This window comes from Capricornis sumatraensis, chromosome 4 (genome assembly GCF_032405125.1).
Source record: "Capricornis sumatraensis isolate serow.1 chromosome 4, serow.2, whole genome shotgun sequence".
NCBI lineage: Eukaryota > Metazoa > Chordata > Mammalia > Artiodactyla > Bovidae > Capricornis > Capricornis sumatraensis.
In genome coordinates this window covers 110,064,840-110,209,018 of record NC_091072.1, presented here as the reverse complement: position 1 = coordinate 110,209,018, position 144,179 = coordinate 110,064,840, and the positions used below count along the sequence as shown (strand labels likewise).

At 41.3% G+C, this 144,179-nt stretch overlaps 1 protein-coding gene across 8 annotated transcripts; it reads left to right on the top strand.

Moving 5' to 3' along the window:
* Nucleotides 1–64,376: 64,376 nt before the first annotated feature.
* Nucleotides 64,377–138,125, top strand: IGF1 (insulin like growth factor 1). 8 transcript variants are annotated; one of them, XM_068970298.1, is made up of 5 exons: nucleotides 64,398–64,502; nucleotides 64,973–65,054; nucleotides 69,530–69,689; nucleotides 122,311–122,492; nucleotides 123,961–124,371. In XM_068970298.1, the coding sequence occupies exons 2-5, from the start codon at nucleotides 64,992–64,994 to the stop codon at nucleotides 124,120–124,122; spliced, it is 567 nt and encodes a 188-aa protein (XP_068826399.1). In that variant the 5' UTR covers nucleotides 64,398–64,502; nucleotides 64,973–64,991; the 3' UTR covers nucleotides 124,123–124,371. The 8 variants fall into 8 exon arrangements, with proteins under 8 accessions (XP_068826403.1, XP_068826399.1, XP_068826405.1 ...); XM_068970304.1 differs by lacking the exon at nucleotides 64,398–64,502 and adding an exon at nucleotides 137,802–138,125 and having other exon boundaries at nucleotides 64,746–65,054; nucleotides 123,961–124,012; XM_068970302.1 differs by lacking the exon at nucleotides 64,973–65,054 and having other exon boundaries at nucleotides 64,377–64,502.
* Nucleotides 138,126–144,179: the final 6,054 nt, after the last annotated feature.

Below are 144,179 nucleotides of genomic sequence, written 5' to 3'. Positions count from 1 at the left end.
ATGAATTCCTGGGGTCTTTTCATGTCAGCATTTCTTCTAGGTGCATCTCTTCTTTCAATTTGGTCATCCATTGTAGATGTAAGAGTAATCTCAAGCCGGATATGTGAAGTTGGAAGAGCATAAAGAAATCAATATCCTCTCTCCTCTGCTCTCTCTTGAGTGTGAATTCTGGCTTCCTCTCCTACTTGCCCTTGTGTTTCTCCACCATCTTCCATTCTCTGCTCCTCCACAACCCCGCATGGTTGGGGGATACACTCGGAAATGACCAGGGAAGGGAAGTTGAAATGGATGTAAAGAACTGTATTTCAGCGCTTTTTTCTTTACTTCTGGCTTTGCCTAAAGATATGAAAAGGAGATATCAGTAATCATCTCAATGAAAAGACAAGAGGAAGAGAAGCCAGAACAGTCTCCCCACTTTGACTAAACAACTTTTATTTCCTTGGTCCATCATTAGCTCCCCAAGCCCCTGATCTGAGTAGGTCTTGCTGATGTTGATGGCTGAACTACTCAATAACTTTCCTTATTTCTTTGGTCCATCTTTAGCTGCCCAAACCCCTGATCTGAATACGTCTTACTGATGTTGATGCTGAACTACACTGGATTGGACACATGAAAGGTCCCTGTGGATTTTAGTTTCACAAGACAACTCAGACTTGTGAGAATCTGAAGCAGAAAGCTTATTTCATTTAAGAGCTTTCTTATATCTGGTCAAAATGTAGGTTTGTCCTCAAAGGGTATCTCAAACTTCTCTCTGCCTCCTCTGCATTTCTGGCCTGGATGACAGTCTTCTAACTGGTCTTGCCTTCCCCGAGCTTGCTCCACCTCCACTCTGTCTCTAGCCAGTAACAAGGGGGATCGTCAGGAAGTAAATTCAAATGATGTAATCCTCTGCTTCAAAGCCTCCCATGGCTTCTTTGCACCTGGAATAAAGTTAAACTCTGCATGTTGTATATGATCTGGTCTATATATGATCACTCATTTATTATCATTCTTCCACTCGCTCACAGCAGTTGAGACACTAGCCTTCTTGTTTCTTGGGTAGGGTATTTTGGTTCCTAGTTCACTAATGGGGAAACCAAGGTACAAGGACATTAGCTAACTTCCCGCAAGTGTTCAAACACACGGAATGGAACTTCAACCTAAGTCTTCTGGCTTCCCAGTCTGCCAGGCTGCCTCTCATTATCTCATTTGATGTTTGCAATATCCCTGGGAGGTCAGAAGGGTAGGGTCATAATCCCTGTGACATTCCAGGGAAATCTTAATGTTACAGAGATGTGTGCCAACCCTGGCTGGGAAACCGTGATCTGCATGGATCAAACTGGGAAGCAAGATTTCCAGGGGTTCTCTCAATGCCACACAAGTGGTAGGACAGGCCTTTATAAGTTGCTGGCCTGTCTGCAGCACAGACAAAAGATGAATTCATGCTTTCTCTAGCACCACGTTCCCCAGTGTCCAAGTCACCACCTTTACCTTTCTGCTGCTGCTGCTAAGTCGCTTCAGTCATGTCCAACTCTGTGCGACCCCATAGACAGCAGCCCACCAGGCTCCCCCGTCCCTGGGATTCTCAGGGCAAGAACACTGGAGTGGGTTGCCATTTCCTTCTCCAGTACATGAAAGTGAAAAGTGAAAGAGAAGTCGCTCAGTCATGTCCGACTCTTAGTGACCCCATAGACTGCAGCCCACCAGGCTCCTCTGTCCATGGGATTTTCCAGGAAAGAGTACTGGAGTGGGGTGCCATCTCCTTATCGCTGACCACCCACTTCCCACTAAGTCTCTGCACAGGCTCGGTGCTCCCTCCAACCATCATCCTATCTCACTCCTCCACTCTTCAGCCCTGAGCTGTGAGCCAGGCTGCCACATTCATATCTCTACTCTAAAAGTACTAAGTGGTGTTGGACCTTGGCAAGTTTATTTAACTTCTCTGTGCCCCAGTTTTCTAGTCTGTAAAATGGAGGTCTTAAGCAAAGCTGATCTCGCAGGAGCATTACGAAGATGAAATCTGCCAGTATCTACAGCGTACTCGGCACGGGGCACAGAGCAAGTGCTGTGCACCTGTGGGCTGTACTCATCACCATTCGTCTTTCTAGGTCAACACTCCTCTGGATTCTCCTTTCAGCCTCCTAATAGGTCTCCTAACTTCCATCTTGCCCATGCCCTCCACTCACCACAGAGCTTCTTAACATATAAAATGGGCCATGTCACTCCTTGCTTCAGGACTCTCAAGGGTGTCCTACTGAACTTAGGATGAAATCCCGCTGCTTTGCCCCAGCCCACAAGGTCACCACCTGGCCACTCCATCTTTCCCTCACCTCACCTTATGCCATCTCTGGTCATTTGGCTACAGCCTTACTGGCTTTCTGCCAAGTTCTAGACCATACTAAGCTCTTTTATACCCTGGGCCCTTTGCACATGCTGTTCCTGAGTCTTCAACTCTCTTCCTCTTGTTCTTCACATCTTTCTGGCCTCAGCTTACAGCAGCCTTCCGTCTATCTTATTTCTGTCTTGGTCCTCAAATAATTTTACATAGCACTTATCACACTTCCTAATTATTGGCTGTATTTGTTTCTTTGTGTATTTCTGTTTTTGCAAATAATTTTTTCTCTTCACAAAATGAAAATATAATGAATCCAATGACTGTGTCTACCTTATCACAGCAGTAGAACATAGCAATGCCCAGAACATAGAGTGTTGAAACTGTATGATCATGAGATAGGCAATATTTTCTACTCACTTTTGGATAGATGGATTTGAATGCCAGCATGAGAACTGCTATAAACATTCAAATCCATTTGAGCTTGTCTTGAGACATGACTTATAGAAATGACAGCATGCGCTTACATCTAACACTATTTCGAATCCCAAGGATTTTATTTCTCTTGCAGTTTTTGACCACAGCTTCTATGTTCGAAAATAAATAACCAGGGAAAAGTTTCAAAGATGCTTTAAGAAACCAGTTTTGAAAAAAGTCATTATTTCTTTATGCTACACACACATATGCACAGCTTTTAAGCACAAAAACCAAATCTTCCCAAAGGAGGAAACAACAAGAGAGGAGTGATGGTTATACATGTACAAATTGGCCTGAATAACGGAAATGTCACCCATTAGATTTGATAAAGAGAAATTAAAAGGGAATTTCATTACATTTCTGTAAGTTTTGATGGGAAGGAAAATGAGACCTATTGAAATTGGTCGTGTTCCTCAGAGTTGAAGCTTTGGCAATGTGTGTGTATAAGTTTGTGTGTGTGTAACAGAAATGTCAGGCAGATTGTCAAGGCCAGAAAAACCTCATCAGACCACGATGCAGTCCTGCTGACTGGCACAGGGATTTTGAAGATTTCCTTTGTTTGTAACTCAGAAAAAGCCAATAGGTTGGATTCCTTCCCTCCTTCTTCCCCCTAATCTTGATTGAGTGTCTGCTATACACCAGTTTTTTACCGCATACTATTTAATTGAAAGTGATAAAGACCTACTCCCTGCACTCAGGAGGTGGACATATTGGTAGAGAAGGTAAATCCTTGAACAAGACGAACCCAAAACATCACAACTATAAAAGCAAGTACAAACTACAATAGTGGCATGATGAATTTCACTTAGGGGAAGCTAAAGCACAAGGGTTGTGGTTAGGAAGGCTTCTCAGCAGTGGTGACAAACTGCATTGGGTGTTGAAGTTTCCATAGGAATTGGTGCCTGATCAGGTGAGAACAGGCCAAATGGACAGAGGCAAGAGCCAGGCAGAGACTCCGTACCACCACCCTGGATCCTGCAGTGCTCCCTCTGCCCTGGTTTCTGACCCCTTCTCTCCCTCTCTCTTGGCTCTGCAAAATTGACTCGCATCTCTGCAGTACAAGGAAAGAGAACAGTCCTCCAAGTTCAAGTCTCTGCTGCTTCCTAGCTAGGTGATGATGCAAGCTACCTGACTTCTCAGAATCAAGATATCAGTCAGTTTCTTGATTGAATGAGGATATTATCCACCCACTTTGCAAGATTCTGTGAGCATAGTAGTAGAGATGGCAGTATGTGTAAAGCTGCATTTGCACTTGATGGGACTCTTAAAAATCTGTACTCACTACCAGAAGGCAGAAACAAGGAGAAAGGCCCATGCTGCTGCAGATGGATGACAAGGCCTGCGCTGTTCCATCCTCAATGCTAGAAGGTTGAACACCCAGAGCATGCCCTTCCAAAGGTGCCTGTCGAGCCTGTCAGCCCATGTGTCCACGCTTCTCTCTGACGCAGACTTTTTGTGGCCTGGTGGTCATGCTGCCCTGCCCTGGACGTGGATCTGCCTAGGATCACAGAGATGTCAGAGGAAGCTGCTCTGACTCTGTCCAGGCGCAACCTGACACTGGAGCTCTCTATCACCAGCCAGGGAAGAAACATGTGGGATGAATTAACGAAGCCAACCCTGGAAATCAACAGCAAGCAGACTGCAGTCAACTCCCAGATGATGCAGCGAGATGGCCCCATCTCTGCCCAGTGCTGTGGGGGCCTCAGAACACAGCCAGCCTCCCCTCTTTGGTCAACCCTCAGGCCTCGGGATGTGGGATATGAACCCAGGTAGTCTGGCTCCTGGCTAAGGAACTGATGGCAGGGAGAGACAGTAACAGGGCAAGGCAGAGTCAGGACCTCATGGGAAGAGCAGGCTTGGAACTCGGCTCCATGTCTACATGTCAGAAGTACGAGGGAGCCCAAGCAGGAGAACAGTCGAAGACCCATCGTTCATCCTCATGGTCCAGGCAGAGTCAGGGCTGCGAGTCCCTGCATAGTCAGGGGACAGAACACTTGTAGCTGTAATCACTCCATCACGCTTAGAAGTGGCTCTTTTCCACCTTCCCTGGCCCACAGGTAAGTTTTTCCTCTAAGTCCTTGGGGTCTCTATAGTCAGATATGACTTAGCAACTGAACTGCGACCACAGGTGAAGCAGTAGCTTCTTTCCAGCCACACAGTTCTCCAGGGGGAATGGAACCGAGTTTGGACGTGATACTGCTTCTTCCTCCCATCAGCCTGGATCCTCAGCGCCAACTCCTCTCCTCCATTGGTTGCCCTGACAGAGGACGGGTTCCCTGCGGAGACATGTTGGTCTCCACAGGTGAAGTCCAGTGTGCAGAGTATAGGCAGTGCTACCGGGTGTCTGCCAAATGCTCACACACGCCACCCACGGGACTCCCTCTTTTTTTAAGGGACATGATGGAAGAGGCTGGTTAAGGAGAAAGGATGAGTAAGAAAAAGGGTGCCCCGTGCCTAATAAAGCACTTGAAATGAAACCAGGAAAGATTTTGGCGGCTGTTTCTCCTAACCGAAGACCATGGTCTCAGACCAGGTTGGCAGACAACTGCAGCTCAGGTGCTTTGGTGAGGTGCTGCTACTTTTGGTCAAGTGAGATGAGTATCTTTCCTCCTTGGGGAGACAGATTTATCTCAAACAGACTTAAGAAAGGAAGGCGAAAAGCTTAAAAAAAGGTTCAATGCAACTGGCATTGCAGTGGAGTCTTGGATAACTTTTGGAAATTCCAGTGGGATTATTGCCTTTGCTCTCATCAGACTTCGTCACCTCTCTTTCTGCCAGAGCATGCTTCTAGCATTTTCCTGGCTCTGCCAGTGTCCCTCTGAAGGTGATGCTTCACAGTGAGGCCATCTTCATGTCCTTGTCTCTGTGCCCAACGGCCACCAACACCCATCCTGCCCTGGGAGCTTCCACATCTGGGCACACTTAATTAGGTTGTGAGATCAGGATGGTGGAGGGAACACCAGGGTAACCGAAGTGGTGAGAGATGGACCACTTTGAGTAAGGGTTCCAAGAGAGGCAGCCATACGCTTGGGCAATTTCTCCCAGACAGTCTTCACGGACCCCCGACCACTGTTAACAGTGGATTTACAATCACACAGGGCTTCCTTTCTTTTCTTTCCCCTTTCAATTGTGGTGAGATTCACCATTTTAACCATTTTTAAATATATATAGCTCGGTGACATTACATACATTCACATTGACCTACTGTGTGTTTTTTTTTTTCCACTGAAGTACAGTTGATTTACAAAGTTTCACAGTTTCAGGTATACAGCAAAGTGATTCAGTTTTGTATACATATACATGTATATATTCTTTTTCAGATTCTTTTCCATTATAGGTTATTACAAGATATTGAATATAGTTCCCCATGCTTTACAGTAGGTCCATGTTGTTTGCTTTATGTATTGTACATACTGTTTTTTAAAAACAAACATCTTTTTAACTTGGCATCTCCCTTCCTATTCCCTCCCTTGCAAATATCACCCTCTTAACTGCATAGCCCCTGTGAACAATCTAATGTGTATCTCCTGTCATTTCCTCCATGCATCCATAATTGTATTGAGAAATGTATGTTTATATTGCATATGGAAAGTGGTGAAAGCCGTACAAAAATAGGATGTTGTGCATGCTTTCTTGCTTTTTGGCTTTTTCACTCAGCATTGCTTCGTTGGAATTCCCTCCAAATCAAGCGGCAAGCTCTAAGTCAATCTCTGTAATGGCTTAATCCGTGGTTTGACTGTACTATAATTTATTCAACCACTCCCTCTTGGTGAGCATTCGGTTTTCCTGTGCTCCACATGGCAGCTGAAATGCCACTCACAGATTGTGACTCAACGGCTGAATGCCCTCCAGAGGCACCCTCTCACTTAAAATGAGATGCAAAGGCCTCATGACATCCTTTGAGGCCCTAAACGATCCCTCCAGCCACACTTCCCCACTGTCCTTTCTGTCCTAGCATTCTCTGTCTCACTCAATCTGCTGTGGCCACACTGGCTTCCTTGATACTCCTCAAGCCTGACACTCTCACCCCGACCACTGTACCTTTGCACATGGTTCTCCGCTCACAAGTACCAGCACAGTTCACCTCCTTACCTTCTCAAGACTCTGTCTCTAGCTTCTCAGTCCAAATAAGCAACTCCCCTTCCCCTTTAATTCTGTCTCCCTTCCCTCCCTAACTTTTATCCCTAGCACTTATCACTCATTTATTTGTTGGTATAGAGGAAAACAATACAATGGGAAAGACTAGAGATATCTTCAAGAAAATTAGAGATACCAAGGGAACATTTCATGCAAACATGGGCTCAATAAAGGACAGAAATGGCATGGACCTAACAGAAGCAGAAGATATTAAGAGGTGGCAAGAATACACAGAAGAAATGTACAAAAAAGATCTTCATGACCCAGATAATCATAATGGTGTGATCATTCACACCTAGAGCCAGACATCCTGGAATGTAAAGTCAAGTGGGTCTTAGGAAGCATCACTATAAACAAAGCTAGTGGAGGTGATGGAATTCCAGTTGAGCTATTTCAGATCCTGGAAGATAATGCTGTGAAAGTGCTGCACTCAATATGTCACCAAATATGGAAAACTCAGCAGTGGCCACAGGACTAGAAAAGATCAGTTTTCATTCCAATCCCAAAGAAAGGCAATGCCAAAGAATGTTCAAACTACCGCACAGTTGCACTCATCTCACATGCTAGTATAGCAATGCTCAAAATTCTCCAAGCCAGGCTTCAGCAATACATGAACTGTGAACTTCCAGATGTTCAAGCTGGTTTTAGAAAAGGCAGAGGAACCAGAGATCAAATTGTCAACATCCACTGGATCATTAACAAAGCAAGAGAGTTCCAGAAAAACATCTATTTCTGCTTTATTGACTATGCCAAAGCCTTTGACTGTGGGGATCACAATAAACTGTGGAAAATTCTGAAAGAGACGGGAATACCAGACCACCTGACCTGCTTTTTGAGAAACCTGTATGCAAGTCAGGAAGCAATAGTTAGAACTGGACATGGAACAACAGACTGGTTCCAAATAGGAAAAGGAGTATGTCAAGGCTGTATATTGTCACCCTACTTATTTAACTTATATGCAGAGTACATCATGAGAAACACTGGGCCTGAGGAAGCACAATCTGGAATCAAGATTGCCGGGAGAAATATCAATAACCTCAGATATGCAGATGACACCACCCTTATGGCAGAAAGTGAAAAGGAACTAAAAAGCCTCTTGATGAAAGTGAAAGAGGAGAGTAAAAAAGGTGGCTTAAAGCTCAACATTCAGAAAACTAAGATCATGGCATCTGGTCCCATCACTTCATGGGAAATAGATGGGGAAGCAGTGGAAACAGTGGCTGACTTTATTTTGGGGGGCTCCAAAATCACTGCAGATGGTGATTGCAGCCATGAAATTAAAAGACGCTTACTCCTTGGAAGGAAAGTTATGACCAACCTAGACAGCATATTAAAAAGCAGAGATATTGCTTTGTTTACAAAGGTCCGTCTAGTCAAGGCTATGACTTTTCCAGTAGTTATGTATGGATGTGAGAGTTGGACTATAAAAAAAGCTGAGCACCGAAGAATTGATGCTTTTGAACTGTGGTGTTGGAGAAGACACTTGCGAGTCCCTTGGCCTGCAAGGAGATCCAACCAGTCCATCCTAAAAGAGATCAGTTCTGGGTGTTCATTGGAAGGGCTGATGTTGAAGCTGAAACTCCAGTACTTTGGCCACCTGATGCGAAGAGATGACTCATTTGAAAAGACCCTGATGCTGGGAAAGATTGAGGGCAGGAGGAGAAGGGGATGACAGAGGATGAGATGGTTCGATGACAACACTGACTCAATGGACATGGGTTTGGGTGGACTCTGGGACTTGGTGATGGACAGGGAGGCCTGGCGTGCTGCAGTTCATGGGATCGCAAAGAGTCAGACATGACTGAGCGACTAAACTGAACTATGTGACGCTCCCCATTACAATGTGGACTCTACAGGGCAAGAATCTAATTGCTCTGCTCCTGGGTATCTACAACTGTGCCTGGTACTTAATAGGGTTCAATAAATGTGAGCTAATCTACTCACTGAACTATACAGAGCTTATTCCATGGGATAAAAGAACCAGTGTTGTCCTTGTTCAATCCAGACTTATACCTATCTGGTCCCATTATAGAGAGCTCTGTGTCCAATAGGTTATATGAACCAATACTGTGATAATACTGCACGGTACCTGAGAGTGCTGGCTCTGGAGTCTGACTTCCTGAGCTTAAACCTCTAGCTCTTCCAATTACCTCTGTGTGAACTTGGACAAGTTACTTAACCTCTGTGCCTCAGCTTCCTTTGTGTCCAATGCAAATAAGAATACCTACATCAAATGTCTCTTATATGTGGAATCTAAAATAAAGTGGTAAAAATGAACTTAAACAGAAACAGACTCACAGACTTAGAGAAAAAACTTATGGTTACTAGCAGGAAAGTTGAGGGGGGAGAGGGATAGATTGGGAGTTGAGGATTGACATATACACACTGATATATTTAAAATAGACAGCCAATAAAGATCTACCATATAGCACAGGGAATTCTGCTTGATGCTCTCTAGTAATCTAAATGGGAAAATAATTTGTAAAAGAATATCCTGGGGGTTTATTGGAAGGACTGATGTTGAAGCTGAAACTCCAATACTTTGGCCACCTGATGTGAAGAGCTGACTCATTTGAAAAGACCCTGATAATGGGGCAGGAGGAGAAGGAGACGACAGAGGATAAGATGGTTGGATGGCATCACCAACTCAATGGACATGGGTTTGGGTGGACTCCGGGAGTTGGTGATGGACAAGGAGGCCTGGTGTGCTGCGGTTCATGGGATCGCAAAGAGTCAGACACAACTGAGCAACTGAACTGAACTGAACTGATATATATTTATATGTGTGTGTGTGTGTGTAACTGAATCACTTTGCTGTAAACCTGAAAATAACAATACTCCAATATATTAATAAAATACATCTGAAAGTTGCTTGTTGCATATGGCAAATGGGTTAATACATGTAAAACACTTAGAACAGAACTTGGCCCATAGCAAGCACTCATAATTGTTGCAGAAGTTGAGTGTAGACTTCAGAGACAGACTATCTGGGATCAAACCCAGGCTCTGCTACTTACGAGCTGTGTCACCTTGAGTAAGTCACAAGTTAACCTCTATGATTCAGTTTCATTATCTGTAAAGTAGGCATAATCATAGTATTTCCTCTCAAGAGTGCTGTGAGAATTAAATGTGTTGATATGTACAGAACTAAAAATGGCATCTGACCCATATATAATCGCCATAAATCACATGGATGCTTGCTGTCATCACCATCATATGTGCGGCCCAGATTCTGAGTTACAAAGAAGGAAGAGCAGACAAAAAGCACCTCCCATATAAGAGCATTTAAGGAACACCTGTCCCTTCCTGGGCCTGCCTACAGGTATTTCTATGCTTTTCCCAGCAAATTTGTTCCTGGCACAAATCCAAAAGAAGAGGACAGAGGGAAGAATTTAGAGATAACTAATAATCTCTCTACCTCAGTGTTTTTCTCTGTAAAATGGGGTTGATAACCACACTGAGTCCATAAAGTCACTTTGAAGATTAAATGAGAGGGTGGGAAACATTTAGCCTGGCACCTGGTAGATAGACTGATGCCCAGGAAGAGGACAAATAGGAGAATACCAGTGTGTCAGGGGCACTGAAGGAGCACAGAACACAAGTTCCACAGGGCTGAGGTGCATGTGTGTGTTGGGGCAGAGGGCATGGTGGTGCTATAGTAAACTGTGTTACCTGCCTCTCCCTAAGGAGGATTATATCTTTTCCTGCTCCATGGAGGCAGTCTTGGATATGTGACTCTTTTTGGCCAATAGCATGTAATACGTGGTAATACAAGTAATGTGGTACCTCTGGGCAGCAGCTTTAAAACTCTGGATTCATGGTTTGCTGGTCTCTCTTTCGCTGTCTCGGCCACCATGAAGAATGTTTTGAGATGGAACCTTGATCTTTCTGGAGGGCTGAACCACTGATCAGAGTCTTTTTGCTGGCTTGCAACCAACACGTGACATGCATTAGAAATGAATTTTGCTTTAATCCACTAGAACATGGAATTATGAGTTGCATCAACCTGATAGCACCCTGGTGTTGCTGGGGTCTGAAATCAAGGAAGAGAATGTCAAGGGATGTGTCTGGTAGGTGGGAGTCAGATCAGAGCCCTGGAGTACTCAGGTTCTGGAGCTCTGGACTGCAAATTGTTGGGAAGATGCCTCTGCCAACTCCTCTTGTGCTTAACGGGCGCAGAGTCCTGTGACATATTCTTTGTGTAGAGCCTGGTCAAGAGTCACATAACAATAACCAGCTCCAAAATCCTACGTGGCTCCATCTTTGCCAAAAGAAAGACTCACAGTCCTTCCATCTAGTATTTAAAAACCCATATACATGGCCCTGCTTTTCCCACTCCTTAGCAACATGAATCGCCCACTGTAACCACAACCATCTACTTAACTGTCTGCAGAACATGTTTTGGCAATCCTATACTTTAGCCTTTGTTACCATCTTTCTCGCCCACCTGGGTTGACCCTTTTCTCTTCCCAATGTATCAAAGTCCCAGTGGGAAGTTGCAGACTTCGGAGGGACTAGAGCTCTGGTCCTGGTTCGTTTCATGGCATTCTGCTACCAATTTGTAAAAAATTCTCCTCTAACAAAAATTTTTTTTAAAAAATGTTTCCCACAAAAAGAAATTAATAAAATGGCAATAGATAAAGCAAAAAAGTTTATCTTAACCACTCTAGTCCTCATCAGTAGAATGAAGATTATTGGACCAGAGGCTGTCTCGAAGGTGCTGTTCATAATGCTTAGGATTTTACATCCCATTCAGCCAAAGTAACTCTTCCTGCCTTCAAACTCCTTTTCTCCTTATTTTGCACACCTAAGGTGTTGTCTTATGTTATCTAGTATAAATGCCTTTCCCACCTCCACCCTCTTCCTGAACCTCTCCCCGCTGACCTGCAGAATTTGCAATCTAAAATGTATTTCTCTTTCCTGGATTCAGGAGAGCCTGTCTTCTCTCAGTCTCATATTTCTATGTAGAGGAGCTTCTTCAGTTAACATTCTTGGTCTCTCTGGGTGCCTCTGGTCATTTTTCCCCTGGGATAGACTACCAATCTGATTAGTGTTTGGAAGAAGGAACAGGATATCGGTGGCTCAGCCCCCTTGGAGTGTTCTCTTTTGGGATATGTCTGCAGAGGATGCCTCTGTCCTTATCTCTAAGGGAGAGACCTGTCAGTTAAGTTCAAGTTTGGCTGAAAATGACAGAAAACCCCAAACGACTGCAGTTTAAGTTAACTAGAATTTGATCCTTTATTTTAAGTCAATGAAATACAGAGGTAAACAGCTTAGGACTAGCATGGCACTCTTTACTGTCTTTGTCAGCTCAAGCTGTTTATAACAAAATATCATAGGCTGAGTGGTTTAAACAACAGAATTGCATTTCTCACAGTTTTGGAGGCTGGGAAGTTCAAGATCAAGATTCAGTTCAATTTCTGGGGAAGGCTCTCTTCCTGATTTACAGAGCTTGCCTTCCATCTATGTTCTCCCAGGTCAGAGAGAGAGCACCTTTCTCATGTCTCTTCTTATAAGGGCACTAATCTCATTCATGAGGGACTCCACCCTCATCATCTAATTACCTCCCCAAAACCCCATCTCCAAATACCATGGAGGTGGGAGATTAGGGCTTCAGCATAGTCCTCTGCCCCCTGAAATTCATGCCTTTCTCACATGCAAAATAAATTCATTCCATCCTTTAAGAACCTCCAAAGTCTTTACTTATTCCAGCATCAACTACAAAGTCTAATATCCAAAGCCTCAACTAAATATCACTCATATCAGACATGGATGAGACTTGGGGCACATTTCATCCTGAGGCAAAATTCCTCTCTAACTGTGAATGTGTGAAACCAAACAAATTATGTGCTTCCAAAATCTAGTGGTGGGACAGGCATCAGATACACATTTCCATTCCAAGAGAAATGGGAAAGGAGGGAGGGATGATGGGTCTCAATCAAGACCAAAGCTTAGGGCAAAATCCATGAGTTCTTATATGCTCAAGAATAATCACCTTCAGCTTGATGCTTTGCCTTACACACCCACTGGGGCAGCAGTCTTGACTTCTAGATCATTCTCAGTATAAAAATCTGTTTTAGTTTGGGTTCTCCAGAGACAAAGAGCCATAGAAGGAAAGCAAGAAAGAGAGAACATTGGCTGAGAAGTTATCTGCAAGCTGGAGATATAGGGAAGCCAACAATGTAGTCCCAGATTGAGTTCCAAGGCCAGAAAACCAAGGAAACCAATGGTGTAAATCCCAGCTGGAGTCTGAAGACAGATGTTCCAGCCCTATCAATCAGGCAGGGATATCAAATTCTCTTTTATTCTGCCTTTTTGCTCTATTCAGGCCCTCAACAGATTCGATAATGCCCACCTATATTTGGGAGGGCAAGCTGCTTTACAAGGTCCATCAATTCAAGTGTTAATCTCATCTGGAAACACCCTCACAAACACATCCAGAAATAATGTTTAGCCAAATATGTGGGCACTTCATGGACTGGTAAAATTGACACATAAAACTAACAATCAAAATAGCAGACTCTTTTTCTTGTTGTTTCATTGTTTTTCATTGTCAGCAGGTCTAACTACCTTCTAACTAACCTAAGGATGCAATATGGCTTTTTGAATTCCAGCCAACACCTCCACTTTTCAGTCATCAGGAAGAACAAAAGGATTAAAGAAAGACTTTCCTTTAAGGACACTTCCTAACACATATCACTTAAGGGTAAACACTGTTTAAATTGCATTGAACTACATTTAGTCATATGGCCATACTTAGCTGCAAAGGAGGCTGGGAAATATGGTTTTATTCCAGGTGACTATGTGCCCCACTAAAGTAAGGGTTTCCCTCATGGCTCAGTTGGTAGACTCATCACCTGCAATATAAGAGACTGCCTGAAATGCATGAGATGTGGGTTCAATCCATGGGTCAGGAAGATTCCCTGGAGAAGGAAATGGCAACCCACTCCAGTATTCTTGCCTCAGAAATCCCATAGACAAAGGAGGCTGGCAGGCTAAGGTCCATGTGGTCCCAAAGAGTCAGACACAACTTAGTGACTAAACCACAGGGCTCCTAAAAGTACAAAAGTGGAAGGGTCCAAGCCTTCTGAATGTTAGTCTTAGAACTGTCACAGCATCATTTCTAAAGTATGGGGATTCTTTTACTAAAGAAAGATGAATTCATATTAGAGCACTAGCAGTCTTGGCTACCTCATTTGTAAGAGAAATCGTGACAAGACACTTGGCCATGGTTTAAAGCCATGTTCTCGGTTTATCAATCATGGAGGAAACATCTGGACCTTCTAGACCTGTCTCTTATGAGGTGCTCCCAGTTGTTTCAAAATTATATGTGGAAGAAGAGATTTATTTACTGAAACACAATACCTTCAACATACCTTAGCATATCAGTAGAGAAGGCAAACTAAGTATATATACCTCAATGTTGTTCCAGAAGCAGGGTACCAATACACCAAAGAAACACCTTCCATTCCCCCTCCCAATAAAAATATTAGAAAAATTACAGATAATATGAGTATTAAAATATAAACATTTTGCTATATAACACAAGCAGCTATATATGAGACTGCTGCTGCTGCTGCTAAGTCGCTTCAGTCGTGTCCAACTCTGTGCGACCCCATAGATGGCAGCCCACCAGGCTCCCCCATCCCTCGGATTCTCCAGACAAGAACGCTGGACTAGCATATCACAATACTGAGATCCTGCTTTAGAAGATAAGTGGAAAAATATGTTCTTATTCGCATCCATCCAATTCTAAAGTCAAAGAAAGATGCTAACCACATATTCCTAAAGAGAAAGGGGCTGATCAATACATGCAAACTTACTTAAGGGTCTTGTAGCTTTTTTTTTTTTCATTATTAATGTGGTGCTAGAGCCAGCTTAATACTGAATTATCATGATATTTTTACAGAAAGAATTCTATTTTATATTAGATATGTTATTTTATATATATGACACATACTAGGTAAAGATGTATTAGATACATATTTTATGTTGGATACAGACAAATCCATTACTTCTGACAAAGCACATAAAATAAATAAGATTGCTTCTCTTATTCACCATTCATTGCATGATTCACTTCATGTCACAAACACTTCATTTTTGACTCATAAAGTACGTCGCAACAGGGTTTGCAAGACTTATAATTATTGAGGCTATTTCTGTGCTGCTATTCACTGCCTTTTCCCAGCTTCTCTGCATTAATAGCCAGTTTTTTCCTCTTCATTATTCAGTATTCGACCAAAGAGAACTGGTGTCAGCCAATCAGCATGTTGGGTGATGACTCATTTGCATTCAAAAGCTTAAAAATATTGGGTCCTTATCAACAAAAACGAAGCTTGCTGTTACACACTAGGCTCTGAGCTAGGTCAGGGGATATGGCGGCAAATAAGACATGTTTCTGCCCCAGCGGCCTTTCACTGAAAACTGAAACGTTAGATTACCAGAGAGATTTGTGTGTTGATGCAAAATAATTACTGCTACTGACGTCACAGCTAACAAACTGCCTTGTTTTGCACTGAGCTCATTTGAGCTGCAAGACAACCTCAAGAGAGAAATGTCTCTATGATTAACTTTATTTACAGACCAGGATACTGAGCCCATGGTGAAAAAAAATAAAAAACTAGTCCCCACATCAGAATTGTTTTTAGAAGTCCCACTCCGTATGTTCCTCAATTCTGCGAATTCTTTCAAAAAGTCTGAATAAAATAGCATGGAACATTTTTCAAACTATGCCTGAATTTTCAACATCTGGATCATTTAGGGCGCTTGTCTCCAAGCAGGCTCCTGGGTCCCATCCCAGGCTGATTGAGTCAGAATCCCAGGAGGGAGCAGAGAAGTGGCAGCTTAACAAACACCTCCAGGTGATTCTCCAGCCCTCAGGAATTTGAGATCCACCAGCGAAGGCCCTTCACAGACAGAAAAGGGAAAGAAGAACATTCCAGGCAGGGAGAAGTGTGCAAGCCAAGGTGTGGGGTTATGGACATTCATGGCTAACTCAGAACCCGCAACAGGCCAAAATTACCCATAAGTTTCTGGATGATGTCATGCACTAACCACTGAGTTGAAAATCTTAAACAAGAGGCTGAAATAATTTCTGAGTCCTCAATACCCTGAGTTTCTGTGACATCTTTAATTTCTTCAGTCACACACAGGCTGAAGCAGCTGGAAGGTCAAAGTCTGCCTCTTTTGAAACCAGCAACATTTAATTTGATCTCAGACCCAATCTGCTGCTGGTTGCAAGGGTCTGCTTTCATCCTCTGGGAGACTTTTCTTGCTGAGTTACATCCAGGTCTTAAACAAACTGCATATGAGAATAATCAGAGGACAGGACTAGAAACCAGAAGACTAAGGTTCAAATCCTGCCTCAGCCACTGTACTTATTCTGTCTCTTAGTTTGTAAGTCATTGAGCTAGTTTAAGTTAATAGGGGAATTTATCAGAGAGACACGGGTGTCTCATGGGTCCCAAAGACAGATTTGGGCCTCTGGAAAGACTATTCTTTCTCTATTTTTCTTCTCTACCTTGCTAGACACATCTATTTATCTTTCTTTGCTTTGCCAGAGTAGTTTTATCCGCTGCCCTGTTTAAGGGAGGGAACATAGCTGCCCTTCCCAGCAACAGCCAATAGTTGCTCCAGTATTCTTGCCTGGATAATCCCATGGACAGAGGAGCCTGGCAGGCTACAGTCCATGGGTCACAAAAAAGCTGGACATGATGGAATTGACTTAGCATGCATGCCCGCGTGTGCTATTCACTTAATTGGGTCAGACACTATTCTAAGCTCATTGTAAGTATTATTTTATTGAATCATTACCACCATACTTTATAGTAAGGAGAAGGCAATGGCAACCCACTCCAGTATTCTTGGCTGGAAAATCCCATGGATGGAGGAGCCTGGAGGGCTGCAGTCCATGGGGTCGCTAAGTCGGACATGACTGAGCGACTTCACTTTCACTTTTTGCTTTCATGCATTGGAGAAGGAAATGGCAACCCACTCCAGTGTTCTTGCCTGGAGGATCCCAGGACGGAGGAGCCTGGTGGGCTGCCATCTATGGGGTCACACAGAGTCGGACACGACTGAAGTGACTTAGCAATAGCAATACTTTATAGTAAGGATGCCATAACTTCTCCCCTTATACAGATGAAGAACTGAGACATAGAGAAGTCAAGTTAACTTTCTCCAGAACACATAGCTAGTTCTGTTACAGACTCCAGGCAGGTTGAACTCAGAGCCAATAGATTCAAGCCCTGCCTTGTATTCTTGCATTTCGCTTATCAAAGTTTAATGGCATCTGTCTATCTCATATTTCCAAGTAGAATCAGAGTATCCCAGTATGGCAGTGGGTCCTGGTCTCACAGTACCATCATGAATGAGAGGGCTGTGCTCACAGAAGTAGAAGCCTAGGGAGTTCCCTGTGCACACATCCCACGTGCCTACTCATCCAGCCAAGAGATTTTCTACAAGTTCGTTCCCATCTTTGGGTTTTAAGCTCTTCTATCATAAAATGAAGGCACTGATTCTGATCAGTGTTTTCTAGAACATTTCATGAGGTACTGTGCACATAAAAACCTCTGCGGTCCAGTAGAAAATGTTGTTTATTCTCCTCTTGGACACTCACAGTGAAAATGGCCCTGAAAAGTCCATTGGTGAAGATAATTGCCTGACCTTTAGACAACATTTCCCCAATATAGTTAACTGCAGAAAATCTCCCCCGTCCTTTGTACAGATCCCGAATTTCCTGCCTTACGGTAACTATGTGGTATACAATGTGCTCAGTCACTCAGTTGTGTCCAACTCTTTGCAACACCTTGGACCATAGCCCGCCAAGCTCCTCTGTCCATGGGATTCTCCAGGCAAGAATACTAGAGTGGATTGCCATTTCCTCCTCCAGGGGATCTTCCTAACCCAGGGACTGAACCCTTGTCTCTTGCATCTTGTGCATTGGCAGGCAGATTCTTTATCGCTAGTGTCACCTGGGTAGCCCTCACAGTAACTATAAAGGATTCAAACAGGAATGCTATCAACTTCCTGCCACAGCCCCTCAAGTCCACCTACACGCATGTCCCTCCTGCTCTTCTCTGGTTACAACAGCAGAGGGGCCCTCCTCCTTTCTGAGGCTTATGGGCCTGGCTTCCATGCCCTCCTGCTTTTTCAGGAACCTTACACTATCCATTTCTAATTTCTTTCTCTCTCTACCTCCATCTTCATCTCTCCCGTGTTTCTAAACCTCTGCTCCCTTCCCCCGTAAACCGTGTAAACACACCAAAGTGTCTTTCAATCCAAAGAAGAACGCTCCTTGGTCCTCATTTCCCCCTTCAGTTATCTTTTCCTTCCTCCACAGCCAGATGTCTCCAGGAGGAACAACTCTGTGCCATGTCTTCCCCCATAAGCTCTCCAGGCCTTTCCAAACTGTCTTCTGACCCCAAAACAAACCACTTCTAAAACGGTTCTTGCTAAGGTCACCAATGGCCTCCATACTACTAGATACAACAGACAATCTTTAGGTCCTCATCTTCCATCTTCTCCCAACAGCATATATCACTGCTTATCCAGCTCTCAGCCCTCTCTCTCAAAAAATCCTGCTGGGAGCTAAGGAACAGAGCCCTCTCTTGGAATCCTCCCTATCCTGACTCAAGGATCTCGATCCTACCAGTGAGTGTCCGCATTCCTCAAGGTGAGCCTACCACACCCATGGCTCCAGTTATTATCTCCAACCCTGTCTTCTCCCCTAAGCACCACACTTGTACCTCTTTCTGTCCACTTGACATTTCAACTTGGATAACTGACATGGGCCTCAAACATATTGGAACCTGATCCTTCCTCTACAATCTGATACTTTTCCAATGCTCCCCAATTCCTGAGAGGTAATATCATATACTGAAGCAAGCAAATCAGAAACCTGAATCATCCTGTATCTTCCTTTCCTCACCCCCATATCTACTCCAGCACTACATTCTATCTAGTTTAACACTTTAAGTAATGCTCACACACATCCATTTCTATCTGCTTCCACCTCTACCACCCCAGCTGAAACATCATAATTCATCACCTGCTTTACTGCAATAACTGGTGCCCATGTTTTTCCTCCTAGGCGTCTCCTTTTGTTTTTGCAAATCACAGCTAAGATTAACCTCTACTTAATGATGGCGGAGCCTGGTGGGCTGCCGTCTATGGGGTCGCACAGAGTCAGACACGACTACAGTGACTTAGCAGCAGCAGCAATGCCTTTTGGTAGCTTCCTGGCACTGTCAGGATATAAGTTGAAATCCTTAATATGCCCTGAAAGATCCTGCCTCATCTAGTCCCTGACCTCCTCCCAGCCTCACCTCTATCCACTGTACCCCTTGTTCTTGGCACTGTGTGGATAGAGATGAGGAACGCTGAAAACATTCGACAGTGCACAAGATATCTCCTGCAGTGAAGAATTATCCTTAGATGTCAATAGAGCCAGTGCTGAAAACCCTGGTCTAACTCATCATTTCATCCCCCTTCCTCATGATCGGTTTAAAATTCCTGCAGCACGCAATGTTCTCCTGGCCACTATGATAGGTGCATGTGTATCCTGAACTGGCTCAATCTGATTGCGCAGGTGGACTTTTCTTTCCATGGCTGGAGGGAAGTGTTTCTCTCTCTCCCACTTTTTTCCTTACCCCATCCCTCGCCACTGGCTGGAAACAAGCATGGTGCTCTATCTACCACCAACAACACCTTATGACCACATGAAGAAAGCAGTCCAAAAACACAGCTCACACAGCAATGGTGGCATGGCAGAGAGAGAGAGAATAAACCTGAACTGTATGATTGAGCTACTGGATCAACCAAACCTGAAGCCCATCTCTACTGTTAACTTCTTACTGTGTGTGTGTGCTCAGTCGTGTCCAACTCTTCTTATTGCGTGAGATAAATAAACGTCTTAGTTCTAAAAGATCATTTGAAATGTGTTTTCTGTTGCTTGATGCTTGAGACTTTCAGTTCATCTGTATGGTCCCTTTCAGTCCTTAAGGATTCAATGACTTTATGATTCTAAAGTCATAAGACCTAAAGTAGCTAAGATCCTTCTAGCCCTGGACATAGTAAAAGGAAAGGTAAATAATTTTAAGGAGTGCTGGTAGAAGATGGTGGGGAAGAGTACCTTTTCATCACATTAAAGAATACTTCTTTTCTTGTTTACCAGTTGGGTCTCTCCACGATTTCTATTCCTGTCAGATTTATCTCAGATATATTCAGGGCATGGCGAAAGGCAGACAATTTATTTTACTAAGATGCTGACAGGTGTGTTTGTGATCCCATCAACCTTGCCTTCTGCTTGTTCTTACAGCTCCAGCTCCAAACAGCTGCTTCTTCCCCCGCTTCTGATGTGATAGACATTCAGAAAACATCTATCACCCATCACCACCACCACCACCACCATCATTATCATCACTGTCATCACCAATCACAGCCACAGTGTCTTAGTCACTTGTCATGACCACTGGGTACTTTCTTTAGGACAAACTAACCCAGATTGCTGACAGAATTTGAACAATACTAATGATAGCCAAGATGACTGGGCGCTTGTGATACCCAGGGCTTAGCATTTTATACACCTTCTAGCAGTGAACTCTCACAGCCACTCTATGATGCAGACACTATTATTAAGCCTATTTTCCAGATAGGTAATGGACCACAGAAAGACTGAATAAATTGCCTAAGTCTACACATCTGACGTTCCTGGTGGCTCAGATGGTAAAGAATCCACCTGCAATGCAGGAGACCTGAGTTCAATCCCTGAGTTGAGAAGATTCCCTGGAGAAGGGAATGGCAACCCACTCCAGTATTCTTGCCTGGAAAATTATTCCAGGGACAGAGGAGCCTGGAGAGCTACAGTCCATGGACTTGAACAGAGTCGGACACAACTAACACACACACACGTCTGGTAAACGAGGCCCTTTTCCCCTGGATCATAGTAAATAAAGGTAGGATAGACAAAGCCCCTATGGTTTAGTTTGTTTGGATTATTCTTTTCTAAAGACTTGGATTAATAAACAGTAGATACATAAGATAACCTAACCAGACAATGTGGAGAATGATAAAATGAAAGTCAGAAGTCTTTTCTCCCTCACTTGCTTGTCCTTTTCTAGACATCCTGTCCAGCTCTGTAAGGTTAACAACTGCTAACATTTTCTGGAAAGTTTTTGCTTTAATTCCCTTTGCATATGAAAAAAAGTAGTTTTTCCCTTAAATCATATTTTCCGACTCCTTCCCCGCTTTCAGGGCAACACTCTCTTGACACATACCATCCTTTGCCCTTCTCTGAGTCTTTCCCGCCTCCCCTCAGCCCCCAGGCTTTTTTGCCCCTTCCTTGAAGGCAGTAACCACTTGTTGCCAGCTTCAATACAGTCAGGTCATCTCAAGCACAATCATGAATGAGAAGATGAGAGCTTGGAGATGAGCACCTTGTGATGAGAGAAAGAAAAAAAGAAAGATCAAAAAAGAAAACATCCTAAAAAGCAGAAATTTCCTGAAGAATCTCCCTGCAGCCCTATTGAGCTGTTTTCTCTTTCTCCTCTCTGAGTGGTCACCCAAAATCCATGGACTCTGCCTCATTGCCGAAATGTCAGAGTGAAACTTTAGCTGGACAGTTAAATAAACACGAGGTCGCTGGCAAAGAAAGACCCTGCCAAGGATCTAAGCTCTCCAAAAGATCCCTGGTGAACGCAGCCCCAGTTTGGGAGACTATCCGTTCTGCTTTCACCCTGAGCTTGTTTATATTTTTGTTGCTATTGAAATTCAAGTGAAGCTCTCCCAGAAAAACTTTAGGAAGTAACCTTTCTGACAGGGCCCTCCAAATACATTTGCTTCCAAATGCTTGCTCTGGCTAGAGATGGCACATAACCTCACCCACTGCTAATCTTAGCTCATTTTCCCTCTCTCTACAATCTTTTTCAATAGCATCAGTCTAAGTATTCATCCTTAGAAAGCCAAATGGAACTTGGGCAGTAGACAGTGGATCTCTCCAGAGCTCAATCAGTGGTGCTCATGTTTGAGAAAAATGCACAGCAATAGCTCAGATAGGTGGAAGAAGACCTCTAAGCTCACACCTGGAACACTCCATGAATTTGTGTTGACTGGACAGTGACTTTGAGAAGTTTCTTTGGCCCACAAGTAAGAGACTCAACAAGCTGGTGCAAAACAAGTACAAATAAAGCTGCCTCATAATTATGTACATAGCCTGAGCCCAGAGTTTGACATGAGTTTGAGCAAGCTCCAGGAGATGGTAAAGGACAGGGAAGCCTGGCGTGCTGCAGTCCATAGGGAAGCAAAGAGTCAGACAGAACTGAGCAACTTAACAACAAAAATGAACCCAGAAGCCACTCTTTGGTTTTGATTCAGGTAACTAAGGCATCTCCTTCCTTTATTCCATACGGTAGAAAATGTTAAAGTCCAATCTTGTTTTGGACACAGCAGCTCTTTGTCTCTTTCAGTGTCCATCACTTCCACTTTGGTGCCATCTACTTCCTTAGTCTGGAGAAGGCAATGGCACCCCACTCCAGTACTCTTGCCTGGAAAACCCCATGGATGGAGGAGCCTGGTGGGCTACAGTCCATGGGGTCGCTAAGAGTCAGACACGGCTAAGTGACTTCACTCATACTCAACCCCCCAACTGCCACCAGCATCACCAGACAAGGGACCTGGTCCTCTGCATTTGTATCACACCTGGACTGACATCCCAAGTTCCATCCTGTGTTTTTCTAGTCTCCAGACACCCTTCATTGATTGATAGTGCCTGATTGGTAAGTCTTGTTCATATTCAAGAGAAAACACTGATGTTTCTGACATGGGTACATAACTGGGGAGTTGGGTTCTGTGTACTTGCAACCCTAGCAAATCTTTCTTCTCCTATCAAATTAATGTGATATTTAGCTCCTCTCAGGAACTGTATTAGGTTCATTTATTCATTCATTCACTCATTCCACACATATTTATTGAGCACATATTATGTGCTTGACACTATTGTTGGCTTTGAGATAATTTAGTGAGTGATACAAAGACCTTGGCCCTTACACAGCTGACATTCTACTGGGCTAGAGCATGGGGAAGAGTGAAGATAGATACAGAGAATAAACAATAAACATGAAAAATAAGCTAAATTATACAGTATGAGAAGTACTATGAAAAAATGAGAAAAGAATAAATCAGAATAAAAGAAATCAGATGTGATGGAGGAGGAGTCAGATTGCTATCAAAATAAAGCATCTAGGATAGGTCTCAGGGAGAGACCAAACAGGTGGCACAAGAGTCCTTAAGACAGTGACTCTTAAATGCTTCTGCAAGAGTGAGTACAGCTGAAGCCGAATGAAACGGAGGCCAGCAGTGGGAGATGAGGTAATGAGATATGGGGAGGGCAGATGGTATGGGCTTTTGTACTCTACGGACAACAAGGAGCCATTGGACAGAGATAACTGTTGCTTTGTTACCTGCCCAGCATATTTTCCATCTGTCATGACTCTTCAATTTTCCCACTTCTCCCCCACTCTCAGTCCACATGACTTAGGTGGTGCTGATCAAACCTCATGATCCAGGTTTAGACACTCATGTCTGGCAAATCACTATCCTGGTCACAGTGACTGGCTCAGAGGTGAGCACTGCATCCATGTTAAGCCTGAAACTCAATTCCAAGATTTCACTGAACTAAAGGAAAAGAGGTATGGTTTTTCTATCTGGGTTGCCAAGTTGACAGAGTAAATTCAGCGCTTTCAGCACCCATTGTAGCATCATGAAGCAGCAGCTTGCCTCAGAATGATGCCAGCACAGAGCCTAGGAACGGAGAAACACAGATTCCTGTTGACATCATATGAGCACCTGGATCCAAACCTGCCTGAATCTAGTCTTTCCAGCCTTTTTAGTTATTTTAGTAATTTCCCTTTTCAGGGAAATTACTGAGCTAATTCAAGTTGGGTTCCTCCTACTTGAATGGAAAAAACACCGACCACAAACTAGTACTGATAGAAGCAAATTAAAATTGTCATTTTATAATGGCCTCAGTGTCTTGCCTCTTCAACCAAAGAAGTAATTAATGGTGGGCATGATGGCAAGGAATATATGTGAGTCATGGATAAAATTTAAGAGAACTTCAAACTATACTCCTGTCCTCTAACTTTCACAGCTGAGATCATTAAATCTCCACTTTATGCATGAAAACTTTTGGTGGCAAACATGGAAATATTGGAATCACACGGTCAAATTAAAAGTCAAATAACCCTTGAATCTGGATCCCTGTGACTTTTGTAGCCCAGCTCCCCAGATTTTTGACTTTGGCTCCTCCCCCCCTTATATCTTGGAGAAGGAAATGGCACCCCACTCCAGTATTCTTGCCTGGAGAATCCCATGGACGGAGGAGCTTGGTGGGCTACAGTCCACAGGTCGCAAAGAGTCGGACACAACTGAGCGACTTCACTTTCCCCTTATGTCTTTCTGGGATTGAAGGTGACAGGGGCTTCATCTCTTTCTTTTAAACCTCAGTTTCACTGTGCTTGTCTATAGTAAACAGAATTGTTCACCCCAATTCTTCACACTTCCTTCACTCACAACCTTGCCATGCTTTCTTCATGGGTGCGCTGTACTCCCCTACATTTTGACCTTGATTTTAGCTCTATGACTTGCTTTGCCAACAGCATGTAGGCAGAAATAACAGTGTGCTAGTTCCAAGCTGGGGCCTTAAGAGGACTCATGTTTCCATTCACTCTCTTATGGCTTTGTTATCATCAGAAGTTATCCTACTGGTCCCCTGAGACGGGTGAGACATTTGTGTCAATCCCCTCTCCTGTACCTGCAATAGCCTGAGGCTGAGCTAACACAGTCTGACTACAGACCTTCAGTTAGAGATGGAGTTACTCACCCAAGTCCAGTCTAGGAGGATAAATCACAGCTAACCTGCAAAAGCATTAGCAATTATAAATGATTATTTTAAGCCATGTAATTTTGGAGTGACTTGTTATGCAGCAGTTGTTAACTGATACACTGACTTCCTGACTTCTTTAAACTGGCTTCCAATATCACCCTCCCCGGCCCATATTCTTGGACATTCCTTGATTACCTGTATCTTCAAAACATCCTGGGCATCCTTGAATAAAATATTTAGATTCAGTATGTCTAAGAAGACCTCTCTTTTCTTCTCTGTAAAAGTATAGGATAAAATACAGGATGTCTAGTTTAATTTGCATTTCAAATTAAAAAAAAAAAAACATTTAAGCATAAGCACATTCCAAGCAATAGTTGCAAACTTTTGTCTGAATTCAAATTTAATTGACATTGTGCCTTTTTATTTGCTTAATCTAACAATCCTACTCCTCTATTTACCCTGGTGGGCTTTGACAAAATAAAAAGATGAGCCCTCCACTCCCAAGCACACACACTATATACACACACACTGAAGACTTAGGATCATTTATTCTATCATTTCATGAATGTTACCAGCAATGAAAGTTTAGAGCTAATTTTTTTGTAAGTCTGTTTGAACAGTTGGCCCTGTAAATATTCTCTCCAAATCCCAAGGTGCAGAGGTAAGGAAAGGCAAGAGCTGTTTCCACCACATTCAGTTAACTGGATCAGTGGAAGATCTCCATTTGTTTCTGCATAACTCTCTCTAGTGAAAATCTGTCCATTCTCAACCCATCAGAGGTGAAACACAGAGTTAAATACCAGCAGCCACACATTGGGATCACAAATGCTGCTTATCATTCCTCGGTTCATAGAAGGACCCTATCTTTAATGTCAATTTGATTAAAGACTTCAGCTTCAAAATAAAATTTGTGTCCAAGGGGCTTTCATTTTCCCTTTGATAAACTGGCAGAATTCACTTTTCTTTAATGTTATTCCAAAGAGCATTGTGTTACAATGGGGGTTTTGTGATGCCCCAAAAAACATTTTTGAAACTGTTCTTATCTTTCCAGGCTCTTGCTAACAGCCGCCACAATACTGTCTTGGGTATCAGTGCCCCTACTCTAGTAGAAAATCAGGAAACAAGTATCTAGCCTCTGGAAGCTGGATCTCCTGGGTGAGAGGGAGAAAAGTTTGTATATAAATTCTTCTCCGTAAAAGGCTTTTTCAAATGACTGAAACATGTAATACCAGGTAACTAGCTCGATATTCATTTTCCATCAGCATTTTGTGAGCACCAAGTAGGTACCAGGTGGTTTATAGACCAGGGGTTCTTCACCTTGACTGCACATTAGAATCACCTAGGGAGCGTTTTTAAAAACACTGCTCCCTGGAGCCCACCCTTGGAGAGTCTACCTCAATTAGTTTGGGATGGAGGCTGAGCATTAGGATTTTTAAAAGCTCCCTAATGACTCTAAGGTGGAGGCAGCAGGAAGCAACACTGATATATCTAATTGTGCTTATTCTTCCTGGCAATCTGACCAGAGTGGCAGGAATATCATGCATAACACAAGAGGATCACTTACTAAAAAGCCATCTCCATCACCGCCTCCTCGAGCTTGGGTCTATTTCATGCTCAATTTCATACCACAACAGCTTAGGATAATGGGGGTTTTTTCTCTGTGTTCTTAAAATATGTATAATGCTCAGAACATCTCAGAAAATTAAACTCACCATTCTAAAACATGATAGATATATTTTAAACTTTGTATTAAATATCTAACATACAAAAAAAGGAAAAGAGCAGTATAATGAGCCCCCATTATCCATCACCCAACTTAACAATTACACATATTTCCTTAGTCCTATTTCCTCTCTGTTTTCCAGGGTTTCTATTTATTTTGTTTTACTCAATTGTTTCAACGTATATCCCAATCATTATATTATTTATGTGTAACTACTCTAGCATTTATCTCTAACACCTGAGGACATACTTTGTTCTGGTACAATAAATATAGCATAACATTTACCATTTAAGTGTACAGTTTAGTGGCATTAAGTATATTCACATCGTTATGCAACCATTACCACCATCCATCTCTAGAAATTTTTTCATCTTCTCCAGTTGAAACTCTGTACCACTTAAAGAACAACTCCTCAACCCCTCCTCTTCAAGTTTGTGGCAACCTCTATTCTACTTTCTGTCTCTGGGAATTTCACTACACTGCTGCTGCTGCTAAGTCACTCCAGTTGTGTCTGACTCTGTGTGACCCCATAGATGGCAGCCTACCAGGCTCCCCCATTCCTGGGATTCTCCGGGCAAGAACACTGGAGTGGGTTGCCATTTCCTTCTCCAGGCATGAAAGTGAAAAGTGAAAGTGAAGTTGCTCAGTCGTGTCCAACTCTCCGTGACCCCATGGACTGCAGCCTACCAGGCTCCTCAGTCCATGGGATTTTCCAGGCAAGAGTACTGGAGTGGGTGCACTAGGTACCCAGAATAAGTGGACTCATACAACATTTGTCCTCTTGCGTGCCTGGCTTCTTTCGCTTAGCAGAATGTCTTCAAACTTCATCCATCTTGTAGCATAAAATGCCTGAGGATTTTTGCCTATAGCAAAACCCAATACTATTTTTACCCTTTACAAAATTAATACGACGTTAACATGATAAGTTTCCCTTAAAAGAGCAGTGCCTTCTCACCCCAAACCTAGCACTTTTTTGTGCCATTCGTTTGTTAAAGAAAGAAACCAGGTCATTTGTCCTATAGAATTGCCTGCATTTAATTTGTCTGGCTGTATACTTGTTTCCTGGGGAGCACCAGGGCCTTCCTGGTGGCTCAGATGGTGAAGAATCTGCTTGTAATGTGGGAGACCTGGGTTTGATACTTGGATAGGGAAGATCCACTCCAGTATCATTGCTTGGAGAATTCTATGGACACAGGAGCCTGGAGGGTTACAGTCCATGGGGTCACAAAGAGTCAGACATGACTGAGCAATTAACACCTTTACTTTCATACTTGTTCCCTGGGGAGCACTAAACATGTTCCTCCATCCCACTATTTCTGGAAAGCTGGTGGGTAGATGGAGATGCTTAACTAGACTAGTGTCCAGTTTGTTGGCAAGATGACTTCATGGGGAGTATAACACAGATCTTATTGTGCCCATTCAGGAGGCCAGTAATGTCTGTTCTACTCTTAGTAATGTTATGATTGCTCAGGTGATGTCATGCAATCTTTCTATCCAGGTTCTACGTGATAGGAATTCAACACTGAGTGAAGCCACTCTGAGTGTATGACCCCCTACCCAGGTTTTCTAATCTGTTCAAAGGGAGAAACAGGATCAAGGAAGTTTAATGATTTCTTCAACATCATCTGTTTGTCAACAAATATTCATCAAGCTCTCACTCCTGGAAGAACTCAAGTCTCTTTCCATATAAAATTCCATCAGTCCTCCCCATGTTTCCACATGAATCAGTTCTCTAAGAACTTGGAAACTATGAAAGTTACCTAAGAGCAGACCACATGCCTCTGGAAGGTAGGTATCTTCTCTATTAATTCTCCACTGAACTCCCTGGATAGAGCATATCTCCTGGCACAGAACAGACAGCTGACAAAGATTTGTTTTATGAAAGGAAGAGTGAGTGAATGAAATGAATGTTTAATTAACCTCATCAAAAGATGCATGGATTTTGGGCACTTTTCCAAACATATGTTTCTCCATCTCCTTTACATATATACATCTTCATATAAGAGTGTCCAAATAGTTCTTATTTGATTCTGTCCATGATTCCATCCCAATATGAATCCTAGATATTCATGAAGATCAGTGTGATCTTTTGCCAAGTGCCTTTTCTGGGATATCTCACAAGCAGTTGAGGAATGGCTTTGATTTCCCCAAAAAGCTTTGAAGTCTCTTACCTGGATGCTCTGTTGCCCCTCTACAATTTCCAGACAGCAGCCAGGCTTAAATTTGTCAAGTGAAATTCTGATCATGCCATTTTATCACGGAAAACTTTTTAAATGTCCTTCCATTGTTCTTAAAATACAGCCGAAACTCTGAACTGGTATCCTCAAGTTCCTGCCCATCCCGCCTCATGGACGTCTCTCCAGCCTCATCTCTTAGCCTCCCTCTTCCCACAAAGGTCTCCTTTCATTCCCCTGACCCCAGAACCTGCAGCCCAGTCCCATTTGAGGCCCTTATACCTGCTACTTCCTCTGCCTGGCCTCCTCCTTCGCAGCTTTTCCTAAGGTTTGTGTATCTTCACCCTTCAACTTTCTGATCAACTGCTCTGGAACAATCTTGTTTAAAATGGCCCTCCCCTGGTTACACTCCATTCCATCAACCTGGGTATTTGCTTTATAATACTGTCACCATCTATCACCACTGCCCAGGGGTTAACTCCCAAGGCTGTGACTTATTATTGGACCTAAATATTCATATTATTTCTCAGGTCATACATGGACTCTGCTTTGTTCTCCCTGCTTCTCCATCTGCTTTATTCTTATCCACACTCCTCCCACCCCAGAAGTTAGAGTCCTGTGCCTTATCCCAGGCCCTGTTCTAGGACCATGCTTGCTGCTGCAACCTGGTGAGCTTCTTCTGGATCTATCCCATGTCTCCCATCAAAGTCTTGCCCATCCTTCTCCCCAATCCTTTGTCCAAAGTGACCAATGCCTGGAAGACAGGTCACGTTAAAGGCTGTTACACCAAGAACAAGCAAATTTGTTCTGCTCCTCCTCCATGGAAACAGGGTAGGGTGTCCCCAAGACCTTAAAAAGGAAGAGGAAGTGGGTCTGTTGCTCACATAAACACTTCAAATGAAAAGAAATGTCAGCATTTTAGCTTTGAACTATTAAGTTAACCACATGAAACTGCTGTTTTGCTACCTACCAAAAATAGAAGATTTATGTCACTCAGCCCCACCTCTCTCGGCTCGCTTCTCCCACCCAGACATGGCACGCGAAACTATTGTCAGCTGTCCTGAACTAATTTGGAGTGAAGAAAATATGGACCATAATTAAAGGGTGAAGGCTGGGACAAACTCGATGGAAGAGAAAGCCTTCCCAATCATTTTGCTATTGCTTAGGACACTTGAAACCAAGGATCAGAAGGAAATATTGGTCATTCATTCACTCCCTCAGCACAAATGCATTAAAGTCCTACTGTACACTAGGTGTTATGCTTTTAACCTCACATTCTCTTAACACTTTCTTTTAAATCTCAGTCTTAGTCTTCCTTTCAAGGAAGGCCTTTGTGTTGTAAGAGGAACAGCACTTGTTTAGAGTAAAAAAAAAAAAAAAAAAAAAAACCATGGCTCAGCTCCCAGGGGAGTTCTTAATTAGCTGGATGACTGTAGGAGAAGTTTCAGGCTTTGTCTGAGTTCTCCAGTCCCTCACTAATATGTGTTCTCAATCGCTCAGTCGTGTCTGACTCTTTGCGTCCCTAAGGATGGTAGCTCGCCAGGCTCCTCTGCCCGTAGAATTTTCCAGGCAAGAAGACTGGAGTGGGGTGACACTTCCTACTCCAGGGGATCTTCCCAACCCAGGGATATAACCCGGGTCTTTTCCATCTCCTGCATTGACAGGCAGATTCTTTACCACTGCACCACCTGGGAAGCCCCTGCTCGTTGATAGAATGATGTCTATTCCAACCTGAACAAACTGATGGCTTTTAAATCAGAGGCCATAGCTGCTCTGAGGAGACTTGAAGATAAATAAAAGGTTTATGAGCAAAGGAGTGAGGGGAAGTTGCCCACAGTGAGTGCACTTGTCCCATGGATCAACTTATTTCATCCTGAAAGTATGATGTGGGTATTTTTTTAGACCCATTTTGTCAATGAGGTCTAAAAAAAATTGATTAAATGGGTCTAAAAATATATCCACATCATACTTTCAGGATGAAATAAGTTGATCCACAGGGCAAGTACACTCACTATGGGCAAGTTCCCCTCTCTCCTTTTCTCATAAACCGTTTATTTATTTTCAAGTTTCCTCAGAGCAGCTATGCCCTCTGGTTTAAAGGCCATCAGTTTGTTCAAGCTGAAACAGACATATTAAGTTGGATAAATGTCTGGGGTAAGGTTCATCGACTCCAGGTTAAGAGCTCCTGATGTATGTTTAGACGCTTCAATACTAGGTGGATGACTCTGACCCCAAATGATCAATGTCTCTGTTTGCTTTCTTGTTCTATTTTTGGATGTTGTATAAACACACCAATATCAAAGAGCAGTGTCAGAGTTGTGCTGTAACACTGGACTTTGCCACTGCCCAAAGCCCTTGGCTGGTGTTATCACTGATCATGACTAATTGTTGGCAAAGCTGCAAGGAAGAGTCCCTCTCATATCCAGCCTGAGGAAGTGTAACTTGAGAACACTTTTTGGAAGACAATTTAAAAATCCCATTAAAAACTCAGAAATGTATATAACTTGTATATTAGAAATTCTCCATTAAGAATATCTGGTGAGATGGACTTGAGGAACAAACTTATGGTTGCCAGGGAGGTGGAGAGGGGAAGGGATAGTTAGGGAGTCTGGGATCAATGTGTACTCACTGCTATGTTTAAAATGGATAGCCAACGAGGACCTGCTTTACAGCACAGGGAACTCTGCTCCATGTTATGCGGCAGCCTGGATGAGAGGGGAGTTTAGGGGAGAATTGATACATATGTTTGTCTGAGTCCATGTGCTGTCCACCTGAAACTATCACAGCATTGTTGGGCTTCATAAGCTATATTGCAATATAAAATTAAAAGCTTATAAAAATGAATATCTGGTGAGAAAGTAATTTATTTGATGTTTGTTTATAAAAACTTGAGAAAGAAAGTGAAGTCACTCAGTCATGTCCGACTCTTTGCGACCCCATGGACAGTAGCCTGCCCCAGGCTTTTCTGTCCATGGGATTTTCGAGGCAAGAGTACTGGAGTGGGTTGCCATTTCCTTCTCCAGGGAATCTTCCAGACCCAGGGATTGAATCCAGGTCTCCCACATTGTAGACAGATGCTTTACCGTCTGAGCCACCAGGGAAGTAGGAACCCTCAACATCCAGTCAGAGGCTTAATTAAATCAGGTGTGATTACCTATAAAAAGTAATACAATTGGGCCCTCAGAAATCTCACAATAAAATGAGAAAGTGCAATCCATTGCTAAGTGAAGAAAGCTGACTATAAAAAAGCACAGCACAGTGGTTTGTTTTTTTTTTCAATACCGAATACACCAAAAGTTTACCAGTCCTTATGTCCATGCTGCTGCTGTTGCTGCTAAGTCGCTTCAGTTGTATCCAACTCTGTGCGACCCTGTAGACGGCAGCCCACCAGGCTCCCCCGTCCCTGGGATTCTCTGGGCAAGAACACTGGAGTGGGTTGCCATTTCCTTCTCCAATGCATGAAAGTGAAAAGTGAGAGTGAAGTTGCTCAGTCGTGTCCGACTCTTAGTGACCCCATGGACTACAGTCTACCAGGCTCCTCTGTCCATGGGATTTTCCAGGCAAGAGTACTGGAGTGGGGTGCCATTGCCTTCTCCACCTTATGTCCCTAGGGGAGGATTATTGGTGATTTTTGTCATACTTTGTGCTTTTCTATATTTTCCAAATTTCTTGCAATCTATATAAAGTCCTTACAATACTTTTGAAGTCAGAGGGTTGGGGGAGGGATGTATCTTTTTGTTTCTAAGTAGTTAATTCAGAAACAACTCTTTAAATAGCACTTTAGGGGGTCCACCAGCTTCCCTGGTGGCTCAAAGGGTAAAGCGTTTGCCTGCAATTCAGGAGACCCGGTTCAATCCCTGAGTCAGGAAAATCCCCTGCAGAAGGAAATGACAACCCATTCTAGTATTCTTGCCTGGAAAATCCCATGGTCAGAGGAGCCTGTTAGGTTACAGTCCATGGAGTTGCAAAGAGTCGGACACGAATAAGCGACTTCACTTTAGGGGGTCCAGTGGTCCCATAGTGGTACAGTTGTTAAGATTTCACCTTTCAATACAAGGCATGTAGGTTCTATCCCTAGTTGGGGAGCTAAGTTGCCACATGCCTCACAGCCATTAAAAAGGAAAAATAGCACTTTACCAAGGGGAACAGGGCAGGGAGCAGGAACTTCTGAACAGATGGAGACAAAATGGCCACTGTTACATCATCGTTATGAAAGATTTAAGAAACAGCCTTGTTGGTATTTCCATGTTCTACATTAGTACATGTTTAAAGGATGTTGTAGTGAGATTTCCAGGCTACATGTAAAAAAGATCATGACCAGTTGCATTCAACTCAGTGAAGTGGCTCAGATGGTTAGGAATCTGCCTGCAAATTAGGAGACCTGGGTTTGAATCCTCAGTTGGGAAGATCCCCTGGAGAAGGAAATGGCAACCCACTCTAATATTCTTACCTGGAGAATCCCACGGACAGAGGAACCTGGTGGACTACCATCAGACACAACAGAGTCAGACATAACTGAGCAACTAACACATACACACACACACACCCCACACACACACACACACACACACCACACACACCACACACACACACACACACACACACACACACAGTGAAGAGTGCACTGCAATGTCAGGGCAGGAGGAATCTTAGAAATCAGTTTGTTTTACTTCATTTTCTAGGTGAGGCATCCAAGCTCAGAGGAGTCGAGTAATTTGTCTTAGGCTGAAGAGCTAGTCATGTTCTTATACATGGCACTATGTAGCAAGTACACTGGTGTTCATGTGATGAATGGGAAAAGATTATCACAAATTAGAAAGACCCTTCACAAATCTATCCATTTGGAATAAGGTGAAATATAAAAAAAGAGTAACAGGACAAGATGAAACTGTGTTCACAGCATTCCACTCACACAGTGTTTGTTTCAAGGAGTTATGAAAAGCTTACTTGGACTAGAAACTGAAGCCTTGGGGCCATGAAATGGTTGGTGCTAAGGCTTCAAGAAAGTGGGTGCAATTCTTCTCTGTGCAAAAAGAGAATTGTATTTGTTCTTTATAAAGGGAAGGATGGGGAAAGAGGAAATGGATGAGAAAAGTTGGTCACAAATGGTGAGTAGACAGCTTTCTGTGAAGTCCATGGAACAGCTGAGTTCTGTATCCAAGTTGGGGCCACCAGTAGGCTGACTTGTCCTAGTTCAACCTAGTTTGCTTGCGACTTTCCCATTCTCGGAAAGGATGGTTTCATGTCCCAGGAACCCCTCAGTCCTGAGCAAACCAAGGTAATTAATCACATGAGGGCAACACGTGCATTATGGGAGCTGGATACCTCATCTGACTTCAGGTTACAAAACACATTTTTAAAATCCAAGAGACTGTCGAATTTTGCAAAACATTGTTGAGTTTTGTAACAGAGTAAATGAGCAAAATGAGAAAAAAAAATTATTCCCACATTTGAAGAATCTATAATTTCTCAAAAGCCACTTCCTAGGCTGTAACACAGCTTTATTATTTGTGAATGTGAAAACCTTCATTAGAAAGCTTTTCTCTTCCCCAAAGAACAAGGATTAAATCCCTGCCCTGCCAATTATGTAACTCATCAGACCTGTAATATATATGTGGAAATCATATCTCTTGTAAATAAAACTCAACTTCCATGTGTAAAAATGGAGATACACTTGTTATACTATTTCAAAGTAAGAAGCTTAAATGAGCACTTCTTTCCCATTTTTAGATCCCCTGCAAATGTGCTAATATTAAAGTAGAAGAAAGATGCAGGTAAAAGCTCAACATCATAGTTTTTGGCTGGAAGCTGACCCTGGCTCCACGGAAGCTGCCAAGTTTTCCTCCCCCAAGTTTCCTCTTTACTTGAACAGACTAAGACAAGCTTTGTATTTTTAGCAGGCACTTGTGTTCTCAGCTACCCCCTCAGGTAATTCTGATGTATAGCCAGGGTCACGAACCTTCAGTTTAGGACATGTATGGTGCAATGAGTCACTGACTGGATGATTCTGATGCAAGGACGCAGTCTGCCCTTTGGGAAAGGTTGCTGTCATGGTTAACAAGTCTAAAGCCCAGAAGGCCTGGGTTGGAATTTCAGCTCTGCCACTATGTAATCAAACAAATTCCTTAACCTGAGTTCTCCCATTCCTTAGGCATAAATTGGGAATGAAAATCGACCCTTCCTGAGAGATGAGAGGAGAGAATGTTTATAAAAATGCTTAGAAACACAGTGAATAGTAAAAAACGATCAAAACTCTACTTCTGATTAGTCACTTAACGCTGTCTGAGCTTCAGCATCCTCATCCATAGAATGGAATTCACTCAAGATCATCTCTAAGGTGCCTCTCAGTTCCAGCTCTCTATGATTGAGTAGGGTGGAAAGCAGATATTGGCAAACTTTTTCTCTAAAAGAGCAAAGAGTGAATATTTTACTCTTTTCAGGCCATATGGTCTCTGCTGCATAAGACTCTGCCTTTATAACGAGAAAGCAGCCAGAGTTAACACCTAAACAGATGAGTGTGGCTGTGGTCCAGGAAAACTTAATCAACAAAAATAGGTTGGGGGGTGGCGGTGGCAGAGTGGCTGGATGGTCCTTGGGCTGCACTTTGCAGAATCCTGGTATAAATGATAAAAGGAGGAACTTAGCTGGTGGTCCAGTCATTAAGATGTTGCCTTCCCCCATGCAGGGGGTGCGGGTTCAATCTCTGGTCAGGGAGCTAAGATCCCACATGCCTCGGGGACAAAGAGCCAAAATATAAAACAGAAGCAATATGCTAACAAATTCAATTAAGACTTTAAAAATGGTCCATATCCAAAAAGAAAAAAAACTTTAAAAGACAAAAATAGATAAAAGGAACAGGTAATTCCTTCTACTCTATGCTAGTCAGAATTCTAGTAATGTGTCTTCTCCCAGGTACTAAACTTTAGAAAATACCAAGGCACAGAACAGTTATATAACATGCCTTGGTAGGTTATATTTTTCAAATTGGCCGTAACAATATCTCTCTCATTATCCTCACTCTTCATACAATGCGACTTTGACACTCTTCTCTTCAAGAGGTGGGGCCCACACTTTCTAACTTCAGCTCTGGGTAAAATTATGATTATGGTACAGTGAGTGACATTAGATCCCCTGGAGAAGGAAATGGCAACTCACTGCAGTATTCTTGCCTGGGAAATCCCATACACAGAGGAGCCTACAGTCCTTGGGGTCACAAAGAGTCAGACACAGCTTAGCAACAGAGCACGCATGCAAAGTGACATTGGATGATTTTTGAGAAACAGTAAACATAAAAAAAAAAATACAGCCTCCACCCGGTTCTCTTGGGATACTTGCCTTTGTAACCTAGACACTGTGCTCTGAGGAAGCCCAGGTCATCCTGCAGAGAGGCCCATATGGAGAGAAACTGGAAGACTGCACCCAACTGCAAGTCATGTGAATAAGCCATCTTGGAAGTGGGTCATCCAAAACAGTTGAGCAACCCCAACCAGGAGGAGTAGAGATGAAATGGTCCTGCTGAGCACTGACCAGGTTGAAGATTCATGAATAAAATAATTGTCTTTACTGTAAGTCATAAGTTTGTGATAGTATGTTATGGAGCAATACATAAACAAAGTTTGGTACTGAGAATGGAAAAAAAATGTGTGTATACGTATGTGTGTATATATGGCATTGACTTTAGGATTGGACAGTAGGCAGCAACCTAAAGGGTTTAGTGAAAGCCTTAAGAGTCTCATCTGAGTTAATTCACCCATTCCAGTCCATTTTAGTTTAGAAATGGAGTAGCCATCATGGTCAACAGAAGAGTCCGAAATGCAGTACTTGGATGCAATCTCAAAAACCACAGAATGATCTCTATTCTTTTCCAAGGCAAACCATTCAATATCACGGTAATCCAACCCTATGCCCCAACCAGTAACGCTGAGAAGCTGAAGTTGAATGGTTCTGTGAAGGCCTACAAGATCTTTTAGAACTAACAAACACCCAAAAAAGATGTTCTTTTCATTATAGGGGGCTGGAATGCAAACGTAGGAAGTCAAAACACCTGGAGTAATAGGCAAATTTGGCCTTGGAGTACGGAATGAAGCAGGGCAAAGGCTAATAGAGTTTTGCCAAGAGAACGCACTGGTCATAGCAAACACCCTCTTCCAACAACACAAGAGAAAACTCTACACATGGACATCACCAGATGGTCGGTACTGAAATCATATTGATTATATTCTTTGCAGCCAAAGATGGAGAGGCTCTATACAGTCAGCAAAAACAAGACTGGCAGCTGACTGTGGCTCAGATCATGAACTCCTTATTATCAAATTCAGACTGAAATTGAAGAAAGTAGGGAAAACCACTAGACCATTCAGGTATGACCTAAATCAAATCCCTTATGATTATACAGTGGAAGTGAGAAATAGATTTAAGGGACTAGATCTAATAGATAGAGTGCCTGATGAACTATGGACAGAGGTTTGTGACATTGTACAGGAGACAGGGATCAAGACCATCCCCAATAAAAAGAAATGCAAAAAAGCAAAATGGCTGTCTGAGGAGGCTTTATAAATAGCTGTGAAAAGAAGAGAAGCAAAAAGCAAAGGAGAAAAGGAAAGATATAAGCATCTGAATGCAGAATTCCAAAGAACAGCAAGGAGAGATAAGAAAGCCTTCCTCAGCGATCAATGCAAAGAAATAGAGGGGAAAAAACAGAATGGGAAAGACTAGAGATCTCTTCAAGAAAATTAGAGATACCAAGGGAACATTTCATTCAAAGATGGGCTTGATAAAGGACAGAAATGGGATGGATCTAACAGAAGCAGAAGATGTTAAGAAGAGGTGGCAAGAATACACAGAAGAAATGTACAAAAAAAATCTTCATGACCCAGATAATCATGATGGTGTGATCACTCACCTAGAGCCAGACATCCTGGAATGTGAAGTCAAGTGGGCCTTAGAAAGCATCACTACAAACAAAGCTAGTGGAGGTGATGGGATTCCAGTTGAGCTATTTCAAATATTGGAAGATGATGCTGTGAAAGTGCTGCACTCAACATAGCAAATTTGGAAAACTCAGCAGTGACCACAGGACTGGAAAAGGTCAGTTTTCATTCCAATCCCAAAGAAAGGCAATGCCAAAGAATGCTCAAACTACTGCACAATTGCACTCATCTCACATGCTAGTGAAGTAACACTTAAAATTCTCCAAGCCAGGCTTCAGCAATATGTGAACCATGAACTTCCTGATGTTCAAGCTGGTTTTAGAAAAGGCAGAGGAACCAGAGATCAAATTGCCAACATCTGCTGGATCATGGAAAAAGCAAGAGAGTTCCAGAAAAACATCTATTTCTGCTTTATTGACTATGCCAAAGCCTTTGACTGTGGGGATCACAATAAACTGTGGAAAATTCTGAAAGAGATGAAAATACCAGAGCACCTGACCTGCCTCTTGAGAAACTTATATGCAGGTCAGGAAGCAGCAGTTAGAATTGGACATGGAAAAACAGACTGGTTCCAAATCGGAAAAGGAGTACGTCAAGGCTGTATATTGTCACCCTACTTATTTAACTTATATGCAGAGTACATCATGAGAAACACTGGGCTGGAGGAAGCACAAGCTGGAATCAAGATTGCTGGGAGAAATATCAATAACCTCAGATAGGCAGATGACACCACTCTTATGGCAGAAAGTGAAGAGGAACTAAAAAGCCTTTTGTTGAAAGAGAAACTGATGTTGAGGCTGAAACGCCAGTACTTTGGCCACCTCATGTGAAGAGTTGACTCATTGGAAAAGACTACACTACACTGCTGCTGCTAAATCACTCAGTCGTGTCCAACTCTTTGCAACCCCATGAATTGCAGTACGCCACGACTCCCTGTCCATCACTTCCAGAGTTCGGTGATGCCATCCAGCCATCTCATCCTCTGTTGACACCTTCTCCTCCTGGCCCCAATCTCTCCCAGCATCAGGGTCTTTTCCAATGAATGTCCAGGACTGATCTCCTTTAGGATGGACTGGTTGGATCTCCTTGCAATCCAAGGGACTCACAAGAGTCTTCTCCAGCACCACCATTCAAAAGCATCAGTTCTTCGGTGCTCAGCTTTCTTCACAGTCCAACTCTCACATCCATACATGACTACTGGAAAAAGCATAGCCTTGACTAGACAGACCTTTGTTGACAAAGTAATGTCTCTGCTTTTGAATATGCTATCTAGGTTGGTCATAACTTTCCTTCCAAGGAGTAAGTATCTTTTAATTTCATGGCTGCAATCACCATCTGCAGTGATTTTGGAGCCCCAAAAAATAAAGTCTGACACTATTTCCACTGTTTCTCCATCTATTTGCCATGAAGTGATGGGACCAGATGTCATGATCTTAGTTTTCTGAATGTTAGAGGGAGCCAAAGATTGAGCACCTGTCTAAAATGGGTTTGTAGTGTAACTTTTGTCTAGTGGGTAAACATTAATGTGATTCATGGAAAATCCACAGTGTATTTTTGATAAGTTTTCTGGTAGAAGCATTGCTAAAAAGGACAGTAACTATATAAAATTAAAAGACACATTTGGACTGGGATGTGGACTAAGAAAATGACTCAGTGATAAACATGGGCTACAGTTTATAGAAGATAAAGGGTAATTCAGAAGATGGAACCAAGAGTCAGAGGGTAGACCCAAGTGCTGTGGAAAATCACTCCAGGGAGAAGGATGAACCTTAATCAAGGATCTAAGAATACAACTCCAGAATTATTATGACCCCAAACAGTTATGTCTCTTATTTTTCTCTCTCTTTGAATGGAAATGTCTATGAGGTTGTTCAATGCCTTCCAAAATTATATGTTCAATGCCTGTCCCAAATTATACTTGCTTTAGTCACAGGTCTTCAGAATGGTACTCCGATGGTTGTACCCAATGCCATAATGGGATAAGACTTGGATTCTGAGTAAGGGGTATAAGTATATTCTGCATAAAGGATGAATATGAATCATTGTACCTAAAAGGTAGATTATGGAAGATTGTATTTTCCAAAAATAGCCCTAAGAATAGCTCCAATTTCACTTTTTCTTTTACAATGTAGCATTGCCACTCTCTATCAAAATGTGATGATCTGTGGCTTCTGAAGCTAAGTTATTAAAGCTGATAGATCTTCTGCTTAGTTATTTTGAAATACTCCTCCTGGGTATCCAAGCACCATTCTATAAGGAAGCCCACACCTCCCAGTGGAAAGTTCCATGCTGAAATTGTTAGCCATGAAAGTGAGCCATTTTGGAAATGGCACTTTCAACCTTAGATGGGCCACCCCAGCTAACACCATGTACTGCAGAACCAAGCTGTCCCCACTGACCACTACCAACCTGGCAGATATGTGCTATAAATAAATGATGGTTGCTTTTGAAGCCATTAAGTTTGGGAATAGTTTCAGGGAACTCAAAACTGGTTGCTCTGTGACAACCTAGGGAGGGGAATGGGTAGGGAGGTGGGAGGGAAGTTTAAGAGGGAGGGGACAATGTATATCTATGGTTGATTCATGTTTATGAAAGCAGAAACCATCACAATATAGTAAAGTAATTATCTTCCAATTGAAAATAAAATTAAAGAAAATTCAGAGGTGGTCTGTCATATAGCAACAGGTCATTGGAACACTTAGCAAATGATGAAGCTCACATTTGAACCCAGGCTCAAATGGCTAACAAATACATGAAAAGATGCTCAACATTACTCATTATTAGAGAAATACAAATCAAAACTACAATGAGATACTGCCTCACACCAGTCAGAATGGCCATCATCAAAAAATCTACAAACAACAAATGCTGGAGAGGGTGTGGAGAAAAGGGACCGCTCTTGCACTGTTGGTGGGAATGTAAATTGACACAGTTACACCCTGCCCAGATCACCTGACAGGACTGAAAGGTATATTGACTCCAATGCTGGGAGTGTTTCCCACCAACAGCTCTCAGCTCTTAGGCCTCTAAAGGAATTGTCTTTGGTTAGAAATAGTCACCTTCCCCAAGATCATGACTCCCTCCATGGGCAGCCTGCATGCAACATCTGGCTTATGCAGGGATATAAAACTTCAGCCTCCTTCCCCCAGCTTGGGCCTACTCTAAAGGGCCACCCCAGCTTCAGGACTCCCTGTGGGGTCATCTAAGGCCCTGTTGCTGCTGCACCACGGTCCAAATTCTCTCTTTTCCCCTTCTGCTCCTTAACACTATTCTAAACAGTCATTAAAATAGTAAGAGTAGAATTCAACATCTACAGAGGTGGTAAGCTTGAAGTATTCAAGTAGAGGCTCTTGAAGAGAGTAAGACATAAGGCAGTTAGTCTATGTAAACAACTTTTATTGAATGACTACTGCATGGAAACATAAAGATAAGGGACTGTCTATATCTAGAAATGTTTTACCATGTAATGAAGGCTATAGATAAGGAAATATGAAATTACAACATCACATAATAAATACTATAATAGAGTAGGAGCCTAACTGGGCTACGGGAACTCAAAGGGCTGGGAAAGGTGTCTCTGGGCTTGGAAATACAGGGGAACCAGAGCAGCATATAAAGATCCATAGGCACTGCTGGAAATACAAACAGGTGAGAAATGGTAGGTGATGTAGGTGTGAAAGTTGACAGGGGCTGGACCATGAAAGACTGAGCATCCTAGTTAGTAGATGTGTTTTACTTTACAGGAGTCCTGAAAAGGCTTCAAGAAATGAAATGTGGGTTATATCCACATTCTAAAAAGATCACTATGACCACAGATGATTTTAAAAGTAGCAAGACTGGAGACAGGGAGAGCATTTAGGATTTGTTGTTGCTATGATCTGGATGAGAAATTATGACCTTTTCTATTATTATTCAATGGCTCCAACTAAGAGAAATGGGAATTTTGTACCTCTTCCCCAACTCCCTGCCAAAGACTAAACCATTTCATCTGAGCAGTCTATTCTGAATGTGGTTGCCTGTCACTGATTAAATTGAGCAATTAGCTGATTAATCCTCTTCTCCACCAGAGGCTGAGAAAACAGAAGAAACATCAATGGTTCAGCAGTTTCATGGGGGCAAATTAGTTCCTCTATGCCACCCCACCCCAGTTCCTCTATCCCTCCAACACCCCACAGAAAAAGCACCAGTTCCTCAAAATGAAGACCTACGTTAATTAGACATTTCTGTGACATGGCACAGCCCAGCCAAATGCTGAGACATTCGAGTCCCACTAAGGACTGACTTCTCTGCCCAAGAGTGTCATGACCACTCAAAAGATTTTCCCAAAGATGATAACATTTCTGCTGGCAGTGTATTATCAAGAATATCTAGTCTGGTTTGTGCCAGAACTTATTTGTTGTTTGTGTTTGTCTTAAAAACATTCATCAACCACCATTTCTTTGGTTCCCAAGAATGGAGAGACCTGTGAAAAATGCAACAGAAAAATACCACCTGGTTAAGTCACTTTTATGACTGTCTTGAAATGGAATCATACCAACATGAGGACATCTAAGAGCCCCAGGAAATTACTGGAATCCTTTGAGATTCAATTCCCTTGAGATTACAAGGTGGGAATGGAGGTAGGCAAAGAGGTTTCTATTTTATTAACTACTATCTACACACACATGCAAACTACAAGTTGCTTGAAAATTTGATTTCTTAAAATATGTTCTAGATGAACATATTTAAAAATTAGACAGGGAGTGCATGGTACATGCTAAGTCGCTTCAGTCATGTTCAACACTTTGCAACCCTATGGACTGCAGCCTGCCAGGCTCCTCTGTCCATGGGATTCTCCATGCAAGAATACTGGAGTGGATTACCATGCTCTCCTCCAAGGGATCTTCCCAACCTAAGGATCAAACCTGAGTCTCTTATGTCTCCTGCATTGACAGGTAGGTTCTTTACCACTAGTGCCACCTGGGAAGCCCAGACAATACAAAAGATTATAGTAAAAAGAAAAAATATATATATATATATATATATATATATACACATTTCCCTTTCGCCTGTCTGCCTTTTCTTTCATCCCAAATTTCCATGCCAGAGGAATCACTGTTCCAATTTCTTCTTCACCCTCCCAATGGTACTTTCTGCACACGTAAGTATGTATATTTCTTAGACCCACATCTCAAATCACTTACCCTCAAACCTCTGTCTCAGGGTTGACTTCTGAGGAAACTCCCTTAAGAGGTACCCTCTTCAAAGGTTGTGATAGTTTTCACTTCCAACAATTTTGTTGCCCGTCCTCACCTCAATTCCACCCCCACTCCAGCTCAACACTAGTTTTGTTGTTTATTTAATCACCTGTTCATTTATTTAGTGGAAACTTGTTGAGCATTTTCTGTGCCCAGCCTACCCATGGATGCAATACAGAGCCCTGGAGATCAGACATATCATCTCCATCACCTGCACCCCTCCTCTTTTAAAGTGTCATCTAAACATCTTTTTTAAAAGGTAAGTCCAGTTTTCTTCCACAACTGGAGCAAAAGCATTAAATATGCATAATCTTGACTAAAGCAACACACAAAGTGAAGGCTTCCAACAGTCTGTAAAGGGCAACAAGCAGAGTGATGATCACATCCTTTCCAGGTTTGCTAGGGGATGGAGTTGAAGAGAATAGAAGATGTCAGACCCTTGAATTAGGTCAAGGGGACCTAGGACAGAAGATATTTTTCAGAGATTTCACATGTTGATCTAGACAAGGGTCTGGTCCAGGACAAAAAGAAGCTGTGTACTGAGCAATTTTGTCATAAGGCTACAAATGTTCTGCCTTTGTGATTTATGGACATGTTTTTGTTTTTCAGACTGCCTGTTTTCATAGTAAAGAGCTTTATTCCCGGAGCACAAATTAATAGAGGTATTATTGTTTTTAAAAGAACAAGAAGGAAAGTCACCCCTATCCTGGATGAATGCCACAGTCTGCCTCGTCTGCTCCTAAGCCAGGGCTGCCAAGCTCTGCTGGGAAGTCCCTCTATTCTATAATCATGGACTCCAAAAACAGCTGGGCCGCTGATGCTCTGAATAAAACTCCTATTTGTCCACAGTCAACTCTTTCTCATTTTTCTCAACAGTTCTTTTAAATCTTCTCCTGCCTCTTTAACCCTCCCGTTCTACTTTCCTCCTTGCTCTAAGCACATTAACCTCTTTTCTATTTTAGAAGGAAAACGAGGCAATCCAAACAGGGATCCTACATCCACAAACCTCTCCACATCTGCTTCCATCCCCTTTCCTCAGTTACTAGCCTCTCCACCTGAGGACCCCAGCTGTTTCCTCTGTTACTGCTGCTACTGCTAAGTCACTTCAGTCGTGTCCGACTCTGTTTGACCCCATGGACTGCAGCCTACCAGGCTCCTCCGCCCATGGGATTTTCGAGGCAAGAGTACTGGAGTGGTGTGCCATTGCCTTCTCTGGCTGTTTCCTCTGATCCTCTCCAATTCATCATTCTAGGGTTCACTCCCTGTATCTTCAGCTTGTCCAGGCTTCATTACAACCCTTTGTCCTCAGCAAATGAACACGCCTAAATCTCTCCTGTCTAAATAAAGAGGCTTCCCCCGTCACTCTCTCTAGCTGTTCCCTTCTCTCATTGCTTTAATAATTTAATGCCTTGAAAGAAACCATCTACTTAACTGCCTCCACTCCTTGCAATCCTTTCTAATTCCCCGCACCTTCTAGTGCCTGCCACAACACAGACACAGACAGTTTTCTCCCTTCCCCTTATCAAATCTTGCCTTATTCAAAATCTCTATAGCAGTGTTATTCAAAGGTGGTCCCGAGACCAGCAAAAATAATTACCTGGGAACTTGTTAAAGACTTGAACTCTTGGGCCCCACACAGACTTTACCCCTGAATTAGAAACTCAGGGGTGGTGTTCGGCAATCTGTGCTTTAACAAGCCCTCTAATGTGACTCTCATGTATATGCTGAGTTTGAGCTCGATACTGCTAACCTCTTGTCTTCCTTAAAATTCTCTATTTGGTTTCTGTAAACTTAATACTGCTCTGACATTTCTTTTTAGCCTCCTTCTTCTGTTCATCCATAAGTAAGGTGTTTTCAGTGCTCTGTTCTCACACTATCTCTTCTGTCCATGTGATGTCATCTATTTATAACACTTCAGTTACAACCTGTATTCATCAGGACTCTTGGTTATAAGTGGCAGAAAATGCAATTCAACTTAAGCAAACCTCAACAAAATTAAACAAAAGATAGAATGTCTAGTCTCAGTGTAATGTGCTTGTCTTGACCCAGGATCTTAAGTAATGTCATCAGGATTTGGTCTCATTCATTTTGTCCCTTAGCACTGCTTCCTTCTGGGTTGACTTTGCAGTCCAGGTTCTTTTGTGAAGCCCCTTGAAGCTCCAAAAGCACATGCTTACAGTTCTGGGGCCATGGTGGTTTATGTCAATTCTAAACTAATCGTTGTCACCAATGAAGTAGAATATGACAATTTTTCTTAAGCTTTAGCTACATCACCACACTTGAAGGTAGAAGTCAGGTCAACCTTGACCAAATTGGCACTGATTTATTTAACATACATGAAGACCTACTACTTGCCAAGTGCTGATTGGTTCTGGGAATCCAACAGTGGACAACAAAGTCCATAGGCTCATGGAGTTTATATTCCATAAGAAGACATAAGCATTAAGCAACTAAAACAAACAAATAGAGATAAGCATGGGAAGATGAAAGACATGGAGAATGAGGAGGCTCCTGGGGTGGGAAAGGGGTAACTTTTCAGAGAAAATCAGAATGCTCTTAACAGGTGGATTAATGAATCCTAGGTGGGCAAAAACAATAGATACAACACATAGGTCTACATCTTTAATTATTATATCCAGTTGCCTATTAACTCTGTCACTTAATAGGGAAATTGAAATGTTCCAAATTGGAAGTAGCATATTCTCTAACTTCCTACTTAGTTTTATTTGAATTGATTTTCTTTCTAAATAAATAATTTTTTAACTAATAGAGGTTAATAACATCTCTCCACCCCTGACATTGAAGACAGTAAATAGTAAAGTGTAGTAGGATAAAAGTGAAAAAATAGGAGTAGAGAGAAGCTACAAAGGCCTTTTTTGAGAAGTCTGAAGTAGGACGCTTATAGAACGATGGTTCGGGAAGAAAGAAGTGAATGGCCATCTTAATAAGTTCCCTTCAATCTCCCAGTGAAGCACTCTGAATAAAGTTCTTAAATTTAAAATGACTTCACTTGTGCATTGTTTCTAGTTTCTACCCAATGACTCATGATATGAACAAAGCTGATTACCTAACTGCCCAAGTTCAGTTTCACTCACCAAATCAGGCCAGTTCTACCTCCTAAATATTTCTGGAGAGTATGCTCTGACCTCCATGCCTACGACCACCTCCTTAGTCCACAGCCCATCATCTCTTCTGAATATCTCATCCAAATTCTACCCAGTTTTTTTTTTGCATGTAGTCTTGTCCCTTCCCCCAATATTCTCCGCATCATTTCTGGAAATGTCACGGATTTCCAGGCAGTTCAGTTCTGAAGGTTGATTTGATGTTTGAGGTCAAAAAATCTAAGTGAGGCTATTCACCTGATTATGTGTTTTCTTTGGCCACGTTCAGCTGCCCAGGTGCAGGTATGGTGCAGCTGACAGAGATCTGGAGTTAGTATTTTGCCAGACAAGTACAATGGGAGGAGAGATGAACAAGGTATAGGAACACAAGAGAATGGATTCAAGCGATGTGTCGTGGAATTTAAGTTGCATAAAGAGGGAAGCAAGGGCATGAGGAGACAATAGACAGGAAAACATGGTAGAGTGAAAGGACTAGAGATCCCAACGGGAGAAGCAATGGTGAGAGTAAGAGTACTGAAATAAGTGAGCTGGAAAGACAGAAGATGTCTTTCCATCTTCTGGAGTGAGGTACTTGGAATGAAGATTTTGGAGACAAATCTTTTTTCCTTCCCTGAGACCATGTTTATCTAGTGTATTCCAAAAATCAACGTAAAATTGAAGTGAACTTTGGTTTAAGGTAGAAGTGAGCACACTTCAGCATTGAGATTTTCATGAGACAATATTTGGTAACCTAAGAAAGGGGCAAAACCGCAACTGACTGCTAAACCAGGACTTGTGGACTGAGTTATCCAAGCTAGAAGAAATTCAGTTAACAATGACTAAGGTATGAACCTGGAGAAGCAGATGATTGGATGCAAGGAAGTCAAAGACTTCAGAGGCCAAGTTGTCAAATAGTCTGTGCATATGAATACTGAATTCCTCAAGAATGGTGTCAGAACAGTGGTGGAAAGGAACTCAACAATATAGAGACTAAATCTTCAGCAAGTGAAAGGGAATGATCAAGAAGTGAATGGATAATACCAACAAGGAGGGAGAGAAGGTGGCATATTCTGATAGATTGTGGTCCAGAAGAACTGGAAATGGAACAGCTTAGGGAACAGAGAGCAAAAATGAAGTAGCCATGTTGTGCTGTGCTAAGTCACTCCAGTCATGTCTCACTCTTTGAGATCCTATGGACTGTAGCCCTCCAGTGTCCTCGGTCCCTGGGATTCTCCAAGCAATAATACTGGAGTGGGTTGCCATGCCCTCCTCCAGGGGATCTTCCCAACCCTGGGATTGAACCTGAGTCTCATGTCTCCTGCATCGGCAGGCAGGTTCTTCACCACTAGTGCCACCTGGGAAGCCCAAGGGACACCCAATCCATCATGTCGTGTCCCTGTTGTTCATGAAATGCATGAAAAAAAGAAAACGGTCCCAAAAGAAGGCTAGGGGAAAAAAAACACTGTCCTGGAGAGGCAGGTTGGAGTCTGTAGAACAAAAAGGGGAAGCAGAAGATGATGAAGAAATGGGGGATTTTACTGATGACATGTCATGAGTTCCAGAGGAAACAGCGGAAGAGGCTTAGAAGAGTAAGTCACATTAAGAGATGTATAGAGAAGTAGAGAGACCCCCCCACGGTGACGCGAGGCCTGGGATCAAAAGCCTAGGGAAGTCAGTCCATGTGGTCTTTTAGAAGAAAGTAGCCTTCTTTCTGAAACTGGTCTCTGAAGCAGGCTTCAGTGATGACTTGGGAAGTGTTGAAAAGCAACAGTTGTTCTTGCCAAAAAGTATGAGGATCTCCATTAGCCTTATTTGGAACACCAAAGCAATTCCTATTAAGCTCTGGTAAATGGTAATCTTCCCAGGGTTGTTTGTATTTTCAAGGGAAGTTGTTTTCCTCTAGCAGATGGGAAAAAGAGGTTTTGAGCCTCTGCACCTTGACTCCTCTGACCAACCTTTATGCATGCTCCCCACTTCACCTCAGTTAATCATCTAGAGAGGTAATACGGCAGAACAAAGATTATAACTGCAACTCTCCCATCATTAAATCACTAAAATCAGATAAATACTCATATTTGATGTTATGTTTCTCGAAATCACAGCTGGTAGATATGACAGAAAGATCAATGTAATTACTTGTAGTTTGAATGAACTTTCAGAATTAGAAATTCTTCTGGGTAGCTATTTAGGTTGAGTTTTTAGATTTGGTTTCCACTATGGCTTGATGAAAGAGGTGGTAAATTTCATAGTAGGTGATACTTCCTAAGAACTTTGCATTATCCATGTTAGCTGGATTATTCCTCAAATCTTAAATAAATTTGGGACTACCCAAAGCAGTTTGAAACAGGTCACCTTGACCTTCAGCCAACTTTTCTTCCAAGGAGAGGTCATTAGACAGACTGTGTGCAGATAACACAAAATATTTTCCAAGTTGGACAATTTTACAAGCCAATTGTTAATACTAAATATATACAAACATCCTCGCTCTGATAACATCTAGTCTATTGGCACTTTTTGTGTGCTCAATCTGGGAAGTAGGTATTCATATCCCAATTTTATAAGTAAGTAGTATGCCAGAGAATGAATAATTTGCCCAAGGTCACACACACAATCAGCGATGCTTCTAGGATTCGCATCCCAGTCTGTCTCATCCTGGGATTGTAGAAAAGGATGCTCAAGGAGAATGAATAACTTGCCAAGAACATAGAATTATTCAGTGATATTCCTATGATTTAAACCCGGGTCTTGTCTCAACTTTGATGACACTTACTTTGGGGGACGTTTATTTACTCTTTCTCACATGATGCTGCTACTCCCCATCTAGACCATCTTTAAGCTTGGCCTATCCACCCAAAAATATGTTTCTAAACTTCCTTTCTTTTAGTGTTGCCTCTCTTTTCTGAGGCACACAAATCCAGAAGAAATGCTTTTTCCAGGCAGGTGCCCATTGATATGTCCAAGAAGCCTTTCTGTTTACCCTTTGACTTTTCTACAAAGTGCCATGCTAGTGAACATGTTTGTTGTTCAGTCACTCGGTCATGTCTGACTCTGTGACCCTGTGGGCTGCAGCATGCCAGGCTTCCATGAGCATCTCCAACGTCTGGAGCTGCTCAAACTCATGCCCATTGAGTCGGTGATGCCCTCCAGCAACCCTGTCCTCTGTCATCCCCTTCTCCTCCTGCCTTCAATCTTTAGAAAAGACTGATGCCAGCACAAGGGTCTTTTCTAATGAGTCAGCTCTTCACATCAGGTGGCCAATGTATTGGAGCTTCAGCTTCAGCATCAGTTCTTCCAATGAATATTCAGGGTTGATCTCCTTTAGGGTGGACTAGTTTGATCTTGCAGTCCAGGGGATTCCCAACAGTCTTCTCCAACACCACAGCTCAAAAGCATCGATTCTTCAGTGGTCAGCCTTCTTCTTGAAAAACCTTCTACTGGTTTTTCAGTAGTCATGTATGGGTGTGCGAGTTGGACATACCAGTGAACATATGTAGCAAAAATACACATTTTTTCATTCTTGTGCTCTTGCTCAGTTGGGATCACTCTACCTCATCATTCTGTACACTATCCCTCCTCAGATCTTCATTTCAATAAGATATTAAATGAATAAGCAGTTGGACCTGAGATGGTCTCTAAGGTCCCTCCCAATTCTAAAGTTCCATGAGTCTATCAATACTGTACTCCTCATTCCTGTCTTGAAACATGGAACATAAAGCTCTAATGTTCTTATTGCTCCTCTCCTATCCCTCCCAGCAAAAATATGCATAGTGATTATTTTAAATGTTGGATTTTCATTTCTGTGGTTTCTTCTGTTAGTCAAGTAACAAGGTTTGATCTTGAAGGGAGAAGATGGTCATGGTTTTCTGTCGCTGGCCCTTCAAAGTTCTAAGTACTCAGTAGTAAGATGAAAAGATGACATTGATTGCCTTTGTCTTGGAGGCTGCTGATAGATATATGTTTATCAAATAGTACATGTTCATTTAGATGTTTACAGATCAACTGTTTTAAAAATCGTCTTGACAGTTTACCAGTTGACCTTTGCCTACTGCAGCTTCTGATTTTCCATGAGTTTTCTCGAATAGCTATCTACCTACATCTACCATAATTTTGGTTCAGTTCTACAGCATAAATTATTCCCTAAAATAGACTAAAATTATTGTTATAAATCAGTTTCATAAGCACAGTACCTAATTTACCAATAATTTGTGTTCTCAATGTTCATTCACTTCAAGAAATCTGAGCTGAATGAACAAAGTTAAGTTTAGGGACACTAATCTATTTGCTAGACTATTGGCTGTGATGTCTCATTGTGGTACACAAGTCATTGATTTTATCTCAATTTTCCTTTTACTGTACCTAATTTTAAGAGCTGTCTTCTTTTCCCCTAAATGTTTTATTTCTATCCAGTTGGAACCAGACCTTTAGGAATCTTGAGTGCTAATAAACTGTGATTTCCCCTGCTCTCCATGACAATAATTTTTAAAAATTGAGTGGGAAAAATTTCAACAAAATAATGCTTGTGGTAAAAAGGAGAGAAATGAGGTGGCAACTAGATGGGGAAGTAGAATAAAGATGGGAGAAGGGCCAGAATATTTATGTGATGATGAGAAGGATGCAGGAGAGAGAGAGAAAGAGCAGAAAAACAGGAGGGGGCAGGGATTTCGAGAGTGAGGTCTTTGCATAGGCAAGAGGGGATGCAAGCAGTGGTTGGCCTCAACTAAAAGCATGGAACTTTATGTCTACTAACAGGAAAGAAAAGAGTATATGACCAAAAAGAAAAAAGGAATAGGTATTATGGGATGAACTTGCCAAAAGTCTGTTATAATTGCTCCTATGCCTTTGATGAAACATGAAGTAAGGTCTTTAACTAAGAGTGAGGAGGTTGTAGAGAATTGGGGTAAGGAAAGACGACCTGAAACAATTATCTACAAAAGGAGGTGAGTGAACAGACAAGAGAAATGGAGTAAGCTCACCAGGGAGTGTCAAGGGTCCATTTTCTGCTCTCTGCCCACCACAGTAATACACATGTAACAACAATCACGTAATTTAGAAATTGATCATGTGTTTAACACTTCACGGCTTTATCATCTCTGATTTGTGTGTGTGTGTGTGTGTGTGTGTTTACTGTCTCTAAAGTAGATAGCAAGCTCCTCAAAGTCATTGACCATATCATGTATTCGTTCCTTATCGTGACTCCCAGGGGAGCTGGCACATAGCAGAGGTTTCATGAATACTCACCACATTCAATTAGAACCACATCTGCTACCTATATAGGATCAGAAACTGACATGGTGTGGTAAAGCTTACAATCCTGATGCCAACACAGAAAGGGAATGTGTTTTAGGATGCTTGATTTTGAGCTCCTTGACCTTTATAACATAAGAGATTTTGACTTGAGGTGGTCATTAACTAGGAGGGCACCAACTGGGATACAAATATCCACACTGGAGAGTTGTCTGCTCCACGTGGACTCAGACCACAGAGGTCACTTTGGAAGACTTACTTGTGTTTATTATAATGTTGCCAGGCAAGCATGATGAAACCTTAACTGGTTCAAGGCAAATATAGTAAAATCTTTATCTGCAGCATTTAGATGAGTTAACTGAGGTTTATTCTTAATCCATTTGCTTGCTCATTTTTCAAGAACATTTGGATATTTGTTTCCTACCTCTGTGCTTTCAATTTATAGAAACTACAGTTTCAAATGAGGAGAACATTTGATTCAGCTTATAACACTAAGCTTATTCTGCCAGCGAAGAGATTTGAAGCAACTTGAGATGTTAGTCTTTATTATTGCTGCTTTAAACCATGATTGCTGTAACAGGTAATTTTTGCATGCTCATTTTTTTTGAAAAGAACAGCCTCTAGATTCTTATATTTCTAGTCTTATGTCAACATTAAATTAACTACCATCTCTCAAGTCACCCTGCATTAAAAAAATTATTTTGGGCTCATGTTATATAGTTAAAGCCCACAATTAGCGCCCACAATACACTCACTCTTTGTGTTTCTAAGAGGCCTTTTTTTTTTTTAAGTGGGTCAAGGTCACAATCAATTAATCCAGGTGCTGGGTAGAAGAATACATGTAGAAAAACATAGATTGTATTTCTGGTTCTTAGCCCGTTGTGTATTATGCTCAGTAACTATTTCATGAATGAAGGAGTAAATATATGAATAAAAATCTTCATATGACATAAGTGTATACAAGAGAAAAAAAGATATGGGACAAAAAGAGATGGAAGTTGATAGGATGAATCATTACCTCTAGTTGGTGCAGGGGTGGAGGTGCAAAGAGATGGCAGAAAGATTGAGAAAGACGAATGCGCTGCAGTTTTCAACTTAAAGAGCCGGCACTGAGGTGAGGGTGAAGATACTTCATCAGGAACTAAAGGGTCAAATGGGGCAAAGCCTGTGTAGCAAGTAGGTCCCAACTTGGCCAGAGAGGCAGACGAAGTTACGTGATGAGGTACGTTTGTTCACAAAGATCAGTTCAAGCTGGATTGTAAAGGGCTTGGGAATTGTACTGACTCCACAATAACTTCAATCAAAAAGTTAGCATGATTCAATACACTGTCCTCCAGGATAAAGCACACTGTGAGGCAGATAGCTCTGGTCTAAAAGTCTGAACACTTTTTAAGAGGACGCAGTAGAGACTGCTTAGAACTAATTCTTTCTGGAGGAGATTTTGAAATGTAAGCAACGCAACAAATAAAAGCAGTTTTTCGGACCATGCAGGACACTGAACGGTCTGTTTCTACAAAGGTCAGTTACTCAGTGATCCATTCAAGCTGATCTCCATCTGCATTCACTTTCTGTACCCCTGGACCTTTCCAGCGAAGGCTGTTTGACAGTAGAAATGAGCATAGCCCTGTGAGGCTAAACGAGAAAAGACAGACCTCAGATGGAAAGGTCTTATAGAATTGCCTTGGCTTGCTATTTTTCTTTTTCTCTTTCTTCCCACTCTTTTTTACATGTTTGTTTTGTTTTGCACACATCCATCCACCCAACTGGAACTTGGGATTTAGCCTTATAATTCCAAATGTATCAGATTTCCAGTGTGTCTCTGTCTTAATTACTAAAATCAGACTTCCTGAGCAAGGAGAAAGCCTCTACTTTGCTCCTAGCGAATGATTAGGACGAAATGAACATCTGGAATGTATACTTGGCTTCTTTACATGATTACTGATAGACCCAATCCTGTCGCATTCTTCCAGGACTATAAAAACGTGTTAACACGGTTACATCACACACTTCAGCTGGTTTATATAAGGCAAGATTTTGCCACATGATATGTATTTAAGAAAGTAAATAATAGACCCATTTAAGGTCATGCTTTAGCTCAGGGCACCCATGTTAGCCCAGCCCTGGCATTTCCTGCCCATTTTCTGGACTTAACCAAATTGCTTGACACTGAGTTGTGTAAGCGTACTCCCCAGGCAACGATTTAGTAGTTCTAAGAGAATGATGTTTCCTCTAGTCGAGAGTGACCTCAGGTTTAGCATGGATAGTTGGACTGCCCCAACTCATATATTGTATCTTTCAGTCATGTGTTTCAGAAATGGTTTCCCTTCACAAAGAAAATTCCCTCTTATGTAGGATCACACAGCTCTGGGTTTGGCCTGTTTGGGACATGGTTGCCACTGACATTTTTCAAAGGACTCAGTGAAGATCCTGTGGAATTGTTATTTATAAAGCATAAAAACGCAGATTTATCAGCACTGGTGCTAACTGCTGATGATTGCTATTGTCTGGTTATTCTTGACTGCACTTAGTGTCTGTTCTTGGTTCTTCTCTCCCACTGAACAGATTCCTTTCATTCCACCAGGAGTTTGGGGGTTTATGTTTTGTCTGTTTTGTGTCTGGGTCTTGAGAGTCACTTGGGTTTGGATCACAAGAGTCCCCTGCCCCAAAGAGGCTGTCCATAGGGGCAACACCTGGAAAATTGTCTGCAGTTTGAAAACCTTTGTTTTATCTGCAAAATCCATAAAAGATAGTAGGTCAGAGAAGTCCAGATAGTGGAAGACTTGACCTCTGTAGCTCCTTGGGAACGACAGATATCCTCATTTATCCCAGTCTCTCTCCAAACTTGGCAGATGCTACAATTGCCTCTGGATTATCTCTTGCTCTCCAAAGCAGTGGAGTGAGTTTAACAAATTTGGCACCTCGCAGAGAAGCTGGACAGTCCAGAATGTGGGATTGCTACCTTGATGGGAACCCAAGCTGAAAAGGAGCCTGCCAGTTGAGTTGGCAGTGCTCTAGCCTCAGCAAGGTCCAAATCTGAAGTCACCATTTTCCTTGTGAAGAATCTTGGATGTAAAGCCAGAGAGCAGTTGATTAAAAGGAATTAGTTCAGCAAGCATCCAATAGCCAGGGAAAGAAGGGAGCAATAAAACAAAACAAATGCACAGGATGACTGAGAGCAAAAGGCTAAAACACTAGTCAGTGAGAACACAATCTGGCCAAACCATCCTATCTTGAATTGGAGCAAAGTCAGTAAGACTTTAGGAACTGTCCCCAATCTATCATCGTTCCGTTTGGGAATTGCCAGACAGGCAAAGCAATAGCTTTTGAGAACCCCCAAGCTGTACCAGTTCTAAGGCAAATTGAGAGCAGATTAGCTATGTCATTTCTTCCACAACAACCTGTAGAGTCTTCCCTAACCTAAGGAAGTATAGACACCAAAGACTGAGCTTGCCCTAATCCTCCAGGACTCTAAGAAGTAGAGCATAAATTGTCACAGAGTGGGAAAGGTCAAAGTGGCTATGTCTCATCAGAACAAAGTATATCTAAATCAGAGTGGGGTTCAGTTGATTGATGTTTGAAAAGTGTGAATTGATTTTATTGCCGTTGCCCACATCGCAAACTCTAGGAACACTACACCCGAGAAAATCTGTCCTTTGTTCTTACTGTGATTGAAGAGGACAAGTGACTTTCAGCTTATGAAACAAGCTCTGCCTGCTTCTGGCTTAGACTCTTGTATATCTTCTTTCTGGAGAGTAATTGTCTCTTTCTGCAGCTTTGGTTGCTTACTTTGCTTTATTAAAAGCAGCAAGGTACAGAGAAAAATTTGCAAGGACTTGATTTCCTATGTATTCTGAGGCAGTAGTTAAGGCGAGAAGCGGTAGGAATGAGGACCAGTAAGTATAGTCTCTCATTGATAGTTTCCCCTAAAATGTTCCTAACATAGCTGCAACCCTAAGATGCTCCAAACATAGCTGTAACCAGACTCCATTCTAAGTGCCCATCTCTGGAATTTTCAGGTTGCCTGTTTTGAAACTGAACTTCACAGTTATTCTAAGCTCTTGTTTAGAATTAATCATCCCCTTAGCGAATACCAATGAAAGTCCAACATGGTACTGTGGGGAATGTTGGAGGGAGTACAACAAAATATTGAAGGAGATTACCCATCTACCATGCAGTGAAGTGTATTAGACCAAACTGAATTTGAATCCTGGCTCTGTAATTTACTAACCATCAGACATCAGGTAAATCATTTAACTTTTCCCAGCTCAATTTTCTCTTCATTCACACAACAAATATTTTTGAGAATTTGACACGCTTCCAAAACAGCAGCAGGTGCTTTAAAACAAAAGTGGAAATTGAGGTATGTGAAAATTAAGTGAAATCATTAAATAAAATAATGAATTGAATATTTTCTATTTTATAATATAAAATAAAGAATTGAATATAGTATAGACTCAATACTTTGTTGTTGTTGTTCAGTTTCTCAGAGGGGTCTGACTTTTGGGACCCCATAGACTACAGAACACCAGGTTTCCCTGTCCTTCACCATCTCCCAGAGTTTGTCCAAGCTCATGTCCATTGAATTTGTGATGTTACCCAACCATCTCATCCTCTGTTGCCTCCTTCTCTTCCCACCCTCAATCTTTCCCAGGATCAGGGTCTTTTCAAATGAGTTGGCTCTTCGCATCAGATAGCCAAAGTATTGGAGCTTCAACATCAGTCCTTCCAATGAATATTCAGGACTGATTTCCTTTAGGATTGATTGATTTGATCTTCTTGCTGTCCAAGGGACTCTCAAGTCTTCTCTAGGACCACAGTTCGAAAGCATCAATTCTTCAGCACTCAGCCTTCTTTATGGTCCAACTCTCACATCCATACATGACTACTGGAAAAATCATAGCCTTAGCTAGATAGATCTTTGTCAGCAAAGTGATGTCTTTTCTTTTTAATATGCTGTCTAGGTTTGTCATAGCTTTTCTTCCAAGTAGCAAGTGTCTTTTAATTTCATGGCTGCAGTCAATGTCTGCAGTAATTTTGGAGTCTGAGAAAATACAGTCTGTCACTGTTTCCATTTATCATTATTAATTAACAAATATTTAGTAAGAACCAGTTAAGGGCCAAACACTAGGCTGGGGCAAGGGATGAACAGGTGATCAATCACAGGGTTGTGAAGAAGCCATGATGGGTATTAGCAAAAGAGAAGACTGCTGAGTAAGAATGGCTGAGTTTTGAATGGCAGGAAGGGACTTAGATGTGACCAAGGGACTCTTGGGAGGTGCAACATGAATGAGGTGTTTGAAGAAGATGATTCTAGCTGACTGAATTGGCTAGATTTCATCGGTGGCTCAGATGGTAAAGAATCTGCCTACAATGCAGGAGACCAGGGTTCAATTCCTGGGTTGGGAAGATCCCCTGGAGAAGGGAATGGCAACCCACTCCAGTATTCTTGCCTGGAGAATCCCACAGACAGAGGAGCCTGTCCACGGGGTTGCAAAGAGTAGGACACGACTGAGCAACTATCACTTTCACTTTCTTTCTTTCAATGAGGGAAGGCTGGTTAGAAGCCCATGCAATAATCCAGGGATTCATCAATCCAATCTAGAAGAATGCTGGGCAAATTGAGATGAAGAGCTGAACTTCAAAGACAAAGATATGACAAAGGAAAAAAAAAAAAGATATGACAAAGGAAGGTGGGGGAAATGAGGGTGAGGTTTGATGAGCAAGTGTGTGTGGATGCCACATAAACAAGCCAAGTCAGAGCCGTTAAGCATAGAGGTTTAAGCTTTGAAGAATAAAGAGGTAAACTAAGTCACTAAACATACATCCACATAAACACACGTATAAGCTACATTTTCAGTTAATACTAAGGACAGATAGCACTATTCAATGATGTTTTTAACAACTGTTGACTATAAAAGTAATACCTGTTAAATAGAAATAATAACTAGAAATGCAGAAAAGTATGAAATAAAAAGTTAAAATCACTTGTCCTCCTGCTACTCAAAGGATCATGGGACCCCCATTAGACCAGACATTGAGTGGGTCTCTCAGGACAAAAGCATGTGAGAAAGAAACCTCTCCTTCCATTTGCCAAAAAAGCAGGACATCACCCTACCTCAAACAGCACCTTATGCCTGAAACTCCTTTCTGTTGATCAAAACTGCAATTTTTCAAGTAAGGGAATGAACACACTTCTTATCTGGAAAAGTTAAGTGTAGAAGTTAAGTGTGACTGCATGCATGTGTTTGAGTGGCATGAGTGTGGATGTGCACGAGTATCACGTACACACTTGTTCCCTTAGCAGGAGGAAAAAATAAAATTTGCCACCAATGAACAGAATCCTCATAAAATATTAATGATATAGTCAAGGCAAGGTTGCTCTGACTTCTTTTTGGCAACCATCAAGGAACAGTAAGCTCAAGATCTGAAGTTTAATGTATGGGAGGAAAACTGAGGATTGGGAGATGAAATTGATTGAGTTTTCTTTTCTGCAACTATCCTTATTGCTCAGTTTTTGTGAGGGAGGACCAGTGAGTGTACATTTTGAGAACCACTTATGTGATGGTTAACTATATGGGTCTATTTGGCTAGGCCACAGTACCCAGATGTGTGATCAAACACTCTAGATTTTTCTGTGAAGGCGTTTTTAGATAAGATTAACACTTAAATCATTAGACTTTGAGTAAAGCAAATTATCTTCCATAAAGAAGGTGCACCTCATCTAGTCAGTCATTTTATTAATAGAAAAAGACCAATCACCCTGAAAGAAGAGGGAATCCTGCCAGCAGACCACCTTAGGACTCAAACTGGAATTCTTTCCTGAATCTCAAGTCTTCTGGCCTATCCTGAAGAGTTTGGACTTGCTAAACCTCCTCAATCACATGAGCTGATTCCTTAAAATACATTGATCAAGAGAAGGGTTAATAAATACACACTATTATACATAAAACAGATAATCAACAAGGATCTACTCTATAGCACAGGAAATTCTATTCAGTATTCCATAATAACCTAAATGGGAAAATAATCTGAAAAATAATGGATATATGTATAACTGAGTCACTTTGCTGTACACCTGGAACTAACACAACTTTGTAAATCAACTATGTGCTGTGCCATGCCAAGTTGCTTCAGTCGTGTCTCTTTGCGACCCTATGGACTGTATCCCGTGCCAGGCTCCTTTTGTCCATGGGATTCTCCAGGTAAGAATACTGGAATGGGTTGCCATACCTTTCTCCAGGAGATCTTCCCAACCCAGGGATCAAACCAGCATCTCTTATGTCTCCTGCATGGGCAGGCGGGTTCTTTACCATTAGCATCAATAAAAATTAAGTTTAAAAAAGAGAGAGGAGACAGATAGATAGATATGTAGATAGATCATATTTATTCTGTTGTTCTGGAGGACTCTGACTAATGTAACTGGGTTTAAAGATTTATTCTGAGCTTTGGAAGAAGCTGAGGGCTTTACCAAGGTGTTATAAAAAGGAGCAAAGTGTGTGTTTCTATGGCACTGAACCCTCAAGGGTCTGTGTTGGGCAGAGGATAAGGTACAGTCTCCAAGGATATATGCTCCCCAAATGGGTCATTTCGGAGGGTTCCCCTGGATTCTGTGTCTCCTCCTCAACTGATTACTCATACTTCTGTTTACTCAGGAACACTCACAGGAAGCAATCTGGAACATTTCTCAGCAGCCACCTTCAAGTAAAAAATCGAGGCTGGAGGCTGTGTGGCCTGCTCTCAAAGGGGATGATAAAACTGCCTTAATTGACCCAGAGAAAGGGTGAGATGCTCTAATGAACCAGCTTTTCCAGGAAGTTCAGGGTTCACCAGAAATAAGATCTTTTTGCCTCACCCTTTATTGTAGAGAATCTTTATCAAATGTAATCATTTCATTTTTTCCATTAAAATCTGCTTATCAAAGATAAACACTGCAGTTAAATCATTCAAAATGGAATCTCTGGCAAGACTACTGGGTGATCAATCTCCACCTTCGTTCCCCTTTCCCCAGCACTACTCAGATTGATCTGGGTTATAATGTAACCCGGGTCTGCTGGTGCCTATTTACTTTGAGGCACTGTGCCATTCCCAGAATTAATCACAGATTCAGTTACATACAGATCTTTGTTTACAAGGGAATCATGAGGGAATTAGACTGTTTTCTACTCTTGCGGGTCTGTGAAGGCTACTGATAGGGAAAGGAGAGACCAAAAAGGCCTCCACAATGCAGGAGTCTGAGAGCATGCAGACTTAGCTCCCACATCACAACACTAGGAGGGCTTCCCTCATGGTCTAGTGACTAAGATTTTGCATTCCCAATGCAGGGGACCCAGGTTCAATCCCTGGTCAGGGAGCTAGAGCCCACATACTGCAACTAAGAGTTCTCATGCTGCAACCGAGACCCAGCGCAGTCAAATAGATAAATAAATGTTTACAACAGCACTGAGCATTTCATTTCCATAGAACGTGTTTCCTCTGCCTGAAAGAGGCTTTACTGTTTTTATTACCGTGGGCATGAAGTCATGCCTCAGGAAACATAAGTAACACATTTATAGGGTGGCATTTTTTATATACAGGGTCTTTGCTCCCTGCTTTTCTCACTGTGGCTATGCTGCTTTTTTTTTTTTCCTAATACATAGCATGTTACACAACAATGATGCCCAAACATCGGAATTCAAACACCAAGTACACCATTTTTTGCTGTAATTGTCTGCCATTTGTAACATAATTTACTTACTTTAAAAATATGTTTTATTAACTTGATTTTTTTTAAGACTTAGAAACATATATTTAAAAACTAAGCTTTAAAATACCTTCTTCAAAACCAGCATCACCAGTCCTAAATAGAAAGCGGTATTAAAAAGGAATAACATCAAACAAAACAGTAGTGTCAAATTCTGGATAAAGCCACCGCATGCAAAGACTTGTGACGTAAGGTTCATTTTTTCTGTTTTTGTTTTGTCTGTTTGTTGTTGTTTTGTCAAAAAAAAAAAGTGATTAGCAACTGTCAGGCACTGAAGACAGATATGTACAGATATGTATGAGACTTTTCCCTCAGCAAATTCAGGCTAGAAAGAGAACTAAAAATGGAACCACTTCCACTCTTATGTGATTCTTTAACGCGGTGTCTTTGACCATCAGTGTTAAACCCACATTTTGAACACTGCTGTGGAAGAAACAAGAGGAGGACAGACTAAGGGGCTGGATTTGAGCTCAGCGTGCAATCTAAATTTGTTACATTACAAGTCACTTTTCTATTCATCACTCCCTCACCCCTCATTTTTCTTATTTATAAAATGGAGAAATTGGTTATTTCGCTCTCAGAGAGTTTATTGCCTTTTTATGTGAAATAGTTTACCTTCATTATCATTATTTTCCAGACTTGGATTCAACCAACAAATCTTATTTGGAGCCCAAGAGTAAGCACTGAGTAGAGTCAAGGAGATGGCATCCGTTCTCTCATAAAGTTTATCATCTTTTCTTCTCCTCTTAGCACCCTTATCTTAAAAAAAAAAAAGCTAGAGTGAATTAAATACCTAACTTATTTGTTTCAAAAGATTAGTGCAATTTAAAGTATATGTGAACCCAGAACTTTTCAAAACGCCCCACACCTACCAAACTCCACGCATCAACGGTTAAAACTGCGGTGGCAGTTTCCCCACAGGCCACTAGAGGGCGCGCACATTTTTCGATTCCAAAAGAAAGCGCTCTTTGGGTACTTGCCCCAGAAATTTGGAACTGTTGTCTCCTTTCCTTACTTTCTTTTCAACTTGGGGCAGTTGTGGTGAGCCCTTGGTTCTCTCCCTCCACCAAGCCATCCTCGCCCCATGCAGTGACTCCTCGTCTGCCATTACGGTGAATTCTTTTGCTCCCCAAACCACAGAAGTTTTGCTTCTGACTGTTCTCAGCATTTGCCCTTTTGACATTTTAGAAGAAATAAGATCCAAGTTTGATGTTGAAAAGAAAGCATTGATTTCTCTACTGGGAGGATTTCTTCTCCCTATTACTGTTTTCCCTAGCTGTGGGGAAAAAGCGCCTCTAAGGATTTAAAGCAGTTCCTTTGAGCTGAAGATTTTTCTGTGGGCTCACAGATCTGCTTCTGAGCAGTTCTGGTGCTGACATTAGTCCCCTGTTCAGCAGCATGTTGTATTTTTCAGGCCCAGCCTTTTCCTCGGAGTTTTACATTGTGAATTGACAAGATCTTGATCTCAGAAACTGGACCATACACTGCCAGATCAACCTGCCACACAAACCGTGAGCCAAGAGATAGGCCCAGTAGTTGACCCCAAGTTCTCTGCCTGCTGGATGGCCCCAGAACCTTACACCTCACCCTTTATTTGGTTCCAAAGTCCTCTTACCTCCAGATACCCATCCTGAGCTTTTCTCAGGAGTCAGCACAGACATCCATGAAAAAAGCTGTAAGTCTTCCCCATCGCACGTGGATAGGAGATTACTTTTTGAATGGGGAGCTCTGCAGTTGACATGGGGAAGACTGGAAACGTGGCTCAAGCAAAAAGTGTGGAGGGTCCAGCACCTCCCATTTCTGTGAATCTCAGTCAGCCTGTGCTTTAAGGAGATGAACAACTTTTTTTTTTTTAAAGAAAGGTGTCAGAAGTCTTCTGAGATTGCAGCTTTATGCAAATACACTACTCAAGAAGAAGGCTTTAGGGGAGAGTTATTTATATCCCACAGGCATTGCACATGCAAAAGGTGAAGCTGTGAATCTCCGCGTTTCCAGGAGTGGATGTTCTCATGATGTGAGCACATCCTTGCTATTTTGGTGGCACACCATTCCCGTATCTAACTGTCAGGTTGTTCCAGGCAGGAGACGACATAATCATTCAGTAATTTTAGAACAACCCTGTATGTTTCTTTCCAGTAGGGCCTCTTGACCTGAACTCTTCCTGAGGATTAGATTTACTACCACTTCGGACCCTCTGGTAATAGGTGCCTTCATCTCTTTTTCCCCTAAACAGGTGCAGACTCAGTCGTTAAAGAGTCATCACATGGCACATTTATTGCCCTTTGGCTTTCAGGTTGACTCCTGGAATTAACCAAGAAAATGGTCATTTCCTTAGGAATGATTGCTCTGTTGCTGGCTCACCCTACCCAGAAATCTAGACCATTCTCCGCACTGAAGTGTACAATAATCACTTCAGGAAATTGCTTTCCCTATTGGAAACTGAGAGCTCACATCGGAATGTTTCCACAGTACAGCTGATGATAATTACGACTCACTGAAATTTCAGTTTTCTTTTGATTGTGACATAAAAACTAGGACATAAATTAAAACCCAATTATCCTTTAAGGGTAATTGGGGTTATAAAACCAAGAGACTGTGAGTCAGTGTGTCGGTAGCGCAGGAGACCTGTGTCAGATGGAACGGCGTGTGTTCTGTCTCCCGAAGCAGCCTTTCCCACAAAATGGTTGGGGATAAGGTGATCCGTGCACACGGCGTTCCAGGATAGCACATCAGACCAGGGGGAAGCCTTGGAGAGGGCAGTGGGCTCCCAGGACACCTTGGAATGATTCAAACAAGTGAAGACTACAATGGGAACTCCGTGGCCTTCTACCGGTGAAGATGCCCAGCGTTAGAGCGAGGCACTCATCGCCAAGACCCTGCAGGCATGGAAATCGGAGATCTTTCAACCCATGAGACAATCTGTATCTTCAAAGTCCACGAGAGGAGGCTGGGCTTTTTTCACAAAAGGTGTGATGTGCTGAAGCTGAAGGAAATTTAAAAAAATAAATAAACCCAAACCCCAGATTTTTAGTGAACAATTCCTAAGTTAAATGCATGAAGCGGGGCTCATTAAAGGAGGTCTTGGATTCTTCTCAAAGTACAGGACTTGCCCCCACACCTGAAGATGCCCCCCCACCCCGCCTACCTCTTGATGATGTGTATCTCTTCAGGTCAAAACACATCCCCTGAAACTTCCCAACTTTGCATTTCAAAGCCCCTCATGACACACCCCTCCTCCTCCATCCTGGATTCTCAGTAGTTTCACTTCCCTGTCTTTGCAGAGAAAGTGTGCACTTCTCATATTTTTAAAAGCGCATCCCACCACGTGACAGTGCTGTTTTCCTCTCTGCCTCTGCCACTTAGTTGAAAGGCCCTGTGATGTGTGTAACTGGGCACACAGTAGGAGCGCACTCACTGAATGCTGAATATAGTGCACTGTTGGAATGGCATCACTCCTCGTGTCTAACTTGTCTTTCTCAAAGGTAAACACTGCCCCAAGTTTAATCAGAGAGAAGTCTTGAGCGAATTCAACCCCCTTTCAAAACCAATCAGGTTTTCCTTTGAGGGCATCCACCTCTGCAACAGCTTCCTGGCCATGGCCATAAAGACCTAGACAAGAGTTTCAAGCAAACCTTTGTTTTTAGTCGAAGCGTCAGGATCACTGTGTCCCCTGAGAATCAAGAGGGAGAAATACAAGGTCCAGGCTACTCCCACCATTCCAGAAAACCATGCCCCAATAGACCCCAGGGAAAGTGGGATGTCTAACCTGGGCTTTTGCAATCTTATTTCATAATCCACTTTCTTATCGCCTCCTTCACAAAACTGATGAGAAATTGGTACAAACTCTATCGACAAAACATCACAACTTGATCCTCAATGGCAAAGGCAAGTATACATTATAAATAGCAAAACAGCTGGCTTGGACCATGTTGCTGGCCACTCATCCAGCTGAGAGATTTGAATGACATCATAACCCTTGAGAGGGTATTGCTAGCCAGCTGGTGTTATTTAGAATACACAAAAAGGGGGGAAAGAAAATGCACTCACGTGCACACACACACACAAATACACACACACACACAGGTTCAAGTTATGCAGAAAAATATGAACAGTGGGAAAATCATTTGCCCCTCAGATGCCCTTCCCCTGGTGTGGGGTGGGGGTCGGGGTGGGGGCCAAGCAGCAGAGTAGAGGAAGGAAGAAAGAGATTCGATTTTATTTTTTCAGTTGGCTTTACAGCTCAGCAAAATCTTTGCCCTGTCGTGGGCAAAAAGCATGAGACAGTGTCCTGAGGGGAGCCAATTACAAAGCTGCCTGCCCCTTTCCAGGTTCTAGGAAATGAGATCATTCCCCTCACTTGGCAACCAGGACGAGGGGTCATCCCAGCGCCGTCTTCCAGTCTAGTTTATCCCAGTCGTTTGAGGGTTAAATTCATAGAGTATGCTTGAGATGGTCTTTTTTTCATTTCTTGTTTTTTAAATTTTGTGTTGGCTCTGGAATATAAAATTGCTCGCCCATCCTCCGCGAATATTCCTTTCATACGGGTAAGGTGTATTAGCAGATGTGTGTGTCTTCATGCCCGGTAGAAAGTTAATCAGAGGACAGCATCAGGATTTTAATGTCTGCTCCTCTTGTCACTAACACACATTCTTTTAAGGGAAAAAAATGCTTCTGTGCTCTAGTTTTAAAATGCAAAGGTATGATGTTATTTGTCACCATGCCCAAAAAAGTCCTTACTCGATAACTTTGCCAGAAGAGGGAGAGAGAGAGAAGGCAAGCGTTCCCCCAGCTGTTTCCTGTCTACAGTGTCTGTGTTTTGTAGATAAATGTGAGGATTTTCTCTAAATCCCTCTTCTGTTTGCTAAATCTCACTGTCACTGCTAAATTCAGAGCAGATAGAGCCTGCGCAATGGAATAAAGTCCTCAAAATTGAAATGTGACATTGCTCTCAACATCTCCCATCTCCCTGGATTTCTTTTTGCCTCATTATTCCTGCTAACCAATTCATTTCCAGACTTTGCACTTCAGAAGCAATGGGAAAAATCAGCAGTCTTCCAACCCAATTATTTAAGTGCTGCTTTTGTGATTTCTTGAAGGTAAATATTTCTTACTCTTTGAAGTCATTGGGGAATTTTCTTTAAATTGTGTACTGCTTGCTTCTGCTTAGAAATGTTCTTCACTTTAGAATTTTCATTGTTTCGGCACTGGGAGTTATTTATAAATTGCTGAATATGCAATTCTGTGGGATCTGAAAAAATAGCTCCGGGAGATAAATGCCTTTGCACAGATATCTGTATGAGTAAAAACTATTGCAAGGTACTTATGCTAAATCCTCCACTTCTTCAGGGCTTGAGTGGTGTCATTATAGAAGATTCCTTTAAATCCTGTCTATGGTTAAGGGCTATAGGGCATGGATATGAACTTTTGGATTTTTTTTGCAGGTGCAGATGTTTTATTTTTAAGACCATGTTCGTGTGTATGTAGGACTGTGTGGTGTGTGTGTGCGTGTGTGTAACTTGCCAGGACTTTTGATTACAAGGCATGCCACATACAAAGAGTTACGTTTTAAATGATATTAAAGCTTTTAAATATGATCTTTGGAGCTAAGGTCCCGAAACTCTCTGCACTTATGCCCAGAGAGTCAAAGTTAGAGTGAAGTTTCATTTGCTCTTCTGAAAAAGAACTCCTTAAGAACTCCTGCTGACCTTGCATATTCGGATAATTTAAACAAATGCACACTGTATATGGAAAGCGGAAACTTTCTAGCAACTGCTATTCCAAGTTTTTTCTTTTGAAGAGGACTCTCAGGGGCGAAGTTTGGACTTGGGGTTTTGTGTTGTAAAACACGGATTTTGTATTTGGGATTGTAAAGTCTCTTTAGGTAAATTTGGCTAACGTTGTCAATGCACTGACTTCGCCTTTCCAATAACTGGCCCTAGTTCAAGTTTCCATTCTCAGCAAAATTATATCTTTCAAGACTTGTATTTTTCCAATTTGCAAGCATTTTTAAGCTGCTGTCACTGGCTCCCCGATGCAATTGCCTGTGGGCTCAATTCATGATCCGTCCCTACCGCTTAGTCCAGCACTCATTTGCCGCTTTCAAGCACTCCACCACTAGGACGTTTCTTAGTCAAGTCAGTGGCTTAGGAGTTAAGAATACATCCTTGTCGGGCACCTGATCCTGCCGCCCTTGAGAAGCCAAGATGCACACTGCCTACCTTGCTTTTAAAAGAAATGAAGTCAGTATACACATATGCTATGTGGTCTGACAGCTGGGGATTTTGTCTCCCTACTTAGAGGATCCTAAAAGGGGCTGTGTAGTGTTATCTCTGCATTAATTACAAGTTTGGAAAACTCCAAATGAACTTTGCATGCTGTGTATGCTGAACTTTTCAGAAGTAGAGCTAGCTAGCCATAAGTTGTTGCTTTTTCCTGTACTTGGAGCAGGAAGTGGTTTCAGGGAGCTACGTGGTTCTTTCAAATGTAATTCAATGAGTAAAGGTGTCTGCCAGGCAGAGCTCACAAGCTGATTGTACTGTGAGTCTCAAGATATTTCCAAGTGTTTGAGTCAGAGGAAAGAGGGCACAGGGGAGGACTGGAGCTTCGGTCCCTGTCCAGGACGGCTACAATAGGCACACGATGGAAATCAGTGGCTTGATTGGGAGGAAAAGATTGACTCAGATCCCAGCCGTGCAATTTGTTTATTGTCTGAATGGACAAAAGGCAGTTTACCCAGGCTCGTAGCATACCTGCCTGGGTGTCCAAATGTAACTAGATGCTTTCACAAACCCCACCCACAAAGCAGCACATGTTTTTAAGTCCTCAGTTTTCTATTCACATCAGTCTCATAATACCCACCCTGACCTGCTGTAAAAGATCTGGAACAAACAAAAATGGTTACACCTACAGTGAGTATTTTCTTATGACTGTTGCCCTCAAATTTTGCTGGGCATTTTTATTATAACCCAGACATCTGGAACCAATTGATATTCCATTTATTTAAGATAAAAAGAAAGGGTTTTAAAATTTTGGATTTGTGAATGATTTTTGAGAAAGAGTGCTCTGGAATTTTTTTTTTCTCGTCTCTTTCTAGTTCTTTCATTTCTTTCTTTCAGATCTCTCCTTTCTCTCTCTTCATTTCTTTTGTGTTTGGAAAAATAAAAGACCAAGGAAATGATGAACATATGGGGCCACTCATTTCAAACTTTTAACTCCTAAGCAAGTTCTTCATTGTTTTCTTTTGGGGGAACATAATGTGATAAATTCTCTGGTTCTCTGTGGGTGTGATGGACTGTTTCCTGAACTAAAAGAAAATGCACTAGAGGTTCTATCTTGTCCTAGAACTATAAGTGCTGATATTTATCTGAGAACATAACTCAGCAAAAAGGGGGACAAAGGAAGAAAGATAGGGGGAAATCTGTAAAAAATAAATCTTAAATTCTTAAATGCTAGAGACTGATAGGTATTGCTGAGTTTAAATGTGTTATACAAAAGAAACAGCTATTAAAAGTATAATGTTGACATCTAACGAAGTTCTCAGTTCCATAAGGCTTTAAGTTGAGTTCCTTTTTCCCTGGATTTCACAACAACTGAAGAACCTGGAGGCATCTGCAGTTGCAGGTGCTTTGCCTTAAGCTTCACCATTAACTCAACAAAGAAGGGAGCAATGGAGAAACAGGACTGGCCAAACAACATACGTTCTAGAACTGGCTGGTTACCAGAGTGTGGGGTATGTTCTGTGAGATCAATTATGAGTGTTCTCTTTTGAAAAGGGCAAGGAAGTCCAGTTGGCTTGGGCTTGTTGAGATTTCCACTGGAAATACTGAAAGGGAAAACTCCCACCAATTATTTTACAACTAAGAAAGATGAGGATTGGATGACAACTTGTTTCTAGCAGTCCCTGTGGCTTTGGCTATGTGGGGGTGGAGGGTTTCCATGAACAGGTCCTATGGAGAAAATGGAAGAAATTCTCCATCAAGCTTTCACCTCCTCTTCTATTTTACGCCTGTTATTTATGATGATTTGCAAATAGAGGACGCTTTTCATTTTCAACTGTTTCACAAGCATTAACTAAATATTTATGTTGTGTTAACGAGAATCAGGGGGTTAGGGTTTTTTTCCCCAATTGCTGAACTGAAAGTCTGGCCACAAAAATGGAAATCTTAATTACAGTGATGGAGCAAACTTTGCCACTGATGTAGAGAGCCATTAAGAGTCCAGGGAGGGCAAGGAAGGTGGTCGGAAAATAAATGACTGATCCTGTTTCTTTGAAAGTGATGGAGCTGAATGGACCTGCCACCACTGGGATGTTCAGAAAAGCCTCTTTTCATAATGATAGCTTCCAGTTTAACTCTATGGCCTTTTGATAGGGTCCCTGGTTTAACATCCTGCCACTAACTCTGCTGATTCTGCTGAAAGTAAATGCATCTGAGAGGGATAAAGCTACTCACCTTGGGAGCCTTCCTAGAAGAAACCACATCTTTGTGCCACAAGTAGCAATGTGGAAAAACTTCATGATCACCTTTGCATTGTTTCACTGCTGAGAGCAAGGATGGAGACTTGAGCCACAGGAATCCTGCCTCTGGCAGGGCTGACAGTTGGCTGTCTGTCACTGGCTAAGTCAAGCCAACCAGGGGTCTCTGCTATAAAAAGGATACAGTGACACTCAAGTCCCTCCAACAGATGAAGTCAGAATTCCTGAGACTTAAAAAATAAAAAAAAAAAAGACTTTTGCAGGTTTTGAGCCCAGTTCCCTGTTCATGGAAGGCACTGTCTACACATGTGTTGATCTGACATTGAGCTTGACACAAGGGGCTTTAGAATGCAAAAGGAGTCGGGTTTACTTACCATAAACCAGTTTCATTCTGAAATTCTCAGATGTTTCCTGTTCCTGGTTTTTAACTTTTACTTGTAGTTGTTAACTGCTGATGTTCTGCAGGTAAGAAATCTCTCAGTCTCTCTTTCTCTCCCTCTGTTTCTCTCTGTCTCTGCCTCTCTTAAGTAGAAAAAAAAAAGCTATAATGATATATAGTATTTTCACAAGTTCTTTTTCAGCTGCAGTAAATTCTCTTTAATCAGTAGCTGGGGAATGACGTTCTGGTTAATTTAATATTCTGGTCAGTAATGAATGCACATGCCATCTGTGGATGGCCAATTTGAGAGAATTTAAATTAATAAAACATATCTGGTCCCAAGTCTGGACTGAGCACAAATTAACCTTTGATGATTCCAAAGGTTTACCAGGACCTCTGAGTGGTGTGCAATAAGAGCATCTTTCACCTTCACACATTAAGTGTTTCAGGACATTTATCTCATTGAACTGTAATAGGAACCCATAAAGAAAGGGTTCAAGAAGGACTTCCCCCAAGTTTTCACAGTAGCAAGAGGATTAAAGTCAGATAGCATGATGCCAAGACCTGCTCAGAGGTCACTCACACACCTTGTTGCACTCCTGAGGGGATAGTTTTGATTAATAACAGGAATGCAGAGCTGGGGTAAAGACACCCTTGCCTTGCCCCCACTCCCCTGGCAAGGACCCAGGAGGAAGATGACCCTCCTTCTGCTCTTTCAGCAGGTGAAGATGCCAGTCACATCCTCCTCGCATCTCTTCTATCTGGCCCTGTGCTTGCTCGCCTTCACCAGCTCTGCCACGGCGGGACCCGAGACCCTCTGCGGGGCTGAGTTGGTGGATGCTCTCCAGTTCGTGTGCGGAGACAGGGGCTTTTATTTCAGTAAGTAGCCTCCCTCTCGCTGCTCTGTGGATTTACAACTGCGGGGAGTGTGCGAAGAACTGAATGACTGCCTGTGGCTGGCAGCCATCCTCAGCCTCCGAGATTCCTCACCTTAATGCGAGCCTAGTGTTTCAGCGGGGCCGTGGCACGTTTTGCAGATTTTGGATGGAGTTTTCCTCCTTAGCAGTTTGTCTTTTAACTACTTCCCACTAGGCTTTCCCGCAACTGTTCTGCTCTGCCCTCACTGTTCCATTCTTTCCGGGGGAAAGACAGGACAAAATGGCCCTGGGAGATTGGGGTTTTGGTTTTCCAGACCTGTGGGTGCACGTGGCAACATATGTGCATGTGTAGGGAGGTTTTAAGTGCCAGGTCACTTGGAGGAAACTAGGAAGGTGGACTTGGCAAAGGGGCACATCCCAGATGTCTCCATGTGATATGAAATCACCCGAACAGACAGAAGGTGAGAGTCGCTGAAAGGCACATTTGCAAAGACACAGGCTCTCGCTCAATGCAAACTGAAATGCTGAGTTCATTTGCTCTCGGTTCACGCTGACCTTGAGTCTTTGTTGTTGCCTTCCTTTGATGTCACCCTTCTCTGGGGCTCTCCAGTGATGTCTCCATCTGGAAAAGAGTTTCTGACAAGTGCAAGGTCACTTATCCCATAAGTAGGTCTCAGGTGATTAAAAAGTCAACAGTCAATAAAAAGTAGACAGCCCAGTCCATGCTTGCGGATAGATAATAAACACAAACGGGAGTCTCTGCTGCCTGAGGGAATGGGCCACTTAGAGAACACACCTCAGAGGCCTCTGGCTCATGTATGTTACAGGACCCTGAGTGATGGAAAGCCAGATGCTCGTTCTGTTTAATTCTTTGCAAGTTTAGGGAGTTTCAGGAAACTGACTTTCAGGTCTTCAGGACTGTGAATCATTCTTAGAGGTTCATGTGGCTTAAGTGTAGACAGCTTACCTCAGTTACCCACCAGGCTTTGAATAGCTCCTGTGATGACTCACACACTTTCAGTCTCTCTCTTCTTCCCAGGAAGGTGTGTGTGTGAGAGAGAGAGAGACTGGAAGGAGGGGTCTGTGAGTGTAGCAGTCTGGGATGGGAAGGGGGAAAGGGAAGGAAGAGGTTGATAGGCATGTTGATGGTCTGTACTCATCGTAGATTTGGTGACAAATAGCTTTTCAACAACTAGTGACAGAGAGTGAGAAGTGCTTTCTACTCTTTGAATGGGCAAATTCCCACTCTCTGTTTCCAGCCAACGCTTTGAGTGAGTTCATTTATTTTTTTGGCAATAAAGCAATTCTATCCCATTCTCTGTTTCCGTGCAGACAAATGAGCTCATTTGGTGAGTGCTTTTCGAATAGCAGACCCGTTTTACCTTCAGAATATCTGACAGAAGGCAAATGTGTGACATCGACATCACCCAGCGATGGCTTGTCACTACTCTTTACTTTGCTACTACTGATCCACATTTTAAAAAATGAATAAGTGGGTCTCAGTTATTATGCCCAAGAGGACCTTTTTTTCGCTTTGATAATCCATTTGTGCCATTTCCTTTTATCCAGTTCACTAGGTAATGGCCGAGCCCCCAAGTGTCTTGGGTTATGTGCCAGGTTGAATTGCCACATTTGATGTGATATGCTCCAGGATTTCCATGCACAGTGCATGGAAATTGGATCTTTCTATGACTGTGATGCTTACAATTAAATGACAAAAAATGAGAAAGAAAAAAAAATAATCTGATCCCATTACCCTTTGATACTTATATATGTTCACACAAAGAATTCAGGGTATTGGACAACTATGATGGGAACTGATTTCAACTCATTGGAAGGCATTCTATTACTCAAATGATCAGATTTTACAAATGTGTTTTAATTATATCTTAATAATTTGAATGGGGAAGTTTCTACGTGGCAACTCTTAATGTATAGAATACAACTTTGGATAGAAAGTGGTTTTATAAATTGTGTTTTATTATTGAGAGTCTAGGTTTCAGAAGTTCTGGTTTGCAACACTCTGTGACAATGTAAATTATTTGTCTGACCTAAACTTTCATGCACAAAACTATTCTTGTTAATTTTCTAGTCAACTGGACTAGCCTTTTTGCCCAAGAGAAGTTAACCCCTTTAAATTGTTTAATTCAGAACGTTGATGGAACCTCTGCTATGTGTTAGACACTGTACAGGCATAAGTGAGATACCTAGAAATGAATGAGAGATTAACTTTGCCTTCAAGGAACTCACAATCTAGTTAGGAGGTTAAAAAAAATTATTATCAAGTATCATAGAGGAAAATAATCATGGAAGAAAAATGCAATCCTTTATGCTTTTCCTAAATACTTTTCCCATTTTTAAAATCAGCTGACCAAGATCTACCCTCTCAATGGGCTCCTTGATACCAAAGGCCAGACTGTTTACCATTGAATCCCAGTATCTAGCTCAATGCCTGGCTGAGATAGCTGCGGCTCAACTTTGACTGTTGAACTGGCAGGACTGAATTGAATTGAATCCCATTGAATGTAATGGCATGACTTGTTTGGGATCTTAGTCTTTAGAATCATCAAGAATTAGGTTTGTCAGGTACTTTGGACAATTCTTCCTGCCTCATATTTACCCAGCTATTCGATAAAACTTTATCTCTTTTCAACTGAATACAATGTATGCCAACAATGACTTAGAGGCGGCATTTAGATCCTCCCTAAGCTACACTGATGGTCTGTTTCGTGTCTGGGCCAATTATTCTTAAAGGCATTAACTGTTGTCAACACATTTTATTGAGTTTCCTTTTTGTCCCTTGAGATTTACTGTGTGCGAAGAAGTCAGCTCTAAGCATTTACAGCCTTTGAAATATTTTTTAGAGGAAAACAGTCTTCCCTACCTTTATCCCCTGTCAATTGACTCTTATTATTGTTTTTACCCCTTTCAAAGTTTTATTGTGGCTGTGTGCTTCATTTTAAGCTGCTTCAAATCCATTTTGAATGTATGGATTTTTTCTAACTGTGGAAGGGGGTTTCTGATCTTAGTTTGAAATGCAAACATCTAAAAACATGTTACCTCCATAACTATATTTTTTACTGGGCCAGAATATTTAACAAGGGGAATTTTTAATCCTATTAAGAGACAGAACTGTCCTGAATAACTTTTGGGGGGGGGATAACACTTATTTTGTATTGATCAACCCAGTGTTCTAAATGAGTTCCTATTTCTCTACAAGCCTAAGTTCCACTAGAGCACAGAGCCTGCCACCTTTCTCGACTATCTGTTTTGTAAACATCTTCCCAGCATAAGTGCAAAAGTTCCTGTATAATTAACACAGCTTCACCAGACATTACATGCAATGAAAGTTGCAAAGAAGAGCTAAGTTCTGATTCTTCCCTATGTATCATAGTAAGAGAGCATGTCAACCAGTCTTATACTTCCATAGTCTTGGGAGAAAAATGGTGGCCTAATGGAGTTGGCACATTGGGAAGAGCTAGCTATTATCTTTCCAGATTGATGGAGGAGGCTCATAGAGAGCAGTTTGTCACGACCTTGCTGTGCATGGAACAGAACAAGAGGAAAAGAGCTTCAAGAAAAATAGGGGAAGTTCAGCTTGCCATAGATACTATTTTTGACAGTCATGGTGATTAACCATTTTAACATATGCTTTAGAGGCTTGTGGAATTTCTCTCCTTGGAGATACTTTAAAAATTGACAGACAACCAACCACCTTGAATGGTTTCAATTAAGAGCAACCAAAAGAAAGCGAGTTTCTGGGGTCCTTTTTAGTTTTAAGAGACTATAAACAGTCCCTTAAATAAACTGTATATGCTTTATCTCCGCGGTCTGGGAAAAAGGAGAAGTAAATCAATTAGAAAGGAAAGTTGGATACCCTTTTGGTTAGTCCAGATTTATAGCTTTTGTAAAATATACTTCCAATGCATACTTATTAAGAACAGGTCTGAATAAATGAATGGCATTCTTCATGTGTTAAAACATACTGTTTTATAAAGAGTTTAAGTAAAACTTTGCAATGAATTTCATTGTTATTGATTGTAACAACCTTCCTAGACTGAGGTTATTATTATTAAGTCAAGCTTCTTTCATTTGAAATATAGTGCTCAGAAAACTGCTCCCAGACCTGTCACTCATTAGCTGTATGACTTTGGCAGGCATTTAAACTTCCTGGGCCAAAATGTCCTTGTCTATAAAACAAGGGGATTTTGTTCAAGTAAATGACCTCTTCTAACTTTTAACAGACTCATAGTCTAGGTTGTAATTAACAAGGATTTGGTACTATTCAAGAAAGGAGAATCTTGGATTTAAATAGTGACCAAAGAACATTTTAGACTCCTTAATCTTCTTCACATGGTTTCTATTCATCTCCAGATAGGGGACCCCACCTACTTAAAGCAAGAGAAGCCAGTGCCTTTTGTTTTATTTTGTTTTAAGCTGAGTTCCAATCCCTCAGGGATGGAATAGAAGCTCAGACATGACCAAATACATGCAAGTCATCTGGCCAAGGAGGCACACACCTCATGAAAACAGATTGCCATTTTTCTTTGCTAGGAAGGACTAACTGACAGTTCTCATCTTTACATTTTTTTTCAGTCTCCTGAAAGTAAAGGACAGTTAAGTAGGTCAGTTTTTAACTGCTCTTTATAAATTAGAGGGGCAGATTGAATCTATAGTCTTCTAAACCTTGACTAAAAGCCTTTTCCCAGGCTTTTAAGACTGCCTATCCAATTAAAGAAGAGAGTACAGTGCTGGGAACACCCAAAGACACACTCAGCCACCACTAGCATTGCTTTGAGTGGGGCTGGATTTGAGCTACACCATTTGAATTCCTTGGCTTGGCACCCCTTAGACCTCTAGCTATGCATTTGTGTGACAGCTGGTCAAAGTTAGAGGTACAGTCACTGGCTGTGACTTTCTCTTTGAAGCTAATTGGAACATGTGGGATTTGACCTTGGCCCTGGTCTCATTAGCACCACTAAGCTAACAGGCCACAAATATTCTTAAAGAGAAACAGTAAGTTTTCATATTGACCTTCACTAGTGGCTACTACTCCTTAAATATGCCCAAGAGGACTAGTCTGGGCAACCAAGGGACTTCTCAGAAAGTGATGATTTCTGTGCAAGTTTAGAAAATATTGCAATATTGCAAATGCAATAATTTGCATTTTTCTGATATGGTCAAGCATCTCAAGACCATCTTCTCCCTGATGAACAAGAAGCAAGAGAGGGAGGGAGTCAAGGCCAAGTGTGGTCTGTACTGCCAAGAATCCAGGATGTGAATTCAAGCTCTGTAACTTACTTGGTGGGTGGCATCGAGCAAGTCACTTAACCTCTTTGTTCTTCAATTTCCTCATCTCCAAAACAAGGACTACCTCACAGAACTGGTTAATCTATCTGAACATATTAAATTAGAATACTGCCTGGCACATGGTAAGCATCATAAACACATTAGCAATTATACTTATTTATTCTCTTCTGGGATCAGTCACAGAGTCTACTGCAAACGTCTGGGCAGCCCAATTCATTTACACACTCATTTCCCTTGATGTGTGCTAAGTTGCTTCAGTCATGTCCAATTCTGTGAAATCCTATAGACTGTAGCCTGCCAGACTCCTCTGTCCATGGGATTCTCCAGACAAGAATACTGGGATGCATTGTCATTTCCTCCTCCAGGGGATCTTCCCAACCCAGGGATCAAACCCGGGTCTCCTGCATTGCAGGCAGATTCTTTACCAACTGAGCCACCAGAGAAACCTATTTCTCTCTGTAGGGGCAGCTGATAAAACCTGTTGCTAATAGTAACACTTGCGGTAGTATCAGTAGCACAAAGTATGTCTTATGCTTGACTAGCATTTTCATTTTTTCAAAATCCAATTGTAGAAGCTCTCTCACTTTGTCTTTACCCCAGTCTTAGAAGGTAAAAATCATTGTTTCACTGGACAAGTGAGAAATGTGAGACACAGAGAGTTTGTGATTTATCTTACTGGATGGATCCAGAACCAAAGTCAAGGTCTCTTGTGTCCAAGAAGCATGTCCATCTGCCCATTCACATTGCTTAAAGGTCCAGTGTTGCAGTGTAGAGATGTGCTTCCAAAAAGCCTTGGCCTCTTCTGGGAGAGCAGGAACAAAAACTCCCAGGGGCACAGTTGATTCTGAACTTCTTTGAAAGGAGACTCAGGGGAGATATCCATGGAATGACCCTACAGTTTACCTCTAGAAAAACTTAGGAAATACTTATAGAATTTCTTTAGGCTGCACAAGAAAAGCTTCTTTGATTAGAGGCTGCTGCCATTTGAGTCCCTTACCTTCACAGACTGGACTCCACTCAGATGGCACACTGCAGCTCCCCGCTGAGCACAGGGATATGCCTTATGATCTGGGGGACTCTTTCCTTTGGCAACTTCAACTTTTCTTCTTTCTTGGCCACCAGACCTCCAGTGCTTCTTTCCTAGTGGCTATGAGTTCTGCTGTTTTTCCTCAAAGACCTGCTGAAGAAGAACTGTTTGTTGGACCAGGCATCTCTCTCTTTCTGGGTTTTAGAAGAGAGGTGGTAAAGGAGAAGTGGTCATAAGGCAACCTAAGCCTGAGAGTAAGCCAGGCAGGAAGTGTCTTCCCCATCTTGACATGAAAGGAGCTGCAGAAGGTTTGGCTGGGAGGCTTGCACCAGTGCAGGTGCCTCTCTGCCAGTTGCTTGAAGACCATCAGTATTGGAAGGTCTCAGATGTTCATGGCTGGTAGGCTCATAGCTCCATTTTGGATCCAGAAGAGTGTTGGTGTTTTCCAAACAGCTGGGTCTCTGTATACTTAGTCCAGACATCATGGACCATGCCAGTATTTCTCAAGGCCTCTGTAAAGAGCCAACTTCAAGCCCCTAGCTGACTTTCTTCTGATTTCAGAGCCTACACCAAAGAATCAGACACTCTGCAAACAGGCAGGAAATTTCTCCCAAGGAGATTGCTCATTGTTCTTCATAATGGGCTACTAAACCTTTGCCCTTTTATGCAGCCAGAGTCTTTGACAACCATGGTGGCAAAAAATGATTCCTGTACCGAGCTGCTGCCCTGGCAGAGCTCCATCCTACACCTCTCCGTGGAAAATCAGCAAGCTCTTACATCACAAAGAATTACTTTTGGTTGCCTGGAAAGTTCAAGTCCCCAGGCCTTATTAGCTGTTAGACTAAGGAGATGACAACAGAACCTTTCACTTGTCTTTATCTATATGTGAGATCATGTTTAAAACATAGCAAAGAGCTGTTATTTGACGTGTGATTCTTTAAGTGCAGTAAGTTGTATGCTTATTTAATGCATTGTTTAGTCTCACATTGGCTAAAGCCCCTTAAAGAAGCACTTGGCAAGCTCTGGCTTTTCATTCTTGGCATAGCTGCCCCTCTTACATTTTCACTGAACCTTAAATACCACAAAAAACCCTTCACTTACTTTACATCTGGCATATTACTTTACGCAATTGGCCAGAACTTTTGCACATGGCCCTCTGCATTTGTCCGAAGGTAATTAATGGCTTTGCAATATTTGATCAGCAGCAGCATGGATACAAAGAGAAGTTGTGCAATCAGCAGAGACCACACAGTCTTTTAAATGAAAACCTTTTTTGCATTAAATGCTCAGGCGTTGTGCAGGGATAAGGGTTTCCATGCCAAAAAAAAGAGAGAGAGAGAATGGGCATGCTGAAGTCCCTGGGAAGATACCCAAGAACCTGATTCTTGATTAAGTATGTATCTCTGTAATAAAACTACCTAATTGTTCACAGAAAGTAAAATTGAAGATTGCTGTAAGCTTGGAAGGCCTTGAAAAATAATCTAGTCAAACATGAGAAGTTAAACTCAGAAAGAAGGGACATGTCCAAGGTCATGCCCCTGCTAATTAGTACAGAAGTAAGAAGGAGGAGATACTCTTGATTCTGTTTCCTGATTTCATGCTGTGTTCTACCTTTATCTATGATGGACCATGCTTATGTCTAAGTTACCTGATGAATTTCAGTGACCAGGAGATGCCTTCAATCAGTCTCACCCAAATGAACATAGATCTTGGTGATGCTCTCATTCCAATAAATTTCCTGAGATTGAAGTTAGAGAGTTCAGAGAGTGAGAGACTGTTACCCCCTTGCTGTAGAAATTTGTACAAACCATAGGTATTCCCTGCCTTTTTCCTATACCATGACTTGGCCTTTCAATGTGCCTGGGGCATTCCAAATCCACTTCAGGTCATGCTTTAGAGTATTATTATATATTATATTATTCTGACTCTTTGGTCACTCTCTCCAATGTCAACTTGGGTAGGACTGCTTTGGAATGACTTAGCAAAGCTGTGCTCCTGGAAAATCTGAAACAGCCTGACGAGTCATTGGATCAGCTTCTTTTCTGGAGATTTCTCTGACAGCCCTAAGCCAAAAGAAATTTACACCTGATTTTTTTTTTTGCATGTTTCCAAGCAAATACTCTATGAATCTCTTCAGATTTTTCTTCTTTCACCTGTGGTCTCTCTGAGGTACTAGAAAGGCTGTTGGAAGGGTTTTTTAAGCTTTCAGAATGGGTTAGTCATAGAGTCAATTCTGTGAGTGTTTTTGAGAAGATGGTCCTACCTCTGTGCCATTTACCCTGATGAAATGGGTCTTTCATCAGAGGCAAGTGATGAAGAAAGTCTGTGCTGAGCCAACCTACATGCAACCAACTCCTGATAATCTGTGAAACTGGGGAAAGGAGTACGAAGGGTGGGAATCCTGGATTCAGCTGACTTGGGGACACTATACACATTTAAGCCTCCTCATTCCTCCTTCCTTCCTGCCTCCAGCCCCAGCCCTTTTGTAAGACCAAGTGGCCTGTCTTAAAATTCTACTCTATTCTCCTGCTCCCTACTCACCTCCCCCAGCAGTGCCATGGGCAACAGGATTTCTCAACCTCAGCACTATTGACATTTTAGGCCAGATAATTTTTTGCTGGTGGAGAGGGACTGTCCTGTGCATTGTAAAATGTTTAGCGCCATACTTGATTGACTTCTACCTTCTAGATGCCAGAAGTCCCATCCTCCGAGCTGTGACAATCAAAAATCCATCTAGGTGTTGCCAAAATCCCCTGGGGAGGGGAATGGTGCAAAATTACACCTTGTTGAGGACTACTGGACTAGAGCTGGCTCCAGAAGAAAAGCAGCCAGAGAGATGGGAAAGCCATGAGTGCAAGAGGTACACAAACCGATTACCAGGCACTGGCTAACGGGGTCTATGGTTCATTACCCAGAGTAAAACCATGAGAAGAATTACTGGAGTTCTGAAAGCTTCTCTCTGAAAATAAAGCTCTCTTCCTATAGGCTACCAAAAAAAAAAAAAAAAGGTATTTGCAAGCCCTCCTTTTCGTCTGATAGCTATGGAATTCATTTATTTTAGTAACAGAAGTATGGGAAGGCAGAAATAAGCAACACTGTGTGCTTAGAAATTTGAGTATGACAACTTGGAATAAATGAAAAAAAAAAAGTGGTTTTTCTTTGACTTCAGTATTTGTGGCTGTTCCCTTCTTGGTTATAGACTTTCAATTCAGAGTGAAAAAGCCTGGTTCCTTTTCCCTGCTTGTGTCTTTCCTATTTGAGTATCATTATAGTCATTTTATTATCTATAAACAGGCCCACCAGAAAGCAGAAAGAGATCAATAAAGTATTACTTTAGAAATCAGAGGTTCCACATTTGGGGCTCACCCAGCCCCCTTACTTAACAGCTGTGTGCTCTTGAAGAAGCCACTTAATTTCCTTGGGTCTTATATTACTCACTTTTAAAATAAGAATTAAAAATACTATACCACAGAGTTCTTCGAAGGCTCAACTATAGAGAGGCTTTGGAAACTGAAAGAGAATCCAGATATGTCACTATTAGTGGACTGAATTGAATAGTGGTTTGACTTTAGCCTTTAGTGACTTTGAACCATTAGTTCAATGGTTCTGCAATAATTACCGTGTAGAAAAGTTAATTTGGTGGTGTATCTTCTCAACCTAATTAATTAAAAATAAAAGCATGCTTGTATCTTCTGTTCATCTATCACTTTGAATTTAGACCACCCAAAAGTCTATTAATGGATCTTCAGAATGCTTACTCAGTATTACTGTTTATATCCTTATTGGAGAAAGTATTTTAAAACAAAACAAAACAAAAAAACAAAAACAAATGGGACCTATCACTTTGCCACACTGAGCTTGCTGAAAGAGTTAGTTTCCAGATAGTGGTTAGGTAGTCACTGAGGTACCACACATAAGCAAAAAGATTTCCATTCTCCCAAGTCAGATACTGGTGATTTTTGCTTACCCTCAAAGAAGCATTGCTCAGCAGAGGGAATATACTCAGTAATCAAAAAAGTATCTTTGTACTCGCAGTATCTTTGTCCACCTCAACTGCTTCCTTATCATAGTCTGACTTAGAAGATTTGAATTTTTTGTTTGAGCATGGCTTTGGTGAAATAAAAGTTCTGAGTCTGATCACCATATGGACATGTGAACATGTGGTTCTTCTAGCCCAGAGGCTTTACATACAGCCACTCCTGGAGACACGACATTTGATGTAGAAACCCACAGTCAAATACTGGTTACTGCTACCATGAATTATCCTTTGAGTTCTTCAAAAAAAAACAAAAAAAAAAACCAGAGACTAAGTTTTAAAAGTTTTTTTCTGTCCTCTGCAGCATGCAGGGCACTTAATAACACTCCTTGACTTGATGTTTAAAAAGGCATTCCAAAAGCTATCTCCTTCTAACAGTCCCCAGGGAATACCCCATGACTTTGCATTTGATACTGCCGCCATCGTGGATCTGAGATTGAACGTATAGAAGGAAAAAATCTACCTGAGGTGTCACCCCTTGGGACTCCTTAACTGTGGCCCCAGTGAAAACTTCTAGATCAACAGTAAGCTAATTCTAGTCAATAGGGAATTTTTAAGAGCTATCATAGGATTCCACACAAATAGATTTCACCTATGAGAATGGTTTTGAGAACAGAACCTCCATTCAATTCCTGTTTCTTACTTCAACTGAGGCAAGCATACTAAAAGGACAAGTGACAGGCAAGGGAAGATATGTAACAAATGGTATATTCCTGGCAAATAAGTCCTAAGGTAGGTATAACAACAAGAGCACCAGCCTTTAGAGAACACAAGTGCTTTCTCCTTACCAAAGTATAACTGAAGAACTGGAGAGGTAGGAAGAACCATACGGAGCAATCTGGTTCAGTGTTCTCACTTCCCAGATGAGGGAAGCAAAAATCCAGAAAAAACATGATGTGCATGAGGTCACAAAGCATGCTGATGGGAAAGCCAGGACAGTAATTCAGTCACCTCACCCTTCTGTTTAGGGCTCTTTGCATAGCTGGATGTTTTAAACTTAACCTTGATAAACCCATATGAAGGTAGCACTAGTAACCACAGTTCATAAACTCAACGTGAACAGCTATGTCATATTCTTCTGGTGTCATGCATCGGAATAGTCTTTGAAAAGTTAAGCCCTTAACCACTCACAAGAATTTTCCCCAATTTCTATCACCCATTTGGATAATATTATCAAGTCTTTTTATCCCAAATCTGATCAACCTGACTGTAGGACTATGGATCTTCATAGACTCTAGTAGTTTGATGGTTTGCAGGCTTAAAACAAACAAAAAGGGAAAGAATGAATTTCCGTTTTAGAGGCCATTTTCCGTTTAGAGGCCATGTGACTGGAAAATGGCCTCTAAAATGGAAAATCATTCTCTCCCTTTTAGCAAGTTGATTGGTTGATGCATTTTGTATTGCTTGTTAACTCAGAAGCGACCCAAAACAAAAGGTATTCCTGATGCATTATTTCTGTCTCTAAACATTCCTGATTTGCTAGTCTTCCATGAAGGCCTTCCATGAAGAAGCTTAAATTTTCCTACGTATTTTGAGTTTTATGTTTCTTTCCATTAAAGTTTCCAGCCGTTCATAGACATATTTAGTTTGGCAGAAGGTAGTGGTGACTCATGGAATGAAGAAATTTGAAAGCAAAGCTACTGAAATGGATCTAATTTCTTTTTTTGGGTAATTTGGGAGTGAGCAATTGATAATTTGTCTAATTTTTCCTGGTTTCATCAGCTGCCATACTGCCAAATATTTGTTCCATATGGATGCTTTGTTATTCCTGAAACATGTAACAAATTTCAGCTGCAACTATATCTAATATGGTCAAAGGGTAAGACTATTGTTGGCTCATTTTCTCATTGTTTTTGGCTGGACACCCTCAATCAATGGCTATTGAGTGAAAAAGCAGGATCATATTGAAACCATTTTCAGCATGTTCCTTCCTATGGATCCAACCATTTCACTCTGAGTTTGTCAAGCACAGCAAATGTTCTCTATTAAAGGGATGGTTATGTTTTAGGCATAGATGCCACTGCCAGCTAATTTCATTCACCTAATAATTCCACTCTCTCCATTTGGTATAGAGATGTTTTTGGCTCTCCAAAGTGTCCTTCTCTGAGTCTGGCCTCTCACTATAGAACAGATATTTGGAGATAGATTTTGAGAAGATCAATGACCTACTCCCACTGCAGGCATTATTTCAGGGTTACTTTAAGAGAGACATCCTGAGGGCCCTGAAACATATGAATCATAAGACTTGTAAAAGTATTAGTGCCACAAATCTGGCTGGCATTTCTGTAGATTACCAGTACTTTGCATGCAATTATGGAGATCTCCCTTACCAGAGAGATCAGATAAGGATTCAGTAACATTGTTCTCAACCACCATCAAAATAAATCCTTCTGGCTTATTTCTGGCTGGTTCTGAAGTAGGCACTGATTACTTAGTGTCTTAAAGTCATTCCATGGGTAATTGGTTTCAATCAATAAAAATGATTTCAATGCTGCCCTGCAAAAATAGCTAAAATAATGAACAAAATAGTCTATTTCTTAGAAGAAGCCAGACTTCACTGAAGGCCAGGGAAAGTGTTTTGTGACAAGAAATAATCTCTTATTAATGATGGGAAAATTGGGTTTAATTAACAAATGTTACAGTGTCACATAGCAAAACTACAGGTTAGTGTAGATGGATCTAGAGTCTTGCTACTCAAAGCCAATTGAGAGCTAGTTAGAAATTCAGAACCAGGGGCCCTACTCTCAACTAATTAAAAGAAAATGCATTTTTGCAGATACCCAGGAGATTTTATGCACATGAGGGTTTGAGGAGCCCTGGTCTACCGAATCACAGGAAATAGCAAATACCTGCTGACTGATATCTCTCTCTCTCGTCTAAGAGAGAACACAAAATATTCAGATCTAGACTTTCACTAAGGAGTTGAAAAATGGTGTTAGGGCCAAACTTGCTTGTGATGGTTAACAATGTATATGCTGATTCGACAGTGTCAAGTCCTAATCCTCTGAAGTTGGTGGAGCCTTTCCTCAGAGGAAATATAGAACGGCTCCACGCATAACCCCCTGGCCTGACCTTCTGTGAACTGGAAATTGGAACTCCTAATTGCTGTGGCTGCAGTTTCCAAACCCATCACTGGGGCCAGGAACTGAGATCCAGGCCTTAAGATCTTGCCAGTTTCTTTTTCAATAGTTACATTTTTAAGAACAGCCAAGCAAGAGTCCTTTAAAAAAATATTTCTAATTGCATTGAGGGGAGAAATGTGTGTTTTACTCATATCATATTGCTGCCTTTGTCATCCTCAGCCAGGTTCTAGTATTATTTCTTCTAGCTTCAAGTTGATTAGTTCCATTAGGATTCCCATTGGGATGTAAGAGAAATAGTTTTAAACTAAGAAAAAGTGGATTTCTGTCACTTACTGAGAGGTGAGGGATAAACTTTAAATCTGCTTTTCAAAGGGACAGCTGGTTCCCCAATTGATAGCCTTCACTAGACCCATTCTGGAGCTGGGCTGTTTCCCCAGGATGAGCCTGTTAGTGAAGGTCTGGTTATTTGAAAGACATGGCTTCCTCAGAAAGACATGATGCCTCAGCTGGGTAGGGAGAAGTGAGAGAAAGCCCATTTGTAACTTCTCTGCCTTGAATGACACTAAAAGAAAGGGAGGATTTGCACTGAGAAGTCAAGGAATCTTGGATTTACTCAGACCTCTTCCAGGAAATAGCTTGATAAATTTGGTGATTAGTCCCATGGGTCTTCAAACCTGTTTCCACTGGAACAATGGTATTAGGATGAATCAAGAAAGTCTGATTCTGAAATGGGATTATTGGGATCTCTTTTCACAATTTTCCAGGGGTAGCGGAGGGGAATAAGCCATGGATAGAATGTTCATGTTTTGTCACAAACATTTTTCTTAAAATGTAAGTACCTGCCACATCTTCACTCTATTCAACTCTAGGATAAGGCGGTATTGGACTTAGCTCACACATATATATTGAATTTGTTTAGACTTAAACCCACAGCATTTTAACACAACAATATCGCTGACTCTGGCACTCTACCCATTGAAAGAATGTTGACAAGATAATTTCTAAGACCTTTCCAGAACTGACATTTATTGTAATTTCGTGGAAATCTGTAAAAATCTTTAAGGGATCTAACTGGAGGTGGATCATGTATATTGCCTTATTAGCATTCTTCTTTCATTGCTGTTGTTCAGTACTTTAGTAAAATGTATGGATGTAAAATTATAGCACTAACTAATCAATTCCATTATAGCATCATTGGCTAGTCATGTGCTCTGTCCTAAGCAATACCCAGGGGAGGATATAGCCATGCTATCAAAGAGGTTTCATAATAGCAAATAAGAACTCATTATTTATCAAGTAAAAAATATGTACTGGCATCCATTTATAATTACATCCCTCAATGTGGTTCTGCAAAGACATGCACTGTAATAGTTTTTCTATCATATTCATTGTGCTATCAGATTGGTATCACAATGGATTCTTTCTGGACTTGGACCTTTATCCATTTCCTCATTCTAATCTCTCATTATTATGGCATCATAACTGGATCCCTTCAGAATTTCATTGAACTTATTAAGAGATACTTAATATCATGGCAACTCCAGATTAAATTGCACAGGAAATCAGCACTGTAAAAGGATCTTAAATAAAGTTGTAGTAAGCAATTTAAAAAATTATATCAATCAGACAACCCCAAGCTTGACTCAGACAGGAATAATTCTCCCCTATTTTATTCCAGTCCACTTGACTCATTGAGTGCCTTCTAGTTAGCAAAACATGAAATGATGAAAGGAATGAGTAAGCACTGCCCCTACCCTCATAAAGTTAATACTCTAGAACAGATGTCACCAAATGGTCCCAGACCCTACTCCCACCCCACCTGAACCTAGTCAACAAACACATTCTCTTTGATCTACTTGATAAGTTTTTCAAATTTTGAAATTTTAAAAATCAAGAGATTTTAAATAGAGACGAAGATTAACAGCTTCCCTTGAAAAACAGGGTGATCTAACTTTGCTGGCTGGTGTTCCTGCATGGCAGCTATAGGCTAGAGCCTTCTAAGTGGCGTATGTGCCCCTCCAGCTGATCACAGTACCTTAGGGCAGGGATCCCCAACTTCTGGGATCTAATGCCTGATGATACAGGGTGGAGCCGATGTAATAATAATAGAAATAAAGTGCACAATAAAGGTGATATGCTTGAATCATCTCGAAACCATCCCCACCCCCTGGTCCGTGGAAAAATGATCTTCCAGGAAACCAGTCCCTGGTGCCAAAAAGGTTGGGGACCACTGCCTTACAGGCTTGATTTATTCATCTATATACCCATATGGCCTCAGCATACGTTGATCCCTGACACTCTTGTTCCAGATATGCAAGATTTCCTTGGATACCAATCGTATATCCTTCTTTTTATTCAATTCAACACTCAATTCTTGCTTGTGTACTGTCACCCAGGCACTAGGATAGCCACTGCCAATGCATATGAAAAAGATACACGTCTTATTTTAAACAAACTCTGCAGCTCTCCTCAAACATAGCAAGAGTACAGTTCAGGTAGCATTGAAAAGACAAGAAAATCCCCTTGGTAAAGATAAAAACCTAAATCTGAAAAACTAGATATTCAATAAGTTAGAGATCATCAAAGAGATATTTCTTCAAGAGCAAGTAGAGTTTTTGGTCAGTGACCTTGTAAAGCAGGAAAGGCCAGGTTCCCAGCCAGAGCGATGGACGAGTTGCACAATCACTCAGAGTGTTTAGGACAGTGGAGACCATCAAACCCAACTCTTCAGACAAAGCGAGTTGTAGCATTGTAGTTTGTTTTGCACCAAGATCCAGAACAGCTGTTACCAATTCCCTGGAAGATTGCACATGTGTGCCTCCTTCCATTCCCATCACTGTTGAGGTCCCCCTCATCACTCACTGAAACTATTGCAAAAGCTTCCTCAGTGATGGCTCTGTGTCCAATAGTGCTTGACACCAGCCATCCCACCCATGAGATTAATCTTCCTAAAGCACAGTCCTAATCACTTTATCCCTCTTCTAAACAATTTCCAGTGACCATTCATGGCTAAGTAAATCGAATCCAAACTCCCCAGCTTTATGGTAATGCATTTTATACAAGGCCTCTATCTAACTCCCCAAATGTATTTTTGTTTGTAATGTTTTGTTTCTAATGTCTAACTAGTGTTTCCCTACAGCAGTGTTCACAAACTGGCAGTCTGTAAGTGATATCTAGTCTTCAAAAGTATTTTGTTTGACAAATACAGTGTTTTCATGAAACTGAATTGTCTGTCAATATTTACTAGATGACTCCTTCCTCTAGATTGGCCCCTATTTTCTGCTTTACCAAAATCCTCACCATTCTCTATTGCCTTATTCTGATCCACTTCACTCCTTTATATGACTCGCATGGCTCTGATAGGCATCTGAGTTTACACATGCCCCCTACATATTCCAACATCCGACCTAGACGATTTACTACCACATGTTTTATTTTCCTGAGTTTTCTGTCTGTTCCTCTCTTAAATGTCACCTCCTCTGTACAATTTTCTGCCAGATGTTAACTCCTTTTCCTCTGAATAGCAATAATATTCCTCTAACAACACATAATCTATCCCATATTGCGTGTGTGTGTGTGTTTATTGAGTATTCATGCTTGATGCCATCTAGTTAACTAAAAGCACCTCAAAGGTGAAGGCCATTGAGTCCCACCTACCCCCTTGTACACAGATGGCACAGGCTGTGTTTGCATGGAATTAATTAAGTTATCCATTTTCCTTTGGCCTGTCAAGCCCGTAGGAGTTGTGTATACCCATAAGAAGGCAGTAACTCAGTTGACAGGCAGACATGGCTGAGTTGGAAGACTTCTGTGGATTTTTAGGCATTTTCAAGTAGGGAATGAGAAACGCTGTATCTAAAGGGAACTACTGAGGGAATGTAGGTAAACAGAACATGATCCTTTTCATTGGAAGCTGCTATGATCGTCAGATTAAATCACTATCACATGTCTCACAAGGAACTTCAGCAAACCTTTTGTATGCTCATTTTGTGTCAGAATTACAGGAGTCCTTCCATTCCTGGGGGCCTGGCTGAAAGAGTGGATTGAGCCAGTGCCAGGTAGAGCACAAATGCCCCAGAAAAAAAAAAAAAAAAAAAAACAGAAAGCTCTGCATACTACACACCAAAATGTCTATTTCTAAAGCTACTGAATGCCTAGAAAGGTGCTCTCAGTCCTTCTTGCCTTGGCAGAAGGGCTGTCATCAAGTTACAAGATTATGAAGTCAAAACTCAGTGACTTCAGAAATGGATCCAACCATTTTGATCAAAATGATCAGTTGTAAACTGTGAACCAAAAAATAAGAAAGCCACTCTTCTTAACTGCAATTTAATTCAGCAGTGTGTTATGGACAACTGTGTACCCAGGATAGGGCTAGAAATCAAGAAAACTGAAACAAGAAAGCCAGTAGAGACAACTGATATTAATGGGCAGTTATTAAATTCTCAAAGTATGACATCAAACCAGCCTTAAGCTTGTCTTCAACCTGCTTAAGGATGTAGCACTTACCCATGTGTAGGAGTCGTCATCAAACTAATCTGACAGCAATAAAGTAAATAATAAATACAAACATGGCATTTTTTTTCCTATTCCTCTAGAACATGGCCGATTTCAAATCATGTCTACAAATGAAGACCAGGGAGTTTCATTTTCCTCTCCCTATCTACCATCTTATGAGGTTTTCCACTGATATTTAAAAGTAAGGTGGAATTTTCCACTTTTATGTACCTTCTATCTGCCTGGTTCTTGACTAGGTAGAGGTATGAATGAGTTATATTGCCAAAGAGAGGCCAGAAATAAGGGCAAACAAAGTGCTTTGACTTTGAGTTGATGGAAAGCTCGTGAAAGAACCCTTCCTTTTGTGGAGTTGCTGAACCAGTCTTTCCAACTGATGTCCAGTGACAACCCAAGGACAGCTCCATTACAAGTTCAATGCAAATTCTACCTGGAGTCCTGAGTTTCCCCCTCCCCCCTGATCCTCCGTATCCCCTAGTCCAGATAGGATCTGACCCAAAGAACATGGGCATCGCTGGTTCCTTTTCTTTCAGCGCAAGAACTCCTCAAAGCAGAGATTTTCTGAATTAAACAGAAATCCAACTATGAATGCCTGGGTATACTTGAATATTTCTTCTGTTACCAAAGAGATATTAGGTATTAGAAGAAGCTCTGAATTCGAGGTGAAGAGACCCTGAAGAGACTTGGCTTTGTTGATTATAACCTGGGTACCTTTGGGCAGCTCTCTTGCTTGTAAAATGGGTACAGTCAGCCCTTCCCTGCCTACCAAAAGGGTTTTTTGTGAATATCAGTTTAGATAATACCCATGGAGTCATCACAAAATGCTCAGGGAATCAAGGCCAGCTATAAGCTTCCAGAGATACTTTGAAGGAAGTGTTGTTTGAATAGCTTTCCTGGTGGCCTGCAATGTGGAAGACCTAGGTTCAATCCCTGGGTCAGGAAGATCCCCTGGAGAAGGAATGGCTATCCACTCCAGTATTCTCGTTTGGAAAATTCCATGGACAGAGAAGCCTGGCAGGCTACAATCCATAGGGTCACAAAAGCTGGACACAACTGAGTGAAATACCTACCTGATCTAGACTGGAGCACATACGAGGTTGCAAGTGGGTTAGCCAGGATGGCATTGAATTCCTGCATCCTCCTCGAGAGCCTCCTCTGCAGCCTTTCCTTGCGGGGGCATGTGTGCTTTCTATGGACTAGAATTACAAGGGCAGAAGCAGGAATAGCTGTATTATTGGTCAGTGCTTCTCATAATCCACCATCCCGTGAGTAAGGATAAGAGGTTAATTAAATATATCTCTCGGGCAACAGAAATGATCAAGGCTGTCCCTGGAACACAGTTGCTTCAGAAAGTAGGCTTTTGTTTCAGAGAAAATCTCCCACAGAGAAACATAGAACGCCAAAGAGAACTATAAATAGGACTATCATTTATGTCAATTATAAATAGATTTGCTCCCTTTTGATTAGAAGATTAATGCTAGCTGAAAGTCGGTAGTTGAACAGAAATGAGGGAAAAACTCCTGACAAAATATTATGACACGCTAACAGTTAGATTTGATACCTTTTCCTCCCTGTGGTATTTTCTCTGATTTTCCCTAAATGAAGACTCTCTTCTCATTTGAGTTTAGAATTTAGTTGTTAGTCTTTGAAGTACATCTGTTCATACCTTATCAGCTCCTCAGGATCTCTCCTTACCATCCCGATTAGAACACACACACACACGTGCGTGCGTGCGCACACACACACATACCTTTTTTAAAAAATGGAAAAATTGACTATCGAAGTTAGGAATTCAAAAAGGACAAAACTCTTCCCTCAGACACCTCTCAAGAAGGTCACCAAGCTCTATTACCAAAGTTCTCCTTTTCACAGAGACTCTTTCCCGAGTTACTGTGTACATGTGAATCCTCAGCTATTAACATATTAGCAGTGAGCATAATGACTAAAGGGATAAAGGGAAAAATCAGTCTATGAAGGGTCCCAAACCACAGGTTGCAGTTACTGAGCACATGGTCAGATATGCAGTGATTTTCTCTCCTTCTGGAGGGAAGAAGATGCAGAGGGATCTCTGCAGGCCTACTTAGCCAGCTCCTTGCCCTCTACTTATGTCTATGACTCATCTCTTTCCAGGGCCAGGGAGAGAAATGGCAGCTTCCCATCCAAGCTGTCTGCCAGGTTCATCCTGGGACGAGGGTTTGTGGATGGAGCAGCAGGGTACCTCCGTGCTGTACCAGGCGCAATGGAATGCAATAGACTGCATGTCTCCCGCCTGCTAGGGTGAGGCAATGGAAAAAGTCTTACCTGAGTCCACCCACCTTGCCTCATGCAAGGTCTTGATGCCAGCTACTCCAGACTCAGCATTAAGAAAGAGGCTGTAGGGAACTCTACACAATGCTGTGTGGTGACTTAAATGGGAAAGAAATCCAAGAAAGAGGGGATTTATGAATAAGCCTGGCTGATTCACTTTGCTGTACAGTGAAAACTAGCACAACATTGTAAAGCAGTTATACCTGATAAAAAGAAAGAAAGAGGCTATAGGTAGAGATAACTGGGAGGAAAGGGCAGATGTAATAAGCAGGGACCAGTCTGAGAGATTCCTCCTCTACTTCAAATGCCCAATTCTGGTTTCACTGTGGCATATTTTAAAGAGAACTTAGCTTGTCAACTGGAAATTCTTTGCCTGACCCAAGATTCAGGGGGAGATTTCTGGAAAAACACTAATCAGGGATTTTGAAAGCCTGGCTTCCAACACATAAAGACATCTATTGAATATTTTTAAAGATATAAAATTCTTAGAACCGTTGGACAGGTTTCTGTGTGTGACCACTCTCTTCCAAGTGGCATTGCTCAACAGCCCAGATCCCATCAGAAGGCTGACATCATGCAGTTGTGCAACTCCCAGGCATCACAATGTCACTTTGCTCACGGCACTTGCTGTGCGTTCACCACTGAGAAGCCAAGCGGCTTTAGGTTGTAAGTCAGAAGTTCTGAGTGGGATCATTCCTGTGAAACCTGAGTCCTCGGTTCTTCTGAAAAGTCAAAATACATCTGGATCTTGCAACTCAAGAGTGTCAGAGCCAATCATTTCTTCTTTCATCAAAACCCAGGAATCGCACGGTGGGTGGCTGGGGCCCTGTTCTCCCTTCCTCTAGTTCCCTTCCCCCACCCCTTCAGGCAGGATTCTCCAGGCTGGAGAGAAAGGAATAGAAAAGAAGCTCTCAGTCCTGAACCTCTCTGTTGAGCACTGCATTGTGCCGGACTCTCTGACACAGTGGGATGTGGAAACGTGAGACTGAACATCAATTTGTTCCCAGACTGCTAGGTAAACAGAAAATAGGAAAGGCTTCTTCCCACGTATCCTGGCATTCCCCATCAAATATTTGGGGTTCTGTCCAACAGCCCGACTCAATGGCTAATGTTGACCTCTGACTCGGTTGACCCCTTGATGGGAAATGTTTTAACCAGTTGGGTGATTTCTCAGCTTCAACTATGGAACAAATTTCAAAATTGAGAAGGCAAGACTCTTTCCCATTCTAAAATAGGCTGGCCTAGAATGTTCTCAGGAGCTTCCTGAAGAACTCTAAGTATTGGCTTATTTACAAAGGTGGCAGTGGGCTTCAGATTGGGTTAAGTGAAACACTGGGACATGCAGGTGGCCAGCTTTACCTTGCTCCTTCTGTGTGGCTGTCACCTTTCAGGGAAATCTAGGGCTGGCAGAAGAACAAACTGGCCCTTCCCCAGGTACATGCACTCCCCTCTAAGGAGACAGGAGGGAAAACCCTGACATTCCCCAGACCTCAGGAGTCACTCTAGAGGGCCAGTAATAGCCTTGGTTAATGGCAAGTTTCAGAAAGGGAGCTTCCAAAAATTGGCCACAGTGCCTGTAAAGTGTAATGAGTTTACTCCCTTTTGTCTGGAAGTCATATCTGGTATTTCACGTAGACCTTGAATAGATAGGGTTTTGACAGATGGGGAAACACTGGGTAGAGAAACCAAGTCAGTGGAAAAGCATATAAACAGAATGTAGAGGATTCTTGCAGGAGCAAACACTAGGGGACACATGTGCAGGGGTCACATGCTAGGGGACAGTCGCTCAGGATAAGCCCCAAAAGATAGCTTAGAGCAACATTTGTATTAAAGAATAATAATGGCACTTTCTGAGCTCTTACTGTGTGCACCATCCTATTCTAAGCACTGATATGTATTAACTCTTTTCATCCTCACAGAAACCTGTGAAGTGAATTCTCTCATTCTCCTCACTTTACAAGTGAGGCCACTGAGGCACCCAGAAATATATAACGTATTTAAGGGCACATAGCTTTTTTTTAAAGATTTTTTTTTTATGTGGACCGTTTTAACAGTCTTTACTGAATTTGTTAAAATATTGCTTCTATTTTATTTTTTGTATTTTTGGGTTTGTTTTTTTGGCTGCAAGGTATGTGAGATCCTAATCCCTTACCAGGGATCAAACCCCCAGCCCCTGAATAGAAGGTAAAGTCTTTTTTTTTTTTTTTTAGAAGGTGAAGTCTTAACCACTGGACCACCAGGGAAGTTCCCACATAGCTTTTGAGTAAGACAAAACTGAAGTTTTTTTCAGGCAGCTAATTCCAGCACCCATGGTCCTTGGCTGCCTTTTCAGCTGCCTACCTCCAGCATTCCTTTATTCTTTGCTTTTCCCCCCTCATTCCTTCTTCCCTAGCTGTGGAGATACTGGCTAACCTCTAAGGCCAAATTCATATATTCCTTCCTTAGTGAGACCTCTTCTAACTTTGTCAGCAAGAATTTATCTTTCCCCATTCCTGGCTTCTCTCTTTTACCTACAATTATTTTTTCCAATCTTTTCTACATTAGAATTCAAGATGTGCTCATTTATGAACTTCTTCAAGCCAGATTTGACATCTTATTCCCCTTAGAATCCTCAGAACCTGAGACAGTGCTTTGCGTGTATCAAGTACTCAATTCATATTGCCTGAATTGAACTGAGTATCAGAGTCCACTGGCTGAGGACCCAAATGTCCCCTAATCCCACCACACCTCCTTAAGATCATCTTTCTAAATTGAAAACAATTTTTTTTAAATCCTAAGAAATCTTACGCCTCACAGGGAACTCTCTCACTCCTGAAAAACTACAACTCATTAAAAAACCATTTGGAAAAGCACTATGTGGACTATCTCAGGCCACAGACCAAGAACACAATTCCAGGTTCAGTCTTGCTTGGCTGCAAAAGAAGGCTAATGGTAACAGAGCTTCTAAAGACAAAAATGCAGCCACCCATGGATGAAGTCTCTCACCAAGGGCTGTGGGGTTCCAGGGTTTCTGAGAAGGCTCCCTCTATCCTAATAAAGTTCTCAGCTTCTCAACCCCCCAATCCCAGCTCCCTACAGGAGACTCAAAAACATCCAATTTAATTAAAACCTCTTTTTTTTTCACATTGAGTCACAAGTTTTCACAGGGTGCAACGTGTTGCTAACCTAGCAATTTCCAGACTAGACTGTTCAGCAAGGCAGGTGCTGTTTTCTTTTTTAGGGCCCATGTCCTTAAATTGCTTTGCTACTTAGATATACCTGAGGGCCAAACTGCTCTGGCAGATTCCAGCCTATGCTCTTCCTCCTTCACCCAACTCTTTTCTGGCCTGCAAGATGTTGTTCTCCCATAGCCATAGGAAAAGAAGGTCTTATTGTCTTTTAAAATTATACTTTTATTGTGTGTCCTTAATTACCTTAAAACTCAGTCAATGACAACAGATACTGAAAGACAGGAAAGCCTGGCATGCTGCAGTCCATGGGATCGCAAAGAGTCGGACACGACTGAGTGACTGAACAACAACAAGCACAGCACTCTGCCTTCTGGAAGGATGTCAAACAAACAAACACATAGAATGATCTCCAATTTTCTAATTGGCAAGAGCATTATGCATATTGGACATGATATTTTTGCAGAGTTGAGAGCTAAAATAAAATGTGCTCAGTGCAGAGATATTTCCTGAGCAACTATTATACACCAGACTCTGTAGCAGGTTCTAGGAATATAGTGTTGAGCCAGACTGACAGGGCTTCTGCCTTAGGTGCTTAGAGTTTTGTCAAAAAGATACAGGATGCCTTGTGCCCTGGATTTGTCTGGAGGAGACTCTACAGTACCAAGTTTTCTTTCCTTACCAACTGTAAGACTGTCTTTCTACTCAAGCTCCCATCTTCTTTCCCCCTTTTCTTATTTTCTTCTTATTTCTCTTAACAGCATGCATTGCCACTGATACAGTTCCTGGTTTTAAATTTCTTCTCTCAAGAAAGTCTCACTGTTAGGTTAAGTTTGAGCTCTTAATCTTTCCTTTTAATCCAGCCAACCAAGAAAGGCAACTTGAATTGTGTGACATGTTGGTTTCCATCTGGAGTCAGACACATTGGTCCTCTCTGTTTTCCTACATGTATTGAGAAATTCCAGGTATACTGCAGTCTCTTGTCCTGGGAAGGTATTAAGGAAAGGTCACCATAAAATCTCCATGGGACTACAACTTGGCATCTTGCTCTCAAACTTCTGGAAGCACTAACTTCCTAGAAATTTATTACCAACTCTACAAACAAACAAAATAGAAAATGGTTTTTTAAAAAAGGCAGTATTCCAGTTATTTGCTTGAGAAATATACAATTGATCATGTAGAAGAAAAAGCAATGGTCTCTCTGACCCCTGAAGCTCGAGTCTGTAAGGAGCTGTTTTTGATCAAACTTCTTTCATGAATCCAATCCCCTATCTAGGAGCCAACTGGTCTCCCTGAAAGAGTTCTCAGAATATAGAAGCTAGACTATGTGTGGGGAACCGCTAATCAAATTCCAGATATGAGACTGACTTGATATGGCGTTAGGATGTATATTTTGACATTAGCTTATTTTCTTGCCAGTAACATTTCTCATTTTCGAAAATCCTTTTCTTTGTTCTCCTCTAGCACTAGTAGACTAACTTTGTACAACAGGATGATAGGAAGCTTCTTTTAAGGCTAACCCTCAGCAATTTTGTATCCCTAGATCCCAAAGCCTGCAATAAATAGGAGATTAGGAGAAATGACCCAAGACCCTTCTTCTGAAAATCTACCCAATTTGTTATTACAGCCTTACTCAAATTGGAAATAATGAATCAAAACTAGATCCACGGATAGAATAACATAATATTGACAAGCAGCACGTAGATACTGAGAAAATGAAATTTAAAATATCAGTAGAATTTAAGGGCACCAAAATGAGTTTAAGAGAAAGAAAATGTGTCCTTTATCTGTATTTGCCAACATATGGTAATAATTATAGTCTCCAAATTAGACGGTACATTCCCTTGACCTTCAAATGAGGGGTGAAAATAGATTGAGAAGTCAAAAAAAAAAAAAAAAGACAGTATTTTATCAGATCTAATTTAGTCCTCGAGCTATCAGGAGTCCATTTGTCTCCAAGTGGAGCATTGCCTGGTGGCTGTGTTTCCGCTTATGGTGAAAAGCTGCTGGGGCCATCAGAGCAAGAGGGACTTCACAAAGAAAGCCAGAAAGTGGGGCCAAAAGGCAAATAAGGTTCCTGTCACAACCAAAATGTTTCACTTAGCTCTTTGTGCTAGTCCCTAACTGTTTGTAATGGAGCAATTTCTATGAGAATTGTGTAAAAATAAGGCGATTTTTCAGCTTTGAGCAACAAATGAGTGAAACGGGCAAGAAAAGCATGAAATTTGGTGAGAGAAAGAAATAGTGATAGGAAAATAATGTAAAAGCCCTGGGAAAAAGTGCCTCCTCTTTAAAGAATCTACTGTGTAAAACTCACACACACCTGTAACACAGGTATAACATCCAGATATACTCTGGATGGATTTTCTTAGTTCTAAAGAATCCATCCCTTTACCAAAATGCTTAAGTCTTCATCTCACAACCCCCATTCAATGCTGTTGAACATTTTCTTTTGGGCACCTCTATCTATTCTACTGGAAGAGATGAAAAAGAGGATCCATGAGGTAGCATCTCTTGGAGGTCTCTGTACTACCCATGTTCATATTTTCCATCTGCAAAGTACATATAATATGACAAAACCTAGAAACTCTAGGTAGTCCAGACGGTAAGAGTTTCTGTTAAGAATGGAGATAGAAGAACCATGGAATTATAGGGTTGGAAAAGACCTTTCGACTCATAAAATCTCTCTTCTGAGAAAGCAGTCCCATCGTCAGTGTCCTGACAGAAAGCCTCTGCTGAAATCCCACAATAGTGCAGACATCAGTGGTAGAACAACTACACTGCCTCCTCTATTCTGCAAGCAGAAAACCACAGCAATGGAGTAGTAAAGGAATCCATGAAATAGTCGTCTCTCTCGCGAGTGGAGATTCAGCAGTGTTTCTGCTCTGACCTTCATTGTATCTGTACCTGCTATGTCACTTATACTCATTCTGCTTTATATGATGGGCTATCTCATCCCGCTGCAGAATCAGAAACTCTGTGAAGGCCAGGGCTTTGCCTTACCCAGCCATTGTCACATACTCCACAACACTTAGGACGGTGCCTTAAACATGGTAGGTTATTAACAGTTTTGTTTGCTTTTTAAAGTGATTTGTATTTAAACTGGATTTTAACTTTGCAGAAGACTATTTAGATTAGAAATTATTTTGTCACCATAGATTTGAATTTACTTAATATTTTCTAATATTTAATCCATCAAAAGTATGCCTACCAAATAGTATTCAGTAAATACATTTGTTGCATGAATTTCTGAGCAAATACATCCATGAATAACTGCTTACAGAGTTTTCTCTCTTTTTTCCCTGTGAAACTGAGGCAGTGTTGGGAGAACGCTTTATTTGTATGACCGTAACTCTCCTGTTTCAGTCTGCTGCTGCTGCTGCTGCTGCTAAGTCGCTTCAGTCGTGTCCTACTCTGTGCGACCCCATAGACGGCAGCCCACCAGGCACCCCCATCCCTGGGATTCTCCAGGCAAGAACACTGGAGTGGGTTGCCATTTCCTTCTCCAATGCATGAAAGTGAAGTCGCTCAGTTGTGTCTGACTCTTCATGACCCCATGGACTGCAGCCTACCAGGCTCCTCTGTCCATGGGATTTTCCAGGCAAAAGTACTGGAGTGGGTTGCCATTGCCTTCTCCAAGAAGCCCAGTATAAGTATACCCTAATCCAAATGAACAAAGCTATAATAGGGACATTCGAGGCAGCAGGAGTCATACGGTGACCAGCGAATTTTGTTCATTCAAGAAGTGGTTATCATTAAGATACTCTGCAAGTAACAGAGTTCTAGGATTATACTGGCTTAAACAACATGGAAGTTTATTTCTCTCTCATGCAGACATCCCAAGATACATAGATCAGGGCTGTTGAACACCAGCTCTGTTTCACAAAGTCCTAAGAGATCTAGGCTCCTTCTATTAATAGCTTGCTATGTCATCATCCTTACATTTTGGCCCCATCTTTATGGCCCACACTAGCTCCTGGAGCATCTAGGAACAGCATTCCAGTCAGCAAGATTTTCAAAAAGTAAAAAAAGATAATTGTTGTCTTTGAAGGGAGGATTCTAGAAGCTGTCACATAATACTTTCACTTATGTGCCATTGTCTAGAATGTCAGCAAATGGCCATACATAGCTGCAAGGGAGTCTGAGAAACACGGTTAACTGAAAATTCGGATTTCTGTTATTATGGAAAGAGGGAAAATGGGTATTGAGCAATGAGTAGGAATCTCTGCCAGAAGGACCGCCCAAAAATACAAGTCATACCGCTAGGTGCTCACGTACGCACCACAGAATCAAAGGTTGATCTAGCATCAGCCAGGTCCAGATGCCAGTCCTGGCAGCGTTCCTTGATGAGCTCTGTGATCTCTGGACTATTTTCCATGCTATCAAGCACAGGTATAGGGACACTCTCTTTGTTCCTATAAGATGATACGAAGTGACCAGTGGTGCTCAGACTAGCACCTGGCACATAGTAGATGCTCAGCTAACATTTATTATTATTTTTATCATTCTGCTTGCATATGAAGCTGACTTCGCTCCAGATTTTAAACTATTTGAACTTGGGTATAAAGCATCTGTCTACAATGTGGGAGACCTGGGTTCAATCCCTAGGTCGGGAAATTCCCTGGAGAAGGAAATGGCAACCCACTCCAGTACTCTTGCCTAGAAAATCCCATGGACGGAGGAGCCTGGTGTCCATGGGGTTGCAAAGAGTCGGACACGACTGAGCGATTTCACTTTCACTTTTCACTTTCAAAGTTGGGTATAGAAAATATTAACAAAATTCCCAGTGGCCATGTTTCTTGAGCAATATCATGCCCTATCTATTAATCAGTTGTATTAGAGCAAATGAATGGCTACCCAAGAGAATAACTTTATCCTCAGTTGTCCTTTCCTTTCTGCCTTTGTTAAATGGTGTTGAACAAGACAAAAGCAATTAACAAGCTTCTCAGCACCTTAAGAGATAACAATTAGGATCAGCAGAACTTAAAAAGGAGCCTAAAATGATGGAGGGAGGGAGTATATTTTCATAATGCAAAGATCATTTGTTTTCACATAACCTTATTAGGCCAAGCGAAATAATGTTAGAAGTCACTCCGGAAAAGGGTAAATAAAAATATATCTCTTTTGGTACTATCCATGCTGCTGTATCAAGTAAATGGATTAACAGGTATACTAGGCTTTATTTTCTAGTGTTTATTCAGTGCCTCTTTGAGAATGCTCTAAGATGCTCTAAGCAGGATTACTGTGGTAGAATGATTCAGTGCTTGGACAGACCTGAGTTTGAATTCTGGCTTGGCCACTTAGTAGGTAAATGGTCTTGAGACATCAATAAACTTTTCTAATGCTCACTATTTTCACTGGTAAGATGGGAAGAATAGAATTATTATAGAATTATTATCTTATAGAATTGTTTCAAGAATTAAATGATAAACCAGATGTCCCCAAGTTTTCTAGTCTACTTGGGTTACAGTTTTATCTAATATCTATACAAAATGTCTTGTGACCTCCTTTCCACGTTCTGTGGGAAATCCATATACTGCCCAACCTCTGAGGATTTGTGGTGCCACGCTTCTCCCAAGTTAGTTCAAGCCATAGTCTGTTTTCCAACTATTTCCCACTTCCAGTTATGGCTCTTGACTTCTGAAACTGCAATCCTCTGTCACCTGCCTCATTTGCTCTAGTTCAGCTGAAAGATAAACAAGGGAAGAAAAAAGCTGGAGACAGAACAGTCATGAGTGCCTGGAATTTTCCAGGAATAGTGGGAATGGGCAGAAATTGGGAAATCTGTCAGCTATGATAGAGCAAGACTTGATACAAAATGTTGCCTCTCTGGACAAAAGGAAAAAGGGTGAGAAAGTAGTCAAAGATAATTGTAGGATTTCAGGTCTGGATAAGCAAGAGGATGATGGTGCAGACATGGGCAAGTCCAGAGGAATATTTGACTTGGGTTAACTTTTGTTAATGGCAAGGACTTTCACTTTGGTTCTAGAGATACTGAATAATAATGGGGCATTCAGAAGATAATCCCCAGGCTCATGAGTGGTGGTGGTCTGAAGCTCAGAGAGGACAGTCCTGAGGAACAGGTTTGGAAATTTCTTTGCACAGGTGACAGCTGAAGCTTGACCATCCCCCACCCCAATGTAAAAATTTTAAGTTATTTTTTAAATAAAAAGAAAGAAAACTGCCATTTTGGAGTCTCGAATAAACTGAGCAGCTATCTGATTACATCACAAATAATCTTCCCCCCAAACTCATTCCTTTAGTCCAGCAACTGAGTTTCTATTCACTATTATTTGGTAACAAAAATTTAAAATCACAGAATCATGACATATTGTGGTGGAATAAACCTTAAAATATTCCTGGTCCACTGACCTCACTAACAGGAGACGGTGACCTACTAGAGAGTAAGGGTGACCTGTATATACTCATTCCAGTTGAATGATACTCCCAGGTATCCATAACCTGCCAGAGGAGTTTCTGCTCTTCCTTTCCTATCTTTTCACCTACAGTTAAGCTACTGCAGATATGGTTTTAGACATTCTATCTGCATTTAAAATATTCCTTCCAACTAACATACAAACAATTAGAGAGGAGCCACTGCGGAATAAGGAAAAATAGGTGTATATTTTAGTCCCAAGCAGAGAGAACTGGCTGCATGACCTGAAGACAGTCATTGCAGCTTTTGAAGTCTCCTCACTTGAGCAGCAGGTGATTGGACTGGATTAGCTCTGAAATGTCTTGCGGCTCCGATGTTCCTTGATTCTTGGAGCTATCAACTGTCTCCAACTGGATGCACATCTTCCAGTCCCACACAAGATGGAGAGCAGACCCATCCCAGTATTTGGGGAGGCCCATCAGGACAAGAGCTGGCCTCTCTCTGTGGGGGCTGGAGAAGGGAAGCAGCTGAAGCAACACTATCAGTTTCCTTCCTATTCAGAAGAGAACAATTGAGCTCCTCCCGGGGGGAAGCCTTTCGGATTTTGACAGTGTGGGGTCTGTCTTATGACGGGAATGGAGGATTAGTGTAGAATGGGGTGCTTAGTGGCTGGGATTCTGAACACAGAATCAAAGATGGAAGGAAAGCCAAGAGGTCCTTAGGTCCAGTCCCCTGCTTCTATCTAAGCCTTCCAAGGCAGATGGTTGTCATCCTACATTTAAAGATCTCCAGGGCAGCTTCCCACAGCACACTGGGTCAGCATGTTCCCCCCTTACAATCAAGAAATTCTTTCTGATGCTAAAGTAGAAACACTTTCAAAGCAGCACAAGTCTGTTTACCCTTGTCTGGTCCTCAGTGGAGATGAGAAGGAATACTCCACGTAATAACCCTTATTATACCTGGTGGTGAAGATTAAGCCACCTCTTAGTCTTTCCTTTTTTGGGCTGAATTTTCATTCTATTTTCCACCTAGTTAAATCATTTTTTTTACTCCTATCTGGATCCTTTCCAGATTCTCCAAATGAGTCTTAAAATAGGAGAATGAAATCTGAGTTCCCACTCTAATTAAAACCTCAGCAATGCCAAGTTTTGTGGAAAGATTACTCTCCAGGCTTTCATTTCATAATTCTTGACATACGTCCGCGTTATATTACAGTTTTGTTGCTGAACTTTCTCACTCAGAGTCCACAGGTATCTTGCTGTAGTACTTGTCTCTGCCAACTGGAGCCTATTTTTGTTCACTTTAAACATCTTCCTGTTTTTAACGACCACCCCCTTCTAAACGATTAAAGGTCACTTTAAATTGTAATCCTATCTCCTAATGCTTGAGAATCTTTCCCTGCCTTCGTACAATCTGAAAAACATTCTAAGTATATTATTTCGGTCACTGAGAAAGGAAAATTTATATCAATCCTATATGAATCTGATGGAGAAGGAAATGGCAAGCCCCTCCAGTACTGTTGCCTAGAAAATTCCATGGATGGAGGAGCCTGGTGGGCTACAGTCCATGGGGTCGCGAAGAGTTGGACACGACTGAGCAACTTCACTCACATATGATTCTGAATATCACTCACTTCTCCCAATACCCACAAGCATGGTTTGAGCATGATAAGCAATACACACCACTTCTCTCCATCCATTTGACTCAATATCTTTTTGAGCCTTAATGAAAGGCACTGGGGAAAGGCACAAATCACAATTTCTCTGTTCATGCAGTAGCATGTCCATACAGTGTATACCACCAAAATGTATTCCTTAAGCTCATACTGTTTGCAGGCCTGCGGTGGGTGTTGAGGCTATAGCAGTGAACAGAATCTTATGGATCTTGCATTCCAGTGGAGGTGGGGAGGAAGGAGACAAATACAAGTCAGGCAATAAATAAACAAAACCCAATCAAATCTTGATAAATGTTCTGAAAGAAACAGTGGAATGATAGATGTCCAGATGGTAGCTGTTTTCAATGTGGTAGATTCCCCAAGGAGAAAGCTTCCCAGGGGGTGGGGGTGGCTCTGAAGATCTTATAATGTAACAGGGGTCTGCTATTCTGAACCAATCCCCCTTAGCAAACCAACTCTCTTTATAGTCTATTCTCCTAGCCCTAGACTTCACTTTTGCTGGGATGTCGACGGCTGATAATGTTTTGAAGTGAAGTGAAAGTTGTTCAGTCATGTCCGACTCTTTGCGACCACATGGGTAAAATCCATGGAATTCTCTAAGCCAGAATACTGGAGTGGATAGTCTTTCCCTTCTCCAGGGGATCTTCTCAACTCAGGGATTGAACCCAGGTCTCCCGTATTACAGGTGGATTCTTTACCAGCTGAGCCACAGAGGAAGCCTGATAATGCATTGCTGCTGCTGCTGCTAAGTCACTTCAATCGTGTCCGACTCTCTGTGATCCCATAGATGGCAGCCCACCAGGCTCCCCTGTCCCTGGGATTCTCCAGCCAGAGTACTGGAGTAGTGTTCCATTGCCTTCTCTGTGATAATGCATCATTCCTTAGTAAATTATTGACATTTCCAAAGGACTCTTTCATTTGCTTTAATCAAAAGCAGTGATAAATGGAAGGAATTTCAGGATACAGTTGCCTTAGTTCCGTAGCAATTTGATAGACATTTCTGGAAAATAGAAGTCCAATGGTCCATTAAATATAGAGAGAGTGGACTTCAGTACTATCAGATAGGTTTCTTCACTACCGAATCTCTCACAAGCTTGAACAGGCTGGTGAACTTTCAGACTCTCTAAAACGGGATAACACATATAGCTGTTTCCTAAGCTTTTTGCGTGGCTTTTTGGTGAACACTGGGCTGAAGGGGAGTCTTAGATCCTATGATGTCTTTTGACATTGACTTCAGCACTTAGTATACGCTGTGCAGGCCAGCTGGATGTTTGTGAAAAGCAAAATAGGAACACGACTGGCTTCTCTGCAAGCCTGGGCATGTATTTCCCTACTTTCCTCAGATCATGGGACCTTCTGAGTGTCTGAATTTCCACTTTCCAGGAAAATCCACAAACACACATAATTACACACCCTGTAGAGGATTCACAGGCCTCTTACCAGAACTCATCTCTGGACTAAAGGATTTCTAAGGACCTGTTTGGTGCTAAAGTTCTACTAAGTTTTTGCTCTCATGTTGACCTGTTGGTTCATGTTTCTTATTAACTGCTGAGCTTCTTGGGGCTAGACCAAGTGTTGTACCTCTTCCCAAGCTCCTTCAGCCTTGATGGAATGCTCAGTTCGCAAAGGATGCTGATAAGTAACAGCCAGGGAGGGTGGGGAGACCCCTCAACACAGAAGTACCAGCCAACCCTGGGGATACCCAATTGGCTTCCCAATTAGTGAATGAGGTCATTTTCCCTCTGATGTTTTCCAGAAATAGATCTGTGAAGAAGGCGTGCACTGAAATGACCTCGCAAGGCAACGGGAAGGAAGTGACTAGAAAGGGAATCATTAAAAACCCAACTTCTTCTTTAAAGGGAAATGGAAACAGGGACCTGGAGGAAGGTTATAATTGCCAAGCCAGCAGTGGCCCCTGCTTTCCTCCCCCTGCTCCCGATATGGATTTCCTGCCTGCGGGGCACCATTTGATTTAAAGCTATGGGAGCCTCACAGACGCTCTCATGAGAAGAGCTCGGCAAAGAAATAGAGCAGCATTTGTCCTCTTCCTGCCACTTCTGCATGGAAGCAGTTGGATTAATTAACCCTGTTTCCTCAGCAGGGTTGATCCTGACACTTGCTCAAGAAATGCTGATGCGTATGTGTAGCCTAACTGACAAATAACAAATTATGATTTTTTTCCTTTTTTGCAAAATTGGATGCCCTCTGGCAGATATAAGCACCTGGTTCTGTATTTCCCTTCCACACTCCTTTGCCATGAGTTTTGAATGACCCCTGAAAAGAGGTTTTGATGATGTGGTCCTGAGAGTGTGCCAAAAATCCAGCCCCCTGTTCGGCTTCTCTACATTAGCCTGGGAGGTTAAAGGGTGAGGACATAGAAACGATAGATGTGGATCCTTGGGAAAGCTGTCATCTAGAAATAAGTTTTACAATTGAGCAGACTGGCTTGAATACCCACCTGACAATTTGGAAGTGTAAAAATAAATTGAACCTGGTCCTTGGAAAAGGCAGCTTTCCATATCAGAAGACGTCCCTGTGTTTCCAGCTTTCTGCATGGCCAGGGAATATGTTAGGGCTCTAATTTCCCTCCCTGCAACCTGGCTTGTTGTCTTCAGGTGCTAGCTACAGTCAGAATGACACAGGCCATGCAAATAAAAAAGGCAGGGAAGGGAAAAAGGTCAACATGTGGTTTTTGTTTCAGTGTAGTTTCTTACTTTGGAGGGTTATGATTTTTTTTTTCCTTCTTGCAGTAAAACTAGATCTGCTACCAGACTAACATATGGTTACCTTTATTAGCCAATTATCAAAAGAGGTAGGAAGTCTTTATGGAGTCCTGAAAGGGTAAGGGGTCCTTCTCTGGATGTCAGTCCTCATTGGCCCTTTCCTCCTAAGCAGCGCTCCGCCACTTAGTCATATATGACATCCTTATGTTAGATGCCTGTATCCCACGGAGACCAGAAACACAAGGGCATCATCTGAAGACTTGGAAATACAGGTTTTCAGGCACCAGCTCACACTTCCTGATATACAAACTGAGGCTGGACCCCAACAGTGTTGTTTTAACCAGAATTCTGGATGATACTGATAGATGCACAGCCTGAGACGCACTGATACATATCACTGTGTAACCACCCACCACATGACGTCTGAGTCACCTTGGGCCCTGGCGGCTTCAAGAGTCCCCACAGGCATATGAACCTGAAGCTGGTCTTTTCAGTGGGGTTTAGGAGGCAGTTATGTGGATGGAGAATGTTTACCATTCGAAATAAAACAGAAAATAAAGACTAATGTATAGATTAAGTGCTAGTTTGTGACGCACAAAACAATCATTTTGCACTTTCAAAGAGGTTAGAGGGAATGAAACCCTCAGACAAGAGTTCTCTCAGGGGCTGGAAGGAAACTCCCTTGCCAGACTCAGACTCCAGCCACTCTGGGCAGTGATCTTTGAACTGCTGAGGCCAGCATCTCTGCACTATAGCTTCCTCTCAGGTTGTCACAGGAACTAGGGTCATTGAGGGCATGGCCACCTGTGATCCCATTTTCATCTGTTTTGTTCGTGTTTTACTCTCAGGACTGAGAGCAGTGTCTAGAATATAGTAGGTGTTCAATGAACATTTGTGATGGAATGATTATAAGGAAGAGAAGAATAATGTAGTAAAAGGAGGACAGATGTGGTCAAATCTAGAATTAGATGGGCTGTCAGGTTGAGAGACTCCAGGCTGGGCAGGACAAGGTATTCCAGAGAGGACCTGAGTTCAGAAGGATCATGAGAGCAGAGCCTTTGCTATTTGGACCACAAACTCCTCCGCTCCCTATGGGGGTATGATGCTGTCAGCGGCTATGCTCCTGGGGATCCCTCCCCCCACCCCAGAGAAGGAAACTCTTAGGCACTTGATGATTTTGAAAACTGAGAACCAAGGTCTCTTCTCATCAATTTCATTTTTCCTGGTATTTCTTCTACTTGGCAAACTTTTGGACGCACTAGGAAACTGCAGTCCAATTACTGCACTAGTAATTGAAAACAGAAATTGATTCTTTTATTCTAATTCATGGGATGCAGGTAAGATTCCTGTTTATGTTTCACCTTGATGGTCTTTTTTCTAATTCTGGGGGAAAATCTGGATATAATTCTCTGTTTTAGTCCTTATAAGAAACTGTGGGCTTTCATCAAATTAGGATTCTCTGATAATATTATTTGGGAATTTATTCTTACAAATAATCTAGAAGTAGAAAGTTATGTTCACAGAGACACTTATTGTTGCATTAGTTAAAATAGTGATAAAGCTGGACATAGCCTAAATGTCTAGCAACCGGAAAATGGTTTAAAAATAAATGGTGGCAAATCTACTCAAGAAAATATTCTTTGGCTTTAAAATTATAATTATAAAGATTATATAACACTATGAAAAATGCCTACAATATAATGTTAAGTGAAAAAACACAAAAATACTACCTTGAATTTAGGCTGTACATGTGTCAAACTGCTGCGTGTATCTGGGTGAGAACTAAAAAAAAATTTTAATTATGATATTTGAGTTGTTAGGATAGCAAGAGTCTGGTTAATTTTCTCTTTTCAATTTCTGCTAAAGTTGTTATGACTTTGTGCAATTCAAGGGGGTTGGAAATAAGACGGGCTGGCTGCATGACAGAGCTGACTGCCCCTTTTGAAAGTGGAAAGAATCGCAGTGTACTGGGTGAGATGTGAACGCCAAGCCATGCCTTAAACCGCAGGGCTGCCCAGACTTTTTTCTCGAGGGCAAAAGCCATGCATGACATTCCTTCTGGCACTCTCTGGGATACATAGGCTAAACCTCTGTCTGCCGCATGAGCTCTACCTAACCCTGGAGTTGGCGGGCTAAAGATACCCTTCCCCATATCCATCATGGATTTTAGCATTATGTGCCTTTGAGGATCCCAGTAATGGTATCAGCTTCAGGATTTTTCCTCATCTGAGAATTCTCCCACTTTCAAGGCATCCCCAGTTGAGGTGAACTGGCTTGGTAATCTCCTAGCTATATAATTTGGGTCAAGTTACTTATCCTCGCTAAATCTCAGTTTCCTCCTCTGTAAAATAGATATAGTAATAATGCCTACTTCATGCAGATGCTGTAAATGAAATAAGACAAGAAAAGTAATATTTACTACACAATTTTAATAGAAAGTATTCAACAAAGGGAAACTATTGATAATATATTATTGTAAAGGCATCCATCTGTTCTAAATGTGAAAGAAATAGGTTTAAACGTAAAATGGACAGAAGAATGAAATGCCCCTTTCAATCTCCAGAGAAACTTGCATTTAATGGAAAAGGTTCCAACTTTATTTTATTATACCTTTAGGTCTTAATACAGCTCCTACTTTCTCACTAGCTAATAAATAGCCTCTGGGTTTTAGTGTTCCCAAGTATTCTTGCACATGAAGATGTTGTCTGAACCACTGTTTTTAAGTCAAGGAGAGGAAGCTTCAGTTCAGTTCAGTTGCTCAGTCGTGTCCGACTCTTTGTGACCCCATGAATCACAGCACGCCAGGCCTCCCTGTCCATCACCAACTCCCGGAGTTCACCCAAACTCATGTCCATCGAGTCAGTGATGCCATCCAGCCATCTCACCCTCTGTCGTCCCCTTCTCCTCCTGCCCACAGTCCCTCCCAACATCAGAGTCTTTTCCAATGAGTCAACTCTTCGCATGAGATGGCCAAAGTACTGGAGTTTCAGCTGTAGCATCATTCCTTCCAAAGAACACCCAGGACTGATCTCCTTTAGGATGGACTGGTTGGATCTCCTTGCAGGCCAAGGGACTCTCAAGAGTCTTCTCCAACACCACAGTTCAAAAGCATCAATTCTTCGGCACTCAGCTTTCTTCATAGTCCAACTCTCACATCCATACATGACCACTGGAAAAACCATAGCCTTGACTAGACGGATCTTTGTTGGCAAAGTAATGTCTCTGCTTTTCAACATGCTATCTAGGTTGGTCATAACTTTTCTTCCAAGGAGTAAGCATCTTTTAATTCCATGGCTGCAATCACCATCTGCAGTGATTTTGGAGCCCCAAAAAATAAAGTCTGACACTGTTTCCATTCTTTCCCCATCTGTTTCCCATGAAATGATGGGACCGGATTCCATGATCTTTGTTTTCTGAATGTTGAACTTCAAGCCAACTTTCTCACTCTGCTCTTTCACTTTCATCAAGAGGCTTTTTAGTTCCTCTTCACTTTCTGCCATAAGGGTGATGTCATCTGCCTATCTGAGGTTACTGATATTTCTCCTGGCAATCTTGATTCCAGCTTTTGTTTCTTCCACTCCAGTGTTTCTCATGATGTACTCTGCATAGAAGTTAAATAAGCAGGGTGACAATATACAGCCTTGACGTACTCCTTTTCCTATTTGGAACCAATCTGTTGTTCCATGTTCAATTATAACTGTTGCTTCCTGACCTGCATATAGGTTTCTCAAGAGGGAGGTCAGGTGCTCTGGTGTTCCCATCTCTTTCAGAATTTCCCACAGTTTATTGTGATCCACACAGTCAAAGGCTTTGGCATACTCAATAAAGCAGAAATAGATGTTTTTCTGGAACTCTCTTGCTTTTTCCATGATCCAGTGGATGTTGGCAATTTGATCTCTGGTTCCTCTGCCTTTTCTAAACCAGCTTGAACCTCTGGAAGTTCACGGTTCACGTATTGCTGAAGCATGGCTTGGAGAATTTTGAGCATTACTTTGGTAGTGTGTGAGATGAGTGCAATTGTGCGGTAGTTTGAGCATTCTTTGGCATTGCCTTTCTTTGGGATTGGAATGAAAACTGACCTTTTCCAGTCCTGTGGCCACTGCTGAGTTTTCCAAACTTGCTGGCATATTGAGTGCAGCACTTTCACAGCATCATCTTTCAGGATTTGAAATAGCTCAGCTGGAATGCCATCACCTCCACTAGCTTTGTTCATAGTGATGCTTTCTAAGGCCCACTTGACTTCACATTCCAGGATGTCTGGCTCTAGGTGAGTGATCACACCATCGTGATTATCTTGGTCATGAAGTTTTTTTTTCCTGTGTATTCTTGCCACCTCTTCTTAATATCTTCTGCTTCTGTTAGGTCCAAACCATTTCTGTCCTTTATCGAGCCTATCTTTGCATGACATGTTCCCTTGGTATCTCTAATTTTCTTGAAGAGATCTCTAGTCTTTCCCATTCAGTTCTTTTCCTCTATTTCTTTGCATTGATCTCTGAGGAAGGCTTTCTTATCTCTCCTTGCTATTCGTTGAAACTCTGCATTCAGATGCTAATATCTTTTCTTTTCTCCTTTGCTTTTTGCCTCTCTTCTTTTCACAGCTATTTGTAAGGCCTCCTCAGACAGCCATTTTGCTTTTTTGCATTTTTTTTCCATGGGGATGGTCTTGATCCCTGTCTCCTGTACAATGTCACAAACCTCCGTCCATAGTTCATCAGGCACTCTATCTATCAGATCTAGTCCCTTAAATCTATTTCTCACTTCCACTGTATAATCATAAGGGATTTGATTTAGGTCATACCTGAATGGTCTAGTGGTTTTCTCCACTTTCTTCAATTTCAGTCTGAATTTAGCAATAAGGAAGCTTAACTAAGCATCAAACCAGGTAGTATGGTCTGCCTAGTAACTTTGACACTTGAAGAGATGCATCATTTCAGGCCAGATAGAAGGCTAGGAGAAAGAACCACAGGTGGTGATGCCACAGATGACTAACCCAGATGGGGGAGATGAGAAGGCTGGAAAGCCAAGAGCCACAGCCAAGGACAAGAGAGGAATTTGGTTTGAAAGGAGAGTGGTAAGACATCAACAGCCTGGAAGAAGAAGTCCAGCGTGATTTGTGGCCTGTTGAGTACCAGGAAAAAAGATGTGGCAAAAGAAGGCACAGATGTTCTGAAGAATGCAAGGAATTTATGATGGTTTGTAGTCTCACCACGGGAAATGCCTGTAGAGGGCAGATCTCAGTGGGCCGCGGGAGCCCTGGTTCATTGAGAAGATACAGGAAGACTAGGAACACCTTTCCCAGAGTATCATCCTGAACCAAGAGCAAAGGAGGACGAAGAGGAAGGCAAGAACTTGCTTGAGAAGAAAAATTAATAAATTTAGCAAGTCTTTAGAAGTAGATGAAAATATTTCTAAAGCAACAGCCCTCTTTTTCCTGTCACTCTTTCTTGTGAAAATCATTATCAAAGACTTGAACTGATATCTCAACAATGAGAATGTTTGTAACTCTCTCTACATTTTCTTATCAGAATTCCTGCTACTCAGAGTCAAAACGCTTCACTTCTCCTCCCATCCCTATTACACAGAAGGTGCTGCAAGACCTTGACAATCATTTCTTCTCATCATCGTAAAGGTTTATACATGCAGTTATACAAATATTATAGAAATAATGTTATACAAATAGGTATTTAATTGACATTGTGGTGATTATGGAGACCATACCCATTAAGAGGTCACTGGATTTTATATTCTCCTTTCTCAGACATGTGAGAGGCTAGTTATAGGATTATAAGGAATCAGGTACTTGCTTGAAGTCTGGAAAGAGAGAATAGAGGCTGCTCTGTTTGACAGATATGCATTTGGCTCCTGAACGTGAGCCCTGACTTTCCAATAGAGTTAGGTCAGAGCTAATCATGGTGAATCAGTGGTAAAGAATCTGCCCGCCAATGCAGGAGACACAGGTTCTATCCTTGGGTTGAGAAGATCGCCTGGAGAAGGAAATGGCACCCCCACTCTAGTATTCTTTCCTGGGAGATCCCATGGCCAGAGGAGCCTGGCAGACTACAGTCCATGGGGTTCCAAAAAAGTCGGATATGACTTAGCAACTAAACAACAACAATCATGCCAAATATTAGCATCAGCAGTGCCTTCATGCAGGCTTCCCAAATCCAGACCTGAGCCAAAGCAAGCAGACAGAAGGCAAGTGTTGAGGGAAATAAAATATCCCATAAGCAGTTACCCTGGCCCAGTGTCCCTGCACAAAGGAGCCTCTGCAGCTGTAGGACACATCAGGCCTCACGTTGCTTGCTTCTAGTGAGGCCAACTAATTCTGCAGCCATGGACAGGTTTTGTGATAAATTGGGAAATGACTTCTGGGGCAATTGTCTCCAGTTCTCAGAAAGAAAATTCACAGAAGTGAGTGACTGGCTCAAAGGCCAAGAGGCCATTGCCTCTGAGTGGGGTCCCAGAGTAGAGTAATGTGGTCATTCACAAGTGTGTTTGAGTATGTGAGAAAAAATAAAAATGAAAATGTTTGGTTTCTCCAGCCAAAATTACAAGCTGAAAATGTTTTCCGTTAGTAAAATAAATAAGAGAAGCAGAGATTTTTCTTGATTGATAATAATATTTGCTAAAAGCATTGAATGAGGTTTGGAGATAACAGACATGATATTGATCCCAGAAGAAGTAAAGAGGAAAACAGGATTTAGCTTGGAGATGAGCTGCAACCTAGCCACATCTCTCTCTTTATTCATACTTCACTTGTTTAATTCAGAAAAATAATATTTGGGGGTAGGGAAGGAGGTTTGGAGGAGTGGGGTGGCTAAAACTGAGTTCTTTGATTGTCAGATGACTAAGATACTTCTTAGTTGACCTTGAAGTCAACGTCAAGGACAGCTATCATATCCAAAGATACAAGAACTTCTAAAATACAATAATTTGATGAAAACTGTTGAAGTCTTAGTCATGTTTAAGCAAGTAAACATTAAGGAGGAGGGAAGAAAATTATAATAGCATAATTCTATAGAAAAAAAGAGAAAAACAGAATGATAGGTTGAGTCCAGATTTTAGCTGAAAGTTTCTGAGATAATACAGAAAGAAAGAAAGTGAAAGTGAAAATCACTCAGTCATGTCCAACTCTTTGTGAACCCATGGACTGTACCATCCATGGAATTCTCCAGGACAGAATACTGGAGTGGATAGCCTTTCCCTTCTCCAGGGGATCTTCCCAACTGAGGAATCTAACCCAGGTCTCCTGCGCTGCACACGAGTTCATTATCAACTGAGTCATCAAGGAAGCCCAAGAATACTGGAGTGGGTAGTCCATCCCTTCTCTAGCGGATCTTCCTGACCCAGGAATCAAACCCAAGTCTCCTGCATTGCAGGCAGATTCTTTACCAGCTGACCTACTAGGGAAGCCCCTAGATAATATAATCACTCTCCAAAGGAAACATTCAGCCTCAGTCTGCATACTTCCTTGATATTCTGATGAATCATATTAATACTATCACTTGCTTGAGAACTCCCTGTACAGGTTTCAAAATTTTAACAAGCTCAGCATTAGTTTATTTTATCAAAAAAAAAGTGCAGTTTTGTAAAACCATGTTTATAATGGTCCTCTTTTTATTTTGTCCTCTGGACAGATGTTGGATACCAATGACAGAGATGATGACCTATCTGGATGCCCAGTCATGTTATCAGATAAAATAACATGCAATTGTAGATGGAATTTTCTGGGGACTCTGCACCTGTCCCCCCAGGAGGGAATTGAATATCACCCAGAGGATTCATATACCATAGACAGACACTCAGGAAGCCAGTGAAATAAAGTGTTACCCATACTGAATACTAGGAAGTTCAGTGCTCTGGTCAACAATATTAACAACCCTTCTAGGACTTATCACTTACCTTTAGAAGATACAGCTTTGTGAAATGTTAAAAGACCATGTCCAGTGATTTCTAGAAAGACTTTTCTCATACTCATTCTGATTTCCAAGTGCCCACACAAGCGAGGCCACTTCCTCATGCCTCAAAACCTTTAGGATCTCAGTTTTTGAGATGGAAATTGTTTCTGTTTCAACAGCTCCAGCAGATGACTCTCTTAACTTTCTTAGCCTCCTAATTCACACCTGTATCGTGCCTTTGATCTGGCTTCTGCAGTCCCCCTACATGGTCTTGTCCCCTTTCCTTACTCAAACCCACCTCTATATTGAACATTTCCTCTGTTTTCCTCCATCATACTCGATGCTGATACCTACTTTTCTTAAGTTAATCTGAAATGTCAATCTTGTTTTTGTCTAAAATTAAACCTGACAAAGAGGAAAGTCCTCATTCTTTCATCAGACTTTTCTTCAGTAGATTCTTCTCTATCATTAAGGAAAAGCAGGCTTCCCTCATAGCTCAGTTGGTAAAGAATCTGCCTGCAATACAGGTGACCCTGGTTCAATTCCCTGGGTTGGGAAGATCCGCTGGAAAAGGGATGGGATACCCACTCCAGTCTTCTTGGGCTTCCCTTGTGGCTCAGCTGGTAAAGAATCCTCCTGCAATGTGGGAGACCTGGGTTTGATCCCTGGGTTGGGAAGATCCCCTGGAGAAGGGAAAGGCTACCCACTCCAGTATTCTGGCCTGGAGAATTCCACTGACTGTATAGTCCATGGGGTCGTAAAGAGTTGGACATGACTGAGCAAAATTCACTTTCAGGGAAAAGCACTTATGTGCCATATATGCATTGTTGATTAAAAAGTGGGCCCCAGGGCCATCTAGATAATCCTTAGAGTCACGTTGTTAGGAGGAGTGCTTGATGTTACCCAGTACTTTGTCTACATGAGAAAACTGAATCTCAGAGAATCTGTGCGACTTGTGAGTTCGCACAAAAAATCTGCGGCTGGAAGCCAATGTTGTTTTCAGTATACCATATTGCCTGCTTTCTTATTTCCTCTCTGCATATGGCACAGTGCTAGGTGCTATAGAAACACTCCCCAGGACTTTTCAATTCAGGAACGACGCTGTTGACACACCAGCATGAAAGGGACATCACATACAACCCAACTGGCACTGAAGTGCACACACTGCAGTTATTTATATCCTGTAATGCTCTAACCATCTCTCCCTCCCTCTCTCCCTCCCTGCTTCTCTCCTGTGTTCAACCTGTCGCTGACTCTGGCTGTTGCTTCTCTGCAGTGATGCCAAGGGCTGTCTCTGCTGCCGTGGAGGCTGTTTTCCAACAGCTCACTCCCTGATGCAGGCCCGGATGCCTCTCCCTACAGGGCCTCCACCTCCCAACACTCTCCCTCAGACACGCCAGACTGCCCTGGCAGCCGCCACCCCTTCACCTGCCATGCTGACCGTGTCACACCCACCCCTGGGAAAATCTCCAGATGTACCCTGCTCAAAACACAGAGGCCTGAGCGAGGAGACGGATGGGGAGTAGGGCCCCTGAGAACACAGGGCAGGTGCCAAATTGAAAAGAAAAGAGAGATGATAGACTTTAGAGTGAAACTGAAAATAAAGAGAATGTGTTTTAATACCCCTTTGGCTGATTCATCTTCCTGTGGCACCAGAAAGAGGGGCGTTGCCCTCTATTCATGAATGCCTTATGTTTTGCCTATGAGGCCTCTCTTCCCACACCTGAAAGGGTAAACTGACAATAACAGTGTAAGTATCGGAGATAATGCTCGTGGTGGCATGGCTACAATCTCTACGTTGGAGCCGGATTCATCTTACAGTTTCCGTCACAGTCTTTCTCAAAAAAGTAAGATAACTCAGGTTCATACATGTGATTCCTCAACATCCCTTCTTATCCTTTCTCCTGTTTTGTCTGTTTTCATCTCATTCAGGCATGGGTCCAAGGTGGAGTAGTGATTAAGTGGGACTGGTGACATTGTATACTTGGTGGCTGCTTATTTCCAAAGCATGGTTGGCAGGAAAGGGAGCCTTAGATTTCAGTCATTTCAGAAAGGGAACTAAACTCTAATTCTTACCCTACTATGAACTCCGCATAATATGAGCTTTGGCCCTAAAGTGCACCAGTGAGAAAAAGAACGTCAGCGATTGTCGACAGCAGAAGAGGAATAGATATGGAGGAAGAAGAGAAAGAAAGAAGGGAGGAGTGCATATATTGGTGGACAGTGATTGGGGTACTTTCCTGGTGGTCCAGTAGCTAAGACTCCCCAGTGCAGGGAGGCCTGGATTCAATCTCTGGGCAGGGAATTAGATCCCACATGCCACAACTAAGACCCAGCCCAGCCAAATAAGTAAATTTGTAAAGGTAAAAAAAAAAAAAGAAAGTGATTGGGGAACTATTTCTGACCATGTATTTGGTGTACACTTATCCCATGCTTTGCAGCATTGTTTTGAAATAAGTAAATAGTTACTAATGCTGAAAAACCAATTATTTTAGTGAGTGAATTATTTGGGAGACATCAAAGGTGACCAGAGTTCAAGATAAGCCCACATAACTTGTTTGACTCAGTTGGAGGATTTGTTCCTGTAAAGTGCCTATTCCAGATTAAAACTATTCACTTTAATAGAGAATAGTCCTGTTTTATCTAGAAAAGCCATATCTTAACAAAACTTTGGAAAGACACATTTTTAAGAGGAAGAAAGGAGGAGCATACCTTCCCAGCTAGCCCTGTTGACCAACTCAACTCTATAACAATAGTAATTATAACAGCTAACATTTATGAGAATTCCCTGGTGGTCCAGTGGGTAAGATTCTGCACTTCCAGTGCAAGGCACGCAAGTTCAATCCCTGATTTCACATGCTGTGTCGTGTGGCCATAAATAAATAAACTCCAATTAAAAAAACAATTGCTCTGGCTCAGTTCCTCATTAAAAAAAAAAGTGCTAATGGAGTTTATTGCATACCAGACATTGTACAAAACATTTTACATACATTCTCCTTTAGCCTTCACAACGGTCTACCTAGACATTGTAGATTACATACATTCTCATTTAACCTTCACAACAGTCTTTTTTACATAAGAGGATCTAAGTCTTAGAAGATTTGGTGCCTTGCCCAAGGTGAATGATGAATAAGTGGCAGATTCCAGATTTGTCTGACTCCAAAACCTGTGCTTTTAGCCACATGTTGCCTCCTTCATTGGTATGACAGATGTCACGGGCAGATCATACTCAAATCCTGCAGTATGTCCTAAATAATGAAAACTATGTAACTGGAAAATGGTAGCTAATTTATATAGCAGGCCCAACTGAAATAATTCAAACATAAAAATGACCTCCTGGCATTTGATTATCTTCTACCTTAGACATTGATAAACCAAACCATTCCCTTAGGACAACATTTCTGTCCAGCAAAGCATTTCTCTTGCCAAAGTATAATTTTGCTGGCTACATCTGTCTCCTCCAAGCCCTGGAATCAAACCTAAACTAGTAAATTCTGCTGACCTGGCAAGACGCTCACCCTCCAGGGCATTGTCTCAGGCTAAAGTAATACATCACGTTGCTTCCCACTCTGTCGGCCCATTTCTCCAAAGAGCCCTAAAACAGTAATGTTTCTTCTTTGAATCTCTAGTGTTCTTGCCTGTAGGCCTTATGCTTTAGCTCCCTGGCCTTTGGGACACAGACAGACTGAACAGCACTAGTTTCACACCTGCCCTTGAGTTGGGGCTTCCAAAAGAAAAGCAGATTTGGAGAAAGGAGCAGCCTCACCAAGCTCTGCTTCATTCCTTTCCTGCCCAGAGATACACAAACATTGACTTGATTGGGTAATGGGAAGACTTTGGTCTTTGGGGTTATGGGGATTTAGTAGCTGGGAATGAGTTGCTGAGTTGTGGGGGTGGTGGCAGGTCAAATAGGGCCACAGTTCCTAGAAAAGATGACCTCGTCCAATTGAGAAGTAGTGGGACCAGCAAACTGGCAATTAAAAATTAACACAGGCCAAAGTGAAATCAGTGACGAAATTTGATAGGCTTTCAAGAAAAGTTTATGACATGCTGTTCATAGAAAAGAGGACATTTTCTCAGTGTTCACTTTTATAAATGCCAAAGGCCAGACCTACTTGGAAAGACCTACAGAAAAGGCAGAAATGTGCAGAGTCCACAAGCAACATATAAGGCAGGCAATAGGTATATATTTTGAAAATTTTCTTCAAAAACAATCCTAATTTTAAAATATTTTGACAATAGTCTTGATAGTGACAGGCACTTAATTCCCCAATATGTGTTTGAGTGTGTGTGTGTATAGACTCTTCCTATTCTAAATGCGTTATGATGCGTATAATCTTAACAGCAGTGAAGGCATCTTTCCATACCTTTACTAAGTACATGACCACATATATCTCAATATCTGTTTCAACTCAAGTGTAATTTCTGCGGAATTTTTAAAGGCAAATATTGACTCATCAAAAGGCTTTAATAAATGCAAATCCTATGAACTCAGGAAATACTGACCATTCAATGTATTTCAGTTGGGATCTAGGTAATGGCCCTATCACAATTTTCCTTATGTTAGGAATTCATGAAAGGAGTTGTTTTCCCACATAAAGCCATAAAACAGGAAAGACTGAGAAGTGAATCTCACGTTTCCACACAGGCAAATAGCAGATAAAATGCTAACTTGGAGATAAATTTAAGATTACTCACATTTTACCAAACTTTCCCACTAGCACCCCACACAGAATTATGTCAACTGGATGAATTTTTATTAGATAAGGTGGTTCCATGGAGCATTGTTGCCTAAGAAACTAATCATTCTGTGTTATCCTAAATTGTGTAAATTTAGAATTTTCTAAGTTTTAAAAACATCTAGAGGTTTTGGATAGATAGTTGGTGTAGGAAACCTAACTGTCTGACTTCTACACGTATTAATTGTAGTGTTTGATTGTGTGATCAAAGTTAAATGCAAATTTGTTTTGTATTAGTTAATAATCCATGTGTGTTTTCTACCAGACACATAAAGGTGAATTTTCTAGAAATAGGTCTGAAAATACAACTTGAACCATCTTACTTCTTTATTTAAAAAAATTTTTGGAGTACAGTTACTATACAATGTTGTGTTAGTTTCTGCTGTACAGCAAAGTGAATCAGCTATATCTTATACATAAATCCACTCTTTTTTGGATTTTCTTCCCATTTAGGTCATCACAGAGCACTGAGTAGAGTTCTCTGTGCTATATAGTAGGTTCTCATTAGTTATCTGTTTTATACATAGTATGGCTCATGTATATATCTTAATTCCAATTTCCTAATTCATCCCATCCCCGCTTTCTCCCTTGGTATACATAGGTCTGTCCTCTATGTCTGTGTCTCTATTTCTGCCTTGTAACTAAGATCATCTATGTCAATTTTTTTCAGATTCTACATATATGCATTAATATACAATATTTGATTTTCGGATTTGCTTCACTCTGTATGTGAACTGTCTTACTTTTTTCCTGTTTTCAAAATACAATCAACTTTTCAACTTTCTTCTTTTAGCAGTTTCTAGAGGACAGTTTTAGTCCTTGGAACTCAAAGAGTAACAGGTGTATGTCTTCGGAATTGAAGATTTCCCTATTTGAAAAATGTTTGCTTTTTTCATTATTTAAATACTGATTTTTCAAATCAATGTCTCTTCTTTCTAATGATATAGTTAAAATAATTAAAGGAAAGCTTTCTCAATAACCAAGAGGGGAAGTTTTAAAGGAAATTAAAGTTGAGTACGATGTCCCAACTACATTCTCAGAAAGCTATAAGAAACACCAGTTTATGTAGCATCAATAAAAGCAGTACTGTTTTGTTTTGTTTTGTTTTTAACCAATGATGAATGACCAGAGTTCTTTGTTCTAGAAGTGATGACCCCAGTTTAATCTCAGTATTACCCCTTCTCCTTCAGAGATGGAAGGGAGCATCTTGCATCCATGACAAAATGTGACACTCAGCTAATTGGGATGGTTTTGATGATGCCGCAATTCTGCCCCAAACCCATAACTAGCAAGTTTGCCCTGAAGATTATTGAATTACTCCACTGACCATGCATTATTTAAAAGGAAGTGCTGTAATTATAGGAGCCAGCTGTTTAATCATTGGAATTCTGTCTGTTGGCCAACTTTCAAGATAGAGTAGAATGCTATGATGGTACTTTGTGTCAGCTAATGGAGGATTCAGGCCTAGTTAGGTGGTAGCCAACTTGTCTGCTAAGCAGCCTTTGGTCTGTGTGCTCTGAAGCAAATCTACTGAAAAATAAATGCAGTTGAGGAAGTATATGGACCTTTCATAATGTTGGCATAACAGAACTCTGGGAGTATACTTAGTTGTAGAAAATATTTATTATCCCAGTCACCTGTCTTTTTTTATAGTATTGAATACAGAAAAATAGTTTGAGCATCTTCAGGAACTCAAGTGACAAATAGAAAACAAATTTTAACCCTCTAACTTAGAAAATATTTGGACCTTTTTCTCGAAGACAATGTAAGTGGCTTCCAATCATACTGAACATTTAGTTGGCCTTGATGCGTTTTCTCCATTTCTTTACATATTGCCAAATGTTTGGAATAGAAAGGAGCATAGCAGTCAGACGCTGTTCAATACAGGAATATGCTCCTAGAATCTCTACCAGGTGTTCATACAGCCTTTACATAACTGATTCCAGCAATGGGACATTCATTACCTTTAAAAGAAGTCAGTCCCATTTTTTAACACTTTTGAGTTCAAATTGTTAAACATTTTTTCCTTATATCAATTCAACATTTGTTTCCTGTTCACCTAACAATTCTGCCCTGCTGCTGCTGCTGCTAAGTCGCTTCAGTCAGGTCCAACTCTGTGTGACCCCATAGACGGCAGCCCACCAGGCTCCCCTGTCCCTGGGATTCTCCAGGCAAGAACACTGGAGTGGGTTGCCATTTCCTTCTCCAATGCATGAAAGTGAAGAGTGAAAGTGAAGTCACTGAGTCGTGTCCAACTCTCAGCGACCCCATGGACTGCAGCCTACCAGGCTCCTCCATCCATGGGAGTTTCCAGGCAAGAGTACTGGAGTGGGGTGCCATTGCCTTCTCCACAGTTCTGCCCACTGGAGCACAATTATTGATAACAAGTGCATAATGAAGAGTTTTTAAATGAAAGGATCCCTTTAACACTGTTCATTCCATCTCATTTAAAAATTGCCCGTAATGACAATAGGTGCAATTTTGAGATCATTAGAAATCTCTATTTTTCTCAAAATTGATACTGTTGCAAATTATTTTACTGCTTTCCTGGTAAACCACATTGCATCAGGCTCCCAGTTCTAGCCCATAGCAACAAATATCTTTATTTTGGTTCTGGAAAAATAAGAAATATGAGGCATTTGAAGATAAAGAGAAAACTTTGACCCTCTAACACTGGCCTCTCAATTGGTGAGAAATTTTTCTGTTGTTATTAAATATCTTGATGTAGAACCAGAAATCAAGTCTATAAGATACTTCAAAGGATGAATTAAACTTTAAAAGGCAAGGTAAACACTTGTTATATTCATATATTTTCAATGAAGTACAATTAGTCCACGGTAGACATTATGAGTAGACAAAGCATCTTTCTAGGATTGCGGTGGCTAGAGATAACTGGTAGTTACATTTATGTCAAAATCCAAGTCTATAATATTTCAACAATATTAAAAAACAGATATAGACATAAGGTAAACTTTCTTTTTAGAGCATTACAGAAGAGTCCTACATTTCTCTGTTCCTAAATTCACTGATCTATGGACTAAAAAGCACAGCTATTTCATAGACTGAGCCATGTCGAACTCTGAGCTCATCTAAGAGGTGACAAACCAGATGCCTGGTGTGTGCTATTATTTTTTGCTGTGCTGATGATTACCTTCTGTCTCACAAAAGGAAATAGACCTGTGGTGAGTTTCATGCCTGTCAACAGTCACAAAGAAGGGAATATGCAATATACACAACATTTAATGTTATTCTCAGATGAAGGTTAGAGTCTTCCTCCAGCGGCACGCAAGGAGCTCCAGAACCTATGGAGTGTCAGGAGGAAAACAGAAGGGATGCTTAAAACAGAGGTGCTAAGTAGGTCCTGGGATCACAGAGGTTATCCTTCCCCATCTTCAATCCATAAGGATGAATTTTGAAATTAGTCATTTCTAAGTTAGCCAGGTTTGAAAGTTTCTGAAACCACTCCTGCCACTTTACCTCTAAACCTCAAATTACCATTCCAAAGTCAACAAGTGAATCTCAGTTATATCCCATTAAGAAATGTATTGTTTCAGCCAAAAGCAATTGTTACCTGTGGTGGATGATGAGGACAGTTACCTCAAAGTAGGCTGAGTCACCTTGCCCTCTCTCCCACCCCAAGAGAAAACCAAAGTGTATCAGCTACTCTCCACTGGCTGACCCCTTCAGCCTCTTGAAATGGCCACTGAGCTAAAAGTATGTAGAAGTCCTTTGTGGGTCACAAAGAATCATGTAAGCCCATTTGTGTCTTTAATTTATAGTTCCAGGAAAATATTATATAAACAAACAAACAAACAAAAAACAACAGCAAAAAAGCATTGTTTACATTGCTCAAGGGACCATATGAGCCCTGGTTTGCCCCGGCTGGCGAGCAGAGGCAGAGAGTCTTCTGCAGTGGGCAATCCTCGGATGGCAAGTGAAAGCACCATTGAGGTTCCAACTGGGCACAGCTGCCCCGTCCCTTCCAAATCCCTCAACCATGAGGAGCCCACAGGGTTTGCCCTGAGCAAAAGCAGCACACCCCACCCAGAGAGACCATAATTGAGCTGAGTTCTATCCCCAGCTGCCCTAAGAATGACAATAAACCTGCCTTAAAGGGAGGAGGCATCCTCACGTTCCAGTGCCAAGCATCAGGAACACATTTGCATTCTCAGAAGATTCAATGAATGGCTGGCCCCTTGGGCTGCAAGGCGGCCAAACTAGTTTGGTAGCAGGCCATGACCATGGGTCTGATCTCCTTCCACCAGGGAGTTCAAAATATATATAGGGATTTTGACTCTCAAAACTCCATCCTGAAGTACAGCATCATTATTACATGAATGTAAGAATTTCTGTTTAAAATATAATGCTGTCTTCTGTGTCAGAAATTGAGACTGAACATACATCACATTGACTAATTGGATCCTTCTGGGTCAATGGTTCACAAATTTTTTTCCATGATGCCTGGACATCATTGAAGAAGACTGAGGCCCTCCACCTCCCAAGGGAGGAACAGGAGGCAGAGAAAGCCAAGCTCCATGGCTTTCTTGCATAAGCCATGGCAGTTTCACATTCGTCTATTTTGCATACTGATGTATAAGATTTGGTGTAACAAAAGTCCTACTATGACAAAAAGTTTACAAAGAATTCAAGTACCTTTTTAATTTAGTTTGATATAACTTGCTTTGCCCTCTTTTTAATTGTAGAGCCAGGAAAAGTGTGTCCAATTCAAAAAAAAGCAAAATAGAATCAAACTAAAACCTACTTGCCAAGTAAAGAGGCCTAATTGATTTGCAAATATCAAAACAAATTTGATTCATGGTGTTCCCTCTGGGCAATCAGAATCAAATGAAAGGTGGACATTTAGTTCATTCTTAGTCTAGTGATTATTCTATAAGAAAACAGAGCTAATGGTTCTGATCCCTCTAAGGTGATAGAAGAAGTCCTATCACACTGGTATTGTTATCAGTTCAAGTTCCAAAGCTTCTAGATGTGGTCAGTAGCAATGCTGTCTCTTCATAGACCCTATATGATCCTAGAAAGTGATGTTCAAAGCAAGCTAACATATATTTAGGATCCAGTAGATGTCAAGTGATGCACTTAGTACTTTTAATACAGTATGCCATGTAATCCTTAAGCGATCATTAGAAAGAACATATTAAGTCTCCTTTACAAATGGGTAAACTGAGGCCCAGGAAACTTAAATGACTTGTCATTTGTTTATGTCATTCCCAACTCTGAGTCTAGGTTTCCACATCAGTTAAGTGATGAGACCTTCCCAGATTTAAAACCTCTTTGATTTTCAGTCTGATGTTATAATGGAAGCAGATAAGACAAAGAACAAACACTGGAGCCATCCTATGCACAAAAACCATGCAGATTTGCTAAAAAGATTAAGAAAATGGAAAACATGATCTTTTAATTAATTTTCCTAGCAGTCTCTCAATTAAGTCAATATATAAGGAGAGGTGAGGATTGGGCATAGACAAGATCCTCGACTACAGGTGGCTAAGAATTTGAGGACAATTAATACAAATTAATGAATGATGAATGAGCTATTGCCAATGAGAGTAGCACTGACTGCTGGAGATATACTGGAATCTGGAAAAATCTGGGAGGGTCAAGAGTTGTTGGAGGAGCTTCAAAAGAAGACTAACTTATGAAGGTGTGGGTTGACATGGTGTGGGGAGAGGAGTTTTCAGGGGCTGGGTGTAGCAGTGAACACAGCGTATTATCCCACTCTAAAACTAGGCCTCTCTCTGATCTGAACAGACAAGCCCACGGGGTATGGCTCGAGCAGTCGGAGGGCGCCCCAGACAGGAATCGTGGATGAGTGCTGCTTCCGGAGCTGTGATCTGAGGAGGCTGGAGATGTACTGTGCGCCTCTCAAGCCCGCCAAGTCAGCCCGCTCAGTCCGTGCCCAGCGCCACACCGACATGCCCAAGGCTCAGAAGGTAAGCCCACCAGGGGCGGCGGTGAGGGGCGGCCATCTTTGCGAGATCTGAGTTATGCAGCTGTAGCAACTTAGCAGCAGCAGCATCCGAATAGTAATTCATACCCTCATAGACTTCTGGCTCATAGGGTCAAAAGAGCTCCATTCTCCCCTGAGAGGTTCATCTTTTCTATCACTCCACATTATAAATTCTCCCTTCCACTGCTGTGGCCCATCTGATCACCAGAAGATGGTGGGGAAGAGTGACTAAACCTGGGCTTTGGCATCAGGAAAAACTGGCATCCTAGCTTCACCAATCACCAGCTGAGAGCCCGTGGCCAAATAATGCAGCCTCCCAAGACTTTGCTGATGAAACTATCAGTAAAGATGGGATAGCAGTACCGTTTACCTCATCAGGTCATTAATGTGCCTGTAATGCTTTCCATACTGGACAAAGTAACTGTCAGACAAGTGTTAAGCTCTGTCATAACTGTATGAACAAAGCATGTGACCTTTCAAGTCCTGATATTCTGTAAACATGCAAAGAAAAATAACACTCTAAAATTGGAACTAATAGAAATTCACATTTAGTGGCAAACACAAAGAATAAAATAGAAATTTCAGTTTGGCTCTAAGAACAGCAAGAAAATTCTAACGATCAAAATCTGCAGGTGTCAGTACTAAGAGCGAGACTTTAAACAAGCCTTGGAGGTACTGTCTATGCCATCAAAAATATGTAAATCATCTGATCTGATGCACATTGATCACTTGATAAACCTTTGTTGAGTGAGTGAATAAATGGGTGAACAAATGTATGTAAGTGATTACATTTTCGTCACTAAGTAGAAAGAATGAGAACTAAAGAGAACGTGAAGAAAATGAGGAAGAATGAATAAGGAAAGTTAAATGCTCTCAGATTTCCCTGTGGACTCTTTTGAAAAACAACCAACTAGTGGTTTTAATCTTTGGAGTTAAAACTAGCATCGTGCAGAGGGCACATGATAAGAGATCAAGAAGCTCATAATGACACCTTGGCTGCTTCCTGGTCCTCATTTGCAGCTGAGGCTGGAACAGGGGCCTCAGCAGAGATGTGACCCCAGGGAGCCACCCTGAGTGATGGAAAGGGACTGGGCACAATCTGATTCAGAGAGAACACAGGAGCCAGTCGATGTGTCAGGGAGCAAGCCCCACATACCTTTTAGGGGAATGTGACTGGGAAGTGTGCTCAAGGTAAGCAGAGGCAGGTTAAATCTTTCTCTTTCCAGGTGACCCAATGTCTTTCAATTTCTACTTTGGGAGGGGGTGGGTAGTGTCAGAGATGAGTCCCTAAGTTCCGGAAAGGCAGATTTGATAGTGACTGAGGTCCAGAACCTCTCCAGCACCAGTGCTGTCTTCTGCATCTGTGGAGCCAAGGCATTCAAAGGCTCTGGTCTTCTGGGACACCCAGGGACCACCTGTTCTCAATGCAATTATTTTTGTGATGTTTACAGTATCAGCTCCCATCTACCAACAAGAAAATGAAGTCTCAGAGGAGAAAGAAAGGTGGGCCAAAGAAACACCCAGGAGGGGAACAGAAGGAGGGGACGGAAGCAAGTCAGCAGATGAAAGGGAAGATGAAAGAGCAGAGGAGAGAGACTGGAGCTAGAAACTGAACACAGGCAAGAAAGGAACACGGAGGAAAGAAAGACTAAGACAGAGGTGAGGAGGATGAGAGAGAAGCAGACAGCAAGAGAGAAAAGTGGGAGATGCTATAAAGGAAATGAAGAAACGTAGGCCAGCTGGAGCTAGAGAACGCATGGGACAGAAGGAGGAGAAGAAACCTGTTGTAGGAAGTGGCTGATAAACATGGAGAAATGGAAAAGTAACATATAATGCCTGAGAAAATCCAAAGGCAGTGGCAAGAATGAAAACCTGAGCAAAAATCACAAAAGAGGGAAATAAAGCAATATTCCCTTCCCCACGGAAAAATAAGAATTAAAATAAAAATCAAGGTTTTTATATGCATTTTAATTTTTTGTGTGAATTTTACAAGAATTTCCATGTCAACAAATGTCCAGAGTTAAATATTAGCCCCAAATTTTCAGCAAGACTGAACTGTGTCATAAACATTCCCAGATTTCCTTCCCTACAGGGTGACTGGAGGCTGCATTTCTTAGTCAAGCTCAGGCCAAAGGGCACCCAGTATTTGCTTAAAGGCCCGTGAGGCCTGAGAGCTTACCTATGAAAGGAGGTCACTGAACTTTTTGTGTGTGCACTTTGGAATCAGATATAAAAGATGTATTAATGTGCTAGGGCCGCCAGAATAAAGTACCACACCACAGACTAGGTGGCTTACACAACAGAAATTCATTTTCACACATTCCCGGAGGCGGGAAGTCCAAAGTCGGAGTATTGGCAGGATCAGTTCCTTCTGGGAGCTGTGAGCAAAGGATCTTTTTCAGGTCTCTTTCCTCCTTGGTATTGGCCTTCTTTTCCCTGTGTTTTCACATCATCTTCCCTCTGTACAAATCTCTGTGCCCAGATTTCCTCTTCTTATAAGGACACTAGTTATACTGGATTCAAATATGATCATCATGACCTTATTTTCACTTAAGTTATCTGTGTAAAGACCCCATCTCCAAATACAGTAACATTCTGAGGTACTAGGGGTTAGGACTTCAACTTGTGGATTTGAGGTGGGGTGGGGGACACAAGTCAGCCCCAAACCAAAGGCTCCTGATGTCTGACTACTGCCCTATGATTCCATCACCTATAAACTTCTCTCTCTCACACATCCCCCCCTCCCCCCTCCCCCTAGATATTTAAACCTGAAATCCTATGAGTTTATGTTCCATGAAATACCAAGGCCATGTTATGTTAGGGCTGCAAAAGGACTCAAATCATTTGCTTCAGTCCCTTCATTTTAAAGATAAGGATACTGAGATCTAGAAATTGCTGAAGGATGGCTGAAAATGGCTTGGTTTCTAAGCCACAACCTCTTTCTGGCCAGCAGAGAACAGCACAAAATCAACATGGACTAAGAAAGAATTCCAAAAGGAAAAGGTGGGAGTGAATGAGAACAAAAGCACTCAATTTTCTTGAGGGTAAAGAAACACCAGGTAGGATCGCAGAATTTGAGTCTTAAAGATTTTCTTCCTTCGGTTTCCTTGATTTAAGCAGTAGGATTAGTATCTTCATAGATAATAAAGCAAAAAGTCTCAAGATCATTCAAATTGTGAATTATAAGAGCTAAGGGAGGATGCAAGAGAGAAGTGCTTAGCTAAGCAAATGACGGCACAGGGTAAGAAGATGATAAGCCAAAGAGTGAAGCATTTCATCCAAATAGCCCACTTTGAAGATGTCAAGGGATAAAGGAACATCCTTTCTACTTGTCCTTCATGCCCCAGCCATGCTTTCTACTTCAGGGTCATCCTTTGTCCATGGTTCACTGAAAACCCAGGATATATGATATATAGATATGCCCAAGTCTCAAGCCAGGAGGAAAAAGTATGATCATGAGCTTGTCACAGTATCGTATGGGAGCCAAAACATTGCTGTTGTGGTTGCAAAGTGGGTCCTGGCTTATCAGAAAAGATAAAAGCCAGGCTGGAGCCTGAGCCCATCTGGCCAGCCACCTTCTTCAGGAGACTCCCAGTTCTCCTGTTAATACATCTATGGTTTGGAACCAGCCTCAGGCATAAGCCTCAAGCATAAGCCAACATCTACTGTTTCTACCACCTGAGAGTAACCTGCAAACTGAGATGGCTTTTCAAGGGACCACAGTTTGGTAGAAAAGTAAGTCAGTGTCCTATGGGATTTCTTAGAGGATTATCCTTTCCCTTTTTCATTGATGATTGGATCAATGCAATTATAACACAGGGATAAATGACAATTATACCCAATAATAAACTTCATTCAAGAAAAAAGGCAAAGACCTTAAAAGGAAAAGAAAGCAATAAAACTTTCCACTTAAAGAATGCTTCACCATCAAACTATTAGTTAAAACCCTGCTTCCCTGGTGGCTCAGACAGTAAAACATCTGCCTGCATTGCGGGAGACTGGGTTCGATCCCTGGGTCAGGAAGATCCCCTGGACAAGGAAATGGCAACCCACTCCAGTGCTCTTGCCTGGAAAATTCCATGGATGGAGGAGTCTGGTGGGCTACAGTCCATGGGGCTGCAAAGAGTTGGACACAACTGAGCGACTTCACTTTCTTTTTTCTTTTTGTAATGGGTTATATTAACTCTAAAGCAGTCATCTTGAATGCCTACACGTGATTTCTAAATAACATAAATTAAGTGAACAGAAAGAATCTATTGATGTCTTTCATCCCTTCTACTATTAGAAGAAGCACTAGTGATACATGACATATAATGATGAATGAAAGGATGGATGGTCAAATGAGTGAGATAGGGAGGGGAAGAGTGGTAGGGAAATAGACCATAAAAGTTAAGTAGCACTGTGTATATGTTAGATGATCAGTCATGTCTGACTCTTAGCAAACCCGTGGACTGTCGCCCACCAGGCTCCTCTGTCCGTGGAATTCTCCAGGCAAGAATACTGAAGTGGGTGGCCATTCCCTTCTCCAAGGGATCTTCCCAACCCAGGGAAGAAACCTAGGGTTCTTGCATTGCAGGTGGATTCTTTACTGTCTGAGCCACCAGGGAAGCACTGCTGAGATGAAATAATTCCTCTTGTCCTTGCCTAAGACGGTGATGCAAGTGCAGAGTAAACGAGGGAAGGCAGAGGAGCTGTGCTTGCACAAGTTTTGCGTGTCTGGAATTTCCTATACTCAAGCCAAGACTGAATTCATTCAAGGACTTATTGCTAAAGGTGGAAACCACCTGAGTGAGTACTTTATAGTGAATGTTACATTCCCTATTTATCCCCTCAATGCTTTCTTGAAGTAGGCAGAGTATTCATTATAATTTAAAAGCCCTCTGTTTCAACTGTTTCTTTTAGGGCAAATTGATGATTGTGTGTAAAACTAACAGGAATATGTAAGGATTCATGATCCTTAAATTGTTGAAAAATATTTTTACTGAGTACCCGCGATATGTAAACCTCTGTACAAGGCATGAAGGAGAATGATAAAGATAAGAGAGGCAATAAAACCTAGTGGTTAAGAGTACAGAATCTAGACTCAGACTGCCTGGTTTCAGACCCTGGCTATCTCACTTAATAGCTGTATGTCCTTGGGAAAATAATGTAATTTACCTGTACCTCAGATTCCTCATCTGCCAAATGGGAGTAATAATTGAATCTACCTCATAAGAGTGTGAGGATTTATTGAGATTGTGTGTGTATGTACAAATATAAATTATAGTGTTTAAAATGGTACGTGGCACATAGTAAGCACTATTAAAGTTTTAGTTGATATTATTTTTCTTAGTTTTTAAAATTAGAGCCATCTGAAAAAGAAACAGGTCTCATCAAGTGGAATTGAGTCCCCGTCACCAAAAACTTCAAGCTTAAGCTTACCAACACTTTCCAGTGATGTGGTAGTGTCTTTCAAGCACATGATAAGAGAAAGAGAATTCAGTGACCTAAGACCCCTTCCAACCCAGAGAACCCCAGTTCTATGAATTATACCAACTTCAGTGGAAGCTCGACTGTCCTGTATGAGGAACTGTTAACTTTTATTTTGAGGTTGTAGAAAAGAACTTTCAGAAAACCACCATTTTTCTCAACCAGTTAAAATCAAATGTAATATGTGTTTTCTTTTCACAGTGCCTGAGGAAAATTTAATTGTAGCATGAACTCCAGCCCTTACTAGTTTAAAGTAAAATTGCCAAAATAAATAAAAATGTGGGATATTTCCGGGCTCACACAGCTTCCGGGACATTTCAGTTTCTAGGGCTGCCGATTCAGTGCCTCTCACAAGCATTTGATCTTCTTTCAAACATCTCTTGAAAACAAACAAAACCTCATACAGCTTCTCATGTGCGTGCTGTTAGGATGTAAGGGTGGAAAAGGAGGCAGAGAAAGCAGCTCCGGGAGAGCCCCTCCTCCCTCTCCCCTCCAACTCCTGACCCTCTCCCTCCCACCACTCACCGACAGGAAACAATGTTTTCCTAACTAACAAGGCTTGCCATTTCTCAAGTCCAGTTACACACCATGGAGGGAGATGCAGTCTGTTCTCTTTGCTTGCCTGTATGAAGGGAATAGGGCTTTGAGCAACGTTTATTAGACAACAGAGAGCTGACTTTTAATCCAGGACAAAACTGATAGTCTAGAGGTAAAGTGGAAGCCTTTGCTGACAATGAAAAGATAAATCATTTACAGTGATCTGTGGTGACCTAAATGGGACGGAAATCTAAAAGAGAGGGGATATGTGCATACATATAGCTGATTCACTTGGCTGTACAGTAGAAACTAACACAACATTATAAAGCAACTAGACTCCAATAGAAAATAATTATAAAAAATAAAAATAAAAATAAATTGTTTTAAAAGAAGCAGAGTGCCTTTACAAGTTTTTAAATATCTACTATAGAATTCTCCAGTGATTAAAAGCCCAGCTCCTGAATCCTTTGAAAATCAGTGACAATATGTACTGGCCTAGGCAAGATTAGTCCATTTTTAAAGAAGGACCAGGCAAGGTTAGGAAAAGTTTTTCAGTGGCCATTAAATTTCCAGACCTGCAAGGTCAAAATTAGTTTTTTCATCCTCAGAGCTCTAACTGAAATCTGAGTCCCACTCCCTGATACTCATCTACTTAGGACTCCTTCTTTAATAGGACTGCTTTAACCCCCTTAAGAGGGGCTTCCCTGGTGGCTCAGATGGTAAAGAATCTGCCTGCAATACGGGAGACCTGGGTTCGATATCTGGGTCAGGAAGATCCCCTGGAGGAGGGCACGACAACCCACTCCAGTATTCTTGCCTGGAGAATTCCATGGACAGAGGAGCTGGTGGGCTACAGTCCACAAGGTCACGAAGAGTCAGACACAACTGAGCAACTAACACTTTAATACCCTTAGGGGGCTACCTTGTTTTTATCCTGCAACCAAAAGAGATGGTTTAGAAATCTAGACTTACATTTAAACTCAAGTAGAGAGAAATGGAAATTGAGAACAGCAAGGAAGTTATGAGAGATGTGGGACAATGGGCATATGAGCTCATGTCTGGTACTAATAGAGAGCAGCAAAGAAACTTCTCACCACACTAGGAACTCAATCATAGCTCAGTGGGCTACTGCTCCATCAGTAATAAGAGCTAGAAAACATTTCCAAACATTCCCATCTATTTTATTCACTGATGAGATTATAGTTTTAAGATCCATTTGGTCAGAAAACTAAGTCTTGAAAAAGTGGAGGTTTGATAGAAATAAGAATGCTAAAGGTCCATCCAACTTTAATTCCAAATATCCTTGGTGGTAACTTACAATCTGTAGTTAACTACAGCAAATAGTTTTGGGAGAAAGAAGATTATTTTCTCTTTACTTGTGTGTGTCTGTGTGTGTGTGTGTGTGTGTGTGTGTGTGTGCGCATGTGCGCGCGCGTACACAGTGGGATTCACATGCCAGAATTTCTTACAAAATACTCTGTAAAATATATAAACATTCACATGGAGCTTTCTGTCTGGCCAGCTCCAAGAGGTCATGTAATCAAAGACCAGCCAGCTCTGCCATCCATGAAAATATGATGTGGTATTTTCACAGCTGTAGATGACAATTATGGCAAGACAAAAATTCTAAATGATTAGGAGTAAGACCATGGCAGGTTGAGGGTTAGATAAGGAATCCTATTGTAGACTTGAGAATATGTAATATTTATGTCACAGTCTGAGTGTGGCAAACTTGAATCATTCATGAGGCATTGGAGGACTAGAGAAAAATGAAAAATACAAAAGGGATCAATAAATACATAGGATTATTTTGTCAGTATTGATGGACCAAGGCCACTGTTGGGTGCTCTGGTTTGTCTCTGTCAATAATGATACTTGTTTCCTTCTTCCAAGAACACTAGGATGGAAGTAAAACTACTTTGAGCACAATTCTGATTTTTTTAAAACTGTATAAACACATGAATTGTTCTTGCACCATTTTCTGTCTTGGAAAAGCACTGGCTGGCACCATACATGTTTACTTTCATATGCTGAAGACTCACGTCAACCTCCAACAGATGCAAATCACTTTAACTTGTTGTAGTGTTATTTTGTTCATCCTAAAAGTTCAGAAAAGCCTTCCAAACTTGCAAAATTTCTCTCAATTCAGAGGAGGAAAATTCAGAACACAGTATTTGAATGTTCTGCCCAGATTTGTCACACACACAAAGCACGAGTGAAAGAGGGTAACACCCTTTCCGACTAATCTCTGAACTCATCACTATTGCATTGAAATGATACCAAAAGGTAACAGCCTTGAGCCTCACATCTCTCCAGAATATTAGAATATAAATTACTGCATACATGAGTTTAAGGACTCCAACGTATGTTTTATGTCAGATGAAACAATGCTATTTTGGAGGCTAAAGAGAAAAAAATAATCAAATCCAGTTTTTAGGTAAAAATATGCTGAATCTTTAGCACATATCAGTGAAACTGCTAGAATCTGGTGTTTCACTTTTTTAAATACCACAACGGTTGAACCTTTCAGCAATTCCAAAATCAACTCCCTCTGGGAAAGATAGTGTGCTTAAAGTGTAGTTGTTGTTGTTGTTGTTGTTTAATTTAAAAATGTAACACAAACAGCTAACAAAACAGACTGCCCATAAAATCAACAGCCTAAGCAGCCCTGGAGTATTTTAACAACATCCTTCAGGACTATTAAAGGCAACATAAATAACTCTTGCCAGCAAGGGCAAATACCCTTCAGCTTTTTTTTCCCTTTCCTTTTTCTTTTTTCAGGCTTTTAAACCATTTTGGTAGTGATTTGTTACATCACGGACAAAAATACTTCAGAGTCAGGTGGTATCCTTTGAAAAGTAAGGAATTGCCAAGACAGGATAATCTGTGAATAGTTATAGGATAAACACATTCCCTAAACTGGGGGGTTCCTAGGGATGGACCTGTCACTAGAAACAAGAGGTACACATCTGCTAGTGCGTCAGTCAAGGGCACCCTGGGCACCCGGTAGGTAACTATTATCCCCCAGTCAGAGAAAGGGCAGTACTCAAGCATGGGGTGTGCTCTCCCAACAGGAACTATTTCTAAAAAGGCAATAATAATAGCTGTTATTTATTAGGCACATGCCCTGAAGTAAAGGCTGTCACAAATCACCTCCTTAATCTTCACCATTAGCCTGAAGGGTAAATGTTATAATTATGCCCCCTCCCCCACTGTACGATTAGAAAACCTGGACTAAGGGGGCTACATGTCTTGCCAAGGTCTTGCCCCAACAAGTGGTCAGACCAGAATCCAAACTCAAGATGGACTCCAGCCTGTGAACTTCCCTGGTGGCTCAGACAGTAAAGCGTCTGTCTACAATGCTGGAGACCCGGGTTCGACTCCTGGGTCGAGAAGATCCCCTGGAGAAGGAAATGGCAATCCACTCCAGTACTACTGCCTGGAAAACCCCATGGAGGGAGGAGCGTGGTAGGCTACAGTCCATGGGGTCGCAAAGAGTACTCACTCACATGTGAACTATGCACTGTGCTCTCTCTTCTCCATCTCTTCACTGATATTTACTGTACTGCAATCTGCCAGCTGTAAGTTCCAAGACAGGACAGGGGCTCTGTGCTCAGCAAGAAGTAGGAAGCCATGTAAGGCTTGCTGTTAACCTGAACTCTATTCCACCACTCCTGCAGGAAATGCAAATCAATTTAACAAGCATTTCCTGGTTCGCCACTTTACTCACACATCCAAGGAGGACATAGAGGTGAAGGGGCCATGCTACCTGCCCTCAAGGAGTTTACTTTTTAGTGGGAAAGCAAACACTTAGCTAATTTATTCCACAACACATCAGTGCTCTAACAAAGGCAGACCCAGAGTGGATTCTGACAGCACAGAAGCCAGAACAGACAGCTGTTGCCATCAAGTTGACAAGCGAGAGCTAAACCAAGGGCCCTTGAAACAGCTGGCTCTCTTGCACACAACTACGGTAGGTAGATGTGTAAGGGTGACCACATGTAATCATAACAACATTATGAGGTGGGTTCTCTTACTCCCCTCCTTCATTTTACAGAACAGGAGACTGAGAAGGAGAGGACAACGTAACAATTGTCAAAGGTCACACAATTCTGTGTTGGAAGCTGGGATCCAAGCTAGGTATATAAATCCAGGTTCTCTGAGAAATATATATGATCCTGGGTTAAAGGAGCAAGGGTTTGATGAGGGGAAATACCCATGTGAAAAGCAATAGGAGAGGGTCAGGGAAGCCTGAGCAAGCCAGCAGAAAGCAAGTGCAAGTCTGACCTCAGCGCAAGCGAGGAGGAGAGATGACTGGGGAGAGGCATCCTAGATGGCTGTACCGTCTAAAGAAAAGTCAGCAAAGCCGCTGAGGATTCCTTGAGCCAAAGATGGCCAATAAAGAAGTCTTGGGTTTCCCTGAAATTAGGTCTGCCCTGATGTCCCCACTACAGTCTTGAGCTATGGGAGGGGGCTGTGGGGCCCATCTACCATGCATGGTCAGAGGAGATGATCATGTTGGAAAAAATGTCTTTTCCCACTCTAACCACATAAAAGATAGAGTGAGGTCATTTCCAGAAAAACATAAATAGAAAGGGAATTGGGCAGACCAACACTGTGCCCAGACTGTTACACCTATCTCTTTGCTGAAGAGGCAGTTACTCTACCAGGAGCATACATCTCTTGTCCTTTGGTTTTAAAAGTCACATCCCAGAGCACTGAGTTGACCCCATGACACTCACTCTACTTGGCTCCCAGAGATGAAAGACTGACCTCGCTCTCCTGGAATTTGGACTTGTAATCCCCCAAAATAACGCGATATCAAAGTTGATATTGAGACATTTAAATCATCATCCAATATTTCACATTTCTCCAGGCTAAGCCAGCAAAAGAGCCAGGGCACATCCCTTTCAACAAGTTGACATCTGGGCCATCTCTTCAATCATCCATTGCCTTTTTTTTGTTTTTGTTTTTTTTTTTCCTATTTTGCCCTTTTTAGGAGAAAGTCAACGCTGAGTTAGAACTTTAGGCTGTACAATAGGCTATTAACATTCCATGATGGGCAGTATTTTCCCAGCATTTTTTATAGGGTTCCAGGCTTTTCTTAGAGTTTATGTCATACAATACTTAACTTGTTTGTAGTGGGTGGAGATGGAAACATAGTCTATTGAAAACATCACTGCTTCCTCCCTAAAATTTAAAGGGGCTATTATCATCCTTTTAGATTCTGCCTCTCAGGCGATGTCTCACAAAGATAGGCAGGGAGAAAATAAGGGCTTATCATATTCACAGGGTTAGCTTTTGCTAAATGAATATTGTGCTATTAGACCTCCATTAATAGCATACAAATGGAACTCAGCTCATACTGGGATAAGGGAGGGTACCCACTTCCCTAGTTTAGAGTCTTGCCTTACCCTCTAAACCAGCATCTGCCACCATCTGGGATCATGGGCACCTCATGACATTATCAATTACTGTTACTGGAAAGAGACTTGGGTTTTGCAACACCAGATACTGGTCTACCTCTTTGGGAGGCACCGTGGTTGAGTATCTATCTGGTGAGCTCCAGGATCAGAAGCGACTGATACAGATCCCAAACATGGTTACATCTTCACTGTAAGAAGTCAGGCACATTGTTTTTTATTCATATTTCATGAAGGTAAAATGGGTAAGACACTAGTACCCATCTCTGAGAGAACTATGAGAATTAAATAAGAAAATGTCTACAATTAGCACTTATAAGACAGTGACCAGCACATACACATGTTCAACTGGTAGAATTGTTATTCTTTTATGAAAATAGTAGGTGGTTTTAGTTCTAGGTCTATCAGTTTGTTCCTATGTGACCTCAAGCAAGTCACTAAATCTTCAGGAGCTTTAGATTGTGAATGATATCAATGCAAACAACAGCGTCATCTCCTGAGGTTGTTGGGAGGATTCACGGAGATTACTGTATAAACTGTAAAATGTGTGCAAATTTTAATCAAGATAACTATTATTGCCATTGTCATTAGCTCTCAGGGAACTTAAAAAGTTTGTGGACAGTTTTCCATTGGAAAACTAAGAGCTAGGATCGCCAAGAGAAAATGGGGGAATGTGAATGATCTCTTCATGGCATTTTCTAGCTTCCTATATATCTGTGTATGGCATACACTGTATAATAATGTATATCACAAATGAACCCCTATCAAACCTATTCCCTCATGAGTCAGTTAACCCTTCCTTCAGAGGGTATGTTTCCTCAGCCAACCCCAGTGAGCTTGAGGACCAACTTTTTTTTTTTTGTAAATAATCTTACCTTCTCTGGTGTCAATAGGAAACAGTATTTACTACTGTTTTTCTTTCAAAAATCTGTCTAGTTGCATACTAGACACAGTTTTAGCTGGTTTGTTTGTCTTGGACAGGCTGTTGAAGTGAAAAGTTTTTGCTTGGCTGAATGTGGGACAGTTTCATAACCCCTTCAAGAAGTGCACTGAAGGAGGGTGCCAGCTCCGACGGCTGCTTCTAGCATGCCTCCACTTGCCACCCATTGTCAAGTGTGGCCCGCATCATTAAATTAAAACAATGAGCAAAGCAACAGATGCAACTGAGACTAAATCCCTGAGTGCTTTTGTTTTGTCACTGTCATTGTCTGCAACAAAGAAGTCACATGTGAGAGCCTGGGAAGAGAGCCAAATGCAAACCAGACGACATCCCAGCTGGTTCTGAATGGCCTCCATCATACGCCTGTGTACATGGGAACCATGCTACTTGGAGCAGTGTCAGCTTTATCAAGTGAGTTTCTGCCCAGGACTTTGTGATGCCGAGACAGACCCTGAAGAAACAGTCCAGAAGATCCCTCCACTCAGACTTCACACCTTACACTTCTGCTTTGAGAGAAAAGAAAGAATCTCTGAATTGGGGAAAGGGATAAGATCTATATGGTTGGCCAAACTAACTTAATCCTTTTTGCTACAGCGATCATGAATGTGAAGAGAGAGGTAGAGAAGATACCTGAACTTTTTCATCTGGAAACCTGTGATTAATTTGGCTTGAGAAGAGGACTGGAGATTAAATACCTCATGTGCTTTCTTTTTACTTGTGACCATTTCATTCTGGAGTATTTCCTTAGAATGGGCTTTATTCAGATTCTTTAAAATCCTTTTTCTAAGCTGTCATACCTTGTAAACAAAAAAGAGGTTAAAACCCAAATTAGGGTATTTTTAGTCCTGTTAATTAATTTGGTTATTAGTTTGATAGAGCAATAGTGTCCTTAATAATAGTGATTATGGGGGTTTGATGAGCCATATACCATCAGCAGGGTCTATTGAGAACTGAACAGAAATATTTCAAGGAGTTTGGGACAATAGTATGTCTACTCTGTAGCTGCATGTCTTTCTTCCATTTTCCAGAAAACTCCTTTAAGGAAGCAGAATAAGGTGTAAGGTTAGAAATAAAAACTTTACCGGTAGCTTAAGAGCAGATGCTTTGTAGAGCAACAAGTGTATGTGAGGTGAACCTGGTAAAAGCTGTATGATATTAGAGGGGAAAGTGCCAGGATTGTAAACAGAGAGCATCTCAAGCTCTCCTACATGAATGCCCGTTTTCTTCCCACAAAGATTTTTTTTTTCAGTGGCCACTGAGCTAGATATTTTAATAAACATTTTTACACAATGATGTCATCCTCCTTCTATTCAGGATGTATAAGACATTTTCACCATCAACGTACAAAGTACTAATTTGCTTTTATAAAGGACTTGTTGATCACTCTGATGTTCCAGGTAGAGCTGAAAATATGTGTAAGAAAAATGATCAAATCCCTATGGGTCTGAGTCAATAGGTATTATTTCCAGTGATTAGTAGTTGACTCTGCCCCAGTTTCTCACCCTCTCCAGTTCTCAGGTCTGAGTGATCTCCAAAGTCCCTCACAATGATCTTTAAATGTCTTACAATGATTGGGAGAGTGATCATTTCCTTAGCCAGAAGGAAGGATTTGGAGATTCCAGTGCTCCTGATGAGAACCCTTGGTTTTGGTCTGGATGGAAAATGTTCCTGGGAAAAAGGAATCCTTAAACCTCATTCTGCACCAATAATTACCCATTACATCCTTCTCTAAGGGCCTCCTGACTAGACGGAAAATCAAGAGAAGCAGCACCTGACGTTTATGCATGTAAATGTCATTTCCTTCTGGATTTTATTTTACAGCTTATTTGTCTAAATAAATGTTGCTATTCAAGTATGTTCAAGGATAAATTAACAATTACAGAAGAAGTATAACGACTTGATCCTGCACATTATCAGAGGGTTCCTTATATTCATTCAATAGGTACTTACTGAGCACCTGAAATGTTTTGGGCACTGCTGTAGACATGGAGCTGTAACAGTGAGCAGAGACATGTCCCTATTATCATAGGGTTTCTATTCTAAGCAAAACTCAGTATTCCTTGGATAACAGAATTGGTTGTTGATAGGTGAATGGTAGCACCAAAACAAGGAACCCAGAATGTTTAATCTAAGAATAGTTCCTTTCCAATAAAGATTGAGTAATAATAATAATAGCAAATAACAGTAATACTTATGTAGTGTTCATGGTGTTCCAGGCCTATTATAAGTGATTTTATGTTCTAATTTTTTAATCCTTAGTCCTAAAAGGTAGAAACCATTATTATCCCAGTTTATGGGGGAAACTGAGACACAGGAGATTGTCACTTACACAAGTTCACATAGCTAGAAAATAGAAGAACCAGGATTTGAGCACAGTTCAGAATGTCTGTGATTTTGTAAATTCCAAATCAGCTACACAGCTTCCCAATCTTCTACTTCAAAACTTCTGCCTCTCTCCAGAGGAGAAAAAGAAAAAAATGAAAAGTTAATCTCCTTTTTACAGAAACTAAAACAGAACCAAAAGCAATAAAACAATGGAGGGTGATCCCAGGATGTGATTGTTTTTCTCACTATAAAAAGATGTTCCAAGCCAGAAGACTGGATTTTAAAGGATTCCCTTCCTATCAAGGAACCTGTGATAGTGGCAGATGAATAAACACATATTTTTGTATGATTACAAAGCAATTTGTGGTCCCCATGCCATCAAGGGTAAATATAAGTAGCTTTAGTGAGGTTTGTCTAAATTAAAAACCCAAGGCCATCCACTTGTTTATGTCTTTCTCAGAAAACCCTGGCCCAAGTTATCTATTACACTGACTGGTGAGACATAAGGTATTGAAGGTTGAGATCCAGTGTTAGAAATAGATAGGTTGGATACATAAACATTCATCAGATTAATGTCATTTTTCTCCCTTATTTTTAGGAAGTACATTTGAAGAACACAAGTAGAGGGAGTGCAGGAAACAAGAACTACAGAATGTAGGAAGACCTTCCTAAAGAGTGAAGAATGACATGCCACCGGCAGGATCCTTCGCTCTGCACGAGTTACCTGTTCAACACCAGAAGACCTACCAAAAATAAGTTTGATAACATTTCAAAAGATGGGCATTTCCCCCAATGAAATAAGTAAACATTCCAACATTGTCTTTAGGAGTGATTGTTCAAAGCTTTGCACCTTGCAAAAATGACCCTGGAGTTGGTAGATTGCTGTTGATCCTTTATCAATAATGTTCTATAGAGAAAATATATATATAGATCTTAGTCCCTGCCTCTCAAGAGCCACAAATGCATGGGTGTTGTAAAGATCCAGTTGCACTAAATTTATCTCTGAATCTTGGCTGCTAGTGACATTCATTCAGCAGGCTTGTCTAAGTGGTTTATTAATTTTTTTATTTGCACTTCTTTCTACGCAACACAGGCTGTTTGTTTTACAGTGTCTGCTAATCTTTTTCCTCTATCCCGCTCCCTTCTCCATCACCTTTATATTTGCTCAATTTGGCCTCCTAAACAGCAGCAGCAAGCAGTTAAGTAGCATACCAGTTTTTAACCCACAAGATTCCATCTGTGGCATGTGTACCAAATATAAGTTGGATGCATTTATTTTAGACACAAAGCTTTATTTCTTCTACATCTTGCTAAAAGATGCATGTAGTTACAACTTTGAGGCCAATCATTTTAGGTGTATGTTTTAAGCATAGAAAGTCTCAAACTCTGAATGGTTCCTTCAAGAGATGAGTTAGTGTGTGACCTGATCAGTACTTCTCTCTTTTTATTTCTTCCATATAGAGCACTATGTAAATTTAGCATATCAATAATACAGGATATATCAAACAGTATGTAAAACTCTGTTTTTTAGTACAATGGTGCTATTTTGTAGTTTGTTATATGAAAGAGTCTGGCCAAAACGGTAAAAGGTGAAAGCAAAACTAAAGAGGAAGCCTGGAGCCAAAGGTGACACAGAGGGGAAGGGTACTCAAAACTCAAACATTTGGGAAAGAAAAGCTCCCCAATTATGCCTTCCAAGAAAAATAAGACACAAAGTCCACTGATAACAAATTTGATTGGCGAGTCCAGAGAGGAGTAGAAAAAGCAGAAGGCTAGGAATTTAATAATCCTGGTTTCTTATTCTCGTTGAAGAAACAAACATCTGACGACTCTGCCACGGACTCACCACCGTGTGACCTTGGGCAAGTCACTTCACCTCTCTGTGCCTCAGTTTCCTCATCTGCAAAATGGGGGCAATATGTAATCTACCTACCTCACAGGGGTGGTATGAGGATTAAAAAGATAAAGCTCCAGATTTTTATCCTGAGTTGTTATGAGGGCATCAAGATCAGAGCCCTTGAGTTGCTAGGATGCAAAGAATTCTATAAACAACCCATTGACAGTATAGCTACAAAATTGATAAGCTGAATGCTCTCGACATGCCAGTTCTTGTCAGTGAGGCCATCCAACTAACTATCTGTTAAAAGCTAACAGTTCAATCTCTTTTAAAACACTTTTCAAAATAACTTAGAAACATTTGAATCTACAATTTGATTTTGAATTCTGCATTTGGATTTATAAATATAAAGTGAAAACGGAGAAAGGAAAGAAGGAGAAAAAAAGGTTTCTACAAGTGAAAGGATGCTTACTCCTTTTGTTAGCACATACTGACTCTTCCAGGCATTTACTAATAATCGAATAATTTGTTGTTGTTTAGTCACTCAATCAGTCCTACACTTTTGCGACCCCATGGACCATAGTCCACCAAACTTCTCTGTCCATGGGATTTCCCAGGCAAGAATACTGGAGTGGGTTGCCACTACCTCCTCCAAGGGATCTTCCCAACCCAGGGATCGAACCCACATCTTCTGCTTGGCAGGCAGATTCTTTACCACAGAGCCACCTGGGAAACCCAATCTAATAATACTTATTTTAATATCATAAATGAGAATATTCATTTTGAAAGCCACAGTTATTTCCTCTCTTTAAGACCAAGATTTCAAATGCTGAAATAATAACTAATAAAAAGTCACAAATTTACTTTCCTGAATGTATTTTGTTCTTATCCTTGGAAGTGAATCCATAAACATATATTTTTAAATTTTTTGACAAAAATATGCTTAATTAGAGTTGCAAATTGAGAGACAAAAGTTTCTTTCACAGATAGAAATTTTCTAGCTCATAACTCATGTCTGCTTAGAAGAGTGGCTTTTAGTCCTCTGTGGATGTATCTTATCCATTCAATTAAAAATTGCTATCAAGAAAACCCAATGATAAGAACGAGTCCATGCTGACCTAGAAAAATATTTCCTGTCTATATATCAAGGTTTTCTTACTAAAACAACAAATCACTCATCATTCATATCTTTTTATCTGCCTTAGAATTTTTTGGTAAAAAGCAACCAGACTTGATTATTTCATGTAAATTATATCCTTTTATTCTTGGAAAGTGTACATGCAAAACAAAAGTAGCCTCTTTAGTTTCCATCCCACTGGCTCACCTCAAGGTTCAGAGGCCAGAGAAAAACAGATTTCTTATATCTCCAAACTTATGCAAAAAGAGGCCTCTTTAATGGATGTCCCTTTCAGCCAACTGGTATTTTAACCTCAGTCCACAGTGTTATTTGAATTCAGCACCTCCATCATGCTGAGCTATGTTCTGATCACTGTGGACAATGTAAAAGAAACCATAGGTGGTTTTGCTCTTCATCTGTTTTCTAGACATATGGGTTCTATGGATTGAGATAATGGATCCATTTTCCCAAAATGGCACTTCTGATTTTTATTTCTTATTCCTAGTGTATACCTTTTAAAATTACTGACTACCAATAACATGTTACATGAAACCTTCTACAGACTTAATGTTTCCAGACATAGGTGAATATATTGATTCTAAGAGTGTCTATGACTTGTTTGATTCACTAATAATTCTATTCATAAACAAAAATATCCCAGTGAGGAAAGCTTAAATATGGAAAGCCATATTACTTTTCTTATTTTTTTCTAACACATAGTCCTATTCAACTGTATCATAAATCAGCTAATTAAAAATTAGTTAATTATGCTAACCCGCTATCTTATTTTCAAATTGTTTAAAACTAGAAGTCAAATTGCTGTCAACTCCAAAAGCCAGCTGATCACTGTATAGTACAGCAGAATGACCCAGTATTGACAGAAGGAAGCACATAATATCTTACAACTCAATTTGTAAGCTTTATCTTAGAATTTTAAGATGAGGCAATATCAAGATATCTACAAAAGAACTATAAATACGTGTACGAGTGAGCTTTCAATTTATGGATTGATTTCCAGTTTAATTGACAACACTGAATACCTAGGTCAAATGTCCATTCCCAGTTCCTCAAATAGTATAATTGTATTATTAGAACATCTTAAAATGAGGAAGACCCACTAAAAAAGTGAAACCATCTTTCCATCAGAATCCACTCTTCTAGAGATAAGGAAAAACTCTCCCAATACTCACCGTATACATACACACACACACACACACACACACACACACACACACACACACACTCATCCTAAGAGTCCAGTGGAATATTGAGAAGAAATCACTTCCTTGAAAAATCTTTGAGAGGAAAAAAAAAAAAAAAAGCCTGGTATCCCTTGAGAATCCTTCCCCTCCTTGGAATGTCAATGTTTGTGTAGATGAAACCATCTCATGCACTGTGGCTTCAGGGTTTCTGTTACTAGTTTATGCACTTGGGAGAATGCTTTAAAATGGAAGATGTAGCACATTTTGCTTTCCCATTTATTGTTTGGCCGGCTATGCCAATGTGGTGCTAATGTTTCTTTAAGAAAGTACTTGACTAAAAAAAAAGAAAAAAAGAAAAAAAAGAAAGCATAGACATATTTTTTTAAAGTATGAAAACAACAATTCTATAGCTAGATGGCATAAGAAAATAGCATTAGGTCTAGTCACCACCACCTTTCAACTTTTTATCACTTGCAAGTAGTGTACTGTTCACCAAATTGTGAGTTTGGGGGTGCAAAGGCAGAAGATGAAAATTGTTTTAAGTTAGAAGGCTCCATTGTTTTGTTGGCTCTCAAACTCAACAAAATTAGCAATATATTATCCAATCTGAACACTTTAATTCAGGAGCATGGAGTATAAAAGGGAAAGAAAAAAGAAAAAAAAAAAAAAAAGACCTTATAGGCAAATGGCAGAATTGAAAAGATGATTGAGTTACTCATTGCTTTGTGTGTGTGTGTGTGTGTGTGTGTGTGTGTGTGTGCTTTGCTCTAAAACATACTCAGCAAGTGGAGAAAATAAAAACAAAGAGAAAAAGATATAGATTCACCTGCTAAAAATAGCTTCTGCCACATCCCCCTTGAGTAGTTCTTTGGCGTCGACTGGTTTAATAGAAGATATTCTCCCTTCACCTAAACATCTCAAAGAGCAGTAGCTCTCATAAAAGCAATCACTGATCTCATTGGGAAGTGTTGGAAAGTATTTCCTTCTGAGATGGGGGTTATCTACTGATAAGGACAGAGAAAAATTTATGAGACATCGTTGAAAGAGATGGCTAACAATCTGTGAAGATTTTTTTTGTTTTTGTTTTTTACTTTATACAGTCTTTATGAATATCTTAATGTTCAAATATAACTTGTTTTCTTCTTCTTTTTTTATATTGGAATAAGGGATGATAAGTTAAACCCACATAGACTGACTCTTTAAAGCTATAGGCTAGATAGAAATGTATGTTTGACTTGTTGAAGCTATAATCAGACTATTTAAAAATGTGTTTGCTATTTTTAATCTTAAAAGATTGTACTAATTTATTAGAGACAGATCCTATTTGGCTCTCTTCATTAGAAAGAGCATTTCCCTTCAAATCACCTGGGCTTTTCCATTGATGTTTTCAAAAGAATCATCTGATTTATGCAACATTATGGCATCATTTATTTTAAAATTTTAAAATAAAATAAGTGTGATTCTTCATGCCCCTCTCCTGCAATACTCGTAAAGTCCAAAATCTGAAAGGGGCAAAAAACAAGAGAAAATTTTGTTGGTTCTTTGTTTTGGGTTTGTTTGTTTGTTTTTGATGCTAGTGTTTAATCCTATAGTACATATTTGCTTATTGCTATGTTAATATTTTAAAAGACTTTTCTGTTAGGTATTAGAAATTGATACATAGATATCTTTTTTGTGTGATTTCTATTTAAAAAAAGGAGATGAGATGACTGTCTGAGCTTTAAGTGCGTGTGGTACAGGATAAAGATACAAATTTAAACAATCAAATCCTATCTGGAGCAATACTTTTTGTAGAAAACCTCTCATAGATGAGACAGAGGCCCAGGGAAGTTTTGAAACTCTTTTTTTCCTCTTAGTCCTTATTCATTTAGTATCTGTCTCAAAATTTTGTAGAGGACTGACCAAACTGAAACCCTGAAATGAAAGAGACCTCGTTTAAAACATACATTTCACCTGTTTTCTTAATTTATGAAGCCACATTGATCTTAAACATGGTCCCCGTTTCTCCCCATTCTTCAACCGTCATTGATAAGGTCTTTCAAGAAAAAACCACTTAAAAAGAGAACACAAAAGTTTGAATGTCACTGCCTAATTGAAATGTAAATTAAGATATTGTTTTTCCTATTTAACCCCTGCTAAATCTCACCTGTCACCTTCAAATGGCCTTCACTCTCCTTAGGATATGCTTTTTTTTTTTAATTGCCCAGGCCTAAATGCACTGATGTAAAAGTAGGAAAAATGAAAGAAGAACTCAAAAATCCCTTCCAAACCACCCACTGGCCCCACTCACTTACCCATAGCAAAATCACTACTGTTAATCCCTTAATCTGATTTTTTTTGGATATTTATCTTGTACCTGCTGCTAAACACACTGCAGGAGGGACTCTGAAACCTCAAGCCACCTACTCACATCTCTTATCTGTGTCTGTGTATTATTAAAATGTCTATTCAAATATCAAAAACTTTCAAACATCATGCAGCTTATATTCAGTTTATACAAAGGCCCCAAGTACTATGTCAGACCTCTTTTTGCTGAAAGAGCTAATGAAGTTGAAACCTGGGATTACTTCATGTGTTTTGCTTCATTTGTTTTTATCACATTTATAGGCCAAGTGTGATAAGTAAACTTAGAGACACTGAATTAATCTTCCCTGCTACTCTGAAACCAGAAAATAATGATTGGTCATTCATTATATCTGTCTTAATTCAAAACATATTTTTTATTAAAATAACTCTGTATTTGAAATTATTATTCAATTCATTTATGGCAGAGGAATATCGATCCTAATGACTTCTAAAAATGTAACTAACTGAATCATT

Coding starts and splice junctions, on each gene's coding strand:
- IGF1 (XM_068970298.1), top strand. CDS start 64,992: ATGGGAAAAATCAGCAGTCTTCCAACCCAATTATTTAAGTGCTGCTTT. Junction 65,055..69,529: donor GCTTTTGTGATTTCTTGAAG/GTAAATATTTCT, acceptor CTGCTCTTTCAG/CAGGTGAAGATGCCAGTCAC. Junction 69,690..122,310: donor AGACAGGGGCTTTTATTTCA/GTAAGTAGCCTC, acceptor TGATCTGAACAG/ACAAGCCCACGGGGTATGGC.